We start from the raw sequence: 143,285 nt of genomic DNA, 5'->3' as shown, positions 1-143,285 counted from the left end.
AAATATATTAAGTGAAAAAATCCCTAAACATTCGTTAAAAAAAAATCTTTGGGGCTAGAGAGATGGCTCAGTGGTTAAGGGCACTGACTGCTCTTCCAGAGGTCCTGAGTTCGATTCCCACCAACCACATGGTGGCTCACAACCATCTGTAATGAGATCTGATGCCCTCTTCTGGTGTGTCTGAAGACAATTACAGTGTGCTTATATATAATAAATAAATCTTTTTTAAAAATCTTTAAGGGGATAAGAAGGATCATTTCAGACTCAATTAAAATTTCTACTAGTAATACTATTTTTGAGTGACAGATTACAGCTGTATAGATTTATAGGGTACAATGTATTTTGATATATAGTGTACAATCCATGTATATGATGAGTGATTGTTGAGCTCATTAACATACGCATTGTCTTGCTTATCTGTCTTTTTTAGGGTGGAGTATCTGAAATTGTTAGTTATCTTGAAACATACATTATTTCTTGCAGTCACTATGTCACACAGTAAATATTGGGTGTGTTTTGAGGGGAGACCGTATTGTTCGGCTTTGTATATTTACACTTGTCACAAAGAATTTAATAGGTATTCTATCAAAAAAACAATGAAGGTGACCTGCAGTGTTGGTGCACGCCTTTAATCTCTGCACAAGGGAGGCAGAGGCAGGCCAATCTCTTTGAATTCAAGGTCAGCCTGGTCTATAGAGACAGTTCCCAGACAGCCAAGGTTACATAGAGAGAAAAAACAAAACTAAACCACTAAAACCAAACAACAACAACCAAAAAAAAAAGGCTACAGTAATGTTTGAAACAAAAATTGTATGGAGCTGAAGAGATGGCTCAACTTTTAAGAGCTCTTAGTTGTTTTTCTAGGGCCTTGGGTTCAATTCCCAGTGCACTCATGGCATCTCACAACTGCCTACAACTCCAATCTCAGGGATCTGACAGCCCTCTTGGTTTCCAGGGGCACTGTATGTACACGGTGCAGGCATACATGTAGGTGAACATCCATCATCCATACACATAAAAAATAAATATTAATTTAAAAAATTTAAATTGTGGATTAAAAAAAAGTCAGTGTATTCTTCCTCTTTAGAGCACTATCTATATAAGGCTTCAATTATAATTGATTGAAAATATGATTTTCTCAGGAGGCTGAAGTAGGAAGATCCCATGAGACCAGACTTTGTAAGGAGGAGGAGGAGGAGGAGGAAGAGGAGGAGGAGGAGGAAGAGAGAGAGAGAGAGAGAGAGAGAGAGAGAGAGAGAGAGAGAGAGAGAGACATCACTTATTTCCAAACAAGTCTCAAGGTAAAACATATCAGTCTAACTCCTCCATTCCCATCAAACCTAACATGTATATCCCCAACTTTATTGCAGCAGTGTTCACAACAGCAAACAAACCCAAAACTAATAACAAGAAAACCCAAACAACCTATATGTTCCTCAGTTAATCAATAGGTATAAAAACATTTGGTACATATACAACTGCAGTGCTATTCAGCTATAAAGAAGATGAAGATGAGATCTTATCATTCATCAACACATGGAGATAGAAATTAGATATGTCAAGTGAAGTCACATATAAAGGCAAGCACTGCGTGATTTTACTCACAGCTGAGCTAGAACACTTGATCTCACAGAAGTTCAGAGTAGAATGACGGTTAGCAGAGGCTAAAGAGTGGAGGGGAACAGGACAGGTGGAGAGGGGCACTCAGTAGGGAGAAGCTAGACAGGAAGATGATGTTCTGGGGTTTTACTGCAGATTAGGGTGACTATAATAATGTTCAGAAGAGCTCACAAAGACAAGAAAGAAACTGAATTTCTTACACAGAGATGCTTACGATGGTAACTAATTTTACCCTAGGTTAAAAACTATACAGTGCATGCGACATTAAAATAGCACATGGGATTTCGTAAGTATATACACTGCTTTGTTTTATTCATCAGCTAAATAAATTTAAAGAAAAAAAAATACATAACTGAATGAACACATGTACAAACAAGTGAAAACAATGAACCCAAACGATAAACAGAAGCTGAGCTGGGTTACAGTCATAAAAAGGTTCTTTAGGAATATTTGTCTATCTGACTTTGGACATTAATGTCCCTTCTGAAGTACAAACTGTTCAGTTTTGAGACAAAGTCTTACTATGTAGCCCTAGCTGGCCCTGAACTCACAGAGACCTCTTTGCCTCCCCACTGCTGGATTACAGCTGTGAGCCAACATACCCAGTTAAAATGTTTTTACTTTATGGTTTCCCTTATCCTATCTAAAAACATTCAAGCCATCTACATATTAGCCTATGATCTTTGTAGATGTAGACCTTCTCATTTTACTCATCTATATAATCTACTGTAAGCCTTGTTTATTTTGATGCTCATATTTGCTAACATTCTGGCACAAGATAGTCTAGGATTATCTCAAAACTTCCTTACCCTGGTTCTGGAATTAGCTATTTTCTTACCCATATAATAAACTTATAGCAAGGTACATTTGGGTAGACAGGGAGGGATGAAGTTAATAATCCTACAGAAAACTGCAGGATTCATGCATAGTTAAGTAACCTAACTGTTGCATTATACCACTAATTTTTTTTTTTTTTTTTTTTTTTTTTTTTTTTTGGTTTTTCGAGTCAGGGTTTCTCTGTGTGTCGTCCTGGTTGTCCTGGAACTCACTCTGTAGACCAGGCTGGCCTCAAACTCAGAAATCCGCCTGCCTCTGCCTCCCAAGTGCTGGGATTAAGGGCGTGCGCCACCACCGCCCAGAGCCACTAATTTTTAAAAGCATTTTATTTAACAGTGATAGAAAAGCCAACCAGAAATTGATACTCTTGGAAACAGAAGTCTGTATATTAAAACCTATGGTATCAGTCACTGAGTTTAGAACTGGCTAACAGAAGCAGGAATGCAAGACAGGCAGTGGTGGCGCACACCTTTAATCCCAGCAATTGGGAGGCAGAGGCAGGCAGATTTCTGAGTTCGAGGCCAGCCTGGTCTACAGAGTTCCAGAACAGTCAGGGCTACACAGAGAAACCCTGTCTCAAAAAACCAAAACCAAAACCAAAACCAAAACCAAAACTAAAAAAAAAAAAGAAGCAGGAATGCAGAAGTGCTACGAAGGCAGTTCCGCCAAACTACCTGAGAGGCATATAAGCTGTCGCACTGGGCCAGAGGGATTGGGTACAATTTACAGGGGCCATAAATATATGCTGTGAGACCTCTATATATGTGAAATTAAGAAGAGAGCCACCATATGCTCAGATATATCACTCCTGGCATTGACCAAAAAACCCTATATCCTACCACAGAGATATTTGTATATCCATGTTTATTGATGTTCTAGTCACAACAACAAAGAATGGAACTAGCCTACTATCAATCAACAGATGAATGGTAATGCAAATGTGACATATATACAAGATGGAATGTTATTCAGCTGTAAAGAAAAAATAATATCATGAAATCATTAGGAAACAGATGGACCTGGAGGTTTATTAAGTAAGGTGGGTGGCTCAAATCCAGAAAGAAAAAACCGCATCCTCTCCCTCGTATGCAACACTGCCTATCCTGGATATATGTAAAGAGATGTAAGTGTGGGTATAACTAAGAAACAATTGAAACAATGGAACGCAGGGCAAAAGGACCCGTGAGTCATGAAAAAAAGCTATAAAGCTATTTTTTTCTCCTTCCAACTCATAGTTGTTTCATGGTAGATATGTAAGCTCATCTTCCTGTGTACTAAAGTAGCAAGAACCACTCCTGCCTTCCAAAGACTGCAATGTGCTAATCAGTTAAACCAGTGATTATAAAAGTTGGGCTTCCCTTTTTATTCTACTAACAGTGCAGTAGGAATCAGACGAGACTAGTAATAAATACACTTGTCACATGGCCCACTTAGAAAAAGTGACTTCTTAAAAATTTGTTTTGAGGGAAGGGTCTTCAAATATATTTTTCATACTAGCATACAATTAATTTTTATTATAATTACCCTCCCCTGCTCCTGGGGGAGGCATTCTGTAATTGAATTTTTCCTGGTTTTCTTCAGTTTAAAACTATATAAAGTCATTCTACTAAAGTGTTATTTTATTTAGTTTTTTTGTTTGTTTGTTTGCCTTTGAGACACAGTCTTACTATGTTTCCCTGGCTGGCCTGAAACTCACTATGTAGACTGGGCTGGCTCTGAACTTGAAGAGTGCTGGATTAAAGGCATATGCCACAACACCTGGCGATTTTAAACTACTGTAATGTTATACATTAAAAAAAAAAAAAATGAGCCGGGCGTGGTGGCGCATGCCTTTAATCCCAGCACTCGGGAGGCAGAGGCAGGCGGATTTTTGAGTTCGAGGCCAGCCTGGTCTACAGAGTGAGTTCCAGGACAGCCAAGGCTACACAGAGAAACCCTGTCTCAAAAAACCAAAAAAAAAAAAAAAAAAAAAAAAACGTGATCTTAAAACTGTTTAAAAAGAAAGAAGTATGTGACAAAAAGCTGGGCTCCAAAGTTCAAGGTCATTCTTTAATTTTTCTCTAACTTTTGAATACTGCTGATGACAAGTTGCTTACAGAGCGTGAGTCAGCGCCTGCCTCACAAGACTGTGCACTCTCTCCTTTCCCACTCAGCCCACGCTGTGTAGCAGAGGATGTCCCTGAACTTCGGCCCCTCCTGCCACTAGTTCCTGAGACTACAGGCTGCACATCCATAGAAAGCTGTGTGTCTATTTTTTTCTACTTTTAACTGTTTATGACTTTAGGAACTAAGACCTACTTTCTGAGGACAAGCCTGGAGCCTAATGAACTCAGGAACCCTGTGAGACCAGCAAGCACTCTTAACTGTTGAGCCATCTCTTTAGCCTCTAACCCTGTTTTCTTATGATAGGGTTTCTCACTGGGACCTGGGGCTCATGATGAACTAGGTGGTAGGCTGGCGGCCATTGAGCCCTAGGGATATTCCGGTCAGTCCTGGACTCCCCAGCACTTGGATGAGATCACAGCTGGAACCACTGCACTCAAGTCTGTATGTTCATTCTAAGGACTGAACGCAAGCCCTCACACATGGGTCAGATGTGATAGCTAACGCTGGTTTTCAATCTAGCAGGACCTAGAATCATCTAGGAGTCAAACCTCTGGGCGTGCCTGGGAGGGACTAACTCACAGCTCAACCAATGTGGGAAGAGCGGCTGGGACTGAAGGAAAACAACATTCACAGCTGTTTTCCTGACTTTGAGCAGCTGACCCCTGTCACCATGACATCTGTCTTGATGGACTGTACCCTAGAACTGTGGATCAAAATAAAGCCAGCCTGCCTGCCTCCCTTCCTCCCTCCCTGCCTCCCTTTCTCCCTTCTTCCCTCCCTCCTCCCTTCCTCTCTTCCTCCCTCCCTTCCTTCTTCCCTTCCTTCCTCCCTCCCTTCCTTCTGCTGCTTTTGTCAGGGGATTCTATCCAGCACCAGAAGGAAAGAAAGGCAGCAGGGTGCTCAGCACTTGCTCCCAGACCCTGCCCACATGGCGCTTTCCCTCTAGCTGACTGTTTCACTTTTCTATTTCTGTTTAAGACTGTGAAGATTGTAAGTTACAGAAAAAATTATGACTGATACAATACTGATTACTTCAAAGAAGACAGTAAAGAAAAGCAGAAAAAGCATTTAAAACACTAGCTTCCAACTTAAATCTTGTAAAGGAAAATAATCACACGTGTTTCAGTAGTTTCCTAACATTTAGCTGAAGAAGTTATTTAGTCTCAGCGAAGCCTGTAATTTGGTCTGTTTTCTTTCTTTTTTCAATTTTGCCCTTTGATGCAATCACCATTTCTGACCATTCCTGAGTTGCTTGAAGCAACATTCTTTTTTTTTTTTTTTTTACAGACTAGTGTCTGCTTTTCATATTGAAGGTGCCTGAGATCACTCTATCTTCCCATCAGGTCAAATGGCTCTCTTTTACCCCATTCTCTTACTCATTCTCCTGAAAGATATCAGCGCACTAATGGTAGCATCTGATAAAAAGGCACTACTTACGTGGTAAAGTATAGTCCTTGAACTATTCAATCCAGTACTTTCAATGCAAACTTAGCTTCTCCATGTCCATAGAGATCAGCTTGAACTCATTCAATTGTCCAGAGTTCAGACTTCTAGCTATTCTCTCAGGGCAAGTGCTTAAGGCACAACGGAAGCAGGAATCCAGAGATACACTGCAAACCTCTCATTTGGGCAGTGTGCACTGCTCTTACACAAATGACTCCAGTAAGGCAGCTATTAGAAGGTTTGCTCAGGTCAGTGTACTCATTTCTGCCGCATTCATAAGGGCTAACCCTCCCCAGATAGTCAGTCCTAAGTACCAGAGATCCTTAAATGTGGGGGCCTGCTCTCTCATAGAACTCTGAGCTCTTGCGTCATGACAGCCTTGTACACCAATATTCACATCAACATTATTTCACGACAGTCAGAAAGTCTGAACAACCCAAATGACTGAGGGGATGAGTGAGAAAATGAAACATGCTGCCTGGATGCAACAGAATTCTTTTTCAGCCTCTTTAAAAAAAATTATATATATATATATATATATATATATATATATATATATATATATATATAATTTTAAAGACTGGATCTTGCTACATATACATAGCTCTGGCTGGCCTGGAACCTGAAAGGAATGTAATCCTGATTCATGGTACATCATAGATACACAAAACTAAGTGAAGCGGGCCTGATGACAAAGGACAGACACTGCATGGCTCTGTCTGCACGGCTCCCTGAGAACAGTCCAAGGCAGGCTCACAGAGACCTTTGGTACAGTGGTTCCTGGAAACTGGGGCAGAAGGGGGAAGAGAATCAAGAGTATTTGTTTGGTGGATAAAATTGTATCACTTTAGGATGACAAAATTCTGGGGATGGACATAGAGGTGACAACTTGTATAACAATGTATACTTAAAACTAATGATAATGAATGTAGGTATGCATATTTTACAATAATAAAAATATCAAATGTGTCAATCAAAGTAGAAATGTAATCTGCTTCGTTTTAAGGTAACTCCAGCTCCAGAGGAATCCCAGGCTTCCAAGGACATTAAAAAGCTTTTAAATTCCAGGTTTTTCTAATAATCATTATCTTATGCTTCAGCAATAAACTAAAAACTCAAAGCTGAACTTTAATTTCAAAATTTTGTCTGTGCAACACAAACTGACATTTTTTTCCTTCCTAATCCCATTTCTCTTCACCAAGGAAAAAATATATTTTAATATTTTATTCAACTCAGCTCTACAACTATGATAGTTAGATTTACTTCTCAAAATCTCAGTAAGCAGGCCAGGAAAATCTAGGTTCATTCCAGTCCAAACACAATGTTTTCAGCAGAATGGTATTCACTGAGAAATGCTAGCTCTCACAAGTCTTGTGTTCTTTAATAACTGCTCCAGGCCATCCCACATAGTGACATCATCCTTACCGAATAAAGCCCATTATGCAACACTACATACCGTATCATCACTTTCTATGTGAACATTCACTACTGTGGATATAAGAGAGCCTGAGATTATGACAGTCTCTATATTAGATATTTTTTTTTCAATCCTGAGCAACATAAGAACAGGGATAGATCGCTTCTCGGCCTTTTGGCTAAGATCAAGTAAAGAACAGGGATAGACAAACTAAAAAACAAACAAACAAACAAACAAACAAACCCACTTTTAAAATACACAGACCAATATTAAATCAAGTAAAACACCAAGTTCTCATGAAGGCTGAGCACCTGCCACGCCATAGCAAAGTAGCATGACCGCTAAGAGAGCGCTGCCTGCTGTGGGTCCCGCAGCCGAATGTCAACAGAGGAATACAGAGTTGAAAATTTTGTAGGAAAATTTTAAAGTAGAAAATAATAAAATATTCTCATTTCACAAATATTATTAACCCAGGAAAGTTAAAAAAAAAAAAACAACAACAGTATTTTCTAAAGCATTTCACTCAAGTCATACCACATTTATTCAACTTGTGAATTACTGTTTAAATTTGTTTTTACTTACAATCCTGCACTATTTACACTTGCAATTGTGAATATTAGTGCCTTTTGCTTTGGGAGCATAGGACACATAGACTTTCCCTTATTTCTTCTGCTTAATACAACGAAAGTCCTGAGACGCTATACAGAAAACAGACTGAAGACTCAAAGGTTGAATGCAGGGGCTTCAGGGCTCCACAGACAGAAGCAGCAAGGTCCCTGTGTTTCTTTGTGCTGCATTTGTTCTGTACCCATATTCCAGGTTAGGAGCTTAAGTTCCCAAGCTGGCACCCCAGCAACACCAAGTCACAACAACAAGAAAAATAAACCAAGAGGGTGGGGCAGCTGCTAGATCATTGTGAAAATGCTTGAATGAACCACCAGAAACTCCCTGAACACACAGAAAACAGAAAGCCTACCAGAGCAATGGAAACCATCCGAAAGAAATGAGATTAAAAACAAATGGAAACTACAGTTGAAAACTAAAGCAACTGAAAACAAGCACACTGAATGGAAGGGTCAACACCAGATGGAGGGTAGAGAAGAGAGTAGGGTCAGAGGGGTGGCCTATGGTTAGAGTGCTTGCTGCTCTAGGAGAGGACCTAGGATCAGTTCCCAGCAGCCAAGACAAGTGGTTCACAACGAACAACCTGGAACTCCAGGTCCAGAGAATTGCAGGCTTCCAGCCTCAAGGGGTACCTGTACTCCTGTGCACAGACAGATACACACAATTAAAATTAAATTTACAACAGGCAATGAAATGAAATGAAATGCAGAACACTAGAAATTCTCCATTTAAAATGACAGAAAGTGGGGAAGAGAGAGAGAGAGAGAGAGAGAGAGAGAGAGAGAGAGAGAGAGAGAGAGAGCTGTAGCAGGAACTCAGACACTGTCCTTAGGGCTCTGTGAAGAAGGGAGGGTAGGCCTAGAAAAGTCACTGACTGAAAGCTTGCTCAGTTTGGAAGTAATAAATGTTGAGACGAGACACACTAACCAAACCACACATTTTAAAAAGAAGAAAAATGATATTAAGATATGTCACATCAAGCTGTGCGGGCGTGGTGGCGCACACCTTTAATCTTAGTACTCTGGAGGCAGAGGCAGGCGTAGCTCTGTGAATTTGAGGCCAGCCTAGAGTAAGTTTCAGGACAGCCTGGGCTGATACACAGATTCCTGCATCCCCTCCAAAAAAAGACATATGTCATATCTGGACTTCTGAAAGCTGAAGATAAAGAAAAAAAATCTTGAAAACAATGAGAAAAAACAAAAATGGCAGTAAATACCACACTATGAACCATAGTGAACAGAGAAAGTAGGGCATCTTTTAAGATGCTGAAAGGAAACATTGCTCACCCAGAATTGTATCTAGAAAAATACCCTTCAGGAATGGAAGAGAGAAATCAAGAGGTCTTCAGATAAGACAAGCTAAGAGAACTTGTGGTCAGCAGAGCTAAAAAAGCAGTGCTCTAAACAGAGAGAAAGCACTACAAGAACAAACAGTAAAACAGAAAGGCAGACTCCAGAGTGTATCAGCTTGCCAGGGCTGTGGTTTCAACAACCAGAATTTATTTTCTCTTGGCTCTACCTTTAAAAGCCAGGAATGGTGGCACATACCAGAGATCTCAGCACTCAGGAGGTGGAGGCAGGAGGATGGAGTTCAAGGTCATTTTCCAAGAAGTAGCAAGCTGGAGGCCAGCCTAAGCCACATGAAGCTGTCTCAACAGCAGGCAGGGCTAGGGTGCAGCCCAGATAGTAGTGTTTGCCTTGCATGCATGTTCAAATCCCATACACTGTGGAGGCAAAGGCAAGAGGATCAGAAGTTGAGAGAAATACACAAACTACACATCAGGTTGGAAGCCAGGCTGGGCTATAGGAGACACTGTTTTAATATCAGTTAGAAGGTTTGGGACTTGTTTCTTGTTTTGCTGTCATACTGCTATTTTTTCAGAGTTTCTTTTGTTATAAATCCCTGTCCTTGGTGTCACAGATGTTCTCCTAATACAGACTCTCAGTCTATACATACAAACTAAGAGCCCAGGACAGTTCTCTGAGATAAATTTAGTTGTGGTTCTGAGTCTAATTTTTCATTTCTCTACATAAATTTCCTTATAACATTTTTTCATAGCCCAGTTTTGTAAACATGCACCCAAATTGTATCCGCCCACATACATTTCTCAGCACCCCACTCACAGGATTCGTGGAAAGCACAGCTGTGAAAAAGAAAGAAGGCCGTTTTCAAGCATGATTGATTTTCTGAGTGAATGTACACAAACTCATAATGTCCCAAAGCAGGTGACTTATGAACTGAGTGTGTGAGCATATGCCCGCAGTGACAATAATCTAAACTGCAAGCATGAAATTATGAAATTAGATACTTCAACTGGTAGGGAGCCTAAAAATAACCAAAAGAAAGAATTTTCCTACAACTTTAAAGAGAGAATCCTCAGGGCCAGAGAGATGAGAGTGGGTAAAAGCACGAACCACGAGGCTGGAGGACCAGAGTCCAATCCCCAGGACCAACATGGTAGAAGAAGAAAACTGATCTTACACACACACACACACACACACACACACACACACACGCTTTATCCTCATTTCCTCAAAAAAAAAAAAAAATCAAGGTAAAATATCATTTCCTCAAAAAAAAAATCAAGGTAAAATAAAAAATATCATTTAGGAGGCAATTAAATTATTAATAAGAAAAATAAATGTCACCAGGCAGTGGTGGTGCATGCCTTTAATCCCAGCACTCGGGAGGCAGAGGCAGGCAGATTTCTGAGTTCGAGGCCAGCCTGGTCTACAGAGTGAGTTCCAGGACAGCCAAGGTACACAGAGAAACCCTGTCTCGAAAAAACCAAAACCAACCAAACAAACAAAAAACCAACCAACCAAACAAACAAACAGAAAGAAAGAAAGAGAGAGAGAAAGAGAAAAAGAAAAAAATACCTTCAACAAAGCACTCTGGGAAAACAATACCACTTAGCAGCAATAGCTCAGTAGAAGAACAAGTGCCTAGCATATACTAGAACTTGGATTCTAGCAATATAAAAAGAAAGAAAAGGTAGGAGGCAGAGGCAGGAGGATGGCTACAAGTTTGAGGTCAACCTGGATTCTACAGTGAGTTTCAGGACACACACAAGACTCTATTTCAAAAAACACAAACTGAAAGAAAGAAGAAAGTACCAAGGTCATAAGAATCATGGCATCTTTGTTACTCTATTCAGCAAGGCTGTAATCTCCAAGTACAAAACCTCTTTATCAAGCAGACGCTGCACAGAGGAGAAGCAACTTGTGGTTAATGCTACTGAAAGTCAAACTTACATTTGTTAGAACTCAAAGTCAAAACAAAAATATTCTAATTCTTGTATACAAATCACTATCCTATACATGATTTTTCAAATATATAGTCAAAGCTGTAGTGTAAGCTTTGTAATTCCAACACTGGGGAAGTAAAACAGGAGAATCATGAGTTCCAGGTCTGTCTGGGCTACATGGCAAGTTTCATGCCAGTATGGGACACACAATGAGACCCTGCTTAAAAACTATCAATAAGTATAGGGAATGAATGATTCCCTATACTTATCAATAAGTATAGGGAATCAATAAGTATTGGGAATTGCATGAAGCTCCAATACCCAAGAGACAAAGGTATGAGAACCCAATGCCCAAGAGACAGAAGTATGAGAATCAAGAGTTTGAGGTTAATCTAAACTACATGAGACCCAGCTTCAATAGTAATGAACATGATGATGCCAAAAACCAACTATGTACCTCCATAATGCTAGACAAAACCAGGGACTGTATAAGGGATACTAACTAATAAGATACTGTGATGGTCAGCTTGACCAGATTGAGAGATAACTAGAAAACCTGCTAACATCAAAGTGTTATCTGTCAGGCTATTTGCACTCGAGACAGCAAATTATAGGAAGAGACCAACTAAGGTCAAATGCCTTGTCCAATGGCATGGGAGCTTGGGAAGAACATATAAGACAGAGGAAGTCACTTTGGTAGGCCAGTTCAATTTTTCTTGAGTGGGTACAAACTTCTGCTGCTGCCATTGCTTTGAGAGGGGACATCAGACTCCAGCTTCTTTAGCCTTTGAACTGAATTCATACCAGTGACTCCTCAGGGAGCTTCCAGCTTCTTAAAGCTGAGTAACTACTGCTTTCCCTTGCTCTCAAGATTGCAGATGGCCACTGTGGAGTCTCCAACCTCTAATTGTGTAAGCCAGTGTAATAAATCCCCTGTATAATTACATACGCATTCAACTGGTCCTCTTCCTCTAGAGAACCTTGACTAACACAGATCCTATCATTAAATCATCTTTCTTCACAGATGCTCTTACTAAATATAACTTAAGATGTATAGGGATTATAGGTTAAGTATCTATGTTATGCTTATATGCTACTATGTCACCAGGCTAGATTTCCCTTTGGATTTTGAGACAACATGGTTTGAGTGTGCTTGTAGTAGATCCATGTGTTAGAAACCTGCTCCTGAGCTCTCAGTGGACCATGGTGGAGACTGTAGGAGCTGGGACTTGCTGCAAGGTAAGGATCATAAAAAGCACTGCCTTCCAGAGGTATTAAAGTACCTCTTGTGGGACTCCAGTTAGTTCCATTCAGAGAAAACTATTATAAAATGTAGTATTAGCCCTTCTCTGCTCTGTCTTCCTGTCTTGTCATGTGACCTCTTCTGAATGTGCCTCTGTAATGCCATCACCATAAGGCTCTGACCAGAGAGCAAAGCAGAATAACATACTCTCAGACCCTAAAATTATGAGCTAAATAAACCTCTTTTCTTTTACACTATTCTACCTGAGATACTTTATGCAGCAATGGAAAACGGACTAGTAAAGATAGGAAGGTTAAAACAATTATATTGGCAAGAAAATGGGGCCTGCTGTCTGAATCTTACTCGTGCTCCCTTTCCTAATTTCCATGTTCCCAAAAGTTTTCTTCTTGTTGTTTGTTTGTTTTAGATTGGGTCTTACATAGTCAAGGCTGGGCTTGAACTTGCTAAACAGCTAAGGATAACCTTGAACTCATCCTCCTGCCTGTTCCTCTCAAGTGCGGAGATTACAGGCATACACCACCACATCGAGCCCCTCCCCAATTCTGTGTGTGTGTGTGTTTGCATGTGTCCTAGCTTTTGTACATTGTTCTCATGATCACTACTTGACCTAGCGTGGCTGCCTACTCCTGCAGACACTGGTAAATGACTATACCTGTTACGGCCCATACGCTTGAATCACTGCCTACACTTAGCAGGCTTGCTTCCCCCACAGTGTTCCCGAAAGACATAGAAGATGTAGGCCAAGAACAAAACCTTCTCTATGTTTATCTTCCTCACATGGCCTCTAAATGAGACACTGTTGTCCTTAATGAGCCTTGGTTCCTTTTAGTGAACAAAAGGATAATGTCATTTGAGCCTCAATTTATATCATCTCACATGGCAACTGCAGCCAGAAAGGATGACATTAAGGACAACTTTAATTATTTCATATGGAAGAGCAGTAGACTTTCAAAGTCATGAAAAATTATCCTCCATTGTTTTAAAATTTTAAGCTTTAAAAGTCATCTAAATTTTAAAATAATAAAGCCTTAGAAATTCTTTCTCAAGAGATGGTTCGTGTCCATTCCTGTCCATCTTCTGCACCTCAAACCACCAGGATGCTTGTTTCACAAGTAGCTTTAAAAGGCTCCACCTCAGTCTGAAACAGACTCTCTAGAGGCCACCTTCTAGGGCTGTACATTGCTTTAAAACTGACATTGGTGATTCTATGCACACTCAACTCTGAGAACCAAATGGCTATAGATTTTCACTTGCTACAACTCACAGCTGTAAGCCTGCTTACACAGTGAACCCATGATACCCTGGCTACAGTGTGAGGTAAGCTAAAGTCAATGAAACTAATTAGATAACTAAACTGGCTAGAATCTACAAATTTATTACATAGAAATAAGAAAAGAAAAGAAAGAATATGCTTATAATCTAGCTAGCATGTAGGAGGAGAAGGAAGGTTAGAAATTCAAAGGCATCTAAGGCTTCAAAAAGAGCTTGAGGCCAGCCTGGGCTATATAAAATCCTATCTCAAAAAAAAAAAAAAAATCACCATATTATCAGAATTCTCTTAAACTAAATGAAACTTGTGCAATTATTATCAAATTATATGTGCCAGATAAACATAGAAATCCTTCATTATTTTGTAAGGACCTTACAATTGTGCCAGGCTCAGAAAACATTATATTGCTACTGGTTTATTTGGGGTACTAACTACTTACCTATGGCATCAATTAAAGGTCTGGGTGTCTGTCTGTCCTACACCAAAGGCATGCAAAGTCATTAGTATTATTCTTAAGAATGTTCCGATTAAATTTTACACTAAACTTAGTAACAAAGAAGTCAGCCTTTAGTCCTAGCACTTAAGAGGCAGAGCCAGGCACAGGAGATGTCTGTGAGCTCTAGGCCAACCTGCTCTGCAGAGTGAGCTCCAGAACAACCAGAGTTACATACACAGAAAAACTATGTCTTGGGGAAAAATTAAAAATAGAAAGCAGCAGCAGCGGGGGCTGGGGAGGGAGGAATGACCAGCAGCCGCCGCCACCACCATCATTATTTCCAAAGCTACGAACCATCTCATTTTCTCATTCAAAAATTTGTTTTTTAAGGGATGGATATACTTCCTAGGAAACTCCAACTCACCAAATATGAATCATAAGGAAACAGATTTTGAACAGATTAATAAAGAGTAAAGAGAATGACTCAGTAACAAAAAGTCTCTCATCAAATAAAAGGCTGGGGCCTGATCATTTCACTGCATTTAACACAGCTGATCTGGGGCTAAGGAGATGGCTCAGCGGTTAACAGCAGTGGGTACTGCCTGCTCTTCTGAGAGCCAGAGTTTGGCTCCCAGCACCCAGGGCAGGGGCCTCACAGCTACCTTACTCCAGTTCCAGGGGATTCCAATACTTCTGAACTCCATAGGCACTTGCACTTATGTACACATATGGTCCCCACACAACTATAATAAATCTTTAAAGAATACTGATGTCAGGTGTGGCAGCACATGCCTTTAATCCCAGCACTTGGGAAGCAGATGTGGGCAGATCTCACTAGCCTGATCGTCATAGCAAGTTCTAGGCTAGCCTAGGCTATATAGTGACACCTTGTCTCAAAGAACAAAACACAAAAAGTCCTTCTCAACCTCTTTCCACAGATTGAAGAGGAATGAATAGTTCTAAGCTCATTTTACAAGGCCAAGATTATGTTACCAAAGCCATGTAAAGGTGTAAGAAAACAAAAGCACAGGATACTAATATTCTTGATTGATATAAGTGCAAAACCAAAACACTAACTGAACACTAACTGAATTCAACCTCACATTAAAATGATCACTCACACCATCAAATGAGTGAGGGAAGTATCTCCATCCCTTAAATGAGATTTACCCAGAATTCAGGAATGGTTCAAACAATTTACAATTAACCAGGAAAAAGTTATACATCGAAACCTGTAAAATACTGATGAAGGGAACTGAAGACGAGTACACACACAGATATAGTCCGCATTCATGGCCTAAAGGAATCACTACTATTATTAAAATGTCCATACCAATTAAAAGTGCTCTTAGATTCATGAAATCCCTGGTAAAAATAGCATTTTTTTTTAATGACAATTTTACAGAAACAATCCTAAAATTAGTTGGACATGGTAGCACTTCTATGTAGTCTCAACTAATTTGTATGTAGGTCTCCTGATCCTAGCCTAGGCAATAGAGCAAGGCTCTGTCTTTATAAACAAAGCCAAACAAACATCCTTAGGTTCAGTCTCTACCATCAGAAAAAACAGCCCTAAAATATTTATGCAACCACAATGACCTCAGAGAGCCAAAACAACTGTAGGTCAAAGAACAAAACCAGAGGCACTATACTGCCTAATTTCCAAACCTGGCAGGGTGTAGCAGTCAAAAGAGAATGTCAATAGCATGAAAATATACCTCCATGGAAACAAATGGAGCCCAGAAATAAACCCACATAGTTTTGGGCAAAGACTCTTGAGGACACTACCAAGACACACAATGGGGAAAGAGCAGTCCTTTAGTAAATGGTCTTAGGAAAAGTGGATATCCACATGCAGAAGATTGAAACCAGGGCTGGAGAGATGGCTCAGGAGTTGAGAGCACGTGCTGCTCTTACAGAGGATCAGAATTTAGTTCCCAGCACCCATGTGGCAGGTCACAACTATCTGTAACTCCAGTTCCAGAGGATCAGGTGACCTCTTCTGACCACCCTGGGCACCGCATACACAGTCAAAACATGCACACACACATAAAATAATACCAAAAAATGAAAGTGGACTCTTACACCATGTTAAAAAAAAATCAACTCAAAATGGGATTAAAAGCCTAAATGTTAAGACCTGTAACTATAAAACGGCTAGAATTTGACAGGGAAAGCTGGCTGTGGCTTCCCAGACCTCTACACTGTCAATCCCAGCAGAGCAGGTGGATCTCAGTAAGCTGGAGTACAGCCTGGTCTGCATCGTGAGCTCCAGGACGGCCAGGGCTACATAATGAGACCCTGTCTCAGAAGAACAAAACACCCCAAAAGATAAAAACAAAAACTACAGAGGAAGGACTCCATGATGTTTGTCTTAATGTTTTTGGAATTGACCCTAACAGAAAAAGTAACAGAAGGCAGAGTAAGCAAATGATCCCAAATGCATACAGAATTCAAACAATTCAGGTAAGAACTCTAACTCAGTACCAAGAAAATGACCTGATTAAGAATGGACAAAGCTGGGCAGTGGTGGCATAGGCCTTTAATCCCAGCACTTGGGAGGCAGAGGCAGGCAGATTTCTGAGTTTGAGGCCAGCCTGGTCTACAGAGTGAGTTCCAGGAATGGACAGTTGGCAAGATGGCTTGTCTGCCAAAAGCTGCTGCTACTAAGCCTGACACCGAGTTCAATCGTTGGGGCCCACATGGTGCTCCTGCCAACTGTCCAGGGCTCTACATACACACATGCAGCATGTACACTGTGGCCCTTGTACACAAACAAAAACTAATAAAATGTAATAAAGTTAAATGGACAAGAATTCTTCACAGAGAAACCCTGTCTTGGAAAAACTAAACCAAACCAAGCAAGCAAGCAATACTTTATGGTCCAGCCATCATAATGCTATGGGTTGGACAAGCCTGATTCCAGTGTTTCAGAAGCACGCCCTGGCCTCGAGCCATACAACCCTTCCTGAGTCCCTTTCACTTCTGTGGAACCAGAGCCCTGATTTTTTAAGGCAAAACCATCCTTGATTTTCTTTATAACTTCAATGCTTATGTAGTTTCTGCTTTTGAATTTAAGAAAAAATACATTTGTACTACATATACTGTGTTGAAGTTCATGTGTTCCACATTATTTCTATGGCTTATCCATGTAATAGAACATAGCTGCAGCTCATTCATTTTCACTGCTAGGAAGTCACATGAACAGGTGTAGCACAACTGATTCATGTTAGTGATGAGCACCTGAGTTATCAGCTATGAAGAGTTATCAACACTTACACGGTGTACACACGCATCATATACATGGCTTCCATAAACACAAGGTTATCTGGGATATGCACTTCTTTGAAGTGTGTATATAGAGTAGGCTTTCTTGAGCACAGAGCATATGCACTTTTTTTTTTTTTTTTTTTTTTTTTTTTGGTTTTTCGAGACAGGGTTTCTCTGTATAGCCCTGGCTGTCCTGGAACTCACTTTGTAGACCAGGCTGGCCTCGAACTCAGAAATCCGCCTGCCTCTGCCTCCCGAGTGCTGGGATTAAAGGCGTGAGCCACCACGCCCGGCGCATATGCACTTTTTACTGTGCTAGATAATGCCAAACTTGCTTTCAAAGTCAGTGTGCCAACTCCCACTCCCACAGCCGTGCATGGGCTTTGTGGTACATGGTAGTCTCAGCTCTTTACGTGGTACTTGAGCGTCTTTCCTGTTTTCTATTCCTTTGATCATTGATGGAATTCCTCTTTGATAAAGTATTAGCTCAAATGCTTCCTCTGTTTTCTTACTGTTTTTCTTTTTATTTACAGAAATCCTACATATGTTCTTCACACCATCTGTATTTATTGGAAATAAGCCTTCCTTCATATTGTGGCTTCTCTTTATCATGTGCAAACCATTCTCTAAAATGTGTCTTCAGGGAGTCCTAGCAACAGGACGAGGGTGGAACTTAGGCGCGCAAGAGGCAGAGCCTGGGCGTGGGCCAGCAGTCTGAGGTACGATGCTTGTTGCTGGCCCACTTTGCTCTTCCAAAGACTGCATTGCCTTTACTGAAGACCAGCTACATCAAATGGCACACCATGTGAATATGATGAGTCGTCCTATGAAGGAACAGAGCCATCTGCAATACAACCGCTGTTTGGAAACTCATCTTCTTACTGAGCTTGGCTGTCTGCTACATGCTCCCTGTGGAGTGGAACATCCACAAACAGTTTAAAGCTCCTGGCACTACTGACTTTGGATCTGTGGGCAGTATTTGGATCAATAGCAGTATTGTTGCCAATGGAAAAACTCAGACACACACACACACACACAGACACACACACACACACACACACACACACACGTACTCCAGGTGCTGAGGACTGAACACATGGACTCACATATCATACATGGGTAATCTCTCCCATTTACCACTGAGATTCAGGTTTTTCAGCCACCTCTCCAGCATACACATTAAGCATTTGAAAATAGAAACTACTGATATTGGATAATAGCAAGGTTCAGAAGACCTTCCAGAGGATTTCGAGGATCTTCTGTCCTCAAGGAATCCATTACAGATTCTACTTGCAGAAAAAGCAAGAATGGCTGATTAGGAAAAAACATACTCCCAAGGGGAGGAGTTGGGCAGGAGGAAAGAGATAAGATGGAAAACCACTCTGCCATAAAGGACCTGGGCTCTTCTGGCTCACAGCCACCCATCCTGGCTTCTCTTAATGGGGCCCTGGGTGCAACTTGGATCCTTACACTTACTGGCAAGTACTTGGCCAACTGAGCCATTCCCCCAGCTCTGTGTTGTCTTTTCTATACATCCTCAAGCTGCTATAGACAAAAGAGAATTAAGACATTTTCTCTCCCTAAATCTGGGCCAATCTATGAAGATACTGCTTCCTTTTCCAGTGTCAGTCTCAGTCTGTGACAAGGGTCAGGAGTGGACCTGCCTGGCATCCCATTTACAGTAATGCAGAGTAGCTTCAATGACAAGTGGCCCCATGGACATCAATACATTTCTCCATTGCTCCCTCTCTACAGCTCAGTTGGACACTGCTCAACTGAGCTGCACATATATTCTCCCTCTACAACCTACGATAAAGGAATGGATGCTCTCTGGAACATTCCAACTCCACTGCAGAGGCCCAGAACAGAGTAACAATCACTGGTGTGCACAATGTATCTAAGGCTTAAGCTGCTTCTCAGGTCACCTCACAAACCAGGCTTTATTAGTATGCCATAAAAGAAACAGGAGACACCAGATCTTGTGAAATGTTTAAATAACTTTAAACTTTATTAAGTAAAAATTGCATGAACACAGCCATAAGATAATGAATAGAAAAGTTAAATACAAAGTATCACATGTAAATTGATTATTAGATAACTGGCAGTTTCAACCCTAAATACTAAATCCCCAATTTTCCACAGTGGGAATATTAATCTAATGAGAAAAAAAATCTCAATTTCATCTTAATATATACCAAAACGTTTTAAGAAAAAAATTTAAATTGAATCGAACTTAAAAAAAAAAATCGATACAGCAACAGATGGGTTTGTAGTCAATGAGACCTGAGATAGAAATGGACTTTTGCCATTATAGTTACTTCAAGTCAACTTCCCAAACTAAGGCGGGTCTGGGGAAGGATGAGTCTTTAAGTGACCATGGTGCTTTTCTTACTGGTCCTGGAGTCCAGTCAGCAGTTTGGCTGCAGTTCTACATCCTATACTGGTCCAGCAGAGTACGGTGGTGCAGAACAGCACCAGTCTATGCAACTCATTTCCATTTCCCATACTATTTTCAAACTTAAAAAAAAATTAAAACAAAAACACCACCACTATCCCCTGCTTCAATTTAACAGCACACAAGTCCAGCATTAGCGATGCCAGTGAAGAGCTTCGGCCTCTTCCTGCTCATGTCCCTGCTGGCACCGTGATGAGCCTTCATTTCAGAAACAGACACTTCAAACAAGGACTGGAGGATGGGAAATAACAATGGCCAAGGTTTGCAAGTGAGTTAAGGAAAACAATCAGTGGAGTGGGGTCAAGAAGACAAAAACAAAACAAAACAAACAAAAACAGACAAAACAACAAAAAACAAAACCAAAAAACAAAACAAACAACAAAACCAAAAAACACGTGGTCTCTTGTGGGTTGGGAAGCAGCAGTTTCTAAGCTTGCAATAGTTGCATGCATCCTAGAGATGGCATTAGGGCATCAGTCCCACATCCCACGTGAGGACTATATTGAAGAGAGTGGGCTTCATCCCGTGAGACAGCTCAGTACCTGTTTTATATCTCTTCAACTCATCCTACCTGATGTATATCGATGGAAAAGAACAGGGATGGGGACCATAGCAACCAGGTGGATGTTGTTACAGTAAGTGACTGTGTAGGATTTCCCAGACCATCCTCTTCCTGAAGGTGGGCATGTGTTGCTGAGAAAAGGTCACAGGCTGGTCCCTAGCGACATAATCTGCATATTTACAGGTAAACATTCCACAGTCACTCCCATTCAGTTGCTGAGGAATCTCCTCTGATGTCATACTGTACTGCTTCCACTCCAAAGGGTCCAGCTCAATGTTCCTGCGTGTCTTGCTCTCATTTTGTAAATATTGGAAGATGGTCTCACAGATAGACTTCCCTGTCTGTCCCATGGAATCGAGGTATACAATACTTCGTTTGGTTTTCATTTCTCTCAACCAGAAGGTTCATGTAGAAATTGATGACCTCATCATTGAGCCACTGACCGTTCTCCAGGGTCTGGATATCTCCTCTGGTGATTTGCAACTTGAATCTGGAACTCAGGATTTCCTCTTGGGGTCCTGGACCCAGTGCATTCTCAATTTCCTTCTCCATGTCCTCTGTAATATCAAGGATTTGATCCATTTCTCTGCCCCTTTCTTGGTCTGTGAGAGGCCTTTTCTCTGCAGCAAGTACTGCCATCTTGTTGGGGAGTAAGCTATTGCCTCTGCCGCTATCCAGGATGATCTGAGCCTGTGTTCCTGGCTCCAAGCTGTCCCCCCTTTTTCCTTCACCCTTTACACAACCTTTCTTCTCTGTAACACATTTCTCCTCAGAGCAGCACTTCTCTCTCCCCTCTGGTGAAAGACATTCTTTTAGAGCAACAACAGTAGATGGTTCTCGATCGCTCTGAGTTGTTTCTGATCCATGACTGTCTCCTGACTTACCCCCTTTGATCTTCCAAGTGTTTGTAAGGATTGGGTGAGGCCTGTGTGGGTCTGACCTCACATCTTGGTCGCACTGAAGGTGTTGAAGCAACCTTCTGTACTTTTCCTTTTGGGGGCTTTGTTCGTTTTCCTCCATGGCGGAATAGGGCCGCTTGCGACCCTTGCCACCATCAGCAGGCTTCCTCCCAGTTACAGCCTGCTATGGAGGACCTTCGATCAACTCTAGGGGTTTTAGTTGTTTTGGAGGCTCTCCCTGGGGTTTCCGTACCTGACCCTTGCTAGGCTGTTCTCTTGGGAGCTCTAGGTCTTGAGGCTCCTGAGGGGTCTTCTTCTGAGCCTTGCTGGGCTCTTTAGATACCATCCCTGTTCCAGCCTGGCATTTCCTTTTTGGACCTTGTCCCAAAGCTTCAGACTCTATCTCTGTCCCGTTTTCATGCTCATATTTATGTTTTTGCCCTTTTCCTGAAGCTTCAGGCTTCATCTCCAACCCAGGCGGTTTAGGTTGCCACATGGACAACTGCTTGGACTGCCGAGGGTGTTGACTCCGGTATAGTAGTGCTTTTCTAACTTCCAAGCGAAAGCAACCTTATGCCTGGCTCTGGGTGGGTACTCTTGGGTCGTTCACCCTGATGTCCGAAGAATCACTTCTTCCAGTAGATGGTTGGTCCAAGGTCGCGGACCTATGAGGCTCCTTTATAAACAGTTGACTTTGCAGGTCAGGGTCAGTCAAAGAATGGAGATAATTAAGCAGACCCATTGGTGAATAGTCAGAGCTTGGCAGTTCACCAGGGGTCCACTCTGGAAAACTCGGAGGAGTTAGTTTTAAGGATACCTCATCAGAAGTATCCTTCTTGGGTGCTGTAACCAGCTAAACAGCGAAAATTTCAAAATCAGACTAATCGTCCTAGTTAATCACTAGTAAGACACCGGGCCTAAACCTAGCAGCTACCACATCGGAGGCAACCTCACGAATGATGTTGAACTCAGAGGGTTGCCCCTAGACAAGGTTCCATAGCTGTTTGTGATGTCACCTGAAAAGACGCTAAGCAACGTTTATGGGGGGTGGAAGCCCTCCCCAACTCCAACTTGGTCCAGGGTTTCAAAGCACTCCTTTGCCTGAGTGGCAGGTTTGAATGTATTGATATATATCACAGTTCTTCAGCAGAACACAGGGTTACTTACCTAAATGCTGTCAGCATAGTTCAGCTGGTCCTGACTAGTACATTTGTCTTTTAGGAAGCTGTCCCATCATGGTCAATTATAGAAATTTAAGTGCCCTTCAAAATATCTTCTCACACACAATATGTTTGCTAATTACAAGAATAAATAGAATTTTACAGTTATAAAACCTAGTAGGTAGTGGTGTGTGACAAAATTTGTTTCTCCTCTGAATAAGGAGCCCAGGAAAGACCAAAGTGCCCATACCACCAAAGTCCTACTTGGTGAACCAATAAGTTTTATTGGGGTTACTTATAGGAATATGGGTGAGGGGTTACTTACAGGAGCAGAAATGACTCGAAGACAGCTGCATCGCCAAAGCCTACCCAGCGTAGGTGACAGCTCACAAAAGCTGGGAGCCTGGAGGAACTGCACGGCATGTAGATGGATCAAAGGGCTGGAGAATGTCCATTCCAGGTGCCTCAGTTGGTCTAAACTTCTTGCAGACAGCTGGTATGAGGGTGGCTCTTTTGAGTCTTCTTTGCAGCTCAGCGTCCTTTCATCTGAGAGGGACTCTCAGCTTTTATTGATCTCTGGCAGGGAAGGAGCCTAGTGAATCTGATCATTTTGAGATCTTTTGTTGCCTTCCTGCCCGAGGGGCTTCCTTTCAGACTGAATGAAGGGTGGAATGGTTCAGTGTTTCAGTATTGGAGGAAACTTGTGAAACTGGGACCGATTTACCAAGGATCAATCCCAAAGAGAATAAATAAAATCTCACCATTGTCAATAGGATCCATTGAGAAAGATACATCACTATTTCAGTTACAATCCTACCAATAACACAAGCCCTGAACTGCTCCCTAGAAAACAGTAGGAAGAATTCAACTGTAGCTGTAGTTACAGAGGTGGGTGTTTTCTGTGGGTCCTGGAATCTGAACTCCAGCCACCATGATTAAACAGCAAGCACTTTACCACTTATCAGTGAGTACATATCATGTGAGTTCTTTTGTGATTGGGTTACCTCACTCAGGATGATGCCCTCCAGGTCCATCCATTTGCCTAGGAATTTCATAAATTCATTCTTTTTAATAGCTGAGTAGTACTCCATTGTGTAAATGTACCACATTTTCTGTATCCATTCCTCTGTTGAGGGGCATCTGGGTTCTTTCCAGCTTCTGGCTATTATAAATAGGGCTGCTATGAACATAGTGGAGCATGTGTCCTTCTTACCGGTTGGGACATCTTCTGGATATATGCCCAGGAGAAGTATTGTGGGATCCTCCGGTAGTACTATGTCCAATTTTCTGAGGAACCGCCAGACTGATTTCCAGAGTGGTTGTACAAGCTTGCAATCCCACCAACAATGGAGGAGTGTTCCTCTTTCTCCACATCCTCGCCAGCATCTGCTGTCACCTGAATTTTTGATCTTAGCCATTCTGACTGGTGTGAGGTGGAATCTCAGGGTTGTTTTGATTTGCATTTCCCTGATGATTAAGGATGTTAAACATTTTTTCAGGTGCTTCTCAGACATTCGATATTCTCCAGGTGAGAATTCTTTATTTAGCTCGGAGCCCCATTTTTTAATGGGGTTATTTGATTTTCTGGAGTCTACCTTCTTGAGTTCTTTATATATATTGGATATTAGTCCCCTATCTGATTTATGATAGGTAAAGATCCTTTCCCAATCTGTTGGTGGCCTTTTTGTCTTATTGACGGTGTCTTTTGCCTTACAGAAGCTTTGCAATTTTATGAGGCTGTGAGGATCTTATAACTGAGTCCAGCTTTGCTGTCACCGTCCCTTTGTCTTTGCCCTCGCCTAAGCCTTTACCTAACAGCTTTGCCTCACTCACTGCTGGCTTACTACTTTTATGAATATAATAAAACTGTGAAAATAAGTGCGATATTTAATATAAACAGTAAGAAAGAACCCCCGTTTCGTTCATTATGTCTCCACATCACTGCCAAACACACTTTTCTAGAATGATGAAGAGTTCTATTTTAATTTTTGAATTTGATGATTTAAAAAATTCTGAGCCAGGCAGTAGTGGCACTTGGAAGGCAAAGGCAAGCAGATCTCTAAGTTCAAGGCCAGCCTGGTCTACAGAATGAGTTCTAGGACAGCCAGGGTAACAAAAGAGAAGCTGTGTCTCGGAACACCCCCCTCCCCCCAAAAAAGTTTAATTAAAGTCTGTCCACTGTGCTGTCCAATACGACACAAATATCTACTGAAAGCATCTGAAATATGGTTAGGTCATCTCAAGAATCAATCATCTGGAGAGATGGCTCAGTGGGTAAGAACACTGACTGCTCTTCCGAAGGTCCTGAGTTCAAATCCCAGCAACCACATGGTGGCTCACAACCATCTATAATGGAATCCAGTGCCCTCTTCTGGTGTGTCTGAAGATAGCTACAGTGTACTTACACAATAAATAAATCTTTAAAAAAGAAAAAAAAGGATCAATTATCCATCCATCCTAAATATAAAATGCAGTATCTTACACAAGTACTCGAAATTTTTTTTTGAAGATTTTATTTTATTTTATGTGTATACGTGTTTTACCTACATGTATATTTGGGTATCGCATGTAGACCTGATGCCCATGGAAGTCAGAAGAGTATGTCCTCTAACTGCAATTCCGGATGACTGTGAGCCACAATGTGTACACTGAGAACCAAACACACAAACCCTCTATAAGAGCAACAAGTGCTCTAACCAGTGAGCCAACTCTGCAGCTCAGATTTTAAAATGTACATTTATTCTGTGTATATGCATGTGCTGTGTGAGTGTGTGTGAGTGTGCACATGTGGAAGTCAGAAAACAACCTGCTGGAGTCAGTTCTTTCTTCCCATGACATAGGTATGTACATATATATATATATATATATATATATATATATATATATGAGAGAGAGAGAGAATATGAATGAATATGTTTCTCTGTGTTGGTCACTGTTGTTTGATACAGGATTCAAATTTCTATGCTCAAGTAATTTCCCACCTTAGCTTCTTGAGTAGCTGGAAGTACAGGCACACACCCAGCTTCCTTGCTTGCTTCCTTCCTTCCTTTGACGCTGAAACAGGGTCTCACTAGTTATCTTAAGCTGGCCCCAAACTCCCTATCCTCCTGCCTCAGCCTTTTAAGTACTAGGATTACATGCATGTGTTTCTAGATCTAAAAAAAATATACTTTTTAAATTTTAATAGCATTTATGGCTACCGACTATCATATTGAAAAGCAAATTTCTGGAAAAATTCATGAGTATACACATATCATGATTGATTAAAAAAAAACCCAACACATTATTTCCACTTAAGACCAGACACTCTAATATATATTTCCAAGACTTACAAAACCATCATTTTGTGGATTACAGATTGCATTGCTAACACATTAAATGGCATTTTAGCTGTCTCAATTCTTCTTGGTTTTTTGTTTGTTTTTTATTTTTTTATTTTTCCCCCCAAGGCAAGGTTTTTCTGGCTATCCTGAAACTTGCTCTATAGACAAAGTTGGCCTCAAGCTCAGAGATCCACCTACCTCTGCCTTCCTAGAGGCAGATACCACCACCCAGCTCCATTCTTCTTGTACAGGAAATAAATATTCATTTCTTACAGTCTCAATTCTCGTGACTTTGATGATTCTGCATTATGCTGACATACCTGTTACATCTCCATTTGTTTTCTAGATGTGTGCAGTCTAACTCTTCCCTCCCCATCCAGCCCACAACCATGTGCTTTCCCCCAATTCTGAGGCCTTGGTTTTTTGTTTTCTGACTTTCATTCAAAAGACATGTTTTACAATTTCAACTGGGACTCCCATTTGCTGTCTGTGAAATGCCATCTATCCATCATCTCACTCTCTCCTCTGAAGCACACCATTTGAACTGAGAAAGCTTCTCCCCTACCATGTACCTCAGACGATTGCTACAGCTCCTCCAAGCTTCAGAAGTCTATGAACTCTGTAACAGGCCTAGGTGATGAATTCTGCTTGCTTTTCCCTCAGGCTGATTCTTCCTCCTTTTCAAAATGCCAGAAAAGAAGACTCACTTTTCTATTCCCCAAGACGGAACCTGGATGTCTGAACTTTCACTATCATTTTCTTGAATTTATTCTCGAGCCCAAATTTCACTCTAAAGCTCCAGGTCTCTATTTCTCTTGGCTGCACTTCATTAACTAACAGTGCTAACAGTCCTAATACCAATGAAGATACTGACAAACCCAAGGAACCTTAGGTTTCAAACTTGTATGACTCATGGTCAAAAACCCAGCTTTAGAGTAATACGTGTGTGACTATTGTTGAGACAGGGTCTCACTATCTAGCCTTGAATTTCCTAAATAGCTTAGGCTCCCTCGACTTCTTGATCCTCTTGCCTCAGCTTTCTAAAAGCTAGGATTTATAAGCACATACCAGCATGTCAGGCTATATATGAATTTGAATCCTAGTTCTGTTGCTTTCTGGATGTGAAGTCCTGACCAAGCTATATCATCTCCTGAGTCTCGGTTTTCTGATGTGTGGAGTCAGAGAAAAATAAACTAGCACTTACAACTCACATAACTGTTGTATATCTGCAAGGTATCGTAGCACAATGCCTGAGCCATGAGCGTGCCCTACTCAGAGCAGGATTTATACAACCTCTTGGGGTGGTTCGACAGGAAAACTGAAGTACTGTTATGAGATAGAAGGGGACTGGATAATGGTCCTGACAGATGAGAACCCTAGGCTCTTGAACCTTCTTGTATGTTGTCTACCACTGCCCAGAATGGCTTTCCTTCTTAGTTCTGCCAGCCAAAACCCAAGTTGCATCTTTCCTGCTCCAAGAATTCTTCTGTAATTTCTTCTAAAAATCTTGTCCACAGGATCAAGTCACCTACTCAGAAATAAACATTTCTCTTTCTTTAAAAAAAAAAACAGAACAATAACAACAACCAAAAAACCCAAAAGCTTATTTTTGTCCCTTAGTGTCTAAAACTCCCTGTGCTTAATCTGTACTATCACAAAACAAAACAAACAAACAAAAAAACAAAAAACAGAAACAAAAAACCTACTCCCCAACACTCAACACCCAGCAGGGTCTCACTATGCAGTTCTGGCTGTCCTGGAACTATGTGGACCAGACCATGGACTCACAGAGATCTGCCTGCCTGCCAGCCTCCTGAAAGCTAGGATTAAAGGCATGCACTATCATGCCTGGCCATATCTACCTTTTTAAACAAACAGAAAAACAAAACCTAAAAAAGACTAAAGAATTTTCTGACAAACCTCAATTATATCCCGCTGTGAACAGTATGGGTGTTAAGTGCTGTTTCTTAAGGTGTAAATTCTTAGAAAGCTGCTGCTTTCTACCAAGACGCTGAACACTTAAAAGAATAATCTGTGAGCCAACTCTGATACAATTTACTTGTTTTAAAAATTTATAGTATATACTCTTCACAAAATACTTAAACTACTGTAAGTCTGAATTCAGGATGCAGAGATGGTTCAGTGGTTAAGCGTATATACACTGCTCTTGCAAAAGGACCAGCTGGCTTTGTCACCACTGAGCCCCTCTTCTGATCAGCCTCCTTAGCATCTGCATTCATATGCACATACCTACACTATAGACACACACACACACACACACACACACACACCATTTGAAGAGTAATAAGTCTAGATTCATCAGGTACCTGCAAAAAAAGAAGACTGAGTTTTGGAGTTATGTCAAACAGGCTCCAACCCTAAAGAACAACCTCTTCCTTTGGTTACGGGTCTTTGAGCGCATTATTAAACATTTCTAGGCTTCCCTTTCACTATCTGCATCACGAAGAAAAAGAATGCCTCATTGCACACAGAGACGCTGTTTGACAGAGTGGAGAGAAGAGAGCTAGGTAAGTCTACCAGTAGTAGGAGTATCTTTGAGTTACTTTTCCTATGAAAGTGGGTTTAATCATATTTAATCCATATGTTATATATATTTAACAAGGCAATATATCTTAAACATCTAAGGATAGAAAACAAATAGTGAACACTCAATAAATTATGTCACTGGCATTAAATTGCCTTTTTAAAACTATTTTTGTTCTAATTACTAAGAGCTGTTGAAGTTAAAAATGAATCTAGCTTAACAGGTTAAAGAATACTTTGTGATCTTTTTAATCTCTCCTTTTATAGTACACTTTTGACCAGATAAAGTGTCAAACAACAACAACAACAACAACAAAACCTTTGATTTAATATAGTAACTAGAACATTAAAGTATGAGTAATAATATACATTAAAAAAAAAAAAGCTTGGGTCTAGAGAGATGGCTCAGCAGTTAAGAGCACTGACTGCTCTTCTAGGGGTCCTGAGTTCAATTTCCAGCAACCACGTGGTGGCTAACAACCATCTGTAATGAGATACGATGCCCTCTTCTGGTGTGTCTGAAGACAGTTACAATGCACTCATATACATAAAATAAAACAAACAAACAATAAGAAAACCTTTTCTTTAAATTAAATATTATTCTTAATAAATGTCTGGTTTTGTCAATAAAACTTTTTCTTTCTTGATGGCTCAAACTTTTGCTCCTAGAATTATTCAAGAACAGATGAGATAATAAGTTAGATAGACTCCTATAATCACCCTTTTCTTTACCTTCAGGCTTAGAGCAGCAATACTGAAATGACTCACCTCAATATGAAAACCGCCCTGCCAGTCAGTCAGCCCTCCCGTGAGCAGAATCAAGAAGGCAGGGAGGGGTAGGAATGACAAGTTTACATGATGTCACCAATACAAATAAAAAATTCAAGTAACTCTTCATGTTTACCTTAGCAAGTCTGACTTCAGTGCCAAGTGAAAAAAATTCAAATTATATTGAAAATAAAGGCTACCACAAATAAGCTTTAGTAAGCAGAGGAAAAGTTTCTTTGGAAATAATAGATTCTAAGGGTAATTTAACCTCTTATTTTTTTTTTAAATAATATTTAGTGCAGTGCTGTGTGTGTGTGTGTGTGTGCGAGAGAGAGAGAGAGAGAGAGAGAGAGAGAGAGAGAGAGAGAGAGTAAGGCAGAAGACAAGTTGAAAAAGTCAGTTCTCTCCTTCCATTATGTTGGTTCTGCGGATCAAACTTGGGTTGTCTGTCAGGTCTGGCAGTAGCAAGTGCCTTTTTACCCACTGAGCAATCTTACCAGCTCTGTTTATTTTTTCAACATTAGTGAAATATGTAATAATTACCAATCTTTGATGACTACACAAGCCTAAGAAAAAGTATTAACTCTAACATTTTAAAATCAAGCCGAATGAGAATGAAACAATGTATGCTATACACCCACTACATAAACACAAAATATTTAAACTACTTCTGAGGGGACCCCTCCCCTTATATTTATGTAAAACAAAAGGACTCAATTCTTAATCTACTCCCGGCGGAAACTATATTTAAAACACAAGAGGAACACATTATATAGTATGTTGAATACCTCAGTTACCATACATTGTTTCCCACAACTAAGGAAACCAAATAATACTTAATCCCCATTCTCTTTCCTGTCTTAAACAATATAAGGCGCAGAAATGTTTTTAAAGGGAAAAGCAAATATAGATGTGGTAGACAATATCCTACTTCTTTTCATGTTTTCTTAGGCGGCGGTAAGAATGGAAGACGAAAAGTCCTGAGCACCTAAACATGGCCTATTTTTACAAGTACTTTTCGGTACATCAGACGGAGGCGGAGAAATAAGCTGTTCCAGCGTTAGAGTCCACATTACACACACATACTCGCACACACTAGGGAAAACGCCAGAGCGGACTTGGATCCTTTGACAATGCAGCACCCAGCGTCACCCATACTACGATGGAAGAACGTGCTTGCCACGCTCCAACTCTAAGCAAAGTCAATTCTGCATCCCAAATGCAAAGTGGCCTGCAGACACCGGGGAGAGGAAAAAAGTCTACCGGGGGGGTGGGCACTGACGCCGAGATTTCTGAGAGCGATTCAAGAAAGATCACCCGTCAACTGCCTCTCGCCGGCAGCGGAGATGCTGCTGCGCGCTGCCGCACCCCAGGCTCCGGGTCTGGCCAGGCCGGGAGGGTGCGCGGTACCGCCAGCGGTCCCCGTTACCAGAGGAGCCTCGGGCCGGTCGCCACACACCCCCTGCCCCCCACGCCACCGGTCCCGGGTTGCAGGGATGCCCGCGCCCCGCTCACCGGCCCGGGTGGTGTCCGTCAGGTCATGGTTGGCCGCTCCCCGGGGAAACTCCCTCAGTTTCCGGCCGCTCAGGCTCAGCACCCCGGTGACCGCCGCCTCTTCCAGGGCTCGGTCGACCGAGCGGCTCCAAGAGCCCGGGCCAGGACCAGGGCCCAACCCAGGGCTCGGCCCACAGGTCGCACCGGAGAGGTTTCCCCCGGACGCCACTGGGCCAGAGTACTCCGCAGCCGCTACCACAGCCACCAAGCCCGCGGCCGCCATTTCCCAGCCGACAACTCTCCGGCCCGGCCCGGCTCTGCGCATGCGCCACCCGATCCGCTGGGTGGGCGGGGAAAGGGGCTCGCGGACCCGGGACAGCTCTCCCCGAAGCGCTGGGCGCAGCAAGCCGCCTGCCCCGCCCACAAGCAGGTTTTCCAGGGAAACCGAACCGAGGTCTCGCAGAGCTCCAGCAGCCCGATACCCTGGGCTCCCTAAAAGGCCACTACAAAAACCAAAACCCGTCCTTAACAGCGCTCCAACTCTCAGTGGTGGATTACATTCCTTAGCCCTGTTGTTGCCAGAAACTTGGGCACTTAGAGGGGACTCCCTGAGATAAGCCCAAAATTGTCTCTCAGCTTGTCACGGTACCGCCAGATGATCTGAACTGGAATTTGTGGATATACTATTAGTTCTTGAACGGGAAAACAAACATACTGTGTGCGCAGATTCGGCTACAAAGTCCCTAATTCTTGTTGAAATTGTTATGTATTTTAGATTTTTTTTTTTTTTTTTTTTTTTTTTTTTTGGTTTTTTGGTTTTTCGAGACAGGGTTTCTCTGTATAGCTCTGGCTGTCCTGGAACTCACTTTGTAGACCAGGCTGGCCTCGAACTCTTTTTATGAAAGAGCACTTAATGAAACCAAACGTCTTAAATACTGTGGCTGTTTGCGCAGATTTTATCACTAGCTAGAGCAGAACGAATAGTATTTACGTCTAACATTGAAATCTGGCTATGTTATAAATGTAGGGATTAAATTTAGAACCGAAAGACCAAAACCGGAAACCATTCAAATAATGAAAATTACCACTCACACTTAAATAAGACCCCCCCTCCCAGTCCTGCAGTCTCTTATTTTTCCAAATCTGTTTTAAATTCAAGTCATTCCTAATATGCGATGTAAATAGCACTCACCAATTTTACTTTGCTGTACAGAATTCGAGGACCTGTCAGATAAAGTCTCTTTTCTAAAGAATTAGCTAATTTTATTTTGGAACCCAAGGAGGCCAGTTACAATAAGAAAAGAGCAATTGGGCTGAGCGTGGAGAGGATTATCTACTAGAGTGCATGGCAAAGCAGTCCCTCTAGAGCAAGAACGAGTGAGGTAAGTCGGGCAGTGGTGGTAAGTGGGGCAGTGGTGGTGCACGCCTTTAATTCCAGCACATGGGAGGCAGAGGCAGGTGGATTTCTGAGTTCGAGGCCAGCCTGGTCTACAGAGTGAGTTTCAGGACAGCCAGGGCTACACAGAGAAACCCTGTCTCGAAAACAAAAAACAAAAAAACATCAAAACAACCCCCCCCCAAAAAAAAAGAACGAGTGAGGTTTTTTGAATAAAACCTGAAATTACAAAATAGGATGACAGAGAGCAAAATTCCAAGTCTGATTTTGATGCATATGAGAGCATTAAGACACAAGTGAGAAAAATCTATCACAGAACACAAAAGAAAATATGAGGTGTGAGAAGCTACTCATCATTCAAGGCCCAACTTCAGGGAAGCCCCAAAAAGCACTTTCCTGAGTTCAAGAAACTGTAAAAATGTTTCAGTAATAAAGTGCATTAATAACAGTTGCTCCGAGACCTGCTCTATCAGCCCTTTTGTCTTACTTTGTCTGAGATAAGAGTCCCAATGTTGCCCAAGCTGACTTTGACCTTCCAACCCCTGAGAACACAAAGCAAGTCTATAATAGCTGATGCCATGTCTGGCTCTCGGCTATGTGACATTCTAGTTTCTTTTGCAACAAGTCCCACAATAAATTATTAATGTCTATTAATGAGCCCCTTCATGGTAATGGGTAGTCTTTGTCAAGTCATGTTTACCCAAGATATGTATTTCCTGATCTTTCTGAAAATTTCTAATTCTTTGAAAGATAACAAGCTAGCCAGGAACATGTTGTAATCCTAGTACTTGAGAGGTTGAGGCAGGATGATACAGGCCAGCCTAGATACAAAGGGATACCTGTCTTTAAAAAAAATTAAGTTGGGCTGGCAAGATGGTCATAGGGGAAAAAAAAATCTTACCACACAAACTCAACAACCTAAGTTCAATCTACTGAGCCCGTGGTAAGTGGGTAGAACTGACTACTCCCTAACCTCCGTGCCCACTCAGCCATTACACACACAAGCACACTATATAATTTTACAGAATTGCCAGATGTACCTTTTCAAAAGCACTAATGTCCTATTACTTTATATTTGCATGAATTCTGACAAGTTCTTAGCCACATGGCCTCTTTTCCTATCGCCATGAACACTCTCCACTACAATCTCGGCGTGGTAATCCTAGTCCTGAATTGTCCAGATGTGTAAATTGCAACTAGTCTGTTTGACTTGATTTGAAGCCATTAGTGAATTAAACTCGTTTGTGGTGGGCTGGAGAGATGGCTCAGCAGTTAAGAGCACTGACTGCTCTTCCAGAGCTCCTGAGTTCAATTCCCAGCAACCACATGGCAGCTCACAGCCATCTATAATAGAATCTGATTCCCTCTTCTGATGTGCATGAAAACAGAGCACTCATGTACACTAAGCTTTCTAAAAGGGGGGGGGCATGTGGATAGGGGTAGAAATGAAGATGCTACACATACTATTATGTGAGAAAATGTCTTTTAAAAATGGGAGGTGGGGGAGGACTGACTGGGAAGATGGCTCGGTGGGTAGAGTTCCTTGCTATATAAGCATGAAAACCTGAGTTCAAATCTCCAGCACTCAGGTAAGAAAGTCAGGTGTGGCCACATCTATGCTGTAACTCTAAGGCTGTGGAGAGGGAACACAGGAGATCACTGAGGGCTGCTAGCTGCCAGCCTGGCTCCAGGTTTTGAGAGAGACTCTTTAAGAGAATGATGGAGCAGGACCCTTTGCATCTTCACCTGGCCTCTGAGCACGCACAGGCATACACCATACACATATGAAAAGATGATTTTCAACTTATTTGAAGATGGGCAGTATGCAGAAAACTGGAGCAAGAACAGGGAGCTAAGTCGGTCTCTGAGTGCTAGTGAGGGCCTGTCTCAACTAAGCAACTAATGAATGAAAGAATGAATGAAACTGGATATATGCCTGTGTTCCCAGCTACTCAAGGCAGGGCATTATTTGAGCAGAGAAATTTGAACCCTATATCAGACAACAGTGAGCAATACAGTGAGATGTTATCCATATATATTCATATATGTATAAAACCATATGCACATACATACACTATATAAAATTAAATCTCTAGATAGGGCTAGATAAGTGGTTCAACAATTATGAGCACTGGCTGTCCTGAGTTCAATTCCCAGCACCGGTAAGGTGGCCCACAACCATCTATAATGAGATCTGATGCCTTCCTTTGTCATGCAGGCATTCACCCCTTCAGAGCACTCATACAATAAAATACATAAATGAAGTAGCAGTAAAATTCAATCTGAGCTGCCGTGGGCTCACTGGTTAGAACTTCTTGCACCCCCGAGGTGGTTCACAATTCTAGTTCCAGAGCATGTGATGCCCTCTGTGACCCTGGCAAGCAGCAGGCACACATATGGTACATAACCTATTTACTCAGACAACATACACACTGGTCTAAAAAAAAGTTTTCAAAACCTGTCATAAAATATCGAGGAGAAATTCTTGAGATGTGTGAACACCTGAGTTGGGTTTTCAACTATGAAATAAATGCAAAATGTGTAAAATTCTCACCTTCTTCCCCCCATCTTTTTTTAAGTCTGAGACAGTATTTGTGCAGCCCACACTATCTTCCTAGCTTGCCCTTCCTGCCTCTGCTTCCTGAGTGCTAAGATCACAGGAATGCACTCAAACCCAGCTCCTCGATCTTCATAAAGTCGGTACCATACTACAAGGTATCAGAAATGCAGTCATTGTGAAGGGTTCATAACTTTAGTGAAGAACTAAAGAACTAAAAGGTTATTGAGCACAAGGGATATAGAAATCAGTCACCTTATTCAACTACTGTTCTGCAATAAGAGACTGAACAAGGGGCAGTAGAGGCTCTTCAGTCTCAGGCATTGTCAGACTCCCCTTCTTCCTGTTTACTTTATAGGCAAAAACTTAACTCATTCAGTACCAAAGCAAGTTTCACTTCAATGTGTGTGTGTGTGCGCACACGGGCACATGTGGAAGTCAGAAGATAGAGTGCTTTCTGGGGTCTGTTCTTTGCTCCCATTGCATTGGTTCTGGGGATCAAATTTTGGCCACGAGACTTGGTGGTAAGCACCTCTGTTCACTGAGTTATTAGACATTACTAGCCATACACATATATGCACACTAGGTAAATTATTCATCTTTAGTATTTTATACACACACACAACACATAGCATATCTCATCTGAGTATATTTAGAAGTCTACAATTTCCAAGCAAATCTTTACATCTCTTAGTGGTCAGTATCCAAAATTCTTCACATAAATGCTTGGTTGGGGTTTACTGATGTATCCACTTTGAAAAGTGTAGAAGGGGCTGGAGAGCTGGCTAAGAGTGCTCACTGCTCTTCAAGAGGAAACAGGTTCCATGGCCACCACCTACATCAAGCTGCTCACAGCACCTCTAACTCCAGTTCTAGGGGACCTAACACCCACATCTGCCCTTCATGAGCACCAGCACACACAGTGACTATACATACATGCAGGCACACACACAAATATATAAACCAATCTTTGAAAAGTGATAAAACTAGGTGTTGTGGCACATTCCTATAAACTCAGTAGTCTGAAAGCTGAAGCATAGCCATGTGACTCAGCCTGGAGAGGAAGGGGGCATCAGGGAGAGATGGAGAGAGAGGCAGGGGAGAGAGACTGACTGCAACACCACCACATGCCTGGCAGTGGTGGCGCACGCCTTTGATCCCAGCACTCGGGAGGCAGAGGCAGGCGGATTTCTGAGTTCGAGGCCAGCCTGGTCTACAGAGTGAGTTCCAGCACCAAACCTGCCCCCAGCTCCAAAAGCACCACCATCTTCATGGGAAGCTTAATCAATGTGAGAGGCCTAATCATCAGAAAGGAGGAAGCTCTTTTTTGCTTTACTATTGCCTGCATTTGGAATATATGGAATTCTTCGTATGACACGTAAATTTTTAATCTCTTCATACCCCCAAATTGCATATATTGTATGAATTACATTACAGGCAGCAGCATTTAATATGCACCTCTAACAAAATTAAAAAGGTAACAATTATACCCATGTTTCCTAAACATAAATGCTTTATAATTTGATTATAATTAATATAGTGAAAAGTTAGTGTATATTTAGAAATACACAACAGATTCGACCACCAGTCTTTCTCCTCTGTGTGTAAGTTTTCCGACATGGGGTCTGGAATTAGCAGTCATCTTCCCAGTGTATGCTGGAAACGCTGGCCTTTTGTAATGAGTTTCAGTGACTTCCGTATCGAGGTAACTGAGTAGGAATCGTTGGAAGAGTAGATTTACTGAGCACACCACACATGCTGATATAGGGATATTGCTAATTCTTAGACATCTGACACATTAAATACCACAAAACTACTGTCTATGTGTGAAGTCGTTTATTGTCCACTGAGAATTATAAGACATGAGGCTCAAAACATGACCCATGTTCCATGTACGTCTTAGAAAATGTCGGGTGTCACTTAACTACGATGTAAGAGGAGGGGCTGACGCAGATCATCTCTAAAGGCTTATCTACTTCTGTGATCTGCGTTATAACAATGTGACTATCTTTACTTCCCCTTGGTGGCCTCATGTTGGAACCTCATGTCATCTATGCATGAAATGGTCAAAAGTCAGAGGAACACCAAGAGTGGAGATTTAGATGATCAGCAACTTCAAATCCCAGAAATCATATATAAAACCACTATAAGATGCTTTGTAACACACAACAATCTAAAAAAACCACAACTCAATCTTTATAGCTCAGAATAACTCATGTGAAACCTGTTACATTTTATTTGTCAAAAATGAACAGCTTCAGAACAAATCTAATGTAACTTTTCCAAAAAACACCAAAAAGTACAGTGTAAAGCACCTCCTCGTTAAGTACAAACTTTCACGTTGTGATGCACTGCATCAATGTTTTGCATACACCTTGATGCAAAGGAAATTTTACGTTGCACCCTGTTTAAATAAAATTTAAAATAAAAGGGGGGCTTCAAGAACTGAACAAGGATGACTACAATCACATTCCAAGAAAGGGAATTTTCCTCCAACAAAGCAGATTGTTTTGTGTATATACAACAGGTCAGCACTCAAGAGTTTTAACTTAGTTGTATCAAAGGCAAAATTTGAACAAATATTAAATTACAGATGCATGAAGAGCAAACATTTACTATACCAAAGACACTGTTTTTCAATGTACTTAAGTGTCAACATTTGGGCGATTTTTAAGATTTTCCAAAAATGGAATTACTAATACCTCTGTATAATAATATTTAAAACAACAAGAAACAAAAACTTTTATATCATATTCTAAAAATTGTTCCAAAGATAGTGTTCATGCTCAACTGTTTTTCCTTTGCTTTAAAATAAGCTACCAGCAAACCACTCTAAAATGTTTTGTTTCTGAACCAAATATAAATATTCATATTGGCAAAAATGTTTTATGAGTCCTTGGCCTCAATGAAAAGCATTACAGCTAAGGAGAACTGGAGTTTACTTTCAAATTCTGCGATTAGCCTCTAAACCCCTTCTCAAGTCCAAGTACTGGCAGATTAACAGATGCTGAGGAAAGATTTAGATCTTTGGTATAAGCATGACATTGTTGCTGTTTTTCCCACAACTAGCACAAGCCAGTAAGAAACTTGAAGAACATCAAAGACAATGAAGTCTAGGACACAATGAAGGCGGGCAGGAGTATAATGCTCTGTCTTTACAGGAGAAATCAACAGCAGAGACTTAAACACCCACTCAAACTTGAAATCACAGCAAAACAAAAGGTCAGGTTTCAAAATGACCACACTTGATAATCTGTAGCTGGGACACACCGCTGCATTTTGGCATCTCACTGTAATTTATGACCTATGACCATGTGAGCACTCTCAGCACTGATAATCTGTAGCTGGGACACGCCACTGCATTTTGGCATCTCATTGTAATTTATGACCTATGACTGAGCAATCTCAGCACTATCTCGGCACAGCAGACCTCCAGTGTAAGGAAAAGAAACCAAAAACCCTTTTTCCTATAACGCCTGAACTTTGAGCAATAGAAGAAACGGAGTGAGTGTGTATGGTTAAATGTAACTTCATTATAATTTTACTTTTTTTCCTCTCCTTTGTGACATATATAAGTAGATTTTTGTTTGGGGAGTTATAAATTATTGAACTTACTGAGTTTAAGAGCTTTACAAAAAAACTTTTGAATATGAAACATAGGACTTTATATATCTAGTCAGTATATTGTCAAAATACCCAAGATTCAACTCATTTTAAAAATTGTAATTCTTGTAAGCATCATTTATAGAAGAATCTACAGACACTAGACTCAGGACAGAAGTAAACCCAGATGGCATAGCTATGACTCAGGCTTTATTGTTCCCCTGTCCAATCTGTCCGTTGGCCAATGCCTTTCATGTTTTCTCCATTTATACCGAACACAAACCATCAGGTTCCATGCCAGGCATCTCCTCCAAGGACCTAGCAGATAACTTTGTAAATAAGCATTTACAGCCCTGACACATTTTGGCCTGAGACTAATCCTGAGAGCCACATTTTTTTATTAAAAGTTTAATACTAAGTTCTTAGAACTTAGGAAGTTTAAGCTGACAATAACTGAAAAATGAACCAAGTTCTAAATATTTCCATAAGCCTCAAAAGTCAAAACCAAAATTCTCCTACAGTTTAGAAAACACCAGTAATGACAGAAAGGCAGCTGTCCTTGTCACGCCAACACATAAATGGGTAAGTGACAACACAGAGGTGTACTCTTATTTCTCAAGTTTAAGATTTACCATGGCAAATCCTAAAAACTGGATAAAAGTGATGAGATCCTAAATCCCACGCTCATAAAAATAATCAATGTCTGTCTTTCTGTCTTCCTTCTGCTGCAGGAGGAGTCAAAAGTCAACAGAGAATTGCTTTGTATGGGCCAACCATGGAATCTTTAAGAACAGATAGGTATATTCCCTGCTATTCTTTCAGGGCATTATTTATACATTAAAAAAACCAAAACAAAACAAAATAACCTTCAAAAATAAAGTTATTTAGGCTTGTGAATATTCTGAAGGAAAGTTTCTTGAACTTCTCCGATGAACTCTTCAAGCAAATCAACTTTTCAAACAGTCAACACTTAAAGTTCCTTGGACACGGATCTATCCCACAGTCACAAAGCGGCTTCCTCCTTTGCTGAACGTGAGGCTGGCTCTTTGCTCTTTCAGTATCCCAAATCGTTCATTCAAAGTCATTCCTGTCTATAGAAAAGGAGAAAAACATTAACTTAATTGAAAAAAATTCCTTTATATGTGATTTTAAAAAGAAAAAACAAAAAGATTTATTTATTTTATTTATGTGAGTATACTGTTGCTGTCTTCAGACACTCCAGAGGAGGGCATCAGATCCCATTACAGGTGATTGTGAGCCACCATGTGGTTGCTGGGAATTGAACTCAGGACCTCTGGAAAACCAGTCAGTGCTCTTAACCACAGGTCCATCTCTCCAGACCATGAACTTAAAATTAATAGTAATTAGTAGTAACAGTAAGCAACATCTTAAATTGTGTGCATAATTTCAATTGACTCTAACAAAAAATAAGCTATACACGGAGTTGCCTATCAGCTTTAGAACTTAAAAGTAGGTATCCAAGAATCCTAGTCTTCTAATCATTAGATATCTATACTGCATTATACAAGCCGATACACACTACTACTACTGTCCATATAAAATATATCTAAAATACCTCAATCTGAATTAATTTGAAGCTCTGCAAACACTGTTAAAAATTCCAGTGATACCTTTGGCAAAAAGTGTCATTTCAGCTGGTGTCAGCCCACACATTTGATGACATCACTCAGGAGGCAGAGGCAGGTGAGTCTATGAACTTAATTCCAGACTGACCTACAGAGTTTCAGGCTTACTAAGAATATACTCTGTCTCCAAAAAAAAAAAAAAAAGAAGAAGAGGGAAAGAAAGAAAATACCAAACAAAAAAAAAGCTATTTTATCGAGAAATGGTGGCCGACTCCTACTATCTATCCCAAGAGTTGGAGGAAGAAAAATCATGTGTTAAACCAACCTCGGCTACAGTATGAGACTATGACTTAAAAAAACAAAACAAAACAATAGAAACACAGTTATTTCAACTTCTGAGTATTTTAAAAACAAAGCTCTAAACTGAGTGCCCATAAAAATTTAAGTAAAACTCTGGTCTTTGATTAACAAATAACAAAGTGTTTCCAAACAGAAAAGAAATTAAGAATAGGATCAAAATAAAATAGAACAAAATTCTCTTTCCCCCCCCTTTTTTTTTCCTATTTTGGATGGGGAATTATATCAAGGACTTTGTCTATTCTAAACATGTACTCTCTAACTAAACAAAACCAAGTTTTCGTCCCATACTTCTAATCTTAAATTCCAGGACCTTATTTCTACCAAACTGTTTCCCAAAGAAGTATATGATAATATTCAACATAAATTCATAGTAAAAAACCTCAGCAAATTAGAAAGACAGGAACTCCCTTAACCTGACAATCTACAATAAACGTAAAGCCAGCAGTCAGTCTGTCTGTCTATCTATCTAATTTTTTTTTCTGTTTTTTTTTTTTGGTTTTTCAAGACAGGGTTTCTCTGTGTAGCCCCAGCTGTCCTGGAACTCACTCTGTAGATCAGGCTGGCCTCAAACTCAGAAATCTGCCTGCCTCTGCCTCCCAAGCGCTGGGATCAAAGGCGTGCACCACCACTGTCTGGCTTCTAATTTTTTTTTTTTAAACTCAAAAACTATTTCTTAGCTGGGTGGTGGTGGTGGCATATGCCTTTAATCCCAGTACTCAGGTGGTTGGTGGATCTCTGTGAGTCTGAGGCCAGCCTGGCCTACATAGTGAGTTGCAGGACAGCCAGGGCTGTTACACAAAGAAACTGTCTGGAAAAACAACAACAAAAAGAACTATTTCTTAGAGTTTGAGAGGAAAAACTGCAGGGTAGACAAGCTGTAATTCTCAGCATGTGACAAAGAAGGGAAATGGAAAACAGCTATAGAATAGGGGTGGGCTGTTCTCAGAGCAAAGAGTGAGAGGGCCCAGAGTATCAGGGCAAGCATGATTGGGACTGGGCCATACGGGAAGAAATAGAAAGGGCAAAAGGCAAGTTTTACTTTAAGTTCAAACTCAGAAAAGTGGGCAAGCTTAGCTATAAAACATGGTCAAACTTCTAATACTTTATGTCAGGCAGAACACAGCAAGCATACTAGTTTTATTAATTCTATCAAACCCTATAGTGGATGTGCTAGCCCTTATAGCAAAACAAGAAAACGTGTTTAAACACTGGAAAAGAAGTCAGAAAATGAAGTATTTATATTGAAAAAACCTAAAGAATTCAGATTTGCTATAAAATTAAGCAATTAAAAAAATTAGTTGACCAAGGCGTTTTACTTTTCTCTTTGTATTTTATGTATGTGGCCACTTTGCATGTACATCTACACACCAGAAGAGGGCATCAGATCCTATTGTAGATGGTTTTAAGCTGCCATGTTGATGCTGGGATTGAACTCAGGACCTCTGGGAGAGCAGCCAGTGCTCTTAACCACTGAGCCAGCTCTCCAGTCTTAAGTTAAGTAAATTTAACAAGATCAACTAGTACAACAATACACGAACTGTCAAAATCATAGTGAAATGTTACTTTACACTAACTTGTCACTATACAGATAAAAGTGACAGATAATAACAAATGTTGACAAAAATGTGGAGAAGTTTAGAAAGCCCATATATGCTGTAGGAATATAAAAGAATATAATCATCTTTTTGGGAAATAGCTTGGTAGTTTCTAAAAAGTTTAAATGTTAAGTTAGCATTCAGTCTACCAAAATCTATCAAATATATCCACTGGCATTGACTTCCTCCCCCAAAAGAAAACATGCTAACAGCCAAAGAACACAAAAGCTTTCAGCAGAATATATAATGTGATATATGCATGTGATGAATACCATCCACACAATACAAAGAAAATACTAATACGGATGAAACTTTAAATAAATCATGGTAAATATAAGAAAATCTGATTTAAATAAAATGTCAAACAGGCAATCTATGAGAGTGCCTGGGGAGTGGGGAAGGAGCTAGACCACCCTGTTTAATGTGCATACACTATTTTTGGTTATCACAAGACTGTCAGTGAATGAACCAAAGAAACACAGGGGAAAATTTTTTTTTTACCTGTTTTCCCACACTATTTATGTCAAACTGTAGAGGGACGCCTTTAGGAACTTTCTTAACATCAGACTGTTCTCTTTTTGTCAAGAATGAGGGCACAGCAGTACGAGTTAATCGTGGTTTCTGAGTTCTAGCAAAGAAAAAAAACAGTTTAAATTAGCTTATCAGATAAAGTACTCAAAATTTCCTCACACGTTTTAAGTGAAATGGGGCTATTACAATGTTCTCTCAAAAAATAAAAACAACAGTGCAGCTCCTGATGCACTACTCCCAGCCACCAAAAGTAGAGCTGCTCAGAGTTCCTTTTCCAGGATAACTGCATCTTTCTAAAAAGTCCCCCTCCCACCCCCAGGCTGGAGAGGTGGCTCAGAGGTTAAGAGCACTGGCTGCTTGTTCTTCCAGAGGTCCTAAGTTCAATTCCCAGCAACCACATGGTGGCTCACAACCATCTGTAATGGGATCTGATGCCTCTGGTGTGTCTGAAGACAGCTACAGTGTACTCACATAAATGAAATCTTAAAAAAAAAAAAAAAGAGAGTTTTTTTTTTGTATTTCATGTGTATGAGTGTCTGCCTCCGTGTGTACATGTTCAGCACACATATGCAGAGACCATGAAGCTGGAGCCCTTGGGAGTCAAGTTACAGGTGATTGTGATCTGCCTTCCGGGTGCTGGGACTGAAACTTAGGTACTACACAGCAATAGTTAAGTTCTCTCTCATGCCCTACCTGTAAGACATTTTTAACAAGTCAAATAACTGGTGATTTCTAAATCATGATCTTTAAATTAAAGTAACCTGTATTTTTATTACAATACATATAGTGAAATAGTTAACTATATAAGTTCACCTTGATAAGATACACTATAAAATCTTTAAAGAGAAAGTAGCTCTGTCCGATCTCAAATGACCCAGGGGGAGGAGGGAGAGTAGGAAGCACGGGTGTCACTCAGCTCACTATCACACACACATTTAAAAGGACGCATCTGTTCTGCAGACACAGAGCTGTGTGTTTTCTCAGGTGTTTCCCTATCCCTCGCCACCTTACTTACTTGTGTACTTTTTGATAGACTCTCTCACCAAGCCTGATGCTCAGTACCTGGCTTGACTGGCTTGCCAGTGAACTCCAAGGATCCACCAGTACAACCTGTCTCTGCTCCCGCCCCTCCACCCCCATGCTGGGATTGCAGGTTCATGCTGCCACACCTGGTTTTATATGTGAGGCCTGGGGATACAAACTCAGTTCAATGTGCTTGTAGCAAGCACTTTACTTCTAAGCCATCTCCCCAACTCCAAGAACAGAATTTTTGAAAGCAAAAATACACAATAATGCATGGTGGCATGTATCTGTTTCCTCAGCACCCAGGAGCTTGAGACAAGATGTTCAAAAGTTCAAGGCTGATCTGGGCTACATAGAAGGATTGTCTGACACAAAATTGGTACCATTTGTATTACATATACAGATACATACGAGTGGGTGTTTTTTTTTAGGGGACGTAGAACCAGGACTCAAGGGAGCTTTTTCTTACTTGATCCTCTATGATTTCCATTTTTGTTTGAGACATGGCCTCAGTCTATACTTCAGCTAACCCTGAACTCACTATATATCTAAACCTGGTCTTAGAATTCATAGCAATCCTCCTACCTTAGCTTCCCCAAGTACTGGGAATATAGGCCTGGTTAATGTTAACAATTCTTTACCCTTGCATCTCATTTTATCCTGACTTATTCAGTATACTCTGAGCACAAGTCCAATACTTTTCACTTTCCTATCATATATCAAGAGGTTACAATTTTTCAAGAAAGGGGAGAAAAAAGGGAAGGAAAAAACTTACACCGGACACTGTACAGCTCCAGGATTGTCAATGGATACAGTCAAAATTCCTCCATTTGTGGTGGAAGTACGCCATCTAGGTTTGAAATTTTTTTTCTTAAAAGCTTATAAATCTTACAGTTTATCCCACTGAAAGATATTTATTCGTCTCTCTGCCCATCTATCTATCTTAGTTCACCAACCAAGTGTTCCACTACCAATAAAATAAAATCTCAGCCCTGAACTACACATTTCAAAGTAGCCATTCATTTTTTAGTTTAAAAAACACACAGAGATGCTGGATCCCAACAGGATCTTAGGTATAAGAACTGAAAATATGAATTTGTTAGGTGTTTATCAAAGTAATGACTATAAAGACATTTTAAAAACCTAAATGCAGAGAAGCATCTAATGAAACCGGACAGTCTTCTTCTCTCATCTACAGGTAGCATTTCTGAGCTTTTCTATTTTCAGTGATAGTTGGTGACTTTTAAACAGGGTGTGTACATAGAAAGTCCTTCCTGGGAAGAAACAAGGCCTTCAGCTTTCCTACCTATTGCCTATCTCTATTTTCACGCTTGTTGTTACTATTTTCCTTTTCATTGTAACTTAAAACTACAGTCCTTCCAATGGTGTCTGAATTCTGTCTGCTCTGCATGAAAGTCTAGTAGCCTCTGTAATCCTTTCTCCTTTTCCCCACTTGTTATTTTCCACTCCTCCCTTCTTCCTCCTCACTGTTTCCCTGTGTGTGCAGGACTTGTCTTTCTGTGTCAGCTGTCTAAACACTGAAATTACAGGTGAATACCACCATTACTGTCAGCTCTACCTTATATTTATTTATTTATGTTACCCAAAATCTGGCACTTCCATTATAATTTCCCAAATTAACTGTCCTTTTCTTTATCTATGTTTTACTCTCAAAGCCCAAAACAAACAAATATTGGCAGGCATGCTGGCATACCATGTAATCCCAGCACTTGAGAGGTGGAGGCAAGAAAAGAAGGAGTTTATGGCTAAGCTCGGATGCATGTTGAATCTGAGGTATATGAGACCTTCCCCCAGCATAAATAGTGTGTGTGTGTGTGTGTGTGTGTATATAAACATCATTATGATGTTAATGTTTGTTGGAGAAGCAAACAGACTTATTATTATTTTCTTATAGTTTTTGTTTCCTGTGCTAAAGGCCACTGCCAGCATCAGGTTCAGATAATTTCCTACACTCCTCAAAATTACACTTAACTATACTTATCATTTTATCTGGACTGTGACCTTTTTTTTTTTGTAACATTTTATTTTACAAAAAGTAACAGCTATTTTTAAAGAAATGACAAATTCTGACCCCTTTGTTAGAAACAAAGCACCATACAATTCATACTTGGGGAGAACAATGGACAGAAACTTGCTTATGAAAAACTCTATGGACTTTACTCTAGTCATTCCCTAAACAGGTTCACTTACAAAAAGAAGGAGCAGAGGAAGAAAAAAAGAAAGGAAGGGAGGCGCAGGAGAGAAGGTAGGTGAAGAAGGCAAGTCTTCCATTCAAATGGAATAAGTCATGGAGAGGCAGTTCAGTAACTCAGTCGAGACTAAACTACACCTGAAGCCTGGGTCACTTGGGAACTACAGATGTGGCTCAGTGGTTATCTAGCATCTGAGGGCCAAGGTTCCTTTTACCTATTGCGGAAAGAATTTCATTTTGGGTTTTATTTCTTTCACACTGGGACAGATGGCAATTCAAGTAGCTAGTATCTTGTAAATTCAGAAGCAATATCTTAAAGTAACAAATTGAAACTTACTGACGTGTTCTCTTTGCTACCACATCATCTATCAGCTGTTCTGTGTTCAACTGGGTCTGAACCTAAAAGGAAAAGAAAAACAACGAAAACCCCAGCAGATCTCACAGAAAGCAGAATATTTAAGTCTATTATTTAAGGGCTATCATGCAGTGAAGACCTACAACCCAGGGTAAGCATGAGCATGAACTGGGGAAGGGCCTTGCCATGCTGGCAACGCTCTCTGTTAGGGATCACTGGATTACAAGAAGCACCAACACAAGCTTATTAGTAAATAACCAAGCAAAATTATGATACCAGCAAGAAAAGACGAGAAATAGAAAAAAACATGTATTAACAGAAAGAATTCATCTAGTGTCTTGTTTTTCACACTAACCCTAACCTCCCTCCCTCACCAAGAGACCCAGCCTATGATTACTAAGGGACCCAGGTGAGTGGAAACAGCACAACCAGGGCTTTCTAATACCTTCAGGCCTCTTCGGAAAAGAAAGGTTGCCTGACGAGTGTCTTTCTGATGACTTAATTTATTTCCATTCCTGGTAAAATTAGCTGGGATGTTATTTCTGCAACAAAAAAGCATGTCTGAGTGATCTCAGCCACTTTGTTTTTAAATACCTTGAGGAAAAATAAGCAAAAACAGTTAAACTCATAAGCTTAAAATGATAAGCATGCAATATGGACTCCAATTTGCTTTCTTATTTAGACAAAGCTGTTAAATTATATTTACAAAATTCCCTCTATAGTATTCCATCTAACAACTTGGTTTTGAACTAGTGTATGTCCCAAATATTCTACTAATATTTCACACCTTTGAAGACATTTACAAAATTAATTTTAGTTCTATTATTTCCTATATTTGTTTTTAAAATTATAATTTAGTAGATGGAAATCATACCTAGATGCATTCAGAGCCAGAGTGAAGACCATAAATAAAGAGCTGTGGCTGGAAAGAGGGACCAGAAGATAAAAACACTGGCTGCTCTTTCTAGGGGACCTGGATTCAATTCCCAGCACCCACATAGTGGCTCACAACAATCTGTAACTCTAGGGGAATCTGATATTCTTTCCTGACCTCTATGCACTGCAATTATGTGATGCACAGACATACATAAAGGCATAACACTCGGGCTGGTGAGATGGCTCAGTGGGTAAGAGCACCCGACTGCTCTTCTGAAGGTCCAGAGTTCAAATCCCAGCAACCACATGGTGGCTCACAACCATCCGTAACGAAATCTGACTCCCTCTTCTGGTGTGTCTGAAGACAGCTACAGTGTACTTATATATATATATATATATATAAAAAAAAAAAAAAAAAAAAAAAAAAAAAAGGCATAACACTCATACACACCAAACAAAAATAAATCTTTTTAAAAGGGGGGGGGGGGGGGCTGAAAAGCAATTTCTACTGCTCTTGCTTTGTCTCCATTTATAAACTATGTGCGTGGTAAGGGACATAATTAAACGGTAGAGCACTTGCAGAGTTCATGTGAGGCCTTGGGTTCAATCATAAGTATGGCAAGGGGAAAACCCCACCACACAGGAATATATAAAACCCAGAGGTGCATACATATATGGATGTATAATAGCTATGTTCGTTGACCCAGCAGGAAAAGGCACTTGCTGTGCCCCACTGAGAACAGGAGTTCCAACCTAAAACTCACAGAGGTGAAGGCAAACCCCACTTGTCAAAGTTGTCTTCTGACCTCCACACACACTGTGACAACTGTGTGTAACGAATAAATAATAACTGAAGTTACACTCTTTTTAATCCTTTCATACATGAAACAGCACATACTTATAAATTATAATTACCATTACATAATAAAGTACTTAAAACCCTACCTAAATCTCATTTCCAACCTTCAGAGGTTCATTAGCTAACACAATTAATACAGAGATCTCATGCAATAAGTAACATTTTTATTAGCAAAGTACCCCTTTTCACAAAAGATACAACCAAATGATTTCCAAAATAATCATTAGGTAAAACTGCAATTTGATACTACATGTCTATACAGCGATGAAAAGACCTCAATCCAAGTTGTATTAATCTTGTCATTTTCTGTAAGAGATAAATAATAGCACTTGAAATAATAATTAATTCAAATAATAATAATAATAATAATGTAACTTCACAAATTACCAGAAGGAGTGTCCTAACAATTCATAAATTTTAGGTTTGTTTTTTTTTTTTTTCCAAGACAGGGTTTCTCTGTATAGCCCTGGCTGTCCTAGAACTCACTCTGTAGACCAGGCTGGCCTTGAACTCAGAAATCCACCTGCCTCTGCTTCCCAAGTGCTGGGATTAAAGGCGTGTGCCACCACTGCGCGGCAATTTTAGGGGTTTTTATTCTCTTAAATTTATTCTAAAAGCAGTTTCAATTTAAGAAACATCCACGTAGCCCACGCTGATGGCACTGCCTAAATCCTAGCACCTGAATGTCGAGGCAGGAGGGATCCCTACACATTTGAGGACAGTTTGGTCTACAGAGATAAAGAGTAACACAATATTATCAAGGAGGGGTGGAACAAAACAACAAAACCCAGAAACATTTATGTAGCTTTGTAGCTTTCCTGTCCCCCAAATAATTTATATTATGCCTCGGTATTTTAGTAAGAGTCAAGGCTCAAAGAAAAAAAATCAATTCAGCTTTCAGAATTGACTGAAAGACTCTGACCCAAGTGCTATGACTGTCACCACAATGATGACTTTACAACTTTATTTCTATGCTAAAGGAGGTAAAGAAGCAGTTAAAGTTCACTTGGCCCCAAGCCAGATGACCCAATCTAGATCCCTGCAGTCACAGGGTCGAAAAAAACCTAGTTCCCTCAAGTTGTCCTTTGACCACCACATAGACATCATGGTATACACACAATTAAAAAGTGAAACAATTAAAAAGTGATACTTTTTTTTTAAAGTTTACATTAATGAAATTCCTTAATTACTGTGTCTAAGAAATAAGACAGTTATTACTGATTGCTTCCCATGTTAGCTTTTGGATAGATTTTTCAAATAGCTCTCTTTTCTTTATTCCCCACAGTGTTAGGGATAAAACTCTGGACCACATGCTAGCTAAGTGCACTGAGTCACACCTCCAGCAAGGAAGAAACTGTACTGTAATGACCAGATAACTAAGAATCATTGTCAATCCATTCTTCTGAACATGTCGAAGAAAGTATTCTGTACACTGTGATGGTTAATCTCAAATGGCAAAATGGTAGGGTTTATAATCAATTATGGAAAGAAATCTCTGGACATGTCTGGGAAGAATTATTTAGGTTAAATTAAAGTGAAGTAGGAAACCCATCCACCAAAGGGAGAGGAGCCCTTCTAGAGCAGTGTGATTATGAATGGTCCCCAAAGGCTCCGTATTTGAATCCTTGGTTTCCAGTTGGTGGAGCTGTTTGGGAAGTATTAGGGGGCATGGAGGCACTCCCCCTTGTTGGAGGGAAATGCCATTATTGGTGGGCTTTGAGGTCTCAAAGACTCATGCAATCCCCAGTGCTTGCTCGCTCTCTCTGCCTCCTACTATTGTTCAAGATGAAAGCTCTCAGCCCCTGCTCCAGAGCCACATCTGCCCACTGCCATGCTCCCTACCATGGTGGGCATGGACTCTGAAATCATAAGCCCCAAATAATCATGCCTTAATCATGGTGTATTATCACAGCAATAGACAAGTAAGTGGGTCCCAATCTGAAGAGAGAGAGAGAGAGAGCTGAGCGCGTCTCACCATCTGTTTCATGCCTGTAGACACTGTGACCAGCCTGTTCTTGCTGCCATACTTCCCCTGCCATGATCAACTATACCCTAAAATAAGCTCTTCCTCCCTTAAGCTGCTTTGGTCAGGTCTGGCACAGCAACAAGTCAAGTGGCTACCCCAGATACGTTCAAACAGTACACTCTTCTCTCCGCTTGGGTACTTACTTTCTGTTTAACTGATTAGGTCTTTTGAGAACAGCAACTTGTTTCCTTTGTACTTCATTCTGTCTCAGAAGGCTTGTCTTCCTTTTCAGTGCTGGAAAATATCGTTCTATATTCTTTTAGAAGGGAAGACAACTATGTTAATCAGACTGACATTTGTTATATACCTTACTACAATAAAACCCTTTTTTTGATTGCTTTTGTTTTTCCTTTTTTTGAGGCAGGGTCTCTTTATAAAGCCCTGGCTGCCCTGGAACTCATTATGTAGACAGGCTGGCCTTGAACTCACAGAGATCCACCTGCTTCTGTCTTGTGAGTGTTGAGGATAAGATGTGTGCCAACATGCCAAACATGTCTTAATGCAAGATGGCAGAGCCCCAAAACTGCTCCAACACAGTAAGGAAGATGGAGAAACTAAAATTATTTGAAATTTTTCATAAATGACTGAAAAGATGACAATCATACTACATGTAAAATACAGATATAGTGGTGTGGGAAGGTGAACTGGTGACAGGGAAATGTTACTTGTCACTCAAGAAAAGAATCACAGGCACACTGAAGTTGGGTGACTGGGGAGGAGAAATGCCTTGAAGGGAACTCTGCCCTTCCTCTCCACTTTCTGGCCCTGAGATGAGCATTTTACTCCAGCAGTCTCCTGTCAGGACCTATTTCACGGAGCTCAAAGCTATGTGCTCGGCTGCTCCTCCACTCAGCAGTACAACCCTAAAAGTATGGTGAAAGCAAGCCCTGCTCCTTAATTATTTCAAGTGCTTTATTACAACAATAAAAAGTTGACTAACACATTATGTAAAAAGATAAAGGCCAATTTCCAAAACAAGTACATAAAAAAGAGGTTTTAATAACCAAGATATTAAAGTATAATTGATTGAGGTGGATTTTAATAAAAATCAAACATGTGAAATGTCTTTTTATTCCTTCATATATATAAGCTATATCAATCATAAAAACCTAATTCAAGCGTCCACATTTTCTACAAAGATATCTCCAAACTGTATACATTATTTATACATTATCTGCATTTTCTTATTGCTTTAATCATGAGCAGTATTTAATAAACATGACAATGATTTACAAATCACAGTACTTAAATATTTTCTTGCATATTTAACTGGATTGATTTGCTGTTTTTCCTCCCTTGCCCCTCTTCTTTTTGACAGGGTCCCTCTACACTTTCCTGGCTATCCTGGTACCCACTATGTAACTCACAGATCCCTGCCTCTGCCTCCAGACTGCTGAGTTTAAAGGCATGCACTACAACACCTAGTCTATATATTTGTTTTCTTGAGACAGGATTATACTATGGAGCCCAAGCTACCCTGACAGCCTCACATTTACAATCTTCCAACTTCCAAAGTCTTTTAAGTGTAGGACTGTGATGGGATCCATAACTGACTCCATTTCTGTTTTAAACAGTTTTTTTTTTTTTTTTTTTTTTTTTGGTTTTTCGAGACAGGGTTTCTCTGTGTAGCCTTGGCTGTCCTGGAACTCACTTTGTAGACCAGGCTGGCCTCGAACTCAGAAATCCGCCTGCCTCTGCCTCCCGAGTGCTGGGATTAAAGGCGTGCGCTACCACGCCCGGCTTTAAACAGATTTTTACTCATTCACTTATGTGTGTGGTATACACATGTGTGGATGGACATATATTTGTGTGTGTGTGTGGAACAGAGGTCAGTGTCAGGTATGAGCTTCTTCAACAGCTCTCGACTTCTCCATTTCTCAGATTACAGGCTGCTTTATGTGGAATGAACAAAGGCCTACATGCTTGCATACCAAGTGCCAACTTGAACCGCCTCCTTAGCACTGCCCCACTGATTTTTAGAGATTATTTAGAAAAGAAGGAAATATAGAAACAAGGAAAACGGTTATCAAAAACATAACCCTCCACAAAGTTAGACTAATATCCCAATCCAAGCATTTTACTTATTTATGACTATTGTGTCTGGTATGAATATGTGCATATGCATACATGTGCTTCCAGAGAACACAGAGGCTGTCAGAGCCCTGGAGCGGAAGTTACAGGACATCATAAATCTGATGTAGGTGCTGGGAACTGAACTCAGGTCCTCTGCAAGAGCAGTGTGTTCTCTCAACCCAGGAGCAATCTCTCCGGCTCCTATTCCAAGCTTCTTTATTTGATCTTCAGCGATAACACCAAGGATTCTTTTATAGGTAAATGTGAAGTGCTCCTCTATGAAACCTAAGTTTTCCTTTAAAGTACTTGGCATGCTATAATTACTTGTTATAAACTAATTTTTAAATTTACTTATGCCAAGTATGATGGTGAAGTCCTATAATCCAAGCTTCCCTTGGTAAGTAAAGGCAGGAGAGATCAGGAGTTCAAATTATCTTTGGCGACACAGTGAACAATCCCCCTCTCAGAGACAGGAGAAACTACATTTACTAAATGTGTATAGAGTTTTCTTGCCATTGTTTCTTAAACACAGTAAAACAATTACTTATATAGTATTTACACTGTAATTGAAATTATAGGTAATTGAAAGTACATAGGAGAATGGGCAAACTTTATATGCAAATACTATACTACGTAAAAGACTTTGAGTTACATGTATTGAGTCTCTTAGTATTAAAGAAGTGTCCTAGAACCAATTCCCACAAATATGGAAGAACTGTATTTGAGAATGAGGTATATTTATAAATGGCAAAAATTTTTACTTGGCTATTAAAATGTTTATGTAAGTCCCAAGGTACTTCATCTATAAAATAAAAATCAATCTGGGCATGGTGTCATACACCTTTAACCTCAGTACTTGGGAGGAAGAGGCAGGCCAGTCTTTGTGAGTTTGAAGTTAGCCTGATCTACATATTGAGTTCCAATACAAGCAGGGCTACATAACAAAGACCCTGTCTTAAACAAACAAACAAACAAATAAATAAATAATTTTAAATATAAAAATCAGGAGAGCATGAGCATGAAGAAGCTTGCCTGTAATTACAGTATTTGGGAGGTAGAGGCAGGAGTCTAATGCTAGCCTTGGCTACATGAGATGTTGATTCAAAAAGATAAGTTAAAAAAAATCAAGGCTGGGGATATATTTCAATAATATAATAATGGCTGTCTAGTTCTAAGTTTATTCTCCATCATCCAAAAGAATAAATATATAAATAAGAATCAAAATTCACCAGGCAGTGGTGGCACATGCCTTTAAATCCCAGCACTTGGGAGGCAGAGGCAGGTGGATTTCTGAGTTAGAGGCCAGCCTGGTCTACAGAGTGAGTTCCAGGACAGCCAGGGCTATACAGAGAAACCCTGTCTCAAAAAACCAAAGAAAAAAAAAATTCAAAATTCCCTGAAACTGGCAAGATGGCCCTGTGAGTAAAAGAACCTGCTGGGCAGGTGAACTGACAACCATCAGTTTATCCCCAAGGCCCACATAACGGTGGAAGGAGAGAACAGACTCCCAGACTTGTCCTCTGACCTTCACACACACACACTAGGTGCTATGTGCCTGCACACAAACAGAGTATTTCTTAAATATTAAAGGGGGTAAGAGGCTAGAGAGACAACTCCACAAATAACAGGACTAGCTGTTCTTGCAGAGGTAGCAGGGGATCTGACATCCAAGGCCACCTGCACTCATGCAAGTGTGGACACACACTTACAAATAAAACCCTTACATTTATCAAAATACACTCTAAAGCTTATTCATAAAAACCTTAGGATAGCCAGGTGTGGTGGTACATGTCTTTAATCCCAACATTTAAAAGGCACAGACCTCTGTGAATTCAAGACCAGCCTGGTCTATACAATAAGTTCTGTAGGCCAGAAAGGACTATCTATCTTAAAATTCACTAATAAACGTGTGACAGACACAGTATAAATAGAAAATGGTATCAGGGTCAGGACTAAGTCATCATGTGACATCCTACCTTGTCACTTAGAGGTGGACGATTCATAGGACTTATTCCTTTTCGAATCCCAGTTGCTTTCCTGGCTGCAAGGCCAGTGATAACTCCATAAGGACGTCTTTTTCCAGGCAATACTCTTCCTCTACGGCTCACACTAGTTTTTCCAAAACCTACAGAAGGAAAGGATATTAAAAATTTAGAACTGCCAAGATACTTTACTTTTTAAATAAGGTGGTACATATGGTGGTGATGATTAAACTCGGGGTCTTACCGTGCTACATAAACACTCTACTACTCAACTATATCTCAAACCTCTAACATTAATTTCTCAGTAGGACAATCTAAACTGTACTTGTACAATACAGTAGCCACTACTTTATTTGTTTTTCAAACGGGTATCACTACATAGTCCTGTATGGTCTTGAAAATACTCTGAAGATGGGTGCTAGCCTTGATTTCACAGAAATCTTCCTGCTTTCCTCCCAAATGCTATGATTATAGGTGTGTTCCATTATGTTCAGCAGTGGCCAGTAATTATGTGTGGCTAGTGAATATCGAAGTATGACTAGTCTGAACAGAGATAATGCATGTAAAGTGTTTCATGATGAAATGGTAACATACTGCATATGCTTGGCTAAAGTGGTTCCTTGAGCACGGTCACACTTCTGTTAGTGTAGACCCACACTGCAGTCATTACCTCATCTTCCATTCACTTACAAATTACAGCTTGGCTTCTTTCTTGCAGCCCTACTTTATTCAAACTGCTTTGCTGAGATCGTCACTGCACCTTATTTTACACTCTATGCCATATAACAATCCTGAGTTTGCTTTTCTGTTACATGGCGCTCCAATTTAAATACTTTTTCTAAATATTAAAAAAATGTCCATTCTATACATATGAGATATCAAAGAACAAAATTAATTTTAAAAGCCTAAAAAAAGTGTAATGCAGATATTCCAAAAACCTAATTTGAGCTTTAACTACATTACATTATAAATGTTACAGTTAAGCATTATCACAGGGTAAGTAGGCATTCTGCACTTGCTAAGTACAGAGAAAGCGAGCTGAATTAATGTTTTACATCATCTAAATTCACACTCTTGTATACTATTTTATAGGCTACATTAATAATATATGGTGAATATTATTTCACATTTTTGAGGGTTTTTTTACTGTATTACTTTTAAATATGCCACAGTCAATTTAACCAACTTAGCAATCATCTCAGTTATGTTTTGTTTTTAACACAGGGTTTCTCTAAGGTAGTTCAGGCTGACTTCTAACTTATTAAGTAACAAGATAACCTTTGGGCTGGAGACATATTCAGCGGTTAAGAGCACTGACTGCTCTTCCAGAGGTCCTGAGTTCAATTCTCAGCAACCACATGGTGGCTCACAGCCCTCTGTATTGGGATCTGATGCCCTCTTCTGGTGTGTCTGAAGACAGCTACAGTGTATTATGTTTTATTTGTAATTTGATTACCAATGAGAATAAACCTGTACCTCTTGGGTTTTTTTTTTTTTTTTTTAGCTATTTATATTTTCATTATCAATGTTCATGAAACAGATTTTGTCTTAATAAAATAAAGTGCCATAAAGTTGATTTACTAAATGGAAACTCAGAATCCAAACACTGTTGTGAAAGCCTGCTAGCTCAGAGAGGCAGAGAAAGCACGGAGCTGACCTTCCTCCTCCACAGACATCCCAGAAGCAAACAACTCTTCCTCCTTCTCCTTCTCAACTGTCTCAAACACCCTTCAACTCAAAGACCCTCCTTCTCTTTCCTGGGTTTCCTTATGTTCACTCCCTGTCAACTGACCGCTTCATCTGCCTCTTGTCTTACAGTTGCTTTTACTTAGCTCTTGCTTACAGAAAAGCTCTTGGGTTAAAGGTGTGTGCTAGAGCAGAACCATACCACAAGAAACAGGTTTTTCCAGTTCACAGTATCAGGGTTCACAATGTGATCAACTATCCTACAAACAAGATTTCTGTGACTAAGTTATGTCTTTCAGGGTTTTAAAAGGGAAACTGGCAGGTATCACACACCTTTAATCCCAGCACAAGAAAACAGAGACAAGTGGATCTCTGTAAGTTCTAGGCTAGTCTGGTCTACATAGTGAGTCCCAGTACGGCCAGAGTTATGTTGAAAGACCCTGTCTCAAGAAAAACAACTCCAAACAAACAAACAAACAAACAAATGGGGAATTACATTTATTTATAATTAACTTTAAGCATTGTCACAGCACTCCACTATCCAGGAATCTAGTATATTATTTCATCATACAAATATTTTTGTGTCACTAGCTAAATGTTAGCTAAGTGACATTTTGTTTTGCACATTTCTTTATCATACTTATCACTAGATATACTATACTCTTTTTTACCACTCACATAAAAAATTCATTTCTCCTAATAATTGTTAAGCTGTCACTCATAGCATCATAAAAAGGTATTATGGTCTTAATACCTCCTCCTCTGGTTGTGCTGAGGGTTAACCCTGGAGTGGCCTGCATGCCAGGCCAGAGCTCTATCAGGAAGCGACACCCACAGTCACTAATTACTACTTTCTTTTTCTGGTGCTGGGGATTCAGTTCTGTGTCTTACAGATGCTAGACAAGTATTCTACCGCTGAGCTACACCCCCCAAAGTCTTCCTTCACTTAAATAGTCCTCCATTGCTTTCATGTTATATGCACATGAACATACATGTTGTATGTACATGCACATACATAAGATTACATGCATAAGATTCTGCATATGAGAGAAAACATGCAGTATTTATCTTCCTTTTTAATAAACTATTACATGGAACTCAGTTATATTTTGCATTATTTTTCTGGAGACTTTTGTTTTCCCCTTGGTACTAGAGATTGAATTCAAAATCTTATAAATATTATGCACCAACTCTACTACTGAGCTTTACCTCCAGCGGCAAATTCTGGGATTTTTGTTTTTGTTTTTGTTTTTTTGTTTTTTCGAGACAGGGTTTCTCTGTGTAGTCCTGGCTGTCCTGGAACTCACTCTGTAGACCAGGCTGGCCTGGAACTCAGAAATCCACCTGCCTCTGCCTCCCAAGTGCTGGGATTAAAGGTGTGTGCCATCACAGCCCGGCAGACATTCTGTATTCTTTAACCTTAGGATTTCTAGGTGACAATTATGTCATTTCCAAATGACATCATATTCTTACTTTCTCAACTTTTTAAAATTTATTTTTATTTTTTAAATACTTTAAAAAAAAGATGCAGGAGTACCCTGTCTGCTTGTACACCTGCACGCCAGAAGAGGGCGTGAGATCCCTTCACAGATGGCTGTGAGCCATCATGTAGTAGCTGGGAATTGAATTTAAGATTTCTGGAAGAGTAAGTCAGTGTGCTTAACCACTAAGCCATGTCACCAGCACTTAAAATTTCTTAATGCAACAGTCGGAATTTTAGAGAATTAGCTAAAAAACTATGGTAATGGTGGGAAGTCTCATCTTAACTCTGATTTTGGGGAGAATGTATGTGATAATGAGAAGTCTGAATTTAATTCTGATTTTCAATGGGGAAAGTCTTTAGGATGACATCTGCAACATATAACAGATTTTACAACAAAAATCTCATTGCAAAAACTAAGATTAAAATTAAAATAATTTTCTTTACTGTAGAATTTCTCAGGACTAATATGTACTGTGGATCTCAAAGATAGAAGTAATAGCATACGTCATTCCCAAGTTTATTTAACTCTTGAACCTTTTTGTGTGATGCCCCTTACCAGTAATTTTTAGACCAGAGTATGATAGGAAAGCCTGTTATGCTGTGAAGGTATATTAATCACAACTAATTTATTATCTCTCGGCCCCCACAGTGCATCCTTTACTACCTGCCTCTTAGGAGAACAGTACTATTCTATCAGTGAACATGACACTTTGTCAGTAAAGGGTGCTTGGAGATTCTAGAAAATGGAGGAGCTTTCCTCCCAGGTGCCAGTAGGCTCCTCATGGTTGTTCCTGTGGCAGAGGACACTGAAGGATACTCACCAGCCAGACTTCTTACGCCCAGGCTGATACTATTTGGCTATGAAGGCTGATGGTACAAAATTTGTGAGTGATATCTAGGGTAACCTTTTGTACACTTAATCATTATGAAGGTTGTCTCCGTATATTCAACTGTTGATTGCCAAGCCAGCAGAGAGCTGAGTGCTGGCCAGATCTTAGTTTTGTTATTCCTATTGCCCTCGCTGGCCTCATAGTCTTTAAACATTCCTTCTTATTTGTTCATTGGCTTTAATATAAAGACCTGATGGCCAATAGCTGAACAGGAAATGGAAAGCAGAGCTGTGCAGAGAAAGGGATGCTGGAAGATAATTTAGAGGAGGGAAATTTGCCAACAGGCATGGAAGCAGAGAGGTACAGACATGCGCATGCTGGATGTAGGCAGGAAGAGGAAGTAGCTGGGAGAAAGCCCAAGTCAAAGCTTCTCAATACAAGTCAAGCCTTAAAATTATGGGAGTCTCTGTGTCTTTATCTGTAGCTGGCTCAGAAAGCATCTCTCTACGTTCGAGAATGACAACGCCTTGCCATAAACGCACTTTTTCTCTCACAGACCCCTTCAGTCTTTAGGATTCTCAAAATGGTGCCCAGACAACATTTTGGCCACCTCCTGTCTACCACAAGACATTAAAGTTGTTGTTGTTACTTAAAAAAAACAAACCAAAACCAAAAAAAAAAAAAACAAAAACCAAGTGTGTTTCTAATTTTTCTAAGTTAATATTTCAGGCAAGGGGTTAAGAAGATTCAATTTACTTATTTCTTTCAGCCATCAAAATCATACTGAGTATTTGCCAGTAGTTATCTGCTTTGTTAGTTAATTATTCTCGTCCCTCAAATTAACATCACTGATATCACAAGGTGGAAATGTAAACCCTTCCCAGATATTAACAACAATCCTCCCTCCCTGTTTCTATCTTCTCTCTTTTTCCCTGTCTGTCTGTCTGCCTGTCTTTCTCTGTGTGTGTGTGTGTATGTGTGTGTGTGTGTGTGTGTGTGTTCAATAGTAGCAGTTGCTGTTCTATTTTACCCTGGCACATCAGTAGAAAGCCAAACCAAGTGCAGCCTTAACCTCAGGAATTGCTCGGCTTCTAGGTATCACTGACCTCAGAGCTCAGATCAGAACCCCATAAAAGGACAACTTTTCTGATACCTCATAAAGCAAAGCAAATCTAATTTTACTCATTATATTAGGCTTGCTCTTGGCACAAAATCCTTATGTGCAGTCTATAAAACTGTAAATTTAAAGCTTTATGTTGTGTATGAGTGCTTTGCCCTGAATGTGTATATGTGTGTGCACTGAAGGAGTAGTGCTTGTGCTCTTGACTGCTGAGCCAGACATACTGTATATTTCTTCCTCTCCTCCCTTTTCTTCCTTTCCTTTATCTTGCCTCAAATTTGATTGTTGAATTTGGGGTTTTTGTTTTTGTTGTTATTTGTTTGTTTGTCTGAGAGAGTCTCGCTACTCGAGACCACGTTGGCCTCCTATCTCTGCCTCCTAATGCTGAGCTTACAGGCATGCATTACCAGGCCTACCTCTGACATTTTTTAAACACTATCTTCTAAGTTATTAGAAATTAGCTCTTTAAAGTAAAAGATTGTATTTTTATGCATTCTCCAAACCAGGCAGTTCAAAACCACTTACCAAATATGTAAAATATTAATAAATACTATTTCTGGCTATTCTGAACTCTAAACAATTACTTCAAGACAAAATATACAAACATTTACAATGATACATTAAGTAAGGTGTATTAAATAACAATTGTAACGAAATCTTTAATATAAATCAAGAGAATTACACATTTATTTCTGATGGCTAAATACCTGTCACAAAATGTATTAACTAGATCCAGCTATTTAAAAAAATTTTAGGGGCTGGTGAGATGGCTCAGTGGGTAAGAGCACTCGACTGCTCTTCCGAAGGTCCGGAGTTCAAGTCCCAGCAACCACATGGTGGCTCACAACCATCCGTAACGAGATCTGACTCCCTCTTCTGGCGTGTCTGAAGACAGCTACAGTGTACTTACATATAAATAAATAAATCTTTAGTGGCTGAAGGTATGGTTCAGCTGTTAAGAGCACCTGCCGCTCTTCCAGATTGTCAAGTTTAGTTTCCAGAAGCCAAGTCAGGTGGCTCACAGCCACATGAGCCACATGGACCTCCAGGTCTCTAATGCTTATTCCCTTCAGCAACTACACTCCCATACATGCATCCTACATACAGGTAAGAGGAAAATCATTCTTTAAAGAACACTGAGTCTCTTGTAAGATCCAGTCTCAGTAATGTAGTTTTAAGAACATGCTGGTATATTACTGTTAAAACATGTAAGTTATACTGGAGATTAATTTTTGCTTTTCAAAATACAGAATAAAAATTTAAGTTGGTTAATTTGGCAAATTTATTCATGTGAAAAAAATATTTTTATTTGAACAAAGGTTTACTCTAAGATGCTGGTATAGTTGCTAAAAAGTTCATTTATAATATATGTGTTGAATTATTTATTGTTCCCAATCTACCTTAAGAACAAAATGATTATAGGTAAAGCAGCTATCAGAGTATCAGAAAATAACTATAACTATATATGTATGTATATATGTATGTGTGTGTGTATATATATATATATATATATATATATATAAATATCTAATTACACCTACAACAGTCAATTTAGAGTGCCACCTTTAGAAAATTTACAAATAAAGTTCTTGGATGGTAAGACAGAGTTTGGAGGAAAGCTGGGCAAGGTTGTATATGCCTTTACTCTCAGTACTTGGGAGGCAGAGGCAGCCAGACCTCTTTTGAGTTTGAGGCCAGCCTAGTCTACATAGCTAGTTATGGCTATACAGTGAGACGCTGCCAATAAATAAATAAATAAATAAATAAATAAATAAATAAATCTGCCTATAGTAATTTTCTTTGCAGAACAGCAGTCTTCTTGTTTACGAAGTGAGTTTGCTTTCTGTAATACTTAGACATGCTTTTATAAAAATAGAGAATTTTCTGGTAAATAGAGCAGTTGGACAATAGAGTAAATTATCTCATGGTGCAGTATGCTCTTCCACTGAACACATTCAAGCTGGAGTCAGTTATCATCAGACTATCACTGGGGGAAGGAAAACAGGACCACAGGCTACATAAGACCTTTGGCAAATCTAAACTCTAAAAATAATTTAAACTATTTATAAACTGAGATTTCTCTTAAACAACTTAGAACCTTAAGGAACAATTAACAGCTATTTTAGAAAATAATGTTTTTCCAGGTTTTCAGAATTAAACAAAAGTCTGAAAGTACTAGTGCATTCCCTCCAGGTTTTAAGACTACAGCTGAACATATTGCAAGTCCATAAATAGCAGCATTTTAGACCTTACCAGAATTCTGCTGGACTCCCCACCGCACTCTCATCCTGAACTGCCGGGCACCGCTTTGCTGGAGTCTTCTATTTAGTCTGGGAAAGGTTTGCTTCTTTCCTTCCTTTCTATTCAGCTTGATAATATCATCTACAAAAAAAGTAATGTCATAATTATTTTCATTTTAATGCAATGAATAAAATTGCTTAGTTTCAATGTATAGTCAATAGATTTCTCCTATGTCCCTAACTTAGTCCCCATTATTATTATCTTAGCTGTCTCAGACACTGTGTAGCCAAGGCTGGTTAAGAACCTGCTGTAGAGCTTAGCTACCTGGATTCCCAAGACTCCCTTTCCCTCATCCTAAGTGTCAATCAGCCATTTTGCCTGACGAAATGCTTAGGGAAAAAAAGGTTCTCTAGTAAAAGTTCCAACCAATAGACAAAACTAGATCTACCAACTGATAAATTCTACCAGGGAGAGGGACAGTAGGCAGACTCAGTTCAGCAGTAGTGCTTACCTAGAACATACAAGGTCTTGGGTTCAAACCCAGTACTGCAAACAATAACAAGATGTCTATTCTTGCTGTTGTGCATAGTGGCACATGGCTGTAGTTGCAGCAAAAGGAGGCAGAGGCAGGAGAGTCAGAAATTCAAAGCCAGCTTTGACTGCAGACTGAGTTTGAAGTGAGCTCAACAAAACTCAACCAACCAAAAATAACAATAAAAACCTCAATAGTCCAATGTTCTAAAGTCACCTGAATTTAGAAACATTAATTGGATGTACAGTTTACGCAATTAATTCATGTGCTTAAGGGAACAAGTGTAAGACAGTCCCCATTCTCAGTAAGTTGAAGTTTATGAAAACAGGCATGCAAATAGAAAGCAAATGAACAAGTATCGTGATAAAGGAACATGGTTCTGTTCTTCTCTAGCAAAGTCATTCGTAATTCTATTCTGACCTCTCCAACTCTGTAAGCTTCATTATTTCCAAAACCACCTTCAAACAGCCTCAAATTAATTCATAAAGATCATACTGTGTTAACACCACAATGAACAATGTAAGTACGAGAAAACTAAACATATATCAAATTCTTATTAAGTGTCAAAGGTTACTAGAAACCAATAATATACTCATTCAAAAACTATCTGGCACCAGCGAGATGGATACACAAATAAAAGCACCTGCCACCAGGCCAGATGGCCCAAGTGTATTACCAGGACCCATGTGGTAAAAGAAGAGGACTGATTCTCCACAAGCTATCCTGACTTCCACCCCCATACTGTGGACACACACACAAACAAGTGTTTTTAAAAAGAAGTATCTAAACCCAGCTGGGTGTAGTGGCACACACTTGTAATCCCAGCTTGACAGAAAAAGGCAGGAGGGCTGCTGTAACTTTAAGGCCAGCCTTGGCTACATAATGCCACTCTATCTCAAGAAAGACAGAGGATGAAAGAAGGGAAGGAAAGTTCTCTGGTTCCCAATATCCAGTGTTAATTGTGGTGACTGACAAAGCAAACAACCAAAGAGACTGCTCTGTCAACAACTTCCTACTAAAGCTAATTCCAATCATTTCACCAAATCACTTTAACCATAACTCTATCAATATAATTAGTTTTTCCTAAATCAGCGAAGGAAATACGAGAGATTATTTAGGTTGGTTAGTTGGTTTCTTTCTTTCTTTTTGTTTTTTTTCAGGATGTGGTTTCTCTGTGTAGCACTGGCTGTCCTGGAACCCTGAAGACCAAGCTGCCCTCGAAATCACAGAGATCCGACTGCCTCTGCCACTCAAGTGCTGGAATGAAAGGCCTGTGCTAGCACACCTGGCTTAAGAGAGTCATTTTTTACATGATTTATATTATTTCTCCCATAAGTTGTCCTCTGGCCTAAGTGCACAAAGCAACATGCATGCACACATATACAAAAACAAATATGTGTAATTTAAAGTACTTCAAAGTACCATCTTCCTCTTGAGACTCCTCTCCAACCGCAAACTAGCTCACTAAATATAAAAGCACAAGGGCTTTGGGTGGAGCTCTCTCATGGTAGAGCACTCCCTAGCATTTGTAAGACCCTAGGTTTGATTCTCAATACCAATTAATAAGATAAAAGACACTAAAAATTGTTTGTGTTAGTCATGCTCCCTCAGTGAAGAAAAATACCAACACCCTCCCCCCGAAAAAATACCATTAGAAAGAAAGGTTTTGGGGAGAGGAAGAGGGGCGGGAGCTCACCCTCTCAGAGGTTTCTTGCAGCCTGTGGCCATCTGACCCCACTGAAGTCTGTACTGACAAATGGCATCATGATGAAAGGGCATTGCGGGAAAGCTGACTGCCTCCTGACATCCAGGCAAAGAAGTGTGTGCTACCCTTTAAAGGCACACCTTTAGTAACTGTGTCCTCCAACGAGGCCCTACCTCACCTAAATAGCCTATTCAGTTATGAATTTATCAATGGCTAATCCAGTGACGGCATTATTGCCTTCATGATTCAATCACTTCTCAACAGCTCCACCAGCTGGCAAAACCACACCTTCAATATAGGAGCCTTTTGGGAGACATTATATTTAAACGATCATACTAGGATTAAAACAAAAGGTTTCATAAATATCAGACATAAGAACTTATTACTAAGTTCTCATTGAGAACAAAATGAGAAAAACATCGTTTTCCCTTAACCTACTTTCCAGCAGATATTTACAACTTCTAAACTTTGAGAATATACTTAATGAATTTGGTCAAAAGATTTGGGGCAAAAGAGGCGTTGATTTTTGACTACTGGGGTAATTTCATTGTTGTTTCTGAAAACAGGTTCCACTCACTATGGATCCCTGGCTGGCCCGGAACTCACTCAGTTCTATCTCCCTCTACCTTGGAGCTGCTGGGATCAAAAGCATATGCTACAATGTCCGACATACCAAAGTAACTTTTACACAGAGTAATCTTTAATATAGCTGAAATTAATTTAAGATGAAGTCCCACTACTCTGAAACTCATGATTCTCCTACCTTATCTTCTAGAGTGTTGATTACTAGTATATAATACAATTCTTGCCACAACTAAAATTAAAAATAGGAAGACATCTTATTATCTAAGTCCTCAAAGTTTTTTTAATATGAAAGGAGAACATGGCCACTCTCACCCAGTGAGTAGACAGGGTAAACATTAGAAGAAAAACGATCCATTACAACGAACTACATTATAATGATCTACATTATATTCTCTGTTGCTAGAGGATGGGTCAGCAGTTAAGAGCACTTGCTGCAACCAGTGGTGGTAATGCAAGCCTTTAATCCAAGCACTCCAGTGGCAGAGGCAGGTGGATACCTGAGTTCAAGGCCTACCTAGTCTACAGAGCTACACAGGAACCCTGTCTCAAAAAACAAAACAAAAAACAACAAAACAGAGCACTTGCTGCTCTCCCACAAGACAGAGGTTTAATTCCCTGTGGTCAGGGCATCTGACACCGTCTTCTGCTTTCTACAGGCCTTTAATTCCAGCACTCAAGAGCCAGAGTTAGGTGATTCTCTATGAGTTTGAGGTCACCCTGGTCTACAGGCCATCCTGGTTCCAGGCCAGCCAGGGGTACATAGTGAGACCCTGTCTCAGTAAGTAGATGCATAGCATTTGTTGTCCACCAAATATTGTTCCAAGCAGTTTTCATTTGCCTATTCACCCATTTAATATAGCAATTCCATGAGATAGCTGTTATCACCTTTTTTAGGCTTTTATTTTAATTACGTGTGTATGGTTGTGAATCTGTGCATGTAAGCACAGTATCTATGGGCATCAAGAGAGAATGGGATCTCTGAGGCTGGAGTTATGGTCTGGGCCAAGCTGCCCAAAGTAGGCACTGGGAACTAAACTTTGGGTCTCTGCAAGAACAGTCTCTCTAGCCCCTACTGTCATCACCTTTTTAGACAATTTGTCCATAGTCACAGGGCTAGTAAATGTCAGAAGCAGGGTGCTCATGAAATAGTATGGCTCTACATACTTAGCACTAGGAGTACAACTCTTGTGAGGTTACATTAAATTATATTAAATGTTTAGTTTACAGCCTAGCATCCAATAAACATGTTATACAAATTCATGGCTTTCAATCAAAAGCTGTCTTTTCTTATTTTTTTAATTTTTGGAGTTCATTACTGATCAGCCAATGTGGTCAGACTAAACAAAGGCCAAACATATTCCTGTTAATTTACTAGTTCAAATATTAGGTTTTAATTAAGGCAACCCCAGAAACCAAGCAAGAATTCTTAACTGCTGATCAAAAGCTTTCCAAGTGACAGAAGAGATAACACGAGTGTAAAGAAGTATCAGAGTGTTTCCAGGCCCAGGATTACCCTAAACAACATCCTCAGAAGAGCTTACATCGAAGTTCTGCAGTCCCTAAGCAGCCAGCTCCTCCTCCCTACCTCAGCCTAGGGCCATTTTAAGACGCCCTCACAGGAGCAGACAAAATGGAGGCATCTCATCACCTCCTCGGCCTAGAGCTGTCACGGGAGCCATCGCGGTGATGCATCTCCTTTTCCACCTCAGCCTAAAGCCTAGAGGTGGGAAAGGAAACGTGCCACCTTGAAATACCGCTGCAGAAGCTGTCCCACCGTGGCAGGTCCACAGCTCCTTTCCAGCCTCTCCGTGATGGCAGCTCAGCCAAAGGGGCCTGTGGTCGGTCGGTAGGAAAGGACTTCCTATCCTAACCCATGGGACCCAAGACAGAGAAAAGGGTTGAAAAATCTACCAATCCCTGAGCAGGAAAAACCCACCAATCGCCGAGCTTCCCACAAAACCTCACCAATACCTGAGTAGGAAAACTCACCAATACTTATTCTGGAAATCTGTCCTGAAAAGCTCTATCCCCTAAGAAACCCTATATAAGCCCTTGCCTTTTGTCCAATTCCGTTGTCTTAGAGTGGGAACAGAGGGCAGCCATTACTGTATTCGTCCCTCTTCTCTCTGGATCCACCAATAAATCTCTTAAGATTTGCTGCCTGGTGTGACTAAGAAGAAGCCAAGAAGCAATGAAGAGAAGCACAGAAGTGGAGTAGAGCGGAGACTCCTGAGCTCCTCAGCTCAGCTGGGAATACCCTCCCCTGGGAGCTGCGAAGGTTTCCTTTCAGAGCTGTGTGGTTCCTGGGCACCCGTGTCTCAGGATGCCCTTCCACTGGGACACCTGCTCCCCTCTTGAGCTGTATGGTCCCTGGGCTTCTGAGGCCCAGGATAGCCTTCCATTAGAAAAGAAACACAACTTCAGTATTCAGGTATTTTAAAATATCAAAGAGGGACGGTGTGGTGAGAAGAGACCCGGAAAGAGGAAAAAGAGAGCACTGATTCTATCCAGTACCATACATAACTTGACTCTACAAAAAAAAAAAAAAAAAAAAAAAAAGGAATTACTTTTGGATTTGCTAAGCCAAACCAAACAGAAGCCCTCATACTGTTGGATCTGAATTATATTTTTTTTTTCGAAAATAAAAAACAATCCTCATGCTTTTCTTACATAATCAGCAGCAAACCACGGCATCCTTTTTATGTACACGGGACCCCATGTTCTACCTGACATTTTATCAATCTAGGTACATCTCTGACCCTCCCCACCCCCAACTGGCTAACTTTGAAACCGTGCTAGGGAACACGCTTCAGTAAACACCTAATCAAACACAGTAATACGGTTCACCCCTCCGAGCGGCCGTTCAGGGACCGTGTCCGGGACCCCCGGCGTTCCCAGGGGAGGCGCCGGTTGGAAATCGCCCGTGCCCAGCGCACTTCTGGGCATTCACACCAGACAAGCTACTCTCGCGGTTGCTGGCTTTAGTCAGTTGCAGCCCCAGCCTGGTTCTAAGACCCTTTAAAAGGAAAAGCCCCGGGTGGGTGAGCACACGCCGGCCCGGGTAGCCCAAGAGACCCCGTCCTGCGGGGAAAGAAGACAGCAGCTACGGACCCTGCGGACCGCCGGGCCCCGCCAGTCCTTGTTACGACCCCTCCCTACCCCCGGGGGTGGGACACACCGGGGTCGCTCCCGTCCCACCTCGGGGGGGGGGGGGGGTCCTCGCCGGTTCCGCCCACGCGCAACCAAACCCGACAGGCAACCGCGGTCAACCGCCCCTTCCCCCACCGTGGTTCCCGCCCCCTCCCCCCACCACGACGCGGCCACCCTGGTCTCTCACCCAGGGACATGTCGATTTTGTCCAGGTTCTCATTGCCTCGTGCTTTCGGTGGCGGCGGCGGGGTCGCCGTGGCTCCCACCAACCGGGTGCCAAACCGGTTCATGACTGGGGTTGCGGCGTCGGAGCAGTCAGCCGGGAAGGCCAGAGTCGCAGGCCCGCCGCCTCCCACTCACGCACGCAGACTAGCTGCAGCGCAGAGCGCGCACGCGCGCCGGCAGCGTCCTCGCCCTCCCACCTCCCAGCAGCGGGCGGGGGAGAGGGACTACCGAGACGAGCTGCGGGCTAGAGCGGCCCACGAGAACCTGGCGCTTAGCGGCCCTTGCCGGTGCGGGGCGCCGTCCTGGAGCCTCAGCCCAGGGCGCCAGGAATAGCCGCTGTCTTAGCCCCTCGACAGTCCACACCATTGGCAGCGCCTCCGAAACCGAGTCTGACTAGTCGTTCAGACTAGCCTGGCCCTGCTGTTCCGACCCGTCCTGCTGCGGAAAGGCTCGGCACGCCCCTCTGCAGTGCAGCCTAGGGAGGCTGAACAGACCCCTGCGAGCCGAGAGTGCAGCGATGGGTCCCAGCTCCCCTGTCCCTGAGTTGCCACGTCTGATAGCAAAGGCTGCAGTGACAGTTCTTGAGTCACCTTAACAATAAAAGTAGATACTAATGTATCTGTACCTTGTCTCAGTCGGCACTCTATAAACATTTGGCACGGTACTAGTTACCTTAATAAGACCTCATCTTCCCTTGGGAGGGTAAGTACTTCTGTTTATTTGCTTGCGTTTTTCTATTACTCAATTGAGTTGCGAAAGAAATATATATATTTTCCTTAATCGTCTTTATAGAAAAACTTAATGTTTCCATTCCAGCTTAATAATTCGTTTCCCCTTTACGAAATGTTATCTATCCCCCCCCCCTTTTTTTTTTACTTTATTTTCTACAACGCACTTGCGTGTAAGCATGCCTGTTAGTCCATCCCCCACATAACAGCTCAAAACCATCTCAGGCATTTTCATCTAAGGAAAAAACAGCGTCAAGTGTTCTGTTCGTGTAGAAATCTGTGCCACCATTTTCTTCACTTCCTAAAATTTCTTTAGTAGAGACCTGAGCTAGCTTTGTGGTGACCCAAGAAATCTGAAAACCACACTATCCTATATTTAATTTAGTAATGTCACAATCCATGTGATTTGCAAATTCAACAGCCATGACACATTTTACTATTTTTTGCTTGGAGCTTCCATACTTTAAAACACTTCGTATCATGTACAATTGCATCTATTAATAACATATTTTCTAACTTTTACCAGCTGAGACCTGGTTATAGCGTATCTACCCTTTTTTGTAAAGATTGTGACAGCTATTGATCCATCTTAAAACTACATACTAATGCTTCTTACAATATGGTTAAAAGAAAAGGCCACTCTTAAGTCGTGATTCCATCCAAAAGCATGATGTTTTGGGGTGTTTGATGAATCATAGTAGTCTTATCTTGAGGAAATGTATAATTTTCTATTGAGAATTTGAGAAATACAATTCCTTATTCTCAAAAGTCAAGTTGGGCCAGGTGTGTTTTCCAGTGCCTTTAATTGCAATACTCGGGAGGCAAAGAATAGTGAGTGAATTTCTGTAAGCTGTAAACAAGCCAGATCATAGTTCCAGGACAATCAGGGCTATGTAAAGATTACCTGTCTCAAAACAACAACAAAAGTCAAGTTGGTTTTCTTTCCCATGGCAAAACTGTAACTGTATATAGTCAGTTAACATAGCACACACCTATGAGGGCATACAAGAAACTAATGGTAAAAAGTTTGATTTCAGCAAGATTCAACAGTAAAATCTGGCACGTAGAATAGTAGAATAGCTGATGCTTTTGCCACAAGGTCCTTGAGTTTGCTATTTTACTCTCCAACCCCAACCCCTTGAACTGCTAGCAACTGAGGAAGCTAGATTGTAAAGAAGAATGTGGGTGAGGCCAGGCACCTTTGGACTTAGCACTGAGAGGCAGGTAGATCTCAGAGTTCCAGACCAGCCAGAGCTCCACAGTGAGACCGTGTCTCAAAACAACCAAACCAAAAACAAACAACCAAACAAGAAAGGTTCTACCGTTCCTGGGCTTATTGAGTACAACATTTATCATTCTCTTCCGTCACTTGTTATATTACCGTATGGAATGCTATAGGCCTTAGTCTGCATAAATTAACCTAAGAGTCTTTACAATCCTGAGGTGGGTGGTGGCGGTGCACAACTTTAAGCCCAGCAGAGGCAGGCAGATCTCTGAGTTTGAGGCCAGAAACCCTATCTTTACATTTCTGAGATCCTCCAAGCACAAGATGTTGCTCCCTGCATTAGCCCTCTGCCATTAGTTATAACTTCTGCACTCTCTGCTCATTTGTAGAAGTAAACTACAGAAAAGAATTGTAGATTGGTTCTTTTTTTTTTTAAGATTTATTTATTTATTAAATGTAAGTACACTGTAGATGTTTTCAGGCACACCAGAAGAGGGCATCTGATCTCATTACAGATGGATCTCATTACAGAGCCACCATATGGTTGCTGGGATTTGAACTCAGGACCTTCGGAAGAGCAGTCAGTGCTCTTAATTGCTGAGCCATCCAGCCCAGCTTGCTTGCTTGCTTGCTTTTTTTTTTTTTTTTTTTTTTTTTTTTGGTTTTTCGAGACAAGGTTTCTCTGTACAGCACTGGCTGTCCTGGAACTCACTCTGTAGACTAGGCTGGCTTCGAACTCAGAAATCCGCCTGCCTCTGCCTCCCGAGTGCTGGGATTAAAGGCGTGCGCCACCACACCCAGCTCACCTCTGCCTTCTTAGTGCCAAGTGTACACTACCATACCCAGCTTGGAAAGTCTGTTTACATTTATTATTGATTGATTGATTGATTGATTGACTGACTGACTGTATATGTGTGTGGTGTGCATGTATATGAGTACATGTAACATGGCACATGTGGAAGCAGAGGACCACTTGTGGGAGTCCCTTCTCTCTTTCTACCATGTAGGGATCACACTCTTATTGTCAGACTTAGCAGCAAGCACCCTCACTCACTAAGCCATCTTACCAGCCCATCTTGTTTCTAATCTTCTTTCTAATCTATATGAAAAAGTTAAGGCATTTAGATTTTGAAAGCTTGCATTTGATATAACAAAACAGGTGTGTTTAGATTTTGGAATTTTGTTTTTTTTTTAACTTTGGGTATGTATAGAACAAATAACAAATATTCTAATATGTAAAAACTTTTTTGTACCAATACAGAAAGTACTACCTTTTGTCCCCGTCTCTTCTCAAAACTGAAGCCTGATTCCAAATCTTTTAGTTTTGTAGAATGTTCCTTGGTATCTCATCCTTCTTGTTTTATCTGGAATTTCAAGTTCCCAAGGGCTAAGGCCTCAAAGATTCATAGACTCTCTCGGATTTCAAAAGATACAAGAATAAAGCATTGTCGTAATACTATACCAGCATATAGGTCACACACAAAGCAAAACAAACATAGCAACCATACCTCTCTTGTCTGTCTCTATAGATTGCTCATTCTGGACATTTCGTACAAACAGGATCATACAGTATACAATCTGTTGTGTCTAGCTTCTTTCACTAAACAAGGTCTTCTAGGATTGCTCATATTTTAACACTAAGTCCAACCCTCACTCCTGTTGATACTTGAATGTATTTCATTGCATGGATCTAGTGTTTTCTTTATCAGTTAATAGACAGTTGTCTGTTTTCACTTTTTGGTTATTATAAATAGTGTGCTATGAACTTTCATACATGAGTTTGGCATGGATAGAAGTCCTAACTTCTTAGAAACATACTGGATATAGATTTCTGGACCATATGACAGTGCTTTAACTTTGTAAGAAACTGGCAGATTGATTTTCACAAGCCTATATTATATTGTCATCAACAACATATGAGGGCACCAGTATTTGCACATGTTCTATTACTCATTAATAATCACTAGTATTTTTGTGAAGAAATCTGACTTTGTACTAGTGCATCAATTAAAGTTTAAATATGAAGTTGTGATCAGAGCTGTGGTCTCAGTACAAACATTACCGTTAAGACTAGACTTGGAAGTAATCAATGTAAATTAATTAGATGGTATAGTCAAACTGACTTTGGAGTTACAGCTCTGAATTTGATTCTCAGAAGCTCTGTCACTAGAGGTAAATGGTTAAAGTCTATGAATCTCAATTATCTCTCCCTCATATCATATTAATAAATTGTAATTCCAGGATCATAGCCAGGACTTAACTGGGTTTACATTGAGAGAAAAGAATAAAAAGTTACGACTACAATACCTATATTAGTAATGTCTCAGTCAGCTCTGGCTACGTGAGAGTTAATATTAATTTTCAACTTAGCAGGACCTAGAATCTCCTAGGAGACGCCCCTTCAAGCGTGGTTATGAGGAAGTTTCTAGGCTGAGTTGCCTGAGGTAGAAGGCTCACACTCCATGTGGGCAACACAAGTCTATGAGCTGAACTTGCCCTTTCATTTCTCTGCCTCCTGGCTGTGGATGTGACCAGCTGCCTCATTGCTTCTGCCTCTGTGCCTTCCCTGTCCCGTCCCCACCCCCCCCAACCTCCCCCACACACACACACTTTCAAGCACAGAGTCACCACTCACAACGGACTGAGATGTTGATCAGCCATGTTAACAAAAGCTGGAGTTAAAGACCGACTCTGCATTTTCTAGGTGCGTGAGCAATTGCTCTTCAGTTAATCATATATTCACTGTGCACCAGGTGTGGTAATGGGCCTTCGGGGATAAGCAGCAAACAATATGGTTACCGTGCTTCACAACTTCACACAACTTGCAGAGTAAAAGGCACTTTCTGAGCACCTACATCATCAATGGGGTGCTGTGCTGGGTGGAGCACATACCTTTGCCTGGCGTGGAGCAGTTCAGGATCCTCATCTAAGTCAAAAGAAACAGAATTCAAGCAGCTCCCGCCCTTTGTAGAGGTTTGATTTCATACAGTATAAATAAGACAGCATCTAGTATGGTTAGAGGAAACTGAGAGCCAATTAATATGGATTCCAGATAAGCAAGGGAATGATATGTCACATGTTGCATGTAAACAGCAATTGTTACTATTTTTATCAGATGTAGTATTTAAGATTATATATTATATGTGGGTGGATGTTTAGTGTGGTGTGCTTATGTGCACACACAGGTTCAGGTAGGAGTTGAGAGCCAGACATTGTACTAGGCCCAGAGGATCAGCAGTAAACAATATGGAAATGGTATCTCTTACCTTTGCTCAGCTTAAAGAGCAATGGTATTTTTTTCAGCACCTTAGAGACTTTCTACAATTCATTGCACACAGGTGTGTAGAGGCCAGAGATCAACTTCTGGTCTACCAGAAGTTCAACCTCTTGAGCTGTCCAATTTGGTTTTATATTATTATTTATTTGAGAATCTCATCCATGGGTAGCCATGTCTGTCTGTAGCATTCCCATGCCCTCTTCTTCCTCCTTGAAATGTAGGCTCTCTCCTGGGACCCCGAACTCACCTGGCTCTTTAGGCAAGCGCTGAAGATGGAACTTGGGCTTTCTCAGGGCTTCATTGATGCTGCTGCTTTGCCAACTGAGCTTTGATTCCATGCCCCACCCTTGGGCCAGGGTCTTACTATAGCTCAGGCACAATCCTCACATGCGCCACTATGTCCAGCCCAGAGGTCACAGACGTGCGCCACTGTGTCCAGCCCAGAGGTCACAGACGTGCGCCACTGTGTCCAGTCCAGAGGTTACAGACATCCACCACTATGTCCCCTTTACCTAGTGCTGAAGATTGAACTTAGGGGCTCTCAACCTGGAGCTACAGCTCATCCCAGATAGAAACCCTTTAGAAGCCGAGACCTTTTTAACATTCGTTAGTTTTAATGGGCCTCCCTCCCACTTGCTGTATCCAGCCCTTCACAAAATAATGCTGATTCTCATGCCTTCATATTGTTGTAATCAACCTTGTTCTTCCAGCCCTTGCTCTAGCTTAGGCCTGGGCTTGCAAATTAGCAACCACAGGGCCACCTCAGCCTAGAGTCAAGCTTTCCTTGGTCTGAACAATAGTCTGGCAGAATTTAGAAATGTAGTTAATTATACCTTTAGGGGCAGATTCTAGCTTGTTTTTTGGGAAACAAAGCAATACTATATTATCTGGCAACCAAAAGTCCCAGTGTTCATTTGACAACACTCAGTTACAGCTAAGGTGAGACTCCCTTCTTGGAAAAAGACTGAAACAGTCCAGCTCAGAATTTCTGCCATTCTCTCCTTTCTTTCTTTTCTTTTTTTTTTTTTTCAAATAAAGATTTAATGTATGAGTACACTGTTGTTGTCTTCAAACACACCAGAAAAGGGCATCTGATCCCATTACAGATGGTTGTGAGCCACCCATGTGGTTGCTGGGAATTGAACTCAGGACCTTCAGAAGAGCAGTCAGTGCTCTTAACCACTGAGCCATCTCTCCAGCCCCAATCTCTCTTGTTTCTTGCAGCTGATTTGTCTTACTCTTGACTATCATGCACAGACTAGTCTAAGGATCACCAATCTCTATCTACTTCACTCTTACCTCTAGTGAGATACCTACTCTATCTCCTTTCCACATTGTCAAACTTAGCTTTGTAAGCACATTTGCCATATCCTCTCATTTGATAAAACTCACTGTTCTATGGCTAAGATCCCAACTCCTTAACATGTCATTTCATAACCTGGTCTTGCTTGCATGAGAATGCCCACATCATTGTGTCCCACTCCTTTGCTTTAAAAAGCTTTATATATGTGTGTATATAGTGGGTGTGTATACACATTTAGTGCATGCATGCATGTACATTCATGGGGAGAAAATAACTCTCAGGAGTTGGTTCTCTCCTTCCACCGTGGAGGTCTGGGGCTTGACCTCTGGTGGTTAGTTTCGGTAGCAAGCTTCTTTACTTACTGAACCCTCTTGCCCTTTCTCAGTTTTTTTTTTTTTTTAAAGATTTATTTATTATATGTAAGTACACTGTAGCTGTCTTCAGACACTCCAGAAGAGGGTGCCAGATCTCATTACGGATGGTTGTGAGCCACCATGTGGTTGCTGGGATTTGAACTCTGGACCTTCGGAAGAGCAGTCGGGTGCTCTTACCCACTGAGCCATCTCACCAGCCCCCTTTCTCAGTTTTGATAACTAAGAAGCAACAATTTTCAAAACTGCTATTTTCTTAATACCTGTCAGAGCTGTTTTGTCCAGCTTCCTGCCTCTCCTCCCCTCCTTGTTAAACTCTTATCCTAGAAACTGCTCTGCACGGCTTTGGTGGTGTATGCTTATAATCTCAGCATTCTGGAGGCTGAGGGTCTTGAATTTGAGACCAACCTGAGCTAAAATACCAAAACAGGGTGGAGAATTGGCTCAAGGGTTAACTATCTGTTCTTGCAGAGGGTCCCTGTTCCAGTGCCTTCACGGGCACATACAAGCACGTGATGCACACACATACACTCAGGCACACGCATATACATTTAAGAACATTTAGAAAAAGAAAACAGTAACCTGTACCCGACATCACTCCTGCAAGAAACCTTCCCTCAAAGTCTTCCTAGCCTTTCTACTGCTCTTTTCTGGTTCAGTTTGTGATCTCTTGGTGTAAATGCTTGGAGCTTCCAACACCAAGAAGTATTAAATCAGGAATGGACTGAAGTGAAGTTAATCGAGTTAGGATTATATCAGTTTTATTGTCTATTTTAACCTCCGACAGAGTCTGATTTCCTGAGTAAAGTGTGACAGGAGTTCGCCCTCGAATTTCTGACTGTCGTTCATTACATGGAGCTTTTAATCAAGGTTCCCTACCCAGGGAAACTCGCCTAGCACAGCACGCAGCTGGCGTCTGTGTACCCAGGTTAGGGGAGCCTGGGATTGGATGTGGCAGTGCATGCCGGGAGAAGGATGGCCTTCGAAGGGCTTTTGGGGAATTGTAGTTCTTGGAGCCGGAAGTGGGGGTGGCAGGGGTAGAGCGGCAGCTGAGGCAGCAGTCCTTGACTCTGTCGCTGTCAGGGTGTAGTGAATGGCTCTGAGCTCACCAGCCACGGTGCCTCCCCTCTCTTGAGGGTGCTCCGGGTACCCTGGCGGTCGAAGCGGCCTGGAGCCTCTCTCCGGCCCCGAGACGGCCTTACAGTCCGGATGCGTCCGGAGGGCGCGGGAATGGATCTTGGCGGCGGCGATGGGGAGCGTCTGCTAGAGAAGAGCAGGTGGGCTGGGAGCCGCTGGCAGTCGGGGCTGCTGCGTGCGCGGGAGCACAGGGAGACTTGGCTGGCATGACACGCAGTGCGGGGCGCGGCAGCCCGTAGAGCTACTGTTCAAGTGACTTGTTTGGGAAGAATTTCCAAGAGGAGGGACTGGTGGGGCGTGTATAAGGACAAGGGAGGAGATGAATTTAGGGACGGTGAGCAACTGTGGGTATGATTCTTTGAGGGCCAGGGAAGACAGTGAAGAAACTAAGATACAAGACTGCCAGAGGAGAGGTGGACATTGAGAGTCTGGGAGAAAGGACTGAGGTGCTGTAGTGAGATTTTTATAGGCCAAAGTCTATAGATAAGCAGAAACAAGATTGGTGCCCTGCGTTAAAATTTGTGATAACCCAGACCGATTTTAAGAGGGTGCTAAGATATTCTGGGAGCTACGGTTTTAGATTACAGTGGTTCAGCAAGGTTAGGAAGAGATGAATGTGGGTGAGGAGGAGAGGTAGGCCTGTGAGTTAAAAGAAACTGATTGCACTGGGTGTGGGCTCGCTGAAGGGACAGAAATTGTGTGCATGTCCTTTGTCAGTGAGATGCCGCTGCCCTGAGAGGACCTCTGTTTCTTTTTTCTTCAGCCCCTTTGCTTCTTCTCTACAATGCAAACTAAGTAAGCTCAAGTTTATGTGGAATTATTGTCAGAAAGCCTTAACTTCTAGAAATAGGGGGATTTAAGATTTATTTTCTTTTTAAATTTAAACAATTACACTTATATATATGTGTGTGTGTCCTACTTAGGATTGCTTCATTAACAACTGGTCTTAGGTTGGGAGTGTAATTCAGGGTAGAGCGCTTGCCTAGCATGCAGGCGGCCCTGGGCTCCATCCTCAGCACCTCAAGAACAACAGAAGCAGGGTCTCAACATCTTAAGAGGATGCAGGAGGAGAGGCACAGTAGAAATATGGCCGGAGGGAGTTTTTCTTGACACTTAAAATAGGTTTAGTACAATGATGGTCTCCAGAGCAGATGAAGTCCCACGACTAGAAGCAAAATAATTTACCTTAAAATATTCCTAGGGGAGAGCTGAACAGTGCCTGGGTGAAGATATTTCTGCTATGATATAGCCTGTGGCCTACTGAATTAGTCGAGCTTGGAGTTCTTGCCTGAGGTCTATGAATGGTGCATACTAAATGAAACTAGATGTCTTACTTCTCCTTTCAACATTTTAGTTTCTGCTTTTTTATACTTGGCTATTTATTTTTCTCCAGATGTCTGTGAAGCGTTTTATGTAAATGGTACCCTGTAGCTGGTAAGCAAGCTGTAGGGTTATTTGGATTTTCCTGTACTGTTTTGTGTGGGGCAGACTGGGTCAGATATTTAAATTTGCTTGGTTTGTTTTTTCTCATTTAATTGGACCTGCATTAGTTTGTTAATTATCCATTACTTCTTTATTATACACCAGATGCTGCCTTGACAGCATTGTGAAGGTTAACTTATTGACCATCTTAACAGTTGTGTGAGGTAGCTACTATACCTATGACCACTGCCCAGGTGCAGAAGCAGAGACATTGACAGGATAAGTAACTTGCCATCATCACGCAGTGAATCTCTGGTAGAACTGAGACTCACACCTTTAATCTCTACACTCTGCTGCTGCCCCACATGCTAATAGTGACAAATGTACACAGTAATGCTAAATTCTTACTGTTCTGTGCTGGTCATTTAGGTGTACAGGACAACTCCTTTGCAGATATATTTTCCAATCAATTACCCCTGCTTCTTAACTAGAGTGCTTTAAACAACTCCAACACACCCACCAACACACACACACACACACACACATGGTCACTCGCTCAAACTGTTGTTGTAAAGCTACTCTCTGTTAGTGGCTAATTAGTTCAGAATGTGTGTTTAATGAAGCTTCATGGTACTGATGGCCTCCTTAACTCCTTAGATAGACACTGGTAAATACACGCCTTATGTTAGAGAATTAAGGCATTGTGGCCAGACCACTGCAAACATAATCTTTTCATGGTCACTACAACACACAATTCAAAATGTCATCTTAGTGAGCTGACAGCACTTGTTAAGCATAAAGGAGAGACAGTTTTCCAAGCACTTGATAAAGAAATGTGCATAATTAAGCCCACCACAAGCCTCTCTTCTGTTTTGATCTCAGTTCATAGCATTTTGCACTCAGTCATCCAAGCCAGAGCCTCGCAGTGAAAGTTCAGACTTCTCTTTTCATTTCTTATATGCAAAGCTACGGTGGAATCCCAGCTTGTGTGCTCGATTTGCTCATTTTACTGAGTCCTGCCTCTGTGGCCCAGTGTTCTTCCCTGCTGGGAGATCATAAGAATTAAATAAAATAATGAGCTCAAGTTCCTCTCAGTATGCCGGGTATGTACTAAAGTACAAAGGGTTGTGTACTTGTGTCCAGTCTGAAGTTTCCATGAGCTAGGTGTGTTGTCCACATGCAGTGGGGTAGCTTTTTCTTCCTAGTTCCATGGCAGCTCTGGCTAAGTCGGGTTCGTGGGAGACTGGGGTGTTGACCTAGATCTTCACCCTAGAAGTGTACTTACAATCATAGGCTCCTCCACTGTTTTCCATGTAGTTAACTCTCTGATGGCAAAATACGGCTGTGCTTAAGACTGATACTTCTCGTTCCCTGGACTTTCCTTAAATGCCAGCTGTCTGCTGGAAGGGACTGTCATCCAAAGCCAGAGTCCTTCAGTACTGCTCTGCAGCCTGGGCTTTATTGAGCAGTGCAGTCCACTTGAGAGCTAGGAGCTCAGCTCCACCCAGTGCTCAGTTTTCCTGGTGCAGTGGCCCACAGAGTCACTTCAGTGACTCCGCCGAGCACTCAGTGGACCAGACCTTCCCCTCCTGTGTCCTCAGCCCATCTGTGGCATTTTCCACTCAGTCAGCTAAGCCCTAACCTCACTGTCATACTTCTCTCTTCCCCATGTCCCCTATCCAAGCAAGCACTCGTTTCTGTGAATTCTTCCTTAATTGCTCCTTGAATTCCTTTTATCCATTTACAGATATAATGGTTATTGTTCCTTTTTAAAATCCGGGGCATAGTATTGCTTTTAGGCACAGCCAAACATTGGTGCTGAAAAGTCAGGTGTTGTCCATATCTCCGATGGGCCCTGGTTTGTTGGTTTCCTTCTCAGTGAGACTTTCTACAGGGAAACCTCAGCAACTCCAAGTCTAGAGTTCTCAACAGCAGGAACAGAAAGGATGCAGCCCAGCAGGCGTTCCCCAGGCTTACCGACTGATGTTCCTACAGCCAGGATGTAGAACACGCTGCTTAATTGGGTCTGGATTGTGTTGGACTTAAATGATGGATCCTAAGGTGGGATAAACCCTTCCTAGAACTTCATTCACCAGAATAACCGATAAAGGTGGTTGCTTTCTGGAAAGAAGCTCTGTTTTCCAAAGGCCACAGGTCCAGGCAGGAGCAGGTGCACACTCACTTGCTGGCACACTCTCACAGTGGAGATTTTCCTAACAACTACCTAACTAATTTTCCTCTCCAACTGTAGTTTCTCAGTCCAGGTCTACATTCCAGTCACTTAGTTAACTTTCCAGAAACAAAGTTATTACATGTTTGTTCAGAGATCCTTGGTGATTTTTCCCATTGTGATTTGTATATAACACTGGAATTTTTTCAGCCATAGTGAACGATGAGGTTCTGTTGTCTGTAGGAAAATGGCTGCCCCTGAAGGTAGTCATATAAAGTCAGTCTCAGGTACTCGTCTCTCATTCCCAAGGCCATAGACATATTGATGACCTGGGAACAGAAGAACACAGGGCCAGTGGGAAGGATGAGCAGGGGCTGCCTGCAGTGTGAGGTAGCATGCTTAGATTACATTATGTACTTGCTTGGAAGCAGTCTCCTGTAAAACGAAGGGTATCGCATTGGAATAGCTAGGATCCAGCATTTAAAGGGATGGAAAGAAACTAGTATTCAGTTTGTGTTTTCGTCCCTGGCTCATGGCGTTCAGTCACCTGGACTGTTTTCAGCCTTCTCTGCACTCTCACAGTCTCTCCCTGTCTGCTTGAAGAGCTTAGTCATCCTTCAGCAGGCCTTCCAGACCTGCTCCTTCCTGCCTCTCCCTCACAGCCTACCCTTTCTCTCCTTCCATCTTCATCTCTCATCTCCTTTTCCTTTCACCTTGATGCCAGGGATTGACAGTGCATCAGGATGGGAGGTAAAGACGTGATCGCAGGATTCTTGAGCATTCTTCATTGTGTAGCTCGATTACTCGATTACTTGTATCAAATGCTTCCCACTCCAGCCCCATCCCCCTACCCCCGCTGCCTGCAGATACATCCTGGAAGCTTTCAGGGAAAGTGTGTTAGAGGGCATGGGGGGGAGGTGTGTCAGCCGATGGCAGTCACTTTGCCTCTGGCGCTTCTTTCTGTTTATGACAAGTTTTCAGATCTATGGGATCAATTTTTTTTCTCTTTTTCTTCCTCCTTTGTCATACCCTTCTCTTTAATTTAGTTATTTATTTTGGTTTTTCAAGACAGGTTTTGTGTGTGTGTGTGTGTGTGTGTTTGTAGCCCTGGCTGTCCCAGAACTAGCTCTGTAGACCAGGCTGGCCTCATAAACTTAGAGATCAGCCTGCCTCTGCCTCCCAAGTGCTGGGTCAGAAGGTGTGCACCACTACCATCATCACCACCACTACCAGCACCTCCAGCCTCACCCTTCTCTTGTAAAATCATTCCTTACATGTGTTTCATCAACTTGTTGGGACATAGACAGCATAATTGGCACAAGCTGCATGTAGTAATTAAAATAACGATTTTAAAGTATTACCAAGAAGAATGGTCTATTGATAGCACAGGATTAAGGATCCTAACAAAGCAATCATAGTGAAGCAGATTACTTAATACCCCTGAGAAGTTGAGCTAGAGCTGAGCCTGAATCCCTGCGTGAGGTGACAAGATGTTCTAAGTAGGAGGATCTGGTAAATAAAACACCAGAAGTCAGAGTAAGGTCAACACGCCGGTGATGGACTACACTAAGTAGACTTTGTTGTATTAGATTGAGGGATTCTAGTAGGAAAGTATTTAGACCGAGACCAAGGTCTCGGTGTATGAACTCCATACTAAGGGGCTTGCATGTCAGCCATGGTTATAGTCCCTAGTGTAAGGAATTCTGCCTTTTGTTAAATATTCCCATTGTTGAAATTCAGTAATCCCTGTATCATTCAAGTTTGGTATGATTGGTGAGTTTGAATATTATGTAATTAAAAACAAATTATATATCCAGGTTTGAAGAAATGTTAAACTCAAATTAAATATGGGAGTCTCTTGCTACCTCAGTGTTATCAATAATTATTTCTCTTTTATTTTGTGTATTTCTGTACATAGAGGGAGTAACCAATTCTTTCTAGACCTTGAAAGTCCCAGGGGATTGCCTAGTCAGAGTCTGTCCGCGTGAGAAACCTTTTGACATTTGAGTATTTAAAAATCCTTTATGGTACTTTCCAGTCTTTTTTATTTTTTTTTGCTAACTTGTTTATGAGTGTTTACTTGCATGTATATACGTGCACCCTCAGAGACCAGAAGAGGGAATTAGATCCCCTGAATTGGAGTGACAGGCAGTTGTGAGCCACCATGTGCATGGTGGGAACTGAGTCCAAGAGCTTTGCAATTGCTTGTAACTCCTGAGCCATTGCCCAGCCCCTGTGGGTCTCTTATAATTGCTAATCTCAGAAAAGTCTATAAACAGCTCTTGTCCTTTTTAGTTTCCTCATACCACCAAGGTGACCCTGTTAACATGTTTTATGTTTTAGTAATTTTACATTGAGATCAGTCCTGTCTTGTCTCCCCGTCTCCCCCCAGCCTCCAATGCTATCAAAGCTTTGGAAAGTATTTCTGGTCAAAATTCTAATTCTTTTCTAGCATTCTGTCATGTTGATATCATGTTCTACCCTCCATTTCAGGAATCAAATCAATACTTTACTTGGTACAACCTGACCTCTAACTATGATCTCGGTAATGATATCCATCCTAGATAAATGACATACTGTGAAGGGGATATGCTAGAGCGCTTCCTTCTGCTTCTAAAAAGAACATTGGAGGCCCTGGGGAGGTAATTCAGAAGATGAAGAGATTATTCTGCAAGTATGAGGCCCTGAATGCTATCCCTCGAATCCATGGTAAAAGCAAACAGGCAAGCAAAAAGCAAAACTAGTTGTGGTAGCATATAAGTGTAATCCCAGCTCTGGGATACTAAGACAAGCAGTTCCCCGGGGCTTGCTGGTCAGCCAGCCTAACCTAAGCAGCAGGCCTCAGGTCCCAGTGAGTCAAAAATCAAGGTGACGGCTCCTAAGGAATAACAGCTGAGGGTCACCTCTGGTCGACATACACACACACATACACACACACACAAACACTTCTGAGGATGACACACTCTGAGGTTGTCCTCTGGCCTCTATGTGTACCGGTACAAATACATAGAGAAACAGACAGAGACAGACACACACAGAGAGACAGAGAGAGGCACACACACACACACACAGACACATAAAAATGGGGCGGGAGAAGCACATGAACATTGGGAATTGCTAACCTGCCAATAGATTTACACTGAATCTCGTTTTATAGTTGTATAGCATTACCAGGTGAGGTTTTACATGCATTTAATCCCAGGATGTGGGAAGCAGAGCCAGATGGGTCTCTGTGAGTTTGGGACCAACCTGGTCTACAAAGCAGGTTCTAAAACAGCCAGGGCTGTTACACAGAGAAACCCTGCCACAAACAAACGCCCATAACAACTGTGTAGTGTCTTCACTTATTTATCATCTATCATATGTTATATTTTTTCAGTGGTTATATTTTCTTTTTTTTTTTTTTAAAGATTTATTTATTTATTATATGTAAGTACACTGTAGCTGTCTTCAGACACTCCAGAAGAGGGCGCCAGATCTCGTTACGGATGGTTGTTAGCCACCATGTGGTTGCTGGGATTTGAACTCTGGACCTTTGGAAGAGCAGTCGGGTGCTCTTACCCACTGAGCCATCTCACCAGCCCTATATTTTCATATTACATATATGGTATATGGCTTTTAGAAACATTTGTAACAAGTTGTAACTTTTCTTGTTTTAATTTTTTAAGTTGATTTATTTTGGTGTGTGGGTATTTTTCCTGTATATGTATCTATGCTCTACCCGTGTACCTGGTGCGTGTGGAGGCCAGAAGGAGAGTTGGAGCCCTGTGACTGGAGTTCATGGCTAGTTGTAAATTGCTGTGTGGGTGCTGGGAATCAAACCTGGGTCCCCTGGAAGGACAGCCATCTCTCTAGCCCCATTATTTCAGTCTTGAGTGTCATTTCTTACTATAACTTGGCAGGCTTAAGACTGAGTTAGTAGTTAGGAACCTATTTCTGCCCCAGATAGTTGAGTCACTTAGCTAGCTTCTAATTCTCTTTAAAGGAGGGTTGTGGTTAGAATCCTCCCACAAGAAAATAGAGGATTACATCCTGGGACTGGCTTTACTGTGAGCAGGTGAAAGGACTCAGGCGGAGATGGGTTATGCATCTTGTTTGTGTCTATGACAGCTTTATCAAATCTGCAACGAAGAGGTTCTCTCTGCCTAACACATTTCAAAGGCTTTGATTTGTCCAGGTAAAGGTTACATGTGAAGATGATATCCATCCAAACAATTACAGTCGAACAGGCTAGCAAAAATGTATCTTGCCTGTTAAAATGCTTTTCAGATAGCGCTGGGGTTAGAGAGACAGCTCAGTCAAAACCCTGCTTGCCTTATAAGTGGCAGGACCTGAGCACCCAAGCAAACATGCTAGACATGATGGTACACACTGGGAATCCTAGTGCAGAGAGTGGGGCTTGGTAGCTGATGGGAGAGGATAAGGATACTTGGGGCTTACTAGGCCAACCATCGCAGCATAACTGATCCACCTCAAAAGAGAGAGACAACATTTCTGAGGATGACACTTTGAGGTCGTCCTCGGGCCTCCATGTGTCCCTGTATAAATACTCCTCCCTACCCCCAAACATGCATGCACACACTCTTGGGAACAGGGACTTGTCCTCCATGGTGAGGACTTACATCTAAGGTTCAGGCACGAATGGATTAACCTAATATCACTTTGTGAACTTCAAGTTAATTCAGTGTCTCAACTCTGGAATTATTTATATCATCCAACTTTTAGAGGCTTATGTTTCTTCCAAATGAGCGTCTACCAAGTATAGAGTGCATGGGATACCGTCGAAGAGCTGTGTCTTTGTAGCTTCAGCCTCTTGGAGGCACTTTCTTGTGGGAAAGGAAGGTTCTTTAGCTCTGTCCAGAGGAAGCTGTTCGGAGTGCTCAGAGGTTCTAGGACCTGAGAGTTCCAGCCGGGAATGATGTCTGCTTCGTGATGTTCTTTAAGAAGTTACTGTGGGGTCAGCCCAGAATGAGTCAGAACACGGGTATGCAGCCACTTGCTGAGCCACACTGGCTGCTAGGCCTGTAAGGCTCGATTGTAGTTTGTTGGAATGTGAAAACCGAGTTACTCAAAATAGACCAGAGGTTTATTAGCCCTGTTGAAGCATAGGATATATAGTCCGTGAGGAACAGTTGGTAGTCAGTTGGCCTCTGGAATGGCAATTTCTCATAATATAAAAATAAATGACACTTTAAGTGATTACCTTAGTTCTGGGGGCATTTTAGGAGTGGGGTAGAAATACAAGAAAAGTTTGCTGAGTCAGTATATCTGTTTTTAAGACAGAGTCACTCTGTTGCTCATGTTGGCCTGGAACCCTCTTTGTAATACAGGCTGGCCTTCAGTTTGTGACAGTCTTTCTGTTGAAGCCTTCTGAGTGCTGGGATTATGGGAGTGAACCACCAGCTGGTGATTCAGATGTTTAATCAGGAAAAGAAAGCCCAACTGTCTCCCTGTTCAAACAAACTCTTGTTCACAGGGCCTTCAGAGCGAATCCCAATCTGCCCATCCCTCAAGTATAGACGAGTCTCCTACCCCACGCCTGTCACTTCCTTATCTTGGGATTTTACTGTCTGCCTTTACTCTGCCACTTTTCTAAAAGAACCCAGGGAAGGCACAAAAGTCAGTTTTGTATCAATGGAAGGAATTAGAATTCAGAATCCTTCCCCTGCTGGTGTGTGCGATTTAAAGTACTCAGGATTACCTTTCCTGATGAAGATCTTTTCTGTTTCCTGTAACCACCATGAAAAGAGGAAAGAGCAACAGTCTACTAATGAAAAAGAAGATGATGTAATGTGTGCAGTTAATAGTCGGGGCTAAGAGGCCAAGAGCAACACATCATCCCCTCCCGCTCTCCTTGTCCCGTGGGTCAGCACAGCCAGCTCCTGCCTTCAACTGCACTTGGCTTTGAGTTTTTACAGTTTAAAAGCTGTGGTGAGAAAATGCTAGGGATTACGAGGAACCAGTTTGATCAAGGGCAGTAATTTTCTGACTTTTCCAATGGAATCTAGTAGAAGGTGACAACTGCCTGGTGTGAGGACATGTCTCAAAGTGACTTCAGTGCAAACTTGAAACCTTTTTGTTTTAATATCCACTTAAAAATCACAGGAAAGCCGGGCGTGGTGGCGCACGCCTTTAATCCCAGCACTCAGGAGGCAGAGGCAGGTGGATTTCTGAGTTCGAGGCTAGCCTGGTCTACAAAGTGAGTTCCAGGACAGCCAGGGCTATACAGAGAAACCCTGTCTCGAAAAACCAAAAAAAAAAAAAAAAAACACAGGAAAAAAAAATGGGTGACCTGGGGATGCAGCTCAGTAGTTAAGAGTGTTTGTCTGGCACAAGAAAGCCCTGGGTTTGATTGATCTCTAGCACTGTGTAAAACCAGAGCAGGTAGCAGGCACCTGTCATCTCAGCACTTGGGATGTAGTAACAATAAGATCACAATTTTTTACTTGTTTGTTTGTTTGTTTGTTTGTTTGTTTGTTTGAGACAGGGTTTCTCTGGGTAGCTCTGGCTGTTCTGGAACTCACTCTGTAGACCAGGCTGGCCTCGAACTCAGAAATTTGCCTGCCTCTGCCTCCTGAGTGCTGGGATTAAAGGCGTGTGTCACCACTGCCCGGCTAAGATCACAAATTTAAAGTTACCCTCAGCTACTCAGTGAGGTCTAGGGCAGCCTAGAATACATGAGACTGTCTCAAAAAAAAAAGTTACAAGTCGTCTGTGTTCTTATCTGTAATTGTGTGTGTGTGTGTGTGTGTGTGAGAGAGAGAGAGAGAGAGAGAGAGAGGTACCCTCTGCCCTTTACTATGCTCCACTTACTGCTTGGGAATATAGTGAATAAGAAGCAGGGCCGATGGCTTGGGCTTGGTTTCTAACATAAAAGGCTTCTTCTGACTTTGGGCTGGAGAAGTCAGTCAGTGGTAAAGAGCACTTTCTGCTCTTCCGGAGTACGGGTTCAATTCGTAGCACCTACATGACAGCTCACAGCCACCTGTCATTCCGATGCCCCCTTCTGCTTCCACCATCACCATGCATGCACGTGGTTACAGGCAGATAGGTAGGCAAAAACATCCGTTCACATGAGAATTTTAAAAAATATTTGTGATTGTAGACAGGTGTTTTCATCTTTTGCCTATATATTATCATTATTCAGAAATGGATCTTTTGTTGCTTTTTTGAGACAGTTTCTCTGTGTAGCCTGTGCTGTCCTGACACTCACTGTATAGACCAGGTTGGCCTCAAACTCAGAAATCCGCCTGCCTCTGCCTCCCTAGTGCTGGGATTAAAGGTGTGTAGCGCCACTGCCTGGCTCAGAAATGAATCTTTAGTGGAATGCCCTCCTAAAACCACAAATATACATAATATGCCATGTAAGTGAGTCTTTATAACAGTAATGCTCTAGGGTGGGCCCTAATGTTGAAGTGAAAAATTAATAGGGGAGAGAAGGTTAGGATGTAGGGCAGGAGATCCTTTTTTCTCTTCCTCTTATTTTTATTTATTTATCTTTTGATCTGTATGATGAGGATCAGGCACAACAGACCTAGCTAACCATTGGGTTTGATTTCAGGAGAGAGCACTGGCAGCTGCTGGGTAATTTGAAGACGACCGTGGAAGGTTTGGTGTCAGCCAACTGCCCCAATGTCTGGTCCAAGTATGGTGGCCTGGAGCGGCTGTGCAGGGACATGCAGAACATCCTGTATCATGGGCTCATCCATGACCAGGTATGTAGAGCTCATCCCCTCCCCCGCTCCGTGCCCAGCTCCGGCTCCCTTGGTGCCGGATATGCCACAGGTGTCAGAGCAGTGAGAAAACTGCAGGGGTCAGGGGACACATCAGCAAGAGGGGACATCCGTCTGGTTCCTGTCGATTCTAAAACACAGGTGAAACTGTTGGCTACTTATAGACTTATTATCTTTTCCCTCCTGAGGTCAGAATTCTCAAGTAAGTTCATTAGGCTCAAACTGTGCTGTACTGTGCTAGGAAATTCTAAACAGTTCTTCCTTAATTTCTTCTCTTCCTCCTCCACCACCTCTTCTTCCTGTCCTCTTCCTCCTCCTCCCCACCTCCTCTTCTTCTGATGTTGTTTTGTTTATTTCTTTGTTTCAAGACAGGGTTTTCCTGCATAGCCCTGGCTGACCTGGAACTCACTGGACCAGGCTGACCTTGAACTGCAGAGGTCTGCCTGCCTCTGCCTCCTCCTGAGTGCTAGGACTAAAGGCCTGGGCCACCATCGCCAGTCTAAAAATTTCTTCTTTCTAGTCTTTTCAGCTTCCAAGCTGTGTCCCTTGTATTCTTTGGCTCTTGGCCCCCACTTTTCAGAGCCAGTAGCATAATGTCTCGAAATGTATTCCTGCCTTTATATCACCTTTCCTTTCTGTGAGCTCTTCCTTTTTTTTTTTCTTTTGATTTTTTCCAGACAGGGTTTCTCTGTGTAGCCCTGGCTGCCCTGGAACTTACTCTGTAGACCAAGCTGGCCTCGAACTCAGAGATCCACCTGCCTCTGCCTCCTGAGTGCTGGGATTAAAGGGGTGTACCACCATGCCCGGCTATGAGCTCTTTCTTAAGGGCCCTTATAATAACATTGGTCCTGCCTTGATGGTCCATCTCTAGAGTACTGAGTCAATCCCAACTGAAAAGTCCCTTTTTCCATAAAAAAGTAACAACTATAGATTGTTACTTTTATAGTTGTTATAGATTAACAACTATAGTCCCTTAGATTCTAGGGCCTGAACATGGCATCTTAGAAGGCTTTGTTTTTGTTGTTTCTTTGTTTCTGTTGTTGTTCTTTTTGCTTTTTTTTTTTTTTTTGGTTTTTGGTTTTTCGAGACAGGGTTTCTCTGTATAGCCCTGGCTGTCCTGGAACTCACTTTATAGACCAGGCTGGCCTCGAACTCAGAAATCCACCTGCCTCTGCCTTCCGAGTGCTGGGATTAAAGGCGTGTGCCACCACGCCCGGCTTCTTTTTGCTCTTTTGAGACAGGATCTCATTGTGTACCCCTGGCAGCCCTGGAACTCACTGTGTAAACCAAGCTGGTACCTGGGAGGCAGAAGCAGGCTGGCCTGGAACTCACAGAGATCCACCTGCCTCTCCCTCCCAGGGCGTGTCACAGTGCCTAGCATCTATCTATCTATCTATCTATCTATCTTCCTTTCTTCCTTTCTTCCTTTCTTCCTTTCTTTTTTTCTTTCTTTCTTTCTTCCTTTCTTTCTTTCTTTCTTTCTTTCTTTCTTTCTTTCTCTCTTTCCTTCCTTCCTTCCTTCCTTCCTTCCTTCCTTCCTTCCTTCCTTCCTTCCTTCTTTCTTTTTTTCGAGTGACTATTTTTACATTATTTACTTATTTATATTTATGTTAATTTGCCTGAATGCTTATCTGTATGCTGCCTGATGCCTGGCGCCTCAGAGACCAGAGGAGGGCGTCAGATCCCTGGGACTAGTTAACAGATGCTTGTAACTGGGTGCTAGAATTAAACCCATGCCCACTGGAAGAGAGCCAGTACTCTTAACAACTGAACCATCTCTCTGGCCACTAGGAACCATTTTTATCAGCCATAGTCATAGTCTCATCTGTATAAATAAGTGTAGTAGTTATAAAGAAGAGCTATAGAACAGTAAATAAGGCAGAGTATAAATTTGTCTTGCATACCTTGTGACATGTAACCAGTGAGGTGCTTGGCAGGTAAAGGCATGTGTCACCACACCTAACAACCTGAGTCCAATTTCTCAGACACACTTGACAGAAGAAGAGAACTAACTGCCAATTGTCTCTGACTGCCACATAGACACCATAGCATGTATGGTGCACAAACGTACAAAAATAATTAATAAAAATTTAAAGTAATTAATAAATTGTTTTCCTATTGCATGTTGTCCTGTGATATATATAATTAAGAACATTGAAAATTTGAAGACAACTTGATTTAGTGAAATCTTATTATCTTCCGTACCACTGGAGATCTTGCAATGCTGTTTAAGAAAATGCCATCCCCTTAATCCCAACACTCGGGAGGCAGAGGCAGTTGGAGGCCAGCCTGGTCTACAGAGTGAGTTCCAGGACAGCCAGAGCTGCACAGAGAGACTTATCTCAAAAAAAAACAAAGAAGAAAATGGCATCCATGTTATCTAATTCAAGACCCATTTCTCCCTTGGTTAATAAATCAGTGCTATTGACCACCGTCGCTTCTTGATTTGCATGGTATTATCTTCTGATGCCACAGGAAGCATTGTCCTGAGTCTTCGACCATTCTTTCAGTTTCTGTACCTGAATTTCTTCTTGGATTAAACATTTTTTAAAAAATGATATTTATTTATTTATGTACATGTATGTGAAGATCAGTGGGCAACTTTCAGGACTCAGATCTGTCCTTCCACCATGTGGGTCCTAGGGTTGGAACTCAGAGCATTAGACATAGCCAGTACCCTCACCTGCTGAGCCATGTCCCTTGCCCATTACAGGGTTCTAAAGATGGAGTCACTGTGTGTACTCTTGTGCCCCCACCCCACCCCCATTTCCTTGAAGCAGTCTCTTGTCACCCATGCACCTTGACACTCAGCTCAGACCTCGGTGCTGAGCTCCAGATCTGAACCTGCTGTCTCCCTCACACTATCCTGTGGTTGGCTGCCCCACCCAACAAGCAGGGTGCAGCTAAGTATATTATCTCTCAGGAGACTGCATCCCATCTTGGTGTTCTTTATGCTCATTTGTAGCACTGAACTACCCAGTGTTCCATTCACAAGTTTGGGATTCATGCCAGAATGTTTTGTTAAAAACAAAGTGCAAGTTTCCCAGGCTGGTGACCAAAATAGCTACCAGATTAGTGGTGCTGTCATTCGGTGGTTAAAGTGCTTGTGCCTTGATAACAAAGGTTCTTTTCTTGGCCCTGTTACTAATTTTACATTGTCACATAGTAACATAACCAGATTACATGATAGTTTCACCATCTGTACCACAAAGGGAGAAATGTTGATGAGACTCTCAAATAAAACAAGCTTGCAGATGCAGAATGGTATAGCTTATCTTTTTAGAATTTTTTGTTTTTGTTTTTGTTTTTGTTTTTTGTTTTTCGAGACAGGGTTTCTCTGTATAGCCCTGGCTGTCCTGGAACTCACTCTGTAGACCAGGCTGGCCTCAAACTTAGAAATCTGCCTGCCTCTTCCTCCCAAGCGCTGGGATTAAAGGCGTGCGCCACCAACGCCCGGCTCTTTTTAGAATTCTTAAAAAAAAAAAAATAGCATGAAAGCTATCCTATAGAAGCCCCCTCCTTCAGAAGGAAGCAATTTAAGAATGTGTGTGAGCACTTACCACACTAGCATCAGTAAGTGGGAGCAGACACACGTGCAGCATGGATAGGCGCTTAGTCCACAGAGGCCTGAAACAGAAGCTGCACGTCAGTTTTATTGTGGCCCTGTGCCTTGTTAAGGTCTAAGAGTTAAAGTCAGCATCAGACTTGTTTTTCCCCTGTCGTTTCCTTCTAGAAAGTTTAGTGCTTTCAAAGGTTTCAGCCTGCTGTGTCATCAGGAAGCTATTCTGGGTGTTGTGCCCTTGGAAAGAGGAAGGGACACATGATTCCTGTTGGTCATTTCTCCTCTTTGTTTTCAAAAGGATGTGCTATGGACGTGAGCTGTGGTTTGTTTTAATCACTTGGGGACCCCGGGAAGCTGAAATGGCATGACTGTAGTCTTAGTGGGATCTCGTTGTTACCAGCTGCATCTGGGCCACCTTTCCTGAGGCCAGGTGTATTGATAACGTCTCTGCTCTGCCGCTTACGAATGTGGAGACAGTTCCTGAGATGGCTCAGCTAAGAGGTGAAAGGGCCCCTCCCCAGCACAAGAAGAAACTGCTTTAGCAGTGTAGATGGCCCAGTTAAAATTATTTACTTTTTATGTGTATATTGTCTACATGTATGTATGTATGTGCACCATGTGTGTGCCCAGTGCCCATGGAAGCCAGAAGAGGGCATTGGATGCCCTGGAACTGAAGTTGCAGGTAGTTGTGGGCCTCATGTGAATGCTGGTCTCTGCCCTGTGCGAGAGCAGTCTGCACTCCTAACCTCAGAGCCGTATCTCTCTAGCCTAAGTATCTCTCTAGCCTAAGGTAGCTTCATTTTGTTGAAGCCATCCCCCCCTCAAAAAAAACAAAAAACAAAAAAAACAATAGGGTTTCTCTGTAGCCCTGGTTGTCTTGGAACTCAGTCTGTAGACCAGGCTGGCCTCTGCTTCCCAAGTACTAGGATTAAAGTTGTGTGCCCCTGTGCCCCGCTCATAATATATTCCTTACTTGTTCACACTTTAACATGTGCCATAAAGACTCAGAAAAATAAACCTCACTCATAAACTTAATACCAAGTAATAATATTACTTTTAGCACTCTTTTGGATGTTCTATATTTTATTTTATTTTTTGTATATTTAAATTCTTATATTTAAAAGTTAATTTTATGCCTTTTAAGATAGTTAAGATTGTACCATGTGTGTCACTTGGTAACTTACTTTAAAATGTTTAATTTTTGACTATATAATACACTTTACATGGTTACATGGCTAAAAAAGAATTTTTTAAGGTTCATTTACTATTATATCTAATAACACTGTAGCTGTCTTTAGATGCCAGAAGAGGGTGTCAGATCTCATTACAGATGGTTGTGAGCCGCCATGTGGTTTGAACTCAGGACCTTCAGAGGAGCAGTCAGTGCTCTTAACCACTGAGCCATTTCTCCAGCCCTAAAAAAACTTAAGAGTATAAAAAAATATAGTGAAGCCGGGTGTGGTGGAGCACGCCTTTAATCCCAGCACTCGGGAGGCAGAGGCAGGCGGATTTCTGAGTTCGAGGCCAGCCTGGTCTACAAAGTGAGTTCCAGGTCAGCCAGGGCTACACAGAGAAACCCTGTGAAAAGTCTCTCATTATCTTCTGGTCCTGTGAGTTACTACTTTTACTAGCTTCCTTCCAGAGTGTGTGTACTTACAAAAGTAATACAAATAACTTCTTTTTATGTGTCCTCATTGTTTGCATTTGTTTTGCATTTTTGAGATAGGATCTTGCAATGTAGCCCAGGCTAACCTTCTACTTGAGATCCTCCTGCTCTGTCTCCTGTATGCGTCTACAGACATGGGGTACCATGCTCAGCTCCTGGTTTTTATATTAAATATGTATACACACGTATATTTTAAAATATATCTACACATACGAATTATAAAAACGACCTAATGGGCTAACAAGATGTCTCAGTGAGTGCTTGCTGCCAAGTCTAACCACTTGAGGGACCAACTTGGTAGAATTAGGGAACCAACTCCTGCCAGCTACCCTCAGATCCTCTGTACACTGTGACATAAATTTGAGGCAGGCGTACACACACACACTATATTAAAGCTGTGATTTGGGGTCAGTTAGAAGGTGTGTTAAGTGAAAAGGACAAGGTGTAAAATAGTGATGAGAATATGCTAATAACATAGAAATCTCTGGAGAAGACAGATTTGTCATTTTTAAGCGGCTACTGATTATCTGTAGCTCTCCCATCTAGGGGTGAGGCCCTGGAAAATATTCCCCTCCACTCTGGCATTTCAACCGATGTTGTCACTGTGCCGGTCTTACTTAGGCAATCATATTGTTAAGATTTCATGGTGCGTGCAGCTTCCCTGTCACAGCAGTCGCTGCCCCTCAGCAGGCACCTTAACCTCTGGCTCTTACAGCTGTTTCCCCTGAGCCTTAGGCGTAAGGATTGCATTGTAGATCATATCATCTTTTAAAAACATTTCTACATTTACTTATTTATTGAGGGCGGCACGCACTCAGGGTTGGTTCTCTCTCCCCACCATATTGGTTCTGGGAATCTAACTCAGGTTGGCAGGCCTGGTCGCAGGCGTGCTTACCCACTGAGCCATCTTGTTGGCTGGCGTACAGTCTCTTTAATGTGCTCGTAGATTCAGGTTGTTAGTGCTTATTGACAAGCTTTGTATTTATGTTCATTGGGGATTTTGGCCAACAGTTTTTGTTTTTTTGTTTATTTGTTTTGTTCTGTTTTTGTCTGGCTTTATATCACAGCTTTTTAGAGGTTGGTAATTTGTCTCGGAGCCATCTGGTTGTGAGCTCTGTTGTATTGGGACATATTTTGCCAATGATTTAAAAAGTATCATTCATTGCTCTGTTGAGGTTTTCTGTGTGCTCTTAGTTCAGGTTTGGTAGATGAAATGAATCCCAGCTGCCTGTCTCACTGGGTTGCAGTGAGCGCTACATCACCTGAGTTCTGGAGATTGAACCCAGCACTCTCCTGGCTGAAATTTAACTATCGTTACATGTTTTCCAATGAATGGGCATATAATTCTTTATAGTGGTCCCTACCATTGACCCCACCCCCACCCCCCAGTCCTTGGGACTAGAACCAAGAGCCTTAGTTTTTGTTTGTTTGTTTGTTTTTAACTAGTTGGATTAGTATTAAGAACTACCTTGTGGGGAACTGAACAGTGCAGAGAAAGCGATGAGAAGGCAGGTGATGAGAAGGCAGGTAACCCTCACTGTGCGCCTTCCAGACCATATGCAGATCATATGCAGATCATATGCAGATCATATGCCGGCGGGCTGGGCCTCTCCAGGAGAATGAAGGGTTAGGGCTCAGCCAGTAGAGTGCGCCCATGCAAGGAACTGGGTTCAGTCTCCAGAACCCAGGGGAGGTGGCTGCTCACTGTAATCCAGTGCTGGCGAGGCAGAGACGGGAGGCTCCTTGGCATTCACAGGCCAGCCAGGCAGGCCAGCCCACCGTGGAGCTCTACTGAGAGACATCACAAAAACAGGGAAAGGCGCTCCTGAGGCTGCTCACCCAAGCTTGATCTCTGTGAACATGGGGACACATGCACCCATATACACAAACCGGGCAGCCTGTGGAAGCAGGCTGTGCTCAGCCTCTCCCTCCTCCCCTCCCCTCCTCCTTCCCGCCCTGCTGTTCTGTTTTCTTGTTTTGGAAATAAGATCTCCTCTTTGCACTCAAGATCTTCTGCCTCCACCTTGCAAGAGTTGATATTACAGACCCGTGCTGCTGGGTCCAGCCTTTGTTTCTCTCTGTCTATCTCTGTCTGTCTGTCTGTCTGTCCCTCTCTCTCTCACTATCAACAGCTGACTGGGACTTTGGGCGAGTGGCATCTGCTCACGCTGGTGTTTGTTTGGCAGGTGTGTTGCCGCCAGGCTGATTACTGGCAGTTTGTGAAAGACATTCGGTGGCTCAGCCCGCACTCAGCCCTTCACGTTGAGAAGGTAAGAGTGAAAGGGGAGCTGGCTCACTGGGGTGTGGCTGCAAGTCTTCACGGGTATTCTGTTGGAAGAGTCTTTGCTCCCTGAGATAGCAGTCACCGACTCAGAGGGGAGGCTTAACCAACCAAGCAGCCTTACAGGTTCAGTACTCCAGGGTGCTTTCTCATCTCCTGGGAAAGAGCTTAATGAAACTCTTAAATATCACATCTTTAATCCAGAGCTTGATAGGCAGAGGCAGGTGGATCTCTGTGAGTTCAAGAACAGCCTGGTCTACAGAGCAAGTTGAGACAGTCAAACCTACACAGAGAGACCCTGACTTAAAACAACAATGACAGTCACACAGACAAAAATGTCTAGGCCCAGTGGCAAGAGTTTGAGTGCAGAAAGGTGCAGCAGACAGAGAGGAGCGCAGTTTCTGGCCAGAGTCCAGAGTCCAGTGCTCTGAGGGCCTCCTTACGAGCTTTGCCTTGTTCTGGATTCTCGAGTCTCCGGCTCTACCCAGCGCTCCGTGTGTCCAGCCAGGGATATAGTCCAACAAAGTTACACAGCTGGTTCTAGAATAATCACCGACCATTTTATGTGTGCTCTTAACTTTTTGTTATAGAGAAATTTAAATGCATCTAAGTTAGATTAAGGAAAGAACTCGAACCCCCTATCCATCATCCCTCGTCATTTCTCTTTGTGTGGCCTGCTTCGTTTCCTACTCATCCCCGCTGTTGGATTCATTGCTCAGATGAGGTCGGGAAGTATACTGTCTTCTAAACATCCAGAGAACAAAGCCACAGGGCCTCAAACCGGCCTTCTGGGTATGAGGAAGTCCAGGACCGTCTTTCCTTCCTTTCTTCCCTCCCTCCCTCCCTTCCTTGCATTTATTTGTTCATTCTGTTCTGTCTACTGAGGTAGAGCTTCAGTAGGTAGCCCCAGGCTGCGCTTGAGTTAACAGGCGTGTGCAGCCGCGCCTAAGCACCTGTACTGTAGCCACTGCTACTGATGTACTCCGTGGTGCTCATCCCAGCTGTGAGACCGTGTCCTTAGAAACACAGAAGGAGGAAGAGGTTCCAGGCAGAGGTGGTTAGAACTAGAATTTTTAAGAGAACCTTGAGGCTGGATGGCTCACTGGTTAAGAGCCTTGGCTTTTCTTTCAGAGGACCTGGATTCAATTCCCAATGCGTACAGCCCACTGTAACTGCAGTCCCCAGGAATGTAATGCCTTCTTCTGAACTCTTCAGGCGACACATCCACGTGATGCACAAACATATATTCAGGCAAAACACTCATAATGCATAAAAGAAGCAAGCACTGGAAAAAATTTGTTTTCAAGTAAATCTTTGGTGACGTATTTTTTTTCTTCCCTTAGACCCACCATCTACATGCACATATACCACATTTCTCTCTGCAGACTTTCTGAAATAAAGGAGTCAGAGAGGTCAAGAGGTCACAGCCCTTTGAGTCCTTCCTGTGCCTATCCTAGAGTAGGTACCTCTTTGGAGATAGGACTCAAAGAGCCAAATGTAACAACCTTGCTTCTCCTGGGATCACCTCCTGGGGCTCACCTGGGGCCTGATAGAGTAGACAATCCATCCATCCTTTTATTCTCCTCCTGCTATACCTTCTGGAAGCTAGCTGGAGAGGATACCTCTTGGTAGCCTACCCTTTACTGTGTCTGCCAGGATCTGTGTTTGATTTGGGCCTCTTTGCCTCCCCAGTTCATCAGTTTGCATGAGAGCGACCAGAGCGACGCTGACAGCGTGAGTGAGCGCGCTGTTGCAGAGCTGTGGCTGCAGCATAGCCTGCAGTGCCACTGCCTCTCAGCCCAGCTCCGGCCTCTGCTCGGGGACAGACAGTACATCAGAAAATTCTACACAGGTAAGTAGAGGCCACACGGGGCTTTGCATGTACTTCTGTGTTGTCTTCCATCTCTCATGTCCTCTGTATAGTACTTTTGAAGCCAGCGTCTCCTAATTCTCACTTGACAGCATAGACTCTACTGAGAAACACGCAGCCAGCCTTCCTTTCACCTCCCACAAAGCACACCTATGCTAAGGTGTTGCTGTGCTGCTCCACGCAGACTGTGAGAGGAAAGGCCACGAGCAGAGTACTTTATGTGCTGCGCTTGACAGTAGGACTGATATCTTCTAGGCAGAGAGCCTCGCGGATTTGGCCAGAGGTACCCAGGGCCAGGATCCAATTCTGGGCCTTTCTGGTTTTGAGACTTCTTACGTTAGACTGCACACAGCTTGGCTTTCCTAGACTTTACTTGTCCCCAAGTCCCTTCTCTACACAGAAGCCTGCTTGCTTTCCCTCAGCTCTGCTTTCCCTCACTGTCTCTTTCTCTGAGCTTCTCTCTTCAGCACTGTGGTACCTCTTTTCTTCCTAGAAACTGCCTTCCTGCTGAGTGACGCCCACGTCACAGCCATGCTCCAGTGCCTGGAAGCAGTGGAACAGAACAACCCCCGTCTTTTGGCTCAGATCGATGCATCCATGGTAAAAGGGGCGAAGGATTGCCCGTGTCTGTCCTGGCCTCTCCACTTCACCGTGATGTGCATGCCACGGGAGCCCATGACTTCCTCACTGAGGCAGCTGTGCGCTGACAGACTTATTTTTTCCAATGCTTGTAAAGAGTTGGGTGTGGTGGGATGTGCCTGCTGTCTTCGTCTGCTCTCTATTGCTGTAACAAAACATCTTGACCTAGAGCAGATGTTGGCGAGGGAAGAGTTGATTTGGTTTATACACCCTGAGTCACAGTCCACTGAGACAGGAACTCAAGGCAGGAGCTGATGCTGAGGCCATGGAAGGATGCTGCTTCCTCGCTTGCCTCCTCCCATGGCTTGCTCAGCCTGGTTTTTTGTTTGTTTTGTTTTGTTTTCTATTCTTTTCTCATATATTCCATTCCATCTGAAGTTTCCCCTCCGCCTTCCCTCTCCCCCAGATCCGCCTCACCTTAGAAAGGAGCAGGCCTCCCGGGGTATCAATCAAACCAGTATAACAAGCTACAAAAGCAGACAAAGACTCAGACACAGCACCCTCTCCCACTGTAGCAATCCTAGAAGAACACTTAGCTGCACAAACACAACGTGTAGAACAACCAGAACATGTACACTTGCCTGCTCGACAACCTGATGGAGGCATTTTTCTCAGCTGAGGTTCCCTGTTGATCAAGTAGCTGTATCAAGGTGGCCAACACTTATAATCCCCAGCACTCGGGAGGTTGAGACCGAAGGGTCAGAGTTTGAGTCCAGCCTGCACTATTATTGTAAGTTCCAAGTTATGAGGTCCGATCTTAAAAAGGAAAAAGGAAAGAGGAGGGGAGAAGGAGGGTGAGGGGCCTAGAAGAGAAGAGGAGGGGAGGGAAGGGAAGGAAAGGGAAGGGAAGGGAGCAAAACTCCCCACCCCATTGTTAGCATTTCAATCCAAACACCTTGTAGAATGGAGTTCTCCTGTCTCTCCTAGTTGTTTAATGTTGACTGTGGTCACCATCCACAGAACTTTCCCCTGTGCCAGGCATGCTGCAGTACTAAAAAGCACGTGCTGTCTATTTAATCCCCGTGACTCTGGGAGGAAGGCATTATCTCTTTATAAAGAAAGTCACCCAAGGGTTGGGGAGATGGCTCAGTGGGTGAAGTGCTTGTTACAAAAGCAGGAGGACCTCAGTTCAGGTTCCCAGAAGCCATGTGCAGCCACGCATGGAGATGTGCATGTCTGGCTGCAGCACTGGGGATTGCTGGCCAGTTGCAGTGATTCTCAACCTTCCAATGCCAAGACCATTTAATACAGTTCCTCGTGTTGTGGTGAACCCAGCCAGAAAATTATTTTTGTTGCTACTTCATAACTGTAATTTTGCTGCTGTTATGAATCATGTAAATATCTCTGTTTTCCAGTGGTCATAGTTGACCCCTACAAAAGGGTCACTTGACCCCCAAAGGACCCGTGGGTTGAGAACCACTGGTCTAGCCTAACTGGAAACCTCAGGTTCAGTGAGAGACCCTGTCTCTAAAAGGTGGCGGTGGATGATATAGGAGGTCACCCGGTAGTGACCTCTGGCTTCCACACGTTTGTGCACAGGTACACACATGCATACATAAGGATGTACGACCTACCACAAAAGAAGAAAATAAGAAAAGAAGTTGAGTTACTAGGAGCCAGGACCAGGCATGGTGGCTCACTGTCGTAACCCCAGCTCCTAGCAGGCTAAGAGGCAGGGGTATTGACACAAGCTTGAGGGCAGGATAGTTTGAACTGCATCATGAGTATCAGGCCAGCGACATAGCAAGGCCCTGTCTAAAAAGTAAAAAGAAAAAAAGTCACTGAAGTGCACACTTGCCTTCTCACCCAGCACCTAGGTCAGATGCTTGTAAGTGACATGCATGGCTTAGACCACCAGTCTCTCTGACTTTCGATTCCACATGCATAATTTTCGATATGTATTTATGTGTGGTATACATATATGTTTGTATGCCTGTTCCCATATGTGTGGGTATACTAGTGCATGCAGACACACATGCATTTGTGTATCTGTATCTGCATATGGAAACCAGAGACTGGTGTTGGGTGTGTCTCCCTTGATTGCTCTCTATCTTATATACTGAGGCAGGGTCTCTAGATGAACCTGGAGTTTGTTGCTAACAGCTGATAATGTAAGTAGCCAGCTTGCCCCTGAGGTCCTCTCCTTCCCATGCAGGCCGCCACGCCCACCTGGGTTTTACACTGGTGTTGGGGATATGAACCCCCGTCCTCACGCTTGCAGAGCAAGTGACCTGTGCTCCTGGACCTCCTTCCCGGGCTTAGGTTCATTACTGCACTGCTTACAGGGGAAGATACACTAGGATTTCAGGGCAGAGCTGTGGGTACAGCAGCACTTCACAGTGTCAGTGTCCTACACTAGGTAGAGCGTAGCCATGGTCCAGGTGCACTGCCAAAGACTAGTTCTGTCAGGTCTCTGCGGTGATGAATGCCTCTCATCCGAGGCCTTTGTGCTCCACTCTGAAACGGTTTGTTTTGCTTTGCTTTGCTTTGTTTTGTTTTTAGTTTGCCAGAAAGCAGGAGAGCCCGCTGCTGGTCACAAAGAGCCAGAGTCTGACCGCTCTGCCAGGTTCCACATACACCCCTCCAGCTAGCTATGCTCAGCATTCCTACTTTGGGTCCTCCTCCAGCCTTCAGTCCATGCCACAGTCCAGCCACAGCTCAGGTATGGGTGATGTGTGATTGCTGTGTGTATTTTAGGCCTGGAAAGTAGAGGACTCTGGGAGTGCTCACAGGCCAGACCCTACTGCCTTTTGTTTTTTAGCCCCTTCCTTCCTTCCTTCCTTCCTTCCTTCCTTCCTTCCTTCCTTCCTTCCTTCCTTCCTTCCTTCTCCCCTCCCTCTTTCCCTCCCTCCCTCCCTTCCATTTTTCTTTCATTCATGTGTTGGTTCTGTTCTGTTAATGAGGCAGTTTTACTAGGTAGCCCAGGCTGGCCTTGAAAGTGTAGTTAGATGTAGGGGTGGGAATGGGCAGTCCTTATATGTGTCTTCATGTGTCTGGAAAGCAGAGAGCTTTGAGAGAGACTATGGGCTGGGAATCTAGGCTTGGGCTGGTATATGTTGTCAGACTCCACATCTTTGTAATGGGCACCATAAAAACGTGTGGAGCAGCAGTTGCTTGATGTGGTACATGGCTGAACAGCACTCAGAAGGCATAAAGGAGAAGATGGCTACAAGTTCAAGGGTATCCAAGGCTACAGAGTGAGACCCTGCCATAAAGAACCAAATGGAAAGTTATCTGTCAGCTAGCATGAATAATTTTGTAGCATTATTGGAGTAACAGAGCATCCTTAGAGGCTTCTGAGCTTCCGTTCCATGTTTCAAATCAGGTCTTTAGTTGCTAGCATTTTTTAGAGTACCTGCACCATGCTGGGTTCTCTTAGAATCAAATAGTATGTATTACTTCACTTGATCTTTAAAACAGTCCTGTGAGGTAGCTGTTCTCATGATTTCTCTCACTTTCAGTTGAATGATTTGTGCTGAGAACCAGGAGAGCCATTAGGTCAAGTACCCGTGCCCTTACCATACTAAACCATCTACGTTAGGCTGATCTCTCCTGTGTGACAAGTATCCCAAGCATCCTTGCCTGTGGGCCTGTGTGCGTACCGTAGAACTTCAGATCTCCTTTCTCCCCCCTTATCCTTTTTATACTCCAGAGAGAAGATCTACTTCCTTTTCGCTCTCTGGCCCTTCCTGGCAACCTCAAGAAGACAGAGAATGCCTCTCACCAGCAGAGACTCAAACTACCCCAGCTCCGCTGCCTTCAGACTCTACTCTAGCCCAGGATTCCCCACTGACAGCACAGGAGATGAGCGACAGCACTCTGACTAGCCCCCTAGAGGCATCCTGGGTCAGCAGCCAGAATGACTCCCCAAGTGATGTCAGTGAGGGGCCGGAGTACCTGGCCATTGGCAACCCAGCCCCTCATGGCCGGACTGCCAGTTGTGAGAGTCACAGCAGCAATGGCGAGAGCAGCAGCTCTCACTTGTTCTCCTCCAGCAGCTCTCAAAAGCTGGAGTCTGCTGCCTCTTCTCTAGGGGACCAAGAGGAAGGCAGGCAGAGTCAGGCAGGCAGCGTCCTTCGCAGGTCCAGCTTCTCAGAAGGGCAGACAGCCCCTGTCACCAGCGGGACAAAGAAGAGCCATATTCGCTCCCACTCGGACACCAACATTGCCTCCAGAGGAGCCGCAGGTAAAGATGAGCGTCAGCTATTGGGTAGCACGGTCCCCCTGAACTCGGGAGGGAGGGAGGAAGGACTTGCTCTTGAGGCCTTCAGATGGCAGAGGGAGAAGAAATGCTCCTGCATGACATGATGCTCTGTTCTGTCATGAAAGACTTTGATGGTGTAGAACTGAGGAAGCCCCAGTATGTTCTATGCTTTCCTTTTCATGATGCTAAGTACTAAATGCTTCCCTGATCCTCCCATAGTTCCTTGTATTGGGATAGTATGAGGATCGAAGTTTTAAATTTGACTGAATCTCTGACTTTGGCAGAGTCTTAAAGAGGTTTATAGATAATCCTATTAAATTCCTTCTGTTGTGACTCCTTAGAGGTTTGAGGAGGATATAAGAGTGAAGCAGAGGGCTGTTGGTTTCCTGATTCTATTAACAGGGCTAATAGTGAGCTTGGGTGGGCAGTGTGACCTTGGACCAAGTAGATGGGGTGACTGCTGTCACTAACCCAGACCGAGGCGGTCAGAGAAGGGCCATTTGCCCCACACACTCCCCATGACAGCTACTAGCTGGGTAGGAGCAAGCCTAGGTGGGGAAGGTAGGTGCCCTGCTTCCCGGGGTAACTGGGGTCTGTAGGCTTTGCTTGGGCATCACTTGTGGCAGGACATCTTTACAGTAAGTATAACACTAATTTTTGTGCTCAAAGCCATTATGGGTCAGCAAAGCTCCAGATACAAAATTAGTAAAAATAAAATAGGAAGTATTTAATGAGACAAAATAAAGGAGATTTCCTTTGCCAACTGGAGTTGCCCTTATCTCTCTGTAATTTCTAGAAAGATGAAAACTCAGTACCTCAACTAAAATCTGAATAATGAATGTTCATCTCTGTTTTCCTTCAAGAATTTAACATGATTGTTTGAACTCCTTAGGAGAAAAATCTCCAAATCAAAGCTTCTTTCTATAAACGTTTTCACTTGTAGAGTGTTGGGGTTGATCCTCAAGCCACATCTGCTGGAGCCCTGGTGTCTGCTCCACATGAGAGCAGTGGTCTTTGAGCATACCAAACTTCCCTGCTCCCACATCCCAATGTTTTGTTTTTTAATGGAACCCAAGGCCTTATTCCTGCTAGGCAAGAGCTCTACAGAGCGACATTCCCAGCCAGCCTCCCTGGCTCTATTCTTGAATCTGTGTGGATTCCAGAAACCATGGTAACCTGCATGGGAAAAGGGAGCCGGAGAAAACCTGTGCAGAAGGGTCTGAGCATGGGTCTTGTAGCTGCTTGTCCAAGTTACCCCTCTTTCAGCCCCAGTGTTCCCTTTTGGGAGTTAATGTCACCTCTTCCGCCAGGTAAAAGTCACTGGTTGGTTTGGTTTTTTTTTTTCCCCTTTCTCTAATCCTGTTTGTTCTGTCTGGATTCTCCTCTGCACCTCTTTACCTGCAGGAGGCCCCAGGAATATCACCATTATAGTTGAAGATCCCATTGCAGGTTTGGGAGCCAGTCCCCCACCTCCTCGTCCTTCTGTTCCTCTGTGACCACCTCGCTTAGTTCAAAACCTTTTCCTTTTCCAGTCTGGTGTCAAATCAAGTCTGGCTAGTTTGATCCTGCTATGGTGCTGTGAGCTATCTGTAAGAGGATACTGGTATTTCACATGATACGTGTTGTGCCCTAAACATGCTTCCAAATGCCCTAGTCGTTCTACCAATAGCTTCTGGAAGCCATAGTCAAGATAAAGCAATTCGGCTTTGCCCAAGGGTGAAAGAGGCCTGCTGTTTGACTAAGGCCTCACTCATGATGGGTCAGTGGCAGGCAGGGCACATTTTAACTGAAGACTCACATGTGGATTATTTCCCTTGACTTAACACCAGAATGTGTCTTATTCCTCGCATCTTTGCATGGGTCTTGCCTGATCAAGAGTCCCTGTGTCCTCTTCCTTTCCGGTCTCCATTCCCTTGTGTGCCTTCATACCCCATGCGAGCCATGGAACATTTCCTAGTAATTCTGTCTGTCTCCTCTTCCCTTCTCATGGTTGTTTAAAATGAGATTGGTATTCTATTCTGAGTACTGTAATGATGGCGTTATTAATGTCTGGGTGTGTTAGTAAAATAGTGGTGAGGAACCAAAACCTGCTAGTAGTGGAGAAGTCACTGGTGTGTTATCTTGCATAAGAGAAAATTAAAGAAGAGAGTCCACAGGACCTTAAGGAAAAGAAACAGAGAAAACATTGTGAGCAAGCAAAAGGAAGTGCTGAGTCAGTTGAATGGGTGCAGTTGAATGGGTGCCCTTAGGAGGTGGGCACTCAGGACAGAGACCTAGTGGCTTACAGAGCCAAAGACACAGGAATGGCATTGCAGGTTATATGGTGTGCCACATGGCTGGGCAACAGACCATCTCTTCCCTTGTATCAAGGTACCATGGTGATTGCTGGCTTTTCCTTAGTTCAGTAGACAGAAGCAGAGCCTACTGCCAGACCCACAAGAAGGATACAAAATTACTCTGTGTGTGTGTGTGTGTGTAGCAGCTGACAACTTGGCATTATTTATCAGTGGAAACAGATGAATGATTTAATCATCTGCTCTTCCAGAGCATACTGCTCATGTCTCAGGCATCCACTGCTTTTCCTACTGTACAGTTTGTTTGTTTGTTTGTTTGTTTGTTTGTTTTTGAGACAGGGTTTTTCTATGTAGCCTTGGCTGTCCTGGAACTCACTTTGTAGACCAGGCTGGCCTCGAACTCAGAAATCCGCCTGCCTCTGCCTCCCGAGTGCTGGGGTTAAAGGCGTGCGCCACCACGCCCGGCTGGCTGACAATTTTTAATTTACTTTTGAATATCAGTTTTTCATATCTTATGAGCCCTTTGCCAACCTCTTCGTTTGTGAGACAAGACTTTGCTACGTAGTCCACGTTGGACTTGAATTCACAATGTGACCCGTCCTGGCCCCAAAACACTGTGTGCTAGGACTGCAGCCTCGTGTCAGCATGCTCAGCACCTGCCTTCTCTTGGAGCTTCTCCTCCTCTCTGCTGGCTAAATCCTCTGCTTTGGAAGCCATCATCCTCGGCCTCCCCAGTATTGACGTGGTGTTACTTTTACTCTCCTGAGTTTCGTTTTTATTAGGGGAGGTAATTTTTCTGATACTGTTTTAAAACACAGTGTCAAGGTATTGGGAAATTTTCAGTACACCTATTTTTGATTTTACCATCCCTTCTGAAAACTCTCTTTTAAACTAGTTTGTCAAGAAGTTAGTGATTGGCCGGGCAGTGGTGGCTCACGCCTTTAACCCCAGCACTCGGGAGGCAGAAGCAGGCGGATTTCTGAGTTTGAGGCCAGCCTGGTCTACAGAGTGAGTTTCAGGACAGCCAGGGCTACACAGAGAAACCCTGTCTCAAAAAAAAAAAAAAAAAAGTTAGTGATTAGCCGGTGCTTTTGTAACATTGGTTTAAAAGATGGAGGAAAGGAAACTGGAAGACGTTCTGATTTGGTTTTCACCTTGGCGTTGCCTTGTCCTTTCCCCTTAGACACACTGGCATCCCATCTCCTCCGTGAGTTCTGTATTCTTGGACTGTTGTGAAGACTTTGGGAATGAGAGAGTTAAATGTTGTTCCTGTTGCTCACTTGTATGTGTGTCTTATTTCCTGCTGTGGTCACTGACACTAGACTCCTGCAATGATGACTTGAATCTGAGACCCCTTCCCTCCTCTGGCCACTGCAGTGCAGTCAGCGCCCCAGCTCTCTGTGCATAGAGAACAGTGACTGAGCGCTCAGAAGGCAAGGGCGGAAACTGCCCTGCTCTGCTCTCTCCCCTAGCCTGCTGAGCCCTGCATTGTGGAACCCATCTCAGCCTGTGGAGGGCACTGCTCTCTCCTGTCCTTCTGCCATTTTCAACACTGAACTTCTACTCCCTGTGGTCCTCACTGATGTAGGGTTCCCACCCTCTCTTATGCTCCGAATGCCACCACGAGTGTCTGTAGTACCACAGGTGATGGCAGCCTGAGTGAGCGAGAGCCTTGACGGTGGGTCTTTGTGTAATTCCCAGGAGACGAGTTCCACGTGGGAATCACTCACAGTCCTTTCCCTCCGCTCAGCACTGTGTTAGTTCTCATTCCCTTTTCCATAGAGTAGGAAGGACAGTGTATTACAGATAAGTTTAGATAGGAAAAGGATGATCCCTAGGGTCTCACATTTATTCCACCATTCTCCTTCCAAGAGGTTTGGTGCTCTGTGACTCTTAAAGAGTCTAAATAATATCATTAGAAGATAGATGTCAGCTGGGTGTGGTGGCACATGCTTTTAATCCCAGCACTTGGGAGACAGAGGCAGGTGGATCTCTGAGTTGGAGGCCAGCCTGGTCTACAAAGTGAGTTCCAGGACAGCCAGGGCTACACAGAGAAACCCTGTCTCGAAAAAAACCAAAAAAAAGAAGAAGAAGATAGATGTCTTCATCCAATTCTCCCTCACCTGGGAAGAGTTGAGCGCACCTTTAATAGAAGACCATCAGACTTCTTGAAGAAGCATAGTTGTTACAAGTTTTTGTTTCAAGACTGAAATTTTATATCTACACTCCAATTCCCACAGAGGGTGGTCAGTACCTCTGCTCAGGAGAAGGCATGTTTAGAAGACCATCAGAAGGACAGTCCCTCATCAGTTACCTCTCTGAGCAAGACTTTGGCAGCTGTGCAGACCTGGAAAAGGTGAGGTGCTCAGAGGGGCAGATGAGGAGCTTGTGCAGTGTGGGGTCTGGCCTATGGGAGCTCGTGCAGTGTGGGGTCTCTGCTGCCACAGTTCTAATGAGATTCTGAGTACTCGGGAGTAGCTATGAGCTGCAGGAAAGCTCAGTGAACTCGTCTGGGGACTCTTCAGGGAGCGTATGCTCAGCTTGTTCTTTGACCCCATGGCCTCACACAAATACTTCTTCCACAATCAAGTTCTATTTTTTTGTTTGCTTTGCTTTGTTTTTCGAGACATGGTTTCTCTGTGTAGCTCTGGCTGTTCTGGAACTCACTTTGTAGACCAGCCTGGCCTCAAACTCAGAGATCCACCTGCCTCTGCCTCTGCCTCCCGAGTGCTGGAATCAAAGGCATGCGCCACCTGGCCAAGTTCTGTATTTATTCCTGGGATCTTATATGTGTACATTATATCTGTGCACTAGTCTTTTATATTGGTACATGATATTTATCTTACTCCTTTGTGTATGAATGTATGACTTTAGGAAAAGAGCCTGTTTGGAATTTCTGCCATGTTCTCTCTTTCATTAGCCTTTGTTTCAAGGATAATGGCCTGGCTTGATCAGCTTAATTAGTAGCGAAGAGTCAACTATCTTATCAGCAACATCTGGAAAGAACTGCAGTGTCCAATAGGCAGGGTCCAAAAGCATTAGACATGGATTCAATATAACTATAAGCAACATTTTGCTGTTGGTTTTGAGTCAGGGTTTTACTATGCAGCCCAGACTAGCTTCAGACTTTAGATTCCTCCTGTCTCCGCCCTCTGGGGCAGATTACAGGTGTGTGATACCTTTGAGTAACTTTTTAAAATCAGTCATAAGAGAAAACAGCAGCTGATAGAACTTCAAGTTTTATCTTCTTCAGGAGTTGACTCAGTTTAAAGTGTTCATTCTTAGAAGCCATGTCATCAGACTTCTCTAGAAGATCTGGGAGTGTCTCATCTTCTCCAGAGCAAGCAGTGTTTCCCATCATAGTCTGGGCAGAGCTTCAGCTAGCCAGACCATGTGAGGCTGGTCTGCATGCCTCAGCAGCACTGTTCATTGCATTTTCTCAGTGCCCTATAGTGGTGGGAAAGTTTGCTGCCAGACACCTGAGTTAGCATTAGGGCCATGGAGGTGGTCCCTTCATGTGTACATAGATAATCGCGTCAGCTTCAGGGATACTGTTTTGTGTCGACCTTCTTTGAGGAACTACCGTTTTCATCATGTGCCGTGGCTGCTCTGTGAGCTACATCTTCCTTCAAGCACTTCCCCTCCCACCAATGTGCCTGGTGCTTGCAGTTTGGTGACTTTTTTTAAACCATAGTTTGTTTCATTGTGTTGAGCGGAGCACCAGGGAGTAAGGCTAACGCTGAGGTCTTCGGCTGAAAGCTGAGATGTTCTTCTCATTTTTATACAGAACATGGAGCAGATGAGACAGTCATGGCCAGAGACTCTAGAGCAGGTTGTCTGCCCGCCTGCTGTCCTTACAGCAGACAGGTGCTTTTCCCCTGGTGTTTCTGAGGAAAGCGCGCGTCTGTGAAGCTCTGCTTCCCCACAGCGTACTCAGCAAGGCGTTCCATACTTTTAGTCCCCTAACAAGCAGCATCTTTGGGGTCCTCCTTCCTCCAGGAAAACGCTCACTTCAGCATCTCCGAGTCCTTGATTGCCGCCATTGAGCTGATGAAGTGCAACATGATGAGCCAGTGTCTAGAAGAGGAGGAAGTAGAGGAGGAAGATAGTGACCGAGAGATCCAGGAACTGAAGCAGAAGATCCGCCTTCGGCGCCAGCAGATACGCACCAAAAACCTGCTCCCTGCATACCAGGAGACTGAGAATGGAAGTGAGTAGGCCTGTGACCGTCGAGTACATGCCTCTTTATGGCTTCACAAGCTTGGGCCATGTGGCCTTTCACCTCTGCTCTTCATGTGACATGTTATGCCTCAGCTGAGGGTTCCTCTGCTGTCAGAAGGCAGTACTGTGGTGGTCTGTGTTATTGGTGATGGTGTTATTTTTCCCTTGATAGACTAGGAATATCCCTAGAACTCATGTTTCCTACATCAGAAACAGCTTTATTTCAGAATGGGCTTCCAAGGTGAGAACTAAGGCCAGGAGTCACAGATGGGCTTCTCCAAAGTTGAGTGGAGCAGCAACAAGTGTCAGTTCTGTGTATAGCTTCAGTCCCAGCTAGGTCCTGTCCCTGATCCTGTCTGTGACTGTGACGATCTCAATATCACAGGCTTCCGGGTCACCTCCAGCAGCTCCCAGTTCAGTTCACGGGATTCAACACAGCTCTCAGAGTCCGGCTCTGCTGAGGATGCTGACGACTTGGAAATCCAAGGTGAGGAATGACAGCTTGTTACAGGGGTGTTTATTACTTGTTTCTTCTCATTTGAAATGCTGGGCTGAGTGACCCCTGAAGAAGATCTTCACTATGACCCATTACGGAGCACCGTTATTGTAAGGGATGGCTACTCTTGCTAAAAACGCTGATAACATGCATGAAGATGACAGCCTTGATCAGAAGGGGGCCAGCTGTTGGTGTTACTCTGACTCTGTCCTCACGTCTGTACCTCTCTCTTGGGTCCTCACAATTATTCCTCCTCCTAGCTGAGCCAAACCATATGATTTAGACTGTTTCCCTGGGCTCCATAACACCAGGAAATTGCTCCAAAACCTGTTAAAAGGGGGGAAAAAAGCTTTATTGTAATTAAAAAACAAGACAGGAGTCATTAAGGGAGAAGCAAAAAAAAGAAAAGAAGAAATAAAGGAAAACCCATGAGTTTACATAGCTTTAATTCCTTTGTCAGCAGACTTCGGGCACTGTCCAGCCTTGGTGCAGTCGTCAGTCAGTGGAGGAAGTGGGGCTGCGATGGGGAAAACATGCATAGGAAAGCAGGTCACTGAATGTGCCTTTTGCATCACCGCCTCCCTGAGCCCTGATAGCAGGCCAAAGAAACAAGTCCAACCTGGTGACTCAGGGAGTTACTGGTTTACTTATAGGCTACATCACTAATAATAATAATTATAATGGTAATAATAGTAATTGTAAAAATCATACCAGCATGAGCGACAGACTCCCAAGAGCTCCATAGACAGAGTCCTGCCTTTGGCTAACAGCCTCCTGTACATTGTAGTACCTCCTAAGACCACATGCAGCCCGGTATAGCACTACTCAGAGCCCAGGACATAAGAGTAACTGAGCAGCGGGGCAGTGTGGTGACGCACACCTTTAACCTCAGCACTCGGGAGGCAGAGGCAGGCGAATTTCTGAGTTGGAGGCCAGCCTGGTCTACAGAGTGAGTTCCAGGACAGCCAGGGGAACACAGAGAAACCCTGTCTCGAAAAGAAAAAAAGAAAAAAAAAAAAAAGTAACTGAGCAGCTGAACTCTCAGGCAACGGTCTGATGGTCTTCCACCCCAGTCTGTGTGAAGGAGAGTGGCAGTAGATTCCATCTTGAGAAGGTCTCGTGGAGTCTAGCCAGGGATCAGCTGCCCTGCTTCCAGCCTGGCAGAAGCCACATCATACTTGAAAAACATGCCTCACAACAGCCCTATTTCTGCAAGCCATAGATTTCTTCAGGTCCCAACAAAAAGACAAACTAGCAGCAAATAAACACAATAATTCAGGTTTATAAACTCTCCTCCATGGAAAAACTAAGTGTGACCTCCTTACAGAGCTGAACTGTCAGCACTCCATTATAACAGTGTAAAATGATACTGAATAGATATATTATTCTTTTAACCTTCAGAGTCCTCCCAAGTAACCAAAGTTTTTCCCACTCTGAAATCCAGATTTTGCACAAATTGTATAGGCCTCTAAGATATTTTTTCTGTGTTCTTCTTAATGTATCAGATGGCCACTTAAAACTCCTTTTCCCACTTCATTTTTCTGTTTTGTTTTTTGTTTTTGTTTGTTTGTTTGTTTGTTTCAAGACAGGGTTTCTCTGTGTAGCCCTGGCTGTCCTGGAATTCACTCTGTAGACCAGGCTAGCCTCGAACTCAGAAATCCACCTGCCTCTGACTCCTAAGTTTGGGGAATAAAGGCGTGCGCCACCACTGTCTGGCTCCCACTTCATTTGTCAGTGGGTTCTTTTTAACCATAATTCTCACAAAGTACACTCCTATTGGAAACTGTTGCTTCCTTTGTGGGCTCCCAGGGTGTGTGTGATCAGCTAATTCCCTGTTGGTTCTGACAGAAGTCCTTAAAGGAAACAGCCATAGGGCATGATTTCTCAATTCTAGGCCCCTGCCGTTCTCTATGGTGTGGGACTGCCTTGAAGCTTGAGGTGTTTGCCTCTACACTCTGCCCTCCTCAGTGCTCAGAAACATGGCCAGCTGTTCCTAACATCACCCTTAGCTCCTCTGGGGGAGGTGCTTGAAGCTGGACTGGTTTTGGGAAGTAATAGCATGTCTTTTCCAAGCCTTTCCTCACGTATGGATATGAGCTGCACAAAAGTCACAGCCTGACCCCAAGGATTGTCAGGCTCAGAACTTTCTTTCTGTCTTTATCCTCATTATCACACAGATGGTAGCGAAGGCTCTAACCTGACTCCCATGTTACAGAATGGACTCTCAGTGTCAGTGGCCTCACTGTTCTCAGGTAGCCGTGCTGGAGGTGTGGAGGTGCTTCTGCATGCACGTGTGGGACTGTTGGCACCAGCTTGTACACATACGTGATCTGTGACACTCGTCAAGGTCAGGAGACCTACGTGGTCTGGAGAACACTAGACTTAATGCAGGAGCAATTTGGATATTCCTATGCCCTTTTCCATATGCCTAAAGTCCTTGCCATCTCCCCTCACAGTGATAATTTTAGATTAGGTAATCATGTGACTGGGAGGGTGTCAAAATTTAGAAAAGACTGGTCAAAACTAGAAAAACAGTTATGTCTTGGATTTTTTTGGTACTAGTGGTACATAAAGGCATATTATTGCACAGCAGTTTGAATAGGGAACATTGAATGTTAAGAGTTTTATATGTAACAGGGAGTTGAAGTCACAGGAGAGAAGTGTCTAAGGAGTAAAGAAGACCATAGAGAACACAGATGGCAGCCTCTCCCAAGGGCTAGCATGCAGCACCAGGCTGTAGCCCCAAGTCCGAGGTGGAGGCTGCCTGCAGAGAAGCATCTGAAGTCACAGAGTTGCCTTGAGTCGCCTTATGGGTGCCATCCAGAGGGAGAAGCCCAGCTGACAGCTCCACTGGGAAGCTCTTCTCAGTGCCTTACCTCAGCTCAGGCAGGACTAGGAGGAGCAGCCAGTGGAGAAGGGCTGCCCCTGACACTTACCATAAAGCCCTCCAAGATGCACTGTGGGAAATCGCCGTGAGAGGAACCACTCATTGCTCTACGTTGTGGCACTGCCAAGGGCACACTCCTTGGGCAGTATCAGTGTGCTGAGCTGCCAGCTGAGGTAGGAGCGCAGCTGACTGCAACAGGACAAAGGCCTTCCTTCTCAGTGTCCTCCCAGTGCCCTCTACACACAAGGTTTTACCTATGCCAGCTGCCCCAGGAGACATGTTTGAAGCACAGATCTACAGCTCAAAGGCAATAAATTGAAACCTAATATAATATACAGAAAAGGGTACTCATGAACTGTTTTTTTTTTTTTTTTCTGATAAGAAAATCAGGTTTTGCTAAATAGTTTTCTGTCAACTTGATACAAGCTGGAGTTCTCTGAAAGAAGGGAACCTCAATTGAGAAAACGCCCCCATAAGTTTCAGCTGTCAGTCCTCTGTGGGCGGGGCCATCCCTGGGCTGGTGGTCCTAGGTTCTTTCTATAAGAAAGCAGCCTGAGCAAGCCAATAAACGGTACCTCTCTACGGCATCTGCATCAGCTCGCCTCTAGGTTCCTGCCCTACTTGAGTGTCTGTCCTGACTTCCCTTGGTGATGGACCTGTAAGTGTAGGCTGAAATCAACCCTTTCTTCCTTGAGTTGCTTTGGTCGTAGGGTTTTGTCGCAGCAATCCCCTAGCTAGGATGAAGTCCAGGGCCATCAATTGCCTCTCTTCTCACTGTTAAATAAAAGTTTAACAGTAATAGTAGTTCTCCATTTTACAGTTTTCCTCTTTGAATTAACAATTACAGAGAATTCACTGGCATTGCATCTCCAGCATGCATGTGGATGTCTGAGGGCAACCATGTGGATCCTGGGGTTTGAACTCAAGTCCCTGTGGCTGGCAGCAGTCACTTTTACCTCTGGAGCCATGTTGCCAACCCCTGTTTTTTTTCTTTTGTATTTTATAAATTTTCCCAGTCAGTAATAATTGCCTTATTCTAAGAAAAGCATCAAAAATGCTTCAAATAAATTCTCCTCGAAGAACATATTTGCTTTAAAAATACGTTTGTTTTTGTTCAAAAGATTAATAAGAATGTTTATAATTGTTTTAAACTCACTAGGAAGGTGCAGACTTCTTTCTGTTCTCTATAGAATACTTTCCTTCTTGTCTATTTTAGACTTGGTATTGTTTTATCATTGTGCTCAATTAGTGGTCCACCCACATCAACTTAGTCATCTGCTTGAACTAACTTGAGTCATGGGGTGCCTCTCGGGCTCAGTAACGTTAGCATGTTAGATGGGTGTCAGGCCCCATACCCACTGGGCTATCAGGACTGCCTCAACTCTGCTCTGGGGTAGGGTTCTTATGCCAAAGCAGTTGCAGTATTGATGATTAGCTGAAAGATCCCTGTCACATACCTCCTCCCTACCTTTTTATGTATCTTGTGAAAAAGGACAATAAACAGATTAAAGCTAGCTTTATTATAGGCTCTAAAGAAAAGAAAATAAAGAGAATAAAAGAGACTTCCTTACTTGGAGATGAAATGCTTTGCTTAAAAACAGTATATTCTGAGAAATGTATCCATAGGTAATTTTGTGTAACTATCACAGACCATAGAATTTACTTACAGAGACTACTGTTGCACTATGATAGAATCTCAAGGGGACCACTGTCATATGCATTGGCCTTCATTGACAGAAACACCATTGTGTGGCATAGTTGTAGTTTTATGGAGACAATGGTTTCCTTAGCAACAGTTATCAAATGCCTCTTTGTAGTGTGTAACACTTTTTTTTTTTAATAGCCCAGGCCTATGGTATGAAAATCAGTTAGCCCCTTATCCAAGGATGTCTAAGATTTTCTTTCTTTTTTTCCTCTCTCCCGAGTGGGATGAAATTTGCAAATATTTTAATTGCTTTTAGCCATGTATCCATTCAGGAAATACTCTCTGAAAGTCTTTTATATAGAATGTAGTATGAATGCTATTTGACAAGACAAGATTCATGTTCAGCCCAAGTAGTGGTGGTGATCCCCAAACCAACAGTGCGGAGCCAGCAGTTGTGTGAGGGTCTGATGCTGTTGCCACTCTTGCATCCTCCTCCCCATGACACAGTGACAGTAGACCAGACAACGGGCAGTGCTTCGGAATGTGCACAATTTAGATGACTCAAATTCAGACAGAAAATATGACATAGATGAGCAACATTTTGTCAAATAAAATGTTCTTTTTGTAATTACCAGCCCCCAAAATGGTTGGTGTCTGGTTTTTATATGCTTTGAAGCAGATGAGGGTTGGGATAGAGTTCAGTAGTAGAGGTCTTGCCTGTCACCATCAGGCCCGAGTTTGATTTCCAGCCCTACCCCCAAACAAATAGCAAATTGGAAGCTGCCGCATGTGGCTTTGAGACCAGCAGTTTGTGAACCATATTATTTGTGTTATTCTTGTATCTAGAACTATGTTCAAGATGTTATACATTTCACTGAGTTAGACATAATCTTATTTCCTCAGAGATATTCTGTAATCCAGTTGCACACACAAAAGAATCTATGAGCAGTTGAAGCCTGAGGCACAGCTGAGCTACTTGTGGCCAAGTGCAGATGATGTCATGTAAGCCTAGTGCTCTGCTGGGGGCGTCAGACACAGGAGATGGGTCATTGTGCAGGACTAATTAAGGGAAAAAAAGGGTCCTCTCATTGGGCATCAAAGGAAGTAAGAAATGAGATTACCAACAAAATAGCCTTTCCATGACTTGGTTAGGCGCTGACTAGCTTTCTAGAACATGACTCTGTAGCATTTGGCTAGATGAGGTCTCTGGGGGCTCAGGCCTCCCTTTACATTTTGGGAAGTCTAATTTTTCTATAGTTATATATGAGATTTCCATAGTAATGGTCATGTTAACAGTCTATAGTAAGCTGGTTACAAGGGTTCTCCAGGGGAAGCTCTTCCCTTCCCTGAGCCATCAGACAGGAGTAAAACCAACCCATGAAACTTCATTCTAAAGCTAGAGAAAACAGCTGACCTTCAGGGGTGGTGGTCAGCAGTTAGACACAACTGTCCAGCTCCACAGGCTAACGCCTCTAGGATCTCAGTTTTATGTGGATGATAATTCTGTCATTAAAAAAGCCGAACAGAGCCCTTTCCTTTAGGTGCTCTAACACACGCTCCTCCGGCCTCAGCCTCTCCAGCGCTGGAATTCCAAGCATGAGCTTCCTGCCACACTGGCTTTGGAAGCATGTCACTTAATAGAGCTTGAAACCAAAGACTGGAGGAGAGGCTTGGTTGTCCCGCCTGGTTTGTGCCTGCACCAAGCGTGCCCCCGTTGTGCCTTGCAGATCTCTTTCTCACACTGTCTTACGCCAAACATGTGTGTGTGTTCCCCTCAATCTGTACACATTGGCCTTCCCAGTGCTCCGCACAGTGTCACTAATTCAGCCTGGTTGTGACACGGATGGAAATGGACTCTTAAGTAGCGTGTAGTGCTTCACCTGTTTTGTACCCTGCATGGAATGTAGCACCTAGCCGCCACCCTAGTACTTAGCCACAGCACCCTGCTATGGGTACCTTGGCTTCCCTTCCTTTCCCATTTCCTGCTCTCCTTATCTCTGGTTTCCATGTAGACGCTGACATCCGGAGGAGTGCAGTCTCAAACGGCAAATCATCCTTCTCCCAGAATCTGTGAGTATCTTTCATCTGTGTAATGACTTTGTGCTGTGTGGAAAAACAAACCCAGATCATGGCCTGTGGGTGAGAAAGGTCACAGCAAAAGCCGTCCCGTCTCTAGAAGAGGCAGGGTTCGAGTGATGGCCTGTTCCATGGTGGCCACTCAAGGGGAGAAAGACCACATCTGTGAGAGGTACAAAAGCAGTTTCACCGACTTTATTTTATAAACAGGCCGAGTGCCCATCTTAAGTAAAGAGGCTGAACTTTAGAGAAAGGAAAATACAGAATTCCTAACTGCAGTACCACGTACTGCAGGAGGGTGAGATCAGTGCTTGTGTGTAGTCACGTCAGAACAGCACATGAGTGTTTGGCACCGAGTAAAGAAAGTGAGCCGCTGAGAAGGTCGGCTGTGTGGTCCTGGGCCCCAGCGGCGGTGGGAAGCCCCAGTCATCCTGACCCCGTGTACTCAGTCCTCCTCTCCCTTCCAGCTCGCACTGCTTCCTGCACTCCACATCGGCTGAGGCAGTGGCCATGGGGCTTCTGAAGCAGTTTGAGGGGATGCAGCTTCCAGCTGCCTCGGAGCTCGAGTGGCTAGTCCCAGAGCATGATGCTCCACAGAAGGTAGGCTGCCTTTCCCATCCTTCCCTGCCCAGGAGCCTGTGAACCTGCTGCTCTTGTTCTCCTGGCTCACATGGCCCAGACTGGAGTGAACCTAGGTCTCTTTCCTTATTCAGCAGCAGACATTGTTTACAAGTGTGTTGAGTGCCTGAGTGCCTGAGTGAGTGAGTGAGTGAGTGAGTGCCTGAGTGAGTGGGTGAATGGGTGAATGCTTGCCTGCCTAGGTTTCCCTGGCTGTTGTTTCTTCACCATCCTCTTCCACAGAGAAAAAGCTCATGTTTGCGTCTAATGTTTAAGGTCCTGTGAGAGTGAATTGCTCAGACTCCTTTCTGCTCTGTAGTTGAATCCTTTGAGGTGTAAGGCATGCTGGCATAGTAAAGGCCTCAGGAAGTGTAGGGGCAGTGCCAGCAATGGGTACCAGCATTCTAGAATGCTGTCTCTCTGCCTCTTGGAACTCAAGATCCTGGCTTCTTGTAGCCTGGTACCTACTTGTTCATTTTTAAATCAGATTTGTTAAAGCCTCAACCTATGATAATCCTGGAATATTGTCTCATCATCTCTGCTTCTGTTGCGGCCAGAAGGGCTAAGCATACGTGTTCCCATCCATCGATTGTCCAGGCCAGCTCATGTGCGCTTTCCTCCTCCAGCTCCTGCCTATCCCCGACTCCCTGCCCATCTCACCAGATGACGGGCAGCACGCGGACATCTACAAGCTGCGGATCCGCGTCCGTGGCAACCTGGAGTGGGCTCCACCCCGGCCGCAGATCATTTTTAATGTTCATCCAGCCCCCACGTGAGTAGCCAGTGTCGGAGGAGATGCGTTCTCTTTGCTCTATAGGAGCTGTCTTCTTTCTTACCTGTGTGTCTCTGCCTCTGGCTGTGCCTTCCACACATTGCTGTGTATTTAAAAGCATGGAGAGACGACCCTCCATTTTACTCTTGCTCTTATATTCTTCTAGCCATTGCATTCTCTCCCACACTTAACTGGACCCCACACCCCTGTGAGTCCACATTCCCAGACCGTGGCCTTCCTCCCAGCACTGTGAGCTCACTGTTTTCTTCTCCTTTTAAGATAAATCTTTTCTCTCCCTTTGTTCTGTCCTCACCCCTTGCATTTGTTCAGACAGACGATCCCTTACTCACTGCAGTGGGCTGACCCAGTAAACCCTGACCTCATAAACCCTCACTCTGCACTCGCGCTCCCAGTAGAAAGGGAGCTTGTCCAGCTCTACAAAGTTGGTGGACTCTTGGCGCTCCCATCCTTTCAAGAGTCTTCTCGCCCTCACCCTTTAAGCCCCTGAGCCCTGTGTAGCTGCCGTCTGCTAACCCCCTCTCCTTTACCTTCTGTAGGAGGAAGATTGCCGTGGCCAAGCAGAATTACCGCTGTGCGGGATGTGGCATCCGGACAGACCCTGGTAAGTCCCATCATAATGACCCAAGAACTTTGTCCTCCCCCACGCCTGTCCTAGGTGATGGAAGGGGAGAGAGGACAGGTGGGGGAAGGGAAAAAGTCCTGGAGCAGGAGGGGAGGGCATTACCTCAGGGAGCAGCACTACCAGAACCATATCCTGGAGAAACTGGCTCACTGCAGCTAGGCTCTTAGAGACTGGATTTGGATTCTTCAGTAGCCTCAAGGGTGGGGTGCAGGAGCCATAGGTCCCACTGTGCGAGTTCCCAGCTTTGGTTAGACGTCAGTTGACTCTCCCTGCCTGCTGTTTGAGGGGCCACCAGCTTCTGAGTACCAAGTCACACCAGCCTCTGCTTCCTGGGCTTCTTCTAGACTATATCAAGCGGCTGCGGTACTGTGAGTACCTAGGCAAGTACTTCTGCCAGTGCTGCCACGAGAACGCCCAGATGGTCGTCCCCAGCCGCATTCTGCGCAAATGGGACTTCAGCAAGTACTACGTCAGCAACTTCTCCAAGGACCTGCTCCTGAAGATCTGGAATGATCCTCTCTTCAATGTGCAGGACATCAATAGCGCCCTCTACAGGAAGGTCAAGCTGCTTAACCAAGTTCGGGTGAGATAGCTGAACAAGCTGGGCCTTGGATGCCTGCTTCTGTCCTAGCTCCTGTTTCTGTTGGTGCAGTTGCCTTAGGTCACCACACTTCTTGTCACAGTCACCGTTCATGTTCTGAGGACTTTCTTTTTTTTTTTTGGTTTTTCGAGACAGGGTTTCTCTGAGCCCTGGCTGTCCTGGAACTCACTTTGTAGACCAGGCTGGCCTCGAACTCGGAAATCCGCCTGCCTCTGCCTCCCGAGTGCTGGGATTAAAGGCGTGCGCCACCACGCCCGGCTCTGAGGACTTTCTTGTTTGTTCTCCAGTGCTGGGGACTGATGCCCTTAGAGCTAGCAAGGCCTCTGTCCCAGAGCCACACTCGCACAGTTCCTGTGTGCTTGTCCTGCCAGACTCGCAAACCTCGAAGCAGCTCTGAGGCTCGATAGCACTGGGAAGCAAAGGCAATTTCTGCCCTCACAGATAACGGGGCTGGGCATTTGAATCCCAGAGTTCTCAGCGGTTGCCATTGTGTCTGATGAGCACACTGAAGTGAGGTGTGGAAGGTTTGACTGAGAGGTGCTGTGTGAAGAGTGGGGGGCTGGCTGCCCCTCTAACAGGTCCTTCTCTCTCTCCTCCTCCACCCAATGTCTTGTCTGCAGCTGCTGCGGGTTCAGCTGTACCACATGAAGAACATGTTTAAGACGTGCCGACTGGCCAAAGAGTAAGTCTCCCGTGGAGGCCAGAGTCCTCCGGCTGCCCTGTTGTCTCTTAAAGCCTATGTCCCAACTGTTGGCTGCTTTACCTGAGGAAGAGTTTGCGGAAATGTCTGAAATTAGTGGGAAGCCATGACAGTAATTAAATTGTGTCTCTTTTGAAAAGGACTATCTGTCCAAGGTGAGACACTGTTTTCCAAGCCCACTCTACAGAATTTATAAATAAAATAATTTTGGTATGGAGAGCTGGGGTAGCCTAGAATACCTGGGCTGGCTGAACGTCTTTGTCCCCTCTTCCCATCCCCTTAACTTCTCTCCTTCTGAGTTTGGTACGGTCATGCACCATGGGAAATGTTTATTTCCTTTCCTCCCTCTGCCTCTCATTTCTGCAGGCTCCTGGATTCCTTTGACGTGGTTCCAGGCCACCTAACAGAGGACCTCCATCTGTACTCACTGAATGACCTGACTGCAACCAAGAAGGGAGAACTGGGGCCCCGGCTGGCCGAGCTCACCAGAGCGGGAGCCGCCCACGTAGAGAGATGCATGGTGAGGCGACCTTGCTCTGCCCTGCAGCCGAGGCTTTGCTCCGGGCTTAGGTGGGGCAGGGTTCTTGCCATTTAGCTCCCCTTATGGATAGTTGACACTGAGAGAAACCAGAAGGGCTTGTGGTTCTCTAAGTCCGTGAGCAATAGGTTCTTCTTATCTGAAGAACCCGGAGTTAGAGGAGGGAGCACTGCTGAGCTGGGGCAGGAGGATCTGAGTCCAGAGTCAGCCTGGGCTATTCATCAAGACCCTGTCTTGAGAAAACAAAAATACAAAAACAATTAGGACAAGAGTTAATGCAGGTGTTGGCCCAGGCTAGACTGAGCAGCCTCCAGTGAAGAAGGCCACACTCAGTAGGACCTTGACCACAATCTAGAGGCTGCTGTTTTCAGTCACAGTCTCCAGCAGTTTGCTCTCTCTGTAAGACCATTTTCTTCTTTCTGGAATGAAGGTGACCCTTAGATGAACTGTCCTTCCCTCTTGAGCTTTTGAGGACTGATGAAGTAGCTTACAGCATCTCTGTAAATTCTACTTACAAGGATCAACATGCTAGAAACCTGGAAATGAGACTTTTAGATCTGCCCGTGTCAGCTGCCTGGTTTGTGGCCTGTGGCAGGGTGAGGGGTGTGTACGGTGGGGTTGGGATGGACACACTGCAGTATAGCCTGACTAGAGGGTGATGTTTCTGGGAAACACCCTTACTTTACCTTTTATCTTAATAAGTTGTGCTATATGTTTCAAAGTAAAAATCGATACTGGAGTACAGCTTTGAGGACTATCTTCTTCGCACCCCCCCTTCACCCGTTCTTCGTCACTGAGGGCTGCTCCAGTGGCAAGGACTGCTCAAACCTGTGTCTCTTGTCCATCCCTGAAGCTTTGTGTGTGGTGTCCAGCCCTGCTGTGGCTCTCATACTCCCAAGTCCAGCCCGAGGCTGTATGTCACAGACACTAGACCCTTCACCTGCTCAAAGGTTTATTTATGACTCGCTTCCCCTCCTGGAGTTCACCCTCTGAAGCCAGCCCTTCACTTTTCCTGTTACTCTCCACAGCTGTGTCAGGCCAAGGGCTTCATCTGTGAATTCTGTCAGAATGAGGAGGACGTCATCTTTCCTTTTGAGCTGCATAAGTGCCGGACCTGTGAAGGTGAGGGTCATTGCTAGATGGGAAACCACTGTACTCCCTGCGAGTCCTCTGTTAGCGGGAGTGTGGTGTGAGTGACTCCACACTCCAGCCCCGAGCACCAGCTGTGGGGAGGAGTAGCTGTGGTGGGGAGAAGCGGCTGTGGTGGGGAGGAGCAGCTGTGGTGGGGAGGAGCGACTGTGGTGGGGAGGAGCAGCTGTGGGGAGGAGCGGCTGTGGGGAGGAGTGGCTGTGGTGGGGAGGAGCAGCTGTGGGGAGGAGCGGCTGTGGTGGGGAGTTGCTTCCAGCCCAGGATAATACGAATCGTTTTCTTCTCTCTCCTTTTCAACCGGAATGAACAGAGTGTAAAGCATGTTACCATAAAACTTGCTTCAAGTCTGGACGCTGCCCCCGGTGTGAGCGGCTGCAGGCCCGACGGGAGCTGCTGGCCAAGCAGAGCCTGGAGTCCTACCTGTCTGACTATGAGGAGGAGCCCACGGAAGCCTTGGCTCTAGAGGCCACCGTCCTAGAGGCCACCTGAGGAATACACTAAGCCCTTTGTGCAAGGGTCTGGCGAGGGTCAGAAATAGACTGAGCCACACCTTCAAGGAAGGTGGGGCCTTTTAAAAATATATATATTGTCATTTTTTATGACTTGTCTGCTGTCCAAGTGTAGGCAACCTTTCTTGGTTGATGGATCCAGTCTCTTGTGACAGCTGTCTGTGGGCACTGGGTATTTTTGTCAGGGGAATGGACATCGAGACCCAGTTCTGACCCGCTCGGCCTCTTCCACTAGGACCAGATCTGGTTACAGCTGCAGCTAACGATCATTGCCACTGTTGACTTAGTTCCTCAGCGTCTGAGCCAGGCCTCTCTCAGCCAGCGACCTTCTCCTTTGCTGCTGAAGCAGGAGAATGGTCTTTTCTCAGGCCTAGTCCTAACAGAGACTAAGACTGTGCCCTGAGGCACGGGAGAGAAGGGGGTATACAACGGGCATTCTGTCTGGCCACGTAGGTATGGGGGGGGGGCAGGTAGGAACAGAACCGTCCTTGCTCTAGCATCCTCGGGATCTCAAGGGGCAACCATGACTCCCCTGTTTCAAATATTCCTGGCATAGGTGGGCACAAGCTGGTTTGTGTACTCTGGTGGGCTTGGTGAGCAAAGACCAGATCTGAGTCTTAGGTCAGGCCACAAGCCTATAAATGCGGCTGCAGCTGGTGCTTAAGGAGCATAGACATCTCCTCCGGGGTGGTCAGTCTCTCAGTTAACTATCGTGAGTGCAGGTGTGCTTCATGCTCAGGCAAGTCCCTGGTGCAACCTAAGGCGAGGATAGAAACCCCATCCACCATCTTAATAGTGGGTTCCATACTGCTCTGTACGACTATGTGATCATTGTGGTTCCAGTACAGGTATGACCCAACTCCATTCTCTGTCCCCTTCCCCCAGAGAGCTGCAGCCCTTCCTCTTGGCTGATCTCTTGCCTTAGCTTCTTTTCTCAGAGTTGGGGGAAGCCGGCCAACTAGTAGCACTAACTAAAGCACTTGGCAGTTTGTGAATGTGTCTGTTTGCTCAGAGTAACAGGGCCTTTATGCAGTTAACTAACTCTTCAGCTTTGTAATCTATGTCAAACCATCCATTTCATGGTACTAATTTTAATAGACTCTTCCCCTATCACCTAATGTGCATTTTTTGTGGGAATCGCCCTGGACTAGGCTGCACATGATGGTGGTGGTGTTTGAGTTGCTGCAGCACCGACCTCGGTAAACACTGGTCAGGGCTGCCTCTCAGAGCCTGGCAGTTCTGTGAACTAACGTCCACAGCCCTCTTGTTCTGGAGCCGGCCTGTGGCTTCCTGTACTTGACTGCTAGTAAAATCATTGGTCCAGGCAGTGCCGCAGGCCGTCAAATGGAGTTGCATGTTGTTGATGGAAGCTGACAGGTAGCTGTGCTTAGAGGGAACGAGGGATCTCCCAGAGAGGCAGAAGGGGCATGACATAACAGCCAAGCTGAGCTCCAGCAGAGCAAGAGGGAGCATGCCAGGCTACTTCCAAGGTGTGGCTCCTCTGCCTCACCCTTGGGATCTGACAACTACATGGACTGGATGACCGGGACTGCTCTCAGTAGTCAATGAGGCAGAAAGCCGAGGCCAGAGCCAGTTCTGCAGAGCTGGCTAGAAATCCCTCCCAACTCAGTTATCACTGAGTCAGACCTCAGAGTCAGACTCTGACTCCAGGGCCAGTTCCTGGCTGACTTCCGTCCAGCTGCTCACTGAAGTCACCACACTGTAGGAGACTTCCACCCATGCTCCCAGTTCACACAGGCTCAGGCAGTCTCACTGACGTCCCTGTTCCTTTCCACCTCCCCCACCCCATCCCTCTAGATCACATACCTTTTAGAGCTCCTGAGTCTGCTGTCATTACTGACCAAATACCCATGTTTGTTTATTTGAGGAGCCGGAGCAGGGGGTGTGGTGAAAGCACTTTGTCACTTAAAGTATCTGAGGATCCCCTGCTGCACTGATGGGAGGTGGGAGTGGAGCTTAGGGGAGGGAGCAGCATTCTGTACAGAGGGGACAGCTCCAAGTGCTCTGCACTTAAGGGGCTCTTCTTCCTCTGCTGAGGGCTGGAGAGCTTTTGCCGAACAGAAAAGGAGCAAGAGTCTAAATAAAAACTCTGTTTGTGTACAGCCTGTGTTTAGAACTGGATTTTCACCTGCTGTAATTTACGCACATCCTGACAGTCCATGGTCTCTTTAATAAACTAAGGAAAATAAATCTTGCCTTTTATTTACCTGCCTTGACGACTATGGAATGGTTTTGTGTATTTACTGAAAAGTGACTGCATCTGAAAATCCCTGTGTGATTTTTGTGGACTCTCCTCCACGTGACTCTTTTGTTAGTTGTTCTGTTAAGGTTATTGTTGTTGGGTTTTAAACACAGGGTCTCACCATGTATCCCAGACTGGCCTCAAACGTGGAATCCTCCTGCCTCTGCTGGGATGATAGGTCACACACCATCACACACTATACACATGGCTCTTTAGATGCCTCTCTGTCATCTCCCACCATGGTCTAAAACCAACTCTTATCTCTGCAAACCTAACCATTGGTGACTCAGCTCTGAAAGCTGACTTCCTCTGGGTCAGGTTACACGTCTGTCATCAAGTTTGTTGATTGTCCTTTTCTTTGGCTGTATCGCATTCCATTCCTCCCACTCTGGCACAAATGCTGACTGTTCTCTCAGTTGTCTGGGGTCTCACCAGCTTCTTCCTGTTCATTCACTTTCAACAAATATTCCATTACCCACTACACACCAATGTCTGTGGTAGTCTGTGGGGCTATAGCAAAGAACAAAGTGGAGACAGGCCTTCCCATAAGGAAGTGAAACACTTTTGTGGCCCACAGACATTACACAAAATCACCAAAGTGAATGGATAGTCAGCCATCTGTGCCTGCAGGTCTTGGTTAAAAAGCTGGACATGGTGACATATACCTATAATCCTAGCACTTGGGAGGCTCAAAAAGCCAAGATATTTAGAAAAAATACAGTAAAAGCTACCACAAATTTAAGAACACAGTGTAGTAGCTCTTTACATTCTATTAGCTATTATGAGTTATATAGACATTTAAAATATATATGATGAAATATGATAGAGATAAATATATGATAGGAATAAGATGTGATACGAGTAGATTCCCTACAAATATTAAGCTATTTTATATGAAAGATTTTGAGCATTGATGGGTCTCGGGAACCCTAGAACCAGTCGCCTGCAGGTAAAGGACAGCTGGTGATAATCTCCACTGATGGCTACAAAGAAAAGACCAAATGCTATTTCAAACAAATCCAGGACCAGAGAAAGGTGACATTCCTAATGGTTATGCAAGTCCTTCCCCCAGGTCGGGGCTCAGGCCGAAATCTTTAAACAGGAGCTGGCCTGTGTGAGGACCTGACAAGACAAGAACAGAAAAGAACTTACAGATTCGGATTTGTTTATAGGTTTTTGTTTGCTTGATTTTTTGGGTTTGTTTGTTTTTTTGTTCTGTTTTTGTTTTTTGTTTTTTGTTTTTTTTTTTGAGACTATGTTTCTCTATGTAGCCCTGGCTGACCTTGAACTTGGAAATCCGCCTGCCTCTGCCTCCCAAGTGCTGGGATTAAAGGTGTGCGCCACCACTGCCTGGCTCTGTTTATGTCTTGTAACCCACACTGGCCTCAAAATTCTCCTGCCACGGCCCCCAGAGTGCTGGGATTACAAATGTGCACCTGTCACAGCTAATTACAGTTTTACATTTAAAACCGTGTTTGTGAATGCAGGCGCGGACGTGCCCTGGCGCCTGTATAGGTCACATGACACTTTTGGGGAATGGACCATCCTCCTTTTTTGAGTGGGAGGTCTCTGATGTGTCTGTTGTGCTGCATACCCCAGACTAGATGGCCCTCAGGCTTCTGGGTAATTTCCTATCATCTCGGTGTTGGAGTGCTGGGTTACACATGATGCACACCACCACATCCAACTTTTTACATAGGTTCTAGGAATCAAATGGGTTTAAGAGGTAGTTTCAGACCCAAGGCCTGAACTTGGGTCATCAGTCTTTCATAGCCATTGCTATTACCTTTTGTGTAATTTTCCCATACCCACCACCCCTTTTTAAAAGAGGTCTCTGCACCACTCAGGCTAACTAATATCAAACTTGCTATATAGCTGAGAACAACTGTACTGGTCCATTTGCCTCTGCGTCTCCCGAGTGCTGGGATTACTGGAGTATGCCTCTATTTCCAGCACTTTTAGGCTTTATATTGAGAATTGGTGCAATAGACAAAACGTTTGTGTTACCCTAGATTTTATATTGAAGGCTTTATCCCAGTGAGGTCTTCAGATAAGACCTTTTGGGAGGCAAATGAGTGTCCTTAGAGTCAAGCCCCATGGTGCAGCTTATAAAGTCCTGCAGGAAGCCAGCCAGACAGCTCTTTCCATCCTTAGAGGGCGAAGCACAGACAACTATAAACCAGGACGAGTGTTTATAGTCACCAAGAAAGACCCCTCAAGTTCGCCAGTGGGAAAGCTGATGAAGAGTTTTATTCAAAGTGAGTGGCTGGTCGGAATGCCAGCATCCTTTGCAGAGAAAGGGCAGAGCAGAGGGTTGTTGTACTGGGGCGGAGGCTCTAGTAAAGCTCTGAAGAGGTTACAAGGAACTGGTCTAGTGGATTGTCACTGTCACCACCTAAGAACATGTCAGAAGAGAGAGCCCATCTGCTCTGCTCAGCTCTGTCTCAGCAGTCTTAAGCAGAGAACAGAAGGTTGGGAACAGCATAATGAAGAGACAGGATCAAGTACAGAATCTCAGGGAGATCAGGCTGGTCAGACTCCTGATTCATAGACTTTCCCTTGAGCCTGCGGCCAGCAAGGCAGGCCACACAGTAACAGCTGAGCTGAACACTCACCCCTGAATAACTGGAACACCCCAAAGAAAGGGAGCTAATCTGAACACTCACTCACTGCGGCACTGACCCTGCTACCTGTGTACTCCCGCGGCCTCCACTGTGTGCAGGTGTACTGTATGAGTCATGGCAGAGAAAGTGGGCAACCTTTATGGCCTCATGGCTAGGAGCCTGTGGGACCTAAAAGGCCCAGGATTATGGAGGAAGGGTTGAAGAACTTCCCCCAGATAACCTCAAACATGAGGACAACAGGACTTGGCTACCACCCTCTTCCCAACCTGGAACCATAAAGCTGCCTCTCCTACCATCAACCCTAGTAAGAATGTATTACCCCATCAGTGGCCAGGCATCAATCCTTGTTTGACCTTAAAAGCCAGATGACCTCAGTTCAGGCCAGAAAGCCTGGCACTCACTGGAAGAGATGAGAGAGCCTGGCACTCCCTGGAAGAGATGAGAGAGCCTGGCACTCACTGGGAGAGATCAGAGACCCCTGGCACTCACTGGGAGAGGTGAGAGAGCCTGGCACTCACTGGAAGAGATCAGAGACCCCTGGCACTCACTGGGAGAGGTGAGAGAGCCTGGCACTCACTGGAAGAGATCAGAGACCCCTGGCACTCACTGGGAGAGGTGAGAGAGCCTGGCACTCACTGGGAGAGGTGAGAGAGCCTGGCACTCACTGGGAGAGGTGAGAGAATCTGGCACTCACTGGGAGAGGTGAGAGAGCCTGGCACTCACTGGGGAAGGTGAGAGAATCTGGCACTCACTGGGAAAGGTGAGAGAATCTGGCACTCACTGGGAGAGGTGAGAGAGCCTGGCACTCACTGGGAGAGGTTAGAGAGCCTGGCACTCACTGGGAGAGGTGAGAGAGCTCTGGCACTCACTGGGAGAGGTGAGAGAGCTCTGGCACTCACTGGGGGAGGTGAGAGAATCTGGCACTCACTGGGAAAGGTGAGAGAATCTGGCACTCACTGGGAGAGGTGAGAGAGCCCTGGCACTCACTGGGAGAGGTGAGAGAGCCTGGCACTCACTGGGGGAGGTGAGAGAGTCTGGCACTCACTGGGAAAAGTGAGAGAATCTGGCACTCACTGGGAAAGGTGAGAGAATCTGGCACTCACTGGGAAAGGTGAGAGAATCTGGCACTCACTGGGAGAGGTGAGAGAGCCTGGCACTCACTGGGAGAGGTGAGAGAATCTGGCACTCACTGGGAAAGGTGAGAGAATCTGGCACTCACTGGGAGAGGTGAGAGAGCCCTGGCACTCACTGGGAGAGGTGAGAGAGCCTGGCACTCACTGGGAGAGGTGAGAGAATCTGGCACTCACTGGGAGAGGTGAGAGAGCCCTGGCACTCACTGGGAGAGGTGAGAGAGCCTGGCACTCACTGGGAGAGGTGAGAGAGCTCTGGCACTCACTGGGAGAGGTGAGAGAATCTGGCACTCCCTGGGAGAGGTGAGAGAGCCTGGCACTCACTGGGAGAGGTGAGAGAGCTCTGGCACTCACTGGGAGAGGTGAGAGAATCTGGCACTCACTGGGAGAGGTGAGAGAATCTGGCACTCACTGGGAGAGGTGAGAGAGCTCTGGCACTCCCTGGGGGAGGTGAGAGAGCCTGGCACTCACTGGGAAAGGTGAGAGAATCTGGCACTCACTGGGAGAGGTGAGAGAGCCCTGGCACTCACTGGGAGAGGGCAAAAATCAAAGGCGGTATCTGAAATCAGGCACAAATTATGAAAATATTGACTTGTTTGACTTAAAGTGATTCAAGCCATGGGTGTGCGATCCTTTTCAGTTTGTAACAGAGCGCTTGGCTGCAATTCCTGCCTTTTAGGGATCTACTATCTAGTTATTAAGACAGGAGCACATAAGTAAAAGTATTAGACATGGAGTGCCTTCTGTGTCCTGGGCACTACTTTAAATTATTTATATATTGCTGACTCGTTAACCCTCCTGAATACCCACTGAGATAGACTGCATCGTCATTTCCACTCTAAACACGTAACTAAGGCAAAGAGAGTTAAGCAACGTACTCAACACATTCCAGCTTGTGTAGTGGAGCCCAGATCCACATACGGGTGGCCTGGCTCCAAAACTCCACCTTTAACAACTGTTATGCCGAGATCAATGAGAAGACTGAGTTCTAAGAGGCCGGAGAAACCAGTAGCGAGTGTGGTCACGACACTGGGAAGTCCAGTGCTAGAGCTGATTCCTAAAACTTTGGAGGCATGTTAGGATTCTCTAGAAGAACCGAACAGGAAGGATGAATAGATATTAGAGAGGGTTCAGTGGACTGTCTTACATGATTTGGGCTAACATGTACACAGGGCTGGCTACCCGGGGAGTTCCAATCAGGTACTAGAGGCCTGGAGGGTTCCTGGAGACCATTGGTCTTCAGTCCATAATGGCAGTCTGTGTTCTGATAATGAGTGAAGGAGTGTAGCGATAGCACTAGCCGTGACATGGCAACAGGGTGGCTGAACTCAGCAGTGAGATGCAAACTTGAAGCTTTTTCCTTGGTCCCCACTTTGCTGGGCTACTCCTGGGAGATCCTACCCTCCTAACCTGAACATTCCCACTTCAGATACCCTAATCAGGAAAAGCCCTTGCAAGTGGACTGGGCAGCTTAGCTCTAAGTTTCTTTCAATTCTAGTCAAGTTGACAACCACATGAGTCCACCCCTTGCCAACTTGATGCCCAATAGCATCTCCTTATGTTATGCTTAATTTCCAAAGAAAAGCAGCAACAAGTCACAATCCCCTCCCCCACGTGATATAACTATCCCACATACAATCATAATTTGTATGTTTCCCCCTTCAGAATAGGTGGTAAAGTCCTTTAAGAAATGCTAAATCCTGGCTGGAGAGATAGCTCAGTGGTTAAGAACACTGCCTGTTCTTCCAGGGATCCTGAGTTCAAATCCCAGCAACCAGAGGCTCACAGTCATTTGTAATGGGGTCTGATGCTCTCTTCTGGTGTGTCTGAAAAGAGCAATGGTATACTCATACATAAAATAAATAAATCCTTTTTAAAGAAATGCTAAATCCTTTAGGGTCCCAGAACTTAAATATAACATAGGTTTACAATACTTAACTCCTGATATTGTCCTAGTTGTTGTTATATTCCATGATAAATACAGGAAAGAAAATGCAAGTATCTGCTTAATGTGTGTGTGTGTGTACACAAACACATTCTTAACCAAATAAGACAGAAATGCTAATGTCAATTACAACCCTCATTTTTGGAACTGGTGTGATGATGACTATTCCCAGTTGTCAACTTGACTATATGGGAATGAACTACAATCTAGAAATGGAGGGCACACTTGTGATCCAGATCTTGAGGCTGGAAAACACGGGCTTTTGATCTGAATCTTGAGGCATAGTGGCCATGAAAAGCTTGGGCCCAGGGAAAGTGGTATAGGCCTTTGATCCCTGGAGACAGAGGCAAGCAGATCTCTGAGTTCAAGGTCAGCCTGGGATAGAATAAGTTCTAAGTAAAGAATAACTTAGATCCAGGCATGACGGTGCACAGCTTTAATTTGGGCCACACCTTCTGCTGGAGGCTTACATGAGGACAGTGGAAGATGGGTCACCCTTCTTCGCCTGTTTACTTACTTGCTAGCATCTGTTAGAACTTACTTCTTCAGGATTCCAGCTTAGACGGAAGACCAGCTGTGACACCTGCAGGGGTGACCCATACTTTCATTTGTAAAGGGCCTGGGTCATTTATCATCCAGTTTCCCATTAGTAGTCTGGACCGTCACTCCTCCAAACTGTAACTTATTTGTGAGCCTAAACTGTAACTCTTTTGTTATTCTAACTCAAATGCATCATGAGCTCAAAGTGGTAAGGAAGAAATCTTCTTTTTTTTAACATTATTTATTAATTCATGTATAATTAGTATTCTAGTTGCATGACAGAAGAGGGCATCAGATCCCATTGTAGATGGTTGTGAGCCACCATGTAGTAACTGGAAATTAAACTCAAGACCTATGGAAGGGCCAACAGCACTCTTAACCATTGAGCCATCTCTCCAGGCCTAGGAGGAAGCCTTGACTTTTCAACTCAATGGAATGTTTGCTTTGCCTCCTAGAAGAAGCACACCTCCTTCTGGAACCGAAGCCTCTATCTAGGCCAATAGATCATAAGGTTGTGAAGACAGGAAGCAGACGTTTGCTAGTGGGTCACTAGGGTGATGGTGAATGAAACTACTCCTACCTTTGCCTCTTGAGTCCTGGACCTGTGAGTCCTAGCTATGGGAGAAACAGTACGACTTACCCCAATGCTGTTTCAGATCATGTACTGTAAACAGTACGACTTACCCCAATGCTGTTTCAGATCATGTACTGCCTTCTGGAGAACACTGCCCCACCCCCGAGGCTACTGCTGCCTAGCCGGTTCTGTAACTGTTGTTAAAAAAGACCATTCCGTTGTTTTATCAGGCCAGCTGCTTCAAGATGGTGGGGTACGTGGCAAGACCAGTGAAGTTCCGTGAGCATGGGGTCCACTGTTGTTCCTCTTTGGCTGGGAAGTGAGTTCTTTGGTCAGAAGCAATGCTGGGTGGAATACCATGAGAGTGGACAAGACATCCCGTAAGTCCATGGACGGTGGCTCATATAGAAGTGTTACGTGCAGGAAAGGAAAATCGGTAATCATAACAGGCATCTAATTCCAGTAAGGATAATGTATTGGTCTTTCCATGACAGAAGCAGTCAATGTTGTCAGCCTGGTGTCTGGTCTATATAGAGAGTTCCAGGACAAAGAGACTTTGTCTCAAAAAAAAAAAAAGTGGGGGTGGGGAGTGGGGCTATAATACACGGAGCCAGTGAGTTTTGGAGTGCCTGCCCCTCACAGTTGCCCCCTCCTTATAAGTCTGAGAGATGGCTGCTATGTAGACTTGAGCCCTAGGGTCACATTCCTCACCTGCAGCTGGACTGAACTCACAAACATGCCTTTCCCCTCCCCCACGACTCAACCCTGTCCTATCTCCCCAGCCCCCTCCTGCCTGCTATGTCTCTTGAGGCTTAGCTGCTCAGCGGAGTCTCCTTTTTATAGACCAAGCTCAACCCTAAAGTTATCCAGGAATGCACAGGCCCTCCGTCCCAGGCACTCCCTCTGCTCACGTTACCAGAAGGTCACAGTTATGGGAGGCCACAGTGCTTGCCCCAAACTCTGACCATGTAAGTCACTTTTAAGAGACACAGATCCTTTGCTGTTTTCTTCAGCTATAAAGAGCCCACACTCTAGAACCTCCACTTTCCGAGGCAATGGAAACGTGTCCGTTGTTGCAAAGGGTCAGCTGGTCCTTAAAACAAAACGAAACGAAACGCAAGCCTCTCACTTCCACCCGCCAGCTTGGTTTTACATTTTTAAATTATCTTTTTCTTTGGGGAGGGGTAGGGGGGGGGGCTGTGCCACTGTGCATATGTGAAGCTCAGAGGACAACTTGCAGGAGTTGGTTCTCTGCTTCCACCGTATGGGGGTCCGGGCTCTTTTGATAAAGCTCTGTCTCTCTGCAAGTCCTCAGTGCTGTAAGAACCGGGAGCTGGAACTGTTCCTTCGCTGCAGAGATTTCCACGCATGCGCGAGCCTCCTTCACCCGCGGCTGCCAAGTGACGCCCAGCCACACCCAGCGTTCAAGGCGGTGAAGGTGGCCACTCTGAAAAGATCTTTCACCTCAATGCCTGTGACCTGAAGTCCAGCTCCTTGCACACCGCCCAGCCAGTTCCTGCCATTCCTTCCCTCTTCCCCATGTCTACACTATCCCTGGTCACATCTACTGGAACTTCCCAATTTCACTTTCCATGCTGCGGAAGGATGCTCACAGATGCGGAATAATCTCTTTTTAAATCATGGTCTCTCACATTAGGTTTCAGGCCAAAGCTACTGTCTACTGTCTCTAGAAGGTTTCACTTTTCTGTTCTTTTAAAAAGATTTTTTTATTATTATTTTAAAGTATGTGTGCACTCTGTGAGGGGTGGAAAGCAATATGCACACGTGCGCGCCAGTGGCAGAGGCATAGCATCCTTTAAAACTACAGTTACTAGCAGTTTGAGTACAATTGTGGGCGCTGGGACCAAACAGGAGCCAAATGCAATCTTAAATGCTGAGCTGTCTCTCCAGTCCCCCCACTTTCCCATTCTTAACAGGGACCACCCCAAACCTTTCCTAACTGCCACTCCACGGATCCTTTCATTTACCCCACATCACAGAGAAACGGTGGCATCCAGAAGAGATGCCCTCCTCACTCTGCCAGAGCTCCTCTGTGCCAGGCCACATCTCTATTCTACTACCTTGTTGCTCAATTGCAGGGACGAGGATGCAGAAGCCTCTGTGGATTGTGCTAAAAAGCCAAATAGACTGTGGAAGGTGACCCCACCCAGCCAGCAGGGTGTGGTGGTGCAATTTGTCATCCCAGCACCCCAGAGGCTGAGACTGGATTCTGAGTTCCAGGCCAGCACAAACTACATAGCCAGACCCTATTTTATAAACAAACAAACAAACAAACAAACCAAACAAAAATATCCCATAGGCCAATGTGCACAGAAAATGAAGTGCTATCCTGCGAGGATGTGGCTTCATCTGTGTGGCCATTTCTTGTGTGTTTAACTTCTCACGGAGAGTAGAGGCACTACTAATAAAGTGTTGACACGTTTTTTTTGTTTGTTTGTTTTTTGTTTTGTTTTGTTTTTTTCCATTTTAAAAATCCAGGCTGGGGCTAGAGATGGTTCCACAGTTAAGAGCGTTCACTGTTCTTGCAGAGGACCTGAGGCCAGTTCCCAACAAACATGTGGCAGCTCAAAATTACTCTAACTCCAGTTCAGGGAATCTATCGCCCTCCTCTGGCCCCTACAGGCCCTGCATATGTGGGGTGCACATACATTCAGACACCAAACGTATATTAATTAAAAGTCTGAATAAATAAATATTTTAAAAAATATTTATCTCTTAAGTTTACTTTCCTCCAAGTTATTTCCTCTTTATGGCCAAACATCTCCAAAACAATGACTGCATGTTCTGCCAACTTCTGAACATCTGCTACCCTCAATTAAGCCAAATACTACTTCCTTCCTATTCCCACTTCCTTAGAAATACGTAGGCCCGAGGGTCTCTGTGCCATCTGGAGGGGTTACCCGAGTGGACTCTTCGCAGTGTGGCCCTTTTGGATGCCCGTGAAATGTTTGAAGTAGCCAGATGCAGCAAGCAGTTTCTATTAAAGAGGAAGGACACTGTCCTGTGCTGGTGGCGCCACCTGCTGGTATTCCAGATGTTATACCCAACTTGTTTTCTCTCTCTTCCTCCCCTTGGGCTCTCAAGGGAGGCATTCCCGCAAGGTGGGTGAAGAGATAGTCTAACATTGGTTGTTGCCTGATGGAAAGGCCAAGAATCTGGCAATTGTTCCATCCACAAGGCTGGCTGTCTCAGCTGGTCTTCACCCTGTGTTGGGGTCCCAAAGAAGTGGGCTCTAATATAGAAAGAATGTCTCAGCAGCAGGATAGATGAACTTGCCAGCAAGAATGAAGGTAGGCAGGCAAAAAAACAAAACAAAATAAAAAACCCAAAACCCCCCTTTGTCTGTGGTCTTTTCTGAGGGCTGCCACCAGAAGGTGTGGCCCAGATTTAGGGTGAGTCTTTTCACCAGCTTCCAGTGGAAGGTCACAGGTTGGGGTTAGGAGGGGCTATTCTCTGTCTTAGGCACCCACCATCCCTTCTAAAGCAGAGCCTCTGGTGCATTCAGGGATTGATTAGAACCTGTTTGGGCCAAAGACATAACCAATTTCAAATCATAGTCATTTCCAAATGCCCAACAGAGTCGATTCTTTGCATTTTTAAATAGGAGCTAAGGGAAAATTTCTCTATCCCTTAACCTTGAGATGACTTTGCCTCAACCTTCAGCTTTAGGTCAGAACTGTAACGGTTCTGCCAGGCGCAGGGTCTCTGCAAGGGAACTGAGGCGCCCCGCTCATTGCTGTAGCTGATGGGACCACTCTTACTATATCTCTCATTTTGACTGGGACAGCACTGGACAGGGAGCTGTCACCTCAGCTCTCCATATTAAACTGTGTGAGTCCAAAGTATCCTTTGTCTTCCCAGGCCTCAGTGTCCTTGTCTATAAAATGGGAAGGTCAGATACTCTCGGAGGCCCTCTGTCACTCTGGCATTTCAGATTCTTTCCAGAGCGTGGGTCATAAGATGTAAAAATGACCTCTGTTTGTGTAAGTCAATCCCAGCAGCTGAAACACCTGTGCCACACAGCCACGCTGCCACCCCCTTGCCAATCACCAGGAGTCACCTGGCTCCTCCTCTGTGTGGAGACACTGGGCGAGCGCTCTTCAGTGGGTAGCTATTGGAGCTGGACCTTGATCCCTGAAGCACTTCTGCATCTACTGAGCCTGAAGCCATGTTGTTTGCCTTTCTCCTCCTGCTGTGGCTGGGCCCTGTGATTCCAAACCAGAAGGCAGGTGAGGAGAACTGAGCTCACCCCTATTTGAGAGGTCAAAGAGACCCTGTGTTTGCTCTCATTCATTTAGTCAATCAATATTATTTATTTATGGTCAGATACGCCACCTTCTGATGGCTAGAACCCACTCACTGATCAGATCAGGTAACCCACTTACTCAGGCATCACTTGTATCCCAAATGTGCTTGGTGTGGCGTCTGTGTGTGTCCACACAGATGTCTCTGCAGCAATCTTGGAGCCTGGTTGGGAAGGCTGTGGAGTCTTCAGAGATGGTTCTGGTGTGTACACTTTTGGAGGAGGCAGTGAGGGATCAGGAGGGATGGTGAGCGTAAAAAGCCCAGGTCCAGATGAACAGCAGCCTGGTCCATCAGCCGCCACCCACTAGTTGATCAGGATGGCTAAAAATATACCTGGAAGTACAGCAGGAAATCCATGACTCTTATTGTTGTTATTGTTTTGCTTGTGGGGGGAGGTGTTGTTTGTATGTATGTATGTATGTATGTATATATGTATGTATGTATGTATGAATGTATATATGTATGTATGTATATATGTATGTATGTATGTATGAATGTATGTGCACTATGTGTGTTCCTGGTGCTCCCAGAAGCCAGAAGATTCTTGGAACTGGAGTTAGAGATGGTTGTGAGCTGCCACCTGGGTGCTGGGAATCAAACCCGGGTCTCCTGGAGATCATCCAACGCTCTTAACTGCTGAGCCATCATTCCAGCCCAGGAAATTCAATAACGGTATCTCTTCCCAAGCCTTTCTGCTGCCCTGCACCCCCTTCCCACACTCCACACCCCATTCCATACCCTACACCACTCTCACCTTCTCTAGAAACCTGCCAAAGCCTTGCTCTAGAGGGAGCCAACCTGGCTGCCCTGGGTTCTTCATATTTTTACCTTGCTTTAAAGTTTGAGACAGGGTCTCACTAAGTTACCCAGGCTGGCTTGAGCTTACTCTGTAGTCCAAGCAGCCAATGAATTTGAGGTTCTTTTTCCTCAGGCTCCCACAGTCTGTGGGAGTACCTGGTGATATGTTTGTTTGTTTGTTTGTTTTGAAACAGGGTCTCACTATGTAACTCTGGCTGTCCTGGAACTCACTATGTAGACCAGGCTAGCCTAGCACAAATCTGCTTGCCTCTGCCTATCTCTGCCCCCTGAGTGCTGGAACTAAAGGCAGGCACCACCACGCTTGGCTACAATGTTTGATTTTTATTTGTTTGTTTGGTTGGTTGGTTGGTTTTAGGTTTTGTTTTTTTTTGAGACAGGGTTTCTCTGTGTAGCCGTGGCTGTCCTGGAACTCACTCTGTAGACCAGGCTGGCCTTGGACTCAGAAATCCGCCTGCCTCTGCCTCCTGAGTGCTGGGTCATTAGGACATTTTCAGACCAATTTAACATTCCTTGATCCTCGTCTATTTCCCTCCTCCAGCTCCCTGTCCCTCCTCCCTGTCCTTCCTGCTTTCATGTCACATATATTCGATTATCCCACTCACTATTCTCTTTCTTCCCCTCCCCAGCCCTTCCTGAAGACTTCTACCCCTGTCATGGTGCCCTTTCTAGTTTCATAACTGGCACCCACGCCCACATGCATGCACATATGCAGTCACTAAAATCTAGGCTCAGCTCGTAGGGGAAAAGATGTGTTTGTCTTTCTGAGCCTCAGGTTCTTCACTTAGCACAATATTCTCCAGTCTCTCCCACTTTCCCGAGAATGTCGTGACTGTATTTTCCTTTATAGCTGAAGGAAGGCTGGGTTCGAGTGTGAACTTGAAATGTAAGAACCATTTCTGCTAATGGATTTGGGAAGGACAGGCCTCCCAAGCTGATGGCACAGCATACGCCAAGGCTCAGAAGCAGGTGCAGGCAAGGTTCGACACTCCTGGGAGCGGGGTGATCGGAAAGCCAGAAAGATGCTGCTTCTCCAGGTTTGCGGCCAGCTCAAGCATGGCGTTGGGTACCCATCCTCCATCTATAGAATGAGAGCCCCTCTCTAGACTTTCAGGCTTTTCTGGCTCCGATCCATTTTTACAAACATTAATTGTTCTGTGACCGAGTTCACTCATCCATGCAGCTAAGGCAACTTTTAAAGCAACTTATTCTTGTATTTAATGTATGCAGGTCTATTTGGTTCAATTTAATTCTGCCTGGCTCCATTCCATCCTGTATCGCGCTGCCCGTCAGTCACAGTAAAGTAAACACCAGTGCCATGGGATTGATCTCTGATTCACAAACAAGGCCGACCTTCGTTTGGATACTTCTCCCACCCTTGCCTCTTTAGTTGATTCTTGGTCTTAGATGCTTGGGAAGAGGGATGGCTTAGGGATGGAGTAAGCCACCAGTAGGAGGCCCCTGGACTGAGTGTGAACTGGAGCCTGAGGCTCAGCCAGAGCCCCAGCCCTGCCCACTCTTACTTTGAGAGGTCCTGGACTTCTGCTCTCTGCTCTTCAGACTCCTGTTTTCACAACACTTTGGCTTGGCCACACCCAGCCTTGCTTCCTTTCAAAGGCCAGCTTCTGTTGACCCTGTCAACTCTGAAAGTCCTCAAGTTTATCCTTAAACAAGGCCCCTGGCAGGTGCTAAGCTAACAGGAATCAATTGAGAAGAAAGAGAAAGCAGCATTAAAATTAAAATTAAGCTCTCTGGGCCCAGTCCCATGACCCAGACTCTCCAGGAACCGATACCTCACCCCCCCCACCCCCTCCCCCCTGCCCAGGCCTCATGTTTTCCTATCTCTTAAAAGAGGTGCACCTGCGTATTTGTGGTTTAATAAACAGATAACCACTGAGTTGAGCAACTTAGGGAAATGGTTAGGGAAGCAGAGCTGACGAAACTTACACGGATGGTGCGGATGGTGCGTAGCTTCCACTCTACAGAGATTCGCTCTTCCTTTTGTGCCCGTTCCCCTCAAAGCCCCACAGTTAAGTCTTACAGTCAGGCCTGGGAGCTGGCTCAGATGACTTTCCTTCAGTGGTTTGAGGTAGGTGTTTGGTTTCAGACAAGGGATAGAGGAACATACCAAGGCACACCTGGCCTCCAGGTTCTCCCAGCATCCTTCAGTCTACCTGGCATACCCTGCCCCCATCCTTGAACTTTCCAGCAAAGGGACTGGGCTGCCCTTCCCCCGGAGGCTCTTCCCTATATAATTCAGTCATTCTGCACTTTCCCTCCCCCCTCTTTCCCTCCCTCCCTCTCCTCTCTTTCTCCCCTCTCTCCCTCCCCATCTCTTCCTCTCTCTTGCCCCTCCTCCCTTTCTTCCTCTTCCTCTTCTCTTCTAATATGCCCTTTCTCTCTCCCCATGGAGACTCTCCTGACCTCAATCCTTTGGGGTCAGCAAACTTGCCCAAGAGCAGCTTCCCAACAAACCTGCCTTTAATATAGCCTAATCTGGCTTGAATTGGCTCATCTCACTGGCAGTGAAGAAATAACCTCTCAGTAGGAATCCACAGACACTCCTTGGCATATGCAGGCACGTCCATTTGTGCCTGCACCGTTTGTAAAACCTCTGTCTTTTTAAATGTCTCCTCTCCTCCAGGCAGTTGTTCCCAGCCCCAGCCTCTCTGCTGCCCCGGAGAGGATTATGGCTGCAAGAGAGGAAACTGCTATTGTGATAAATTCTGCCGTGTGCTATCAGACTGCTGCCCAGACCACGGGACCCTCTGCAACTCCAGTGACCTGCATGCAGGCTCTCTTCCACCCATGGCTCAGCTGGATGTTGTAATCCACAGAGGCAAGCCTGGACTTTAGATGGTGGCCGCTATGGAGTGGGTGGCACCACATCCTGATGGTCCTGCAGTTCTTACAGTCTATGCATTTCATGCTCAAAGCGTCTTCATGTTCCTCTCACTCCCTCCGCCCGCTGCTCTCCCCCTCTCTTTAGGTCCCACAGGGAGAGGCTGAGCTATCAGTGGTGAAAAACAGGCTAGGAAAGGTGGTGGGCCCAACCTTTTCTTGCTCTATGTATGCCGCTTGGAGACGTCAGAGCAGAAGAGTCCTCAGAGAGGTGTTGGGGATGTTGACCAGAAGTGGGTTAGGGGAGGGGGACACGGATGAAGACAAGGCCTTCACCCTGTGTTTCAGCCTTTCACACTCCCAAGATGGTGCTACAGATGGTGCTGAGGACCGAGAGGCCACTTGACTCAGCCAGGAACAATCAAGATTTGGTACAAAACGTGGTGAGTGCCCTGGGCCGGGGTGGGGTGGGGGGCCTCCTGCCTCTCTTCTAGGACTCAAGGGAGGGGAGGGGATTTATAAAAAAAAAAAAAGGAGAACCAGGGATATGTTTTTGTAGAGAGAAGTATGGTGAGATGGGAGGGGGTGCCTCAGTAGGCCCATGTTGAGGCATCCCTTCCCCCGAAGTACCAGCCATATGACATAGTATGGAATAGAGTTTATTTAGGGCATGGGCAGGGGAGTTGGGGAGAGAGTAGACAGAGACAAGGGTGTGGGTAGAGGGAGGGAGGGAAGGAGGGGAGGAGGAAGAGCAGGAGGAGGAAGATAAAGATGAAGAGGAAGACGGAGAGGAGAGGAGAGGAAAGGAGAGGAGAGGAGAGGAGAGGAGAGGAGAGGAGAGGAGAGGAGAGGAGAGGAGAGGAGAGGAGAGGAGAGGAGAGGAGAGGAGAGGAGAGGCCAGCTAGGAACACAGAGGGGGAGAAAGGGAGAAGGGAAGGGGAGAGAAGGGACAGACAGTAAGAGGCTAAGAGAATGAGGAGGGGGCAAATAACCCTATTTTATAGTGAGTCTAACATACCTGGATGTTGCCAGGTGACTGTGGGGTAAAGCCTAGAAGGAATGCTAAGGAGGCGGATAGGGAAGGAAGGGAGAGAGGAAGGGAGGAGAGGGGGAAGAGGGAAGGGCTCCTTTGAGCTGGGGCAGAGATCTCTATTTGAATTGCATCTCATTTTCACGTATCATAAACTTTTCTTTTTTTTCCTCCACCACCATTTATAAATACACAAAACATCCTAAACTTGTGAGCCGTACAGAAAGTGGCATCGTGCCAAACTCAGTAGCTTGTGTTCTAAATCCTCCTCTGCCCAACTCTTTCCTTCTGTGCCCTGGCCCTAAAGTACTCAGCCCAGCATAGAGAGACACCCTTCACTGCTATTACACAAGAGGAAAGAGTGTGAGGGCCCCCGGCTCCGGGCACATGCTCCCTGGGGAACTGGACTTGACTCCTCTAAGCCGCTGAGCCCGCCTGCTTGGGTGGCAGGGACAACTCACTGAAAGCAAGCATGGAGACCATGGCTCTTGCTGGCCCAAGAGATGCTTAGAGTATAAGACCGCAGGTGTCAGCAACTTGGATGAGGTTTGTTGCTTGTCAGGTTCTGCAGCTCCTCCAAGGCCTCTCCAGAAGGCCACTCTCAGTGACTGTGAAGGGAATCAAGAGGAGAGCCTGAGTCTCTCCAGCCCTCGCCAGCAGGACCCATGGAACGGAGATCACCTTTGGTTTGTTGGGGCCAACATGGCTGGCCCAGCCCAGGGGGATCTGTCTCTCAGCTGCCATCCTATTAGCCCCCACATTGGCTTGGCCTGGGGAAAACTGAAACCTGGGATTGTTGTAAACACATTTAAAAGTGCACAGAATTAGCCATACAAATTACAAAAATACACTTGGCTGGTAATATTGCTCACTGTGTTGTGATGATTACATGTATATACAATTATGATATATTTATTATAATATAACAATGACTTGAACATAGAGAATTAGGGAGATGGGGGCGTAGCTTAGTTGATGGCGTGTTTGCCAAGCATGTCAAACCCTGTAGTCAATGCTAAGCACCCCAGAAATCAGGTATGGTGGCACCTGCTCATTATCCTAGTACTAGGGAGATGGAGGAGGTCGAAGCAGGTAGATCAGACCTTCAAGGTCATCTCGGCTGTATAGTTAGTTCAAGGCCAGCCTGTGCTATATGAGACCCTGGAATTCTCTGTTGTTGTATAAGACCCTGGCGAGCCTTAACTTACAGGAACAGTGAACAACTCGGAGACAGGAATAGATGCAAAAGCAAGAGGAATTTTATTGATCCAGCATGCTGGGGTTGCCCTGCACATGGAGAGAGAGAAACGACTCCGCACAGCCCATCCAGGGAGCCTTTATACAGTTCTCAAAGCAGCAGCCATTAGGCACAATGTGATTGGCAGAACAGTGTGACTTTTAAACTGATTGATCTACAGGGAGTGAGGTAGGTGGCTAATGGTCAAGGAAAATGTCTGCCAGCTCTGTGGTCGTGGTTGGTCCCTCCTCCCTGTGGTCTGAGGAATGTAATTAGCCCCTCCCTTCCGGAAGGGAGGGGTGCCTAGGTTCTTTATGACCTTTGGCTTCCAGGAGGGGAGGGATCTGGTGGAATTTTTCTGTAACCGAGCTGACCTCTTCATTTTGTTTTCTTTTGTTTTTAAAAAAAGCAGAAAATAAGGACCCCAAGCAATAACAATTAAGTAATTCACCTTCTCCCTCCCCCCTACCCCACCCCCCCAACCCCCGTTCTGCATTGTCCTGGATCTTAGCCACCAGGTCATCTTTTACTCCCCTCTGCCAATGACATTCTTCTAATGCTATGACCACATGGTGTCCCACCCTTCTTACTATAGTTCGGTGACTACAGTCTTGGGTCAGTGGCTCTTTCCTGTTTGCTGGTCTCTGACTGGCTTCTGGCCAGATTGCATCACGGAAGCTCTGGTGGGCCGCCAGCTCCCTGTTGAGAGGCCATCCATGGCTTCCCATTCTGGACAGACTAGATGTGAAAGTACTGGGTCTGGCCTGCCACCACCAAGCTCTGCAGACCTCCAGCTTTATCCCTGCTAATCCCCCTCACCCACTCGTGGGTGCAGCTGAACAGAATCCCCTATTCTCCTCACCCAAGCCTTGATCTGGGCCTTTGCTAATCTGAACCCTTGTTTCTGGGCGACTGATTGCACAAGGATCCCTGTTGGCCCAGAGCCCAGCTCTTGGCTAATGGTTTTGTGTTGGCTTAATTTCTCTAAGGAATTTATTTAGGAACGTAACTCCAATGGGATTAGGGTAAGGCAAATGAAACAGGGATGGAGGGAGGGCCAGCACAAAGATCTACCCTCCAGTCGGCTCTAGCTGTGGCTGCCTAGTTGCTTCACCTGTGGGATCTTCTAAGAGACCTTGGGGAATGTGTCTGAAAGGCATCTATCTGGTAACAGATCAGTGTGCCTGTCTCCTTTCCCATGGGTTACAAGTCGGCCTACAGAGTCCTGGAAATATATATTAAAAACATATGTAATAGAGTGATTAACAACTTTAAGAAGACGGGGCAGGGGGTGGGGGTGGGGGACTGGAATTAATCCAAACCCAAACATCCATCGATAAGAAAATGGCCACAGAAGTTGTGGTTGATAATTACAAAGGAAAACCACCCGCCATCTAAGGATAAAGCATTATTACTATACGTAAGAGCTCTGGTGAACCTCACAGACAGAATGTTAAATGTAAGAAGCCAAATACTGAAAAGTGCACACACAATCCTATCCACATAGTCCTGAATGTGTCCATGGTGGTAGAGAGAGGGAACACACGGGGCCTGTTTATTATCATTCTCTGTGAACTTGGTGACAGAACCTAAGGCCTCTCACACAGGCAAACTCTCTACCACTGAGTTGTAACCTCCAATTCTGTTGTCAACTTTTTCTTCAAGACAGGGTCTTACGAAGTCGCTCAGACAGGCATTTAAGTAGCCCAGACCAATCTTGAATCTGTAATCCTCATATGTTAGCTTCCAAGACGTTTCTGGCACACTGTCTGTGGTCACACAACATGCAGAACTTGTGGGATCCTCTTAGAATCCTGTTAGCTGGCATGAAGAGTTTCTTTTTTAATGTATGTGTGTGCATGCGTGCGTGTGTGTGTGTGTGTGTGTGTGTGTGTGTGTGTGTGTGTGAGAGAGAGAGGGGGGGGGATAGGTGCATGTGCACATGTATGCACATTCATTTAGAGACCAGAGGACAGTCTCAGATGACAGCCTCAGGGACACTGTCTACTTCCTTTGAGACAGGATCTCTCCTAGGCCTGGAGCAAGTCCTGAGGATCCTTCTGTCTTTACCTCCTCAGCTCTGGGATAGCAAGCCCGCACCACCACATTTAACATTTTTTTTTTATGGTTTGGCGGGGATTAGACTCAAGCCCTCACTCAGAGGCAACTGAGTCATCTCTCTAGCCCTACATGAAGTTTGTGTGTGTGTGTGTGTGTGTGTGTGTGTGTGTGTGTGTGTGTGTGTGAAACTATTGTGGGCCAGGCAATATATCCTAATTTATCTGGTTAACACAGAGCCCCTTCAAGGTGCAGGGTTAGCACAATTTACTGCTACTCTGTCTGTGTTCGAGACAGACTGTCCATCCTGTAAGCATAACAAAGCCTGTCGCCGCTTTTCTCATTGCTGCCAAAAACCCCACGCCCGTTGGTAAGTTTGGTATACAAACATTTCAATCCAGCTCTCCCAGGAGCTATTTATACCAAGCACACACATACAAGGGCACCTGAAAATAAAGTTTGTGCCCTCCTCTGGTGATACACAAGCCCCAGCTCCTGGACCCAAGATGGTGAAAGGAGATAAGAAACCCAGAATGAGTCAGCAGTGCAGCTAGGCCCAGCTCCTGTCTAGCACATGGATGACTCTGTATATCCAGGACATATTTTATTTTTGGTTTTTCCAGACAGGGTTTCTCTATATAGCCTTGGCTGTCCTGGAACTCACTCTGTAGACCTGGCTGGCCTCGAACTCAGAAATTCGTCTGTCTCTGCCTCCCAAGTGCTGGGATTAAAGGCGTGTGCCACCACTGCCCAGCTTCCAGGGCATTTTTGCTAAGTCAATTAGGCCTTGTCCCAAGTCAGAGTCACCGCTACCATATATATGTTAGTTTTGTAGGGGACAGAGAATAGGAGGTCTGAGCCTAACCGATGAGGGTGACTCCAGGATCTTTTCTGATGCTCTGGCTGAGAGCCTGCACCCATCCATGGCTCCACGCTGACACCCCACATGGGTCAAGCTGAAGTAATCTCTGTGTCTACTTTCAAAACATATCACTAATCAGAGAGCGTTCCCAGGCCTTTCCTCCCCCATCATCCCTTGTCACGCTAACTCCTGGTCCCTACATTGTTCTCAACAGAGCTGCCAGGGTTCCAGCTGCTTGACTTTCTAGACCCTGAGTTAGGGCCCACCGCCCTCCTCAGAGCTCTCCAGGGACACTTCAAGCTCACTTGCTCATCAAGTTAAAAATCAGAGGGCACCATTGTCCTCTACAAGGTTCCCGATCTAGGCTGACAGGCCCCAGACGGAGGCAGTCGCTTTTGTCTCATGTCCTTGAAACTAAGTTATCTGAACGTAGAAGTCAGAAGAGAGTCAATTGCCGGATTTTGAGGACAGGTAATGGGAAAGTCCTTCTGTTTAGCTCTTACCAAAAAAAAAAAAAAAAAAAAAAAAAAGGACCTGATAGTAACCAGTCAGTAATTCATTGTCTATTTCCTGTTCCCACTTCACCTCACCATGAGAGTAGACTTGAAGTCACCTAGCGCTATTTAGTTTTGCTTTTACTTTTTCTTGCTGTGCTAGGGGTGAGCCCCACCCAGGCTCTGTCCTGGGGGTGAAGTCCACCCATGCCCTCACCTGGGGGTGAACCCCACCCAGGCCCTGTCTTGCTCTTGCCATGCTCTGCACTCTGCTTTGTCAGCTAAGCCCACAGAACGGTTGCTCATTCTGTTTTATAGAATGAAGCCAGACTCTATGAGCGTAGATAAAGCCACTGAAGACATACAACTCTATTGTAACTTATACTTTGATAGAGTAAAGCCTCGGATGCCCACAGAATTCCCGTTACCCTCCCCTGCCATTCTGCTCCCCCCCCCACTCCCATCTCTTATACTCCTG

General features: G+C 43.9%; 4 protein-coding genes and 1 pseudogene across 17 annotated transcripts in view; 2 read left to right on the top strand and 3 right to left on the bottom strand.

The window, feature by feature from the left end:
• Lrch3 (leucine rich repeats and calponin homology domain containing 3) overlaps nt 1-31,039 on the bottom strand; it is a 108,875-nt gene extending 77,836 nt beyond the window's left edge. For all 9 annotated transcript variants that reach the window (XR_015045695.1, XR_015045697.1, XR_015045696.1 and 6 more), the window contains exon 1: nt 30,761-31,039. Coding sequence is in view for 4 of the 9 variants with exons in the window: in XM_085832185.1 (XP_085688311.1) it covers nt 30,761-31,022 (262 nt within the window). In the remaining 5 variants the exon portion in view is untranslated. The remainder of the gene's footprint in view (nt 1-30,760) is intronic.
• LOC147000625 (sentrin-specific protease 2 pseudogene) lies at nt 19,729-23,666 on the bottom strand (annotated as a pseudogene).
• A 5,474-nt stretch (nt 31,040-36,513) lies between the features above and the next one.
• Fyttd1 (forty-two-three domain containing 1) lies at nt 36,514-67,538 on the bottom strand. 2 transcript variants are annotated; one of them, XM_021185247.2, is made up of 9 exons: nt 67,293-67,534; nt 61,146-61,274; nt 53,768-53,916; nt 49,862-49,974; nt 46,403-46,499; nt 45,940-46,001; nt 44,166-44,240; nt 42,338-42,464; nt 36,514-39,386 (listed from the first exon to the last, which is right to left on the bottom strand). In XM_021185247.2, the coding sequence occupies exons 1-9, from the start codon at nt 67,393-67,395 to the stop codon at nt 39,288-39,290; spliced, it is 954 nt and encodes a 317-aa protein (XP_021040906.1). In that variant the 5' UTR covers nt 67,396-67,534; the 3' UTR covers nt 36,514-39,287. The 2 variants fall into 2 exon arrangements, with proteins under 2 accessions (XP_021040906.1, XP_029326124.1); XM_029470264.2 differs by lacking the exon at nt 44,166-44,240 and having other exon boundaries at nt 67,293-67,538.
• A 59-nt stretch (nt 67,539-67,597) lies between these two features.
• Nucleotides 67,598-122,304, top strand: Rubcn (rubicon autophagy regulator). 5 transcript variants are annotated; one of them, XM_029470263.2, is made up of 21 exons: nt 67,598-68,032; nt 86,525-86,678; nt 94,111-94,194; nt 95,898-96,057; nt 96,569-96,675; nt 99,217-99,376; nt 100,367-100,900; nt 102,323-102,367; nt 105,453-105,568; nt 107,212-107,422; nt 107,819-107,920; nt 110,107-110,181; nt 114,474-114,531; nt 115,005-115,137; nt 115,782-115,927; nt 116,485-116,549; nt 116,915-117,153; nt 117,792-117,853; nt 118,238-118,391; nt 119,438-119,531; nt 119,869-122,304. In XM_029470263.2, exons 2-21 carry the CDS (start codon nt 86,640-86,642, stop codon nt 120,045-120,047), a joined length of 2,763 nt encoding a protein of 920 aa, XP_029326123.1. In that variant the 5' UTR covers nt 67,598-68,032; nt 86,525-86,639; the 3' UTR covers nt 120,048-122,304. The 5 variants fall into 5 exon arrangements, with proteins under 5 accessions (XP_029326123.1, XP_029326117.1, XP_029326118.1 ...); XM_029470257.2 differs by lacking the exon at nt 67,598-68,032 and adding an exon at nt 75,258-75,511; XM_029470258.2 differs by lacking the exons at nt 67,598-68,032; nt 102,323-102,367 and adding an exon at nt 75,258-75,511.
• A 10,999-nt stretch (nt 122,305-133,303) lies between these two features.
• Nucleotides 133,304-138,899, top strand: LOC110311181 (uncharacterized). The gene is made up of 4 exons (XM_021184421.2): nt 133,304-133,393; nt 136,930-137,124; nt 137,475-137,569; nt 138,719-138,899. Exons 1-4 carry the CDS (start codon nt 133,333-133,335, stop codon nt 138,791-138,793), a joined length of 426 nt encoding a protein of 141 aa, XP_021040080.1. The 5' UTR covers nt 133,304-133,332; the 3' UTR covers nt 138,794-138,899.
• Nucleotides 138,900-143,285: the final 4,386 nt, after the last annotated feature.

Source organism: Mus caroli, unplaced genomic scaffold (genome assembly GCF_978045245.1).
Source record: "Mus caroli unplaced genomic scaffold, Mus_caroli_1 scaffold_17, whole genome shotgun sequence".
NCBI lineage: Eukaryota > Metazoa > Chordata > Mammalia > Rodentia > Muridae > Mus > Mus caroli.
Note: the sequence above shows the minus strand (reverse complement) of the source record. Positions and strands in the feature narration are given on the sequence as shown.

Coding starts and splice junctions, on each gene's coding strand:
- Fyttd1 (XM_021185247.2), bottom strand. CDS start 67,395: ATGAACCGGTTTGGCACCCGGTTGGTGGGAGCCACGGCGACCCCGCCG. Junction 61,275..67,292: donor CAAAATCGACATGTCCCTGG/GTGAGAGACCAG, acceptor CTTTTTTTGTAG/ATGATATTATCAAGCTGAAT. Junction 46,500..49,861: donor CCTAATCAGTTAAACAGAAA/GTAAGTACCCAA, acceptor TTTTTGTTGCAG/AAATAACATCCCAGCTAATT.
- Rubcn (XM_029470257.2), top strand. CDS start 75,444: ATGCGTCCGGAGGGCGCGGGAATGGATCTTGGCGGCGGCGATGGGGAG. Junction 96,676..99,216: donor CTCAGATCGATGCATCCATG/GTAAAAGGGGCG, acceptor TTTTGTTTTTAG/TTTGCCAGAAAGCAGGAGAG. Junction 105,569..107,211: donor GCTGTGCAGACCTGGAAAAG/GTGAGGTGCTCA, acceptor TCCTTCCTCCAG/GAAAACGCTCACTTCAGCAT.
- LOC110311181 (XM_021184421.2), top strand. CDS start 133,333: ATGTTGTTTGCCTTTCTCCTCCTGCTGTGGCTGGGCCCTGTGATTCCA. Junction 133,394..136,929: donor GATTCCAAACCAGAAGGCAG/GTGAGGAGAACT, acceptor CCTCTCCTCCAG/GCAGTTGTTCCCAGCCCCAG. Junction 137,570..138,718: donor AAGATTTGGTACAAAACGTG/GTGAGTGCCCTG, acceptor GTTGCTTGTCAG/GTTCTGCAGCTCCTCCAAGG.